The sequence below is a fragment of the Myotis daubentonii genome, chromosome 7, assembly GCF_963259705.1.
Source record: "Myotis daubentonii chromosome 7, mMyoDau2.1, whole genome shotgun sequence".
Lineage (NCBI taxonomy): Eukaryota > Metazoa > Chordata > Mammalia > Chiroptera > Vespertilionidae > Myotis > Myotis daubentonii.
Window position 1 is genome coordinate 36,816,697 of NC_081846.1, and position 138,070 is coordinate 36,954,766.

Genomic DNA, 138,070 nt, shown 5'->3' on the forward strand with positions numbered 1-138,070 from the left:
TCATTGACTGGCTTATTTCACTTAGCATAATGCTCTCCAGTTCCATCCATGCCGTTGCAAATGGTAAGAGTTCCTTCCTTTTTAGAGCAGCATAGTATTCCATCGTGTAGATGTACCACAGTTTTCTAATCCATTCATCTACTGATGGGCACTTAGGCTGTTTCCAGATCTTAGCTATGGTGAATTGTGCTGCTATGAACATAGGGGTGCATATATCCTTTCTGATTGGTGTTTATGGTTTCTTGGGATATATTCCTAGAAGTGGGTTTCCTCCTCGGTCTTACCTTTGATTCTGACTCTGTCAAGAAGAGGCGGGACAGACCTTGTGGAACGATGGGGGCGGGGGGGGGGGTTGGGGGGAGGGGGGGGACTCAGGCCAGCTCCACCTCCTCAGAGGCCTCTGCCAGGCCAGGGAGACAGGCATGGCTGGGGACAGTTTATTGACGAATGGTGTCTGGGGAGGAAGTGGGGGTGGGTTTTGTGCTCCTCAGCCAGGGACCTGGCTTCCACATGGGGCTCACAGGGAGCCCAGCGGCTGCTGCCCCACCCGCCTCTGCCCAGGCTCCTGGCCTCTGCACCCCTCTTTGGGTGTCTGGGTGCCCTCAGGCCCTGAGGCCGGCTTCCCTTTGGGGGTTCGATACTTGTTCTTCTGACTGTACAGCAGGTTCCTCTGGAAAAGGCGGGGGAGGTGGCCATGGTACAGCAGGACCGCCAGCACCATCCCTGCAGGAGACCGAGTGTCAGACATAGGGCCCTCGGGCTTCTTGCAGCCCAAGACACCTGGGCACTCACACGCCAGACTTTCCCTAGGATGGGGCGGGGGGCCTGCAGACCTGGGCTCGGGGAGGGGGTGACAGCAGCCTGGGAACCTGACCCGGCTCCCTCCCCTCCCCAAAGGAAGCAGCCCCTGAATGGGCTCTGCACCGGAGAGCTGGGCCCTGCAGGCTTGCCTACCAGGATGCTTTGTGTGGCCTGTTCCCCAACCATGAGCCGCGCCCAGGGCTAGCCTTGCCTCTGCCCCTGGGAGCTCCTGGGGACCCCAGTGCCCCCCGCCGGCCCTTACCTGTCAGAGGGCCCAGCCAGTACACCTGGGCGTACTCCAGCAAGGTGTGCCCTGAGCAGTGGAAGGTAACGGAGGCGGCCAGGGCGGGGTTGAAGAAGGCAGATGTGAGGGGTCCAGCTGTGGAGGAAGCACGGACAGGCCTCGTGCGGCCCTACCTGGACCAGAGCCACCCTCCGAAATCCCCACCCTGAGTCCTACTGTGCCCTGGCCTAGTGGGCTCTTGGCACCCAGGCAGGGAGCCCAGTCCATCCTCGGCCCCTGCACGATGGGGTCACGGCAGGAAGGACACTCAACCAAGGCCAAAGCTTTCATGGTCAGGGAGCAGCCGGGGGAGTCTCTCCAGGGACATCCAATGCCCAACCTGACCTCTCACCCCTGGGGTGGACTCATCTCTCCCAGCCCCTTTCTCCAACACATTCCACCTTGAGGGAGGTTGTCTTAGAGAGACAGAAAGAGAGAGACTGAGAGAGAGAAAGTGAGAGAGACAGACAGAGGCAGAGATGGAGCAATACGGGGACAGAGACAGAAAGATAGGGAGGCAGATAAAGACAGACAGACAGAGACCAAGAGACAGACAAAGAGATAAAGACATCGTGGAACAAAGCAACACCAGGATTGTGGGGAGATTTGGACGAGCAGCCAGAGCCAGGCCAGCGTCCCTGAACCCCAGGCCAGGCAGACCCCCCGTGAGCAGGGGCCTCCCGGGGCAGACCTGGGCCCTGTGGACAGGGAGCCTGAAGCCGGCAGGTGGAGGCCGGGTGTGGGCAGTGGTGCTGACTCTGTGGGAGGCACCCTGGGTGGGTCCTGTGTAGACGCCGGAGCTTCTGGGTGTCACCTCAGGTGAGTGTCCGGGCCATCTGGCCGCAGAGCTCTGCCCCTGACAAGCTCTCTGCTCAGCCCTGCCTCGATCTCTCCACCTGTGCATGGGCCCCAGTGGCAGCTTTCTGGCCATTGGTGGCCCAGGTACCACAGTCAGTGACACAGAAAGTGGGCCCTCAGGGCTGGGTCTGTCCTCCCTGGGGACCCCATGAATGGAGACCTTGGGGAGCTCGGCCTCAACCCCTTCCTGCTGCGTCTTCTGCTGCGTCTTCCCCCGCCTGGAGCCGACAGCTGCCGCTGACTGAGCGCAGCCACGGTCACAGGTGCCCTTCCCAGAGTTTGACGAGTCCACGCCCAGCACAGGGGCACTGCAGCCACTTCCTGAGAGGCGCTGCTGTCCTACCCCGACCCCGGCCCCGGTGCCCAGGGGCAGAGGGCGCGTGCAGCCCAGCAGGACCCTCCTCGGGGCATATCCCACAGACTGCAGGGCCCCAGCCTGGCTCCTCCGTGTCCTGGCCCAGCGCTGTCCCCAACTCAGGACAGCTGGAAAGTAAGGTCTGTGGTCAGTGGCTCTCTGCTTTTCCACGAAGAGGGGAACGGCCCCTGTCTCACTGGGGGCAGGCCCAAGTGGGGGGCCTCAGGCTAGGGGACCTCCATCTAAGGGCCAAACGCAGAGCGGGGCAGGGGGAGGCGCAGGGCGGCTCCCACAGGGGCTGAAGGACCCATGAAAATTTGGTCAGGAGGTTTGCCTGGGTGGGAGGAGTGACCCCAAAGGGAGGCAGAGCGTCTGCTGCCACCCCAGTAGCTCTTGGTGCCGAGAGGGGAGGTGGAGACCTGGGTGAGGAAGAAACAACAGGACCCGGCCCCCTGGAAAGGGGTGACAGAAGATGCAGGGACAGAGTCCCAAGGGACAGAAGATGCAGGGCTTGCCTACTGGAGAAACCGCCGGCTGCCCATCTGCCTCTGAACGCAGCCCCTGAACTCCCCAGCCGGCCACTTTGCTTTCTTAGAAAAGCATTTTCGTGTCTACGCTGCCATGCAGAGCACTCACCGCATACAGTGAGGGGGGCCTTTCTGCTGGTTCAGCTTCTGGAAGGAGCTCAGAGTGTGGAGAGGCCTGGCCAGGAGGAAGGCCCTGACAGGGGCCTGGGGTCCCACCTGCCACGCTGTGTCCAGCCCCACTGGTCATACCACCACCTGCTTCCCAGGGAATGGGCTCCCCAGTGTCTGTGGCTCGCAGAGCCCTCAGCTGGCAGCCCCTTTCCTGCCCACAGCTGCTGGCGGCCCTGCCAGAGGTTCTGAGGAGACGCAGGGGAAGACGCCCAGGTCTCACCTGTGTAGGCGATGACGGTGACCAGCAGGGCCACGGCTGGCACTCTGTAGACGGGAAGGCTATTCCTGAGGCGGAGGAGGGTCAGATGGAAGACGAAGGCGCAGGCGCCCTCCACCAGCGCGCCGTGGGGGATGGTCGTGCGCAGGGCCGAGCTGCAGTGTTCGGCCATGAGGTTCTGCAGGACATGCAGGTCACTGAGCTCCCAGGCCCAGTAGAGCCTGGTCAGGGCGCAGGCTGCCCGCATGCCCAGCTCCTGGGCCGCCAGCTTGAGCAGCGTGCCGGGCAGAGAGGCCTCGGCCAGGAGGAGCTCCTGCAGGGACACGGTGGGGTTGGCCGAGGCCCCTTCAAAGGTGGCCCCATGTGCCAGGAAGAGCAGGAACAGCAGGGTCAGCAGCAGGTCGGGCCCAAAGCCGCCCGCCCAGGGGCCCAGCTCTGCCAGCATCCGCATCTCCAGGCAGCAGGCCCCCAGCTGGGCCGCGCCCGCCGCCTCCAGGGCAAAGCTGACGTAGGCACCTTTGGGGAGCAGGGCCTTGGACACCCTCCTGGCCGCCTGGCACAGGGCAATGGTGGCCAAGAAGAACGAGAGAGACACGTTCAGACCAGCCATCGGCTCCAGGGGCTCTATGGAGCCAGACTGAGCAGGGAACCTGAGCTGACGTATCGGGGCTGACCCACCCCAGGACCCAAGGGCGGGGGAGCCGTGGAAGCGTCCATCTGGGCTGGCACTCCTGGGAACGCCACACCTGCACCCTCACCTCCATCCCACCTGCTGCAGACCCAGGAGCAGAGCCAGGAACGCCCACAGCGGACCGGCCCTCAGCCAGGCGTCTTCCCCAGGGCGTGAGACACACCGGGACACGCACCCCACTCGGCCAGCCCAGGGCTGCAGCCTGGCCACAGCTCTTCAAAGCCTCCATCGAGCGCCATGCCACACCCAGGCTCCCAGCTCCACGCTGGCAGCTCCCTGTGCCTGGGCTGAGTCCCCACGTGGGCGGGTCCCTGGCTCTGCCTGCACTCTGGGTCACACGCCACCAGTTCCCTGCATGGAGGCAGGCATCTGTGGGGCCAGGTGTCCCCCACAGGAAGCCCTGGGGGCTCCAGGAGAGCTGCTCTGGGCGCCTAAAGAAGCTGAACCAGCAGAAAGGCCCGCCTCACTATATGCGGTGTGTTCTGCAGGGCAGTGTAGACACATAAAAGTGCTTTTCTAAGAAAGCAGAGTGGCCGGCTTCGTTCAGACCCGGGCTCCTGGCACGTAGGGGTTCCCTGGGAACACCTCCCCACCCCTACTATGTGCCAAATGGACCCCTTCCTGAGGACACATTGCTGGGCCACGTCTCTCCAGTCCAGAGGGACCTGGGAGTCACTGCCATGAAGATTGGTTTGGATTTCCTTTCTGGGAGTCCAGCTGAGCATGACGTCACCTGGCCGCACCCCAGCAGGCCCTGGGGCCCACATGCTGTCCCGGCTCTGGGGCTGGCTCCCCGGGGCTGTGGCAGCGCCTTCCACGGGCAGGGTGCACGCAGCGCCCCCTTGTGTTCATCCCACCGGAACCTGTTTCCTGGGGAACACAGGGCTTCCCTGTCCTGCCCACTTCCCCTCCCTTCCATTCCTCGTTTTTATTTTTCTAACCCAATGCCTGTGCCTGCCAGACTCTGCTTGCACAGAAGGGAGCCTGAGACCCGGGAAGGGGAACCCACAGCATGGAGGACAAGGAGCTGGCTTTTTTCCTGGCTTTTGTCCCCAATTTTGAGGGCCAGGACTTTTACGGAGAGGGTGAGGTTAACCCCAACAAGAATTCCACGCTGGGCAGCCCTGTAGGAAACCCACCCACCATCCCCCTTGCCCACCAGACCGCACCCCGGATGGCAGACAGACCCGGGCAGACTCCAGCCTGGGGGTGCAAGCTGCCCCTGTCCTTTCCTCGTTCGAGGCCCAGCCCTCTCAGAAGAGTGGGGGACATTCTGAAGCCACAGAGACCTAGAGACTGGACACAGGCAAGCCAGGGTTCCCTCGGGGACCATGTGGGGAGTGTGTCCGTGCTGCGGCCTCCATCGTCAGCACCCACTGGCCTTCCGTCTGTCCCTGTAACTCCTGCTCCCACCAGGTGGGATCTGGCCCTCCGCCTCCACGTGTCCACGCAGCACACAGAAGGCACCGTCCGACAGTCCACTGTGAGCACGCCGACCGCCACACGGGGGCTCAGGGACTCACGTGGGCGATCAATGTCGACTCATTTTTTTATATTTAGGTACTTTTTGATTTTTAGATAAAACTTAAAAGGAAGCTCATCAACCTTCAGCGGAAACCTCCACCCTCTGACAAGCACATGAACCTGGTAACCACACCATCACCCAGGAAGGGGACATTTCCACCGTCCCTGGGCCTCGCCTTCCTTCCTCGTGCCGCCCACCCACTCTCCTGGCTCCTGTTCCCGCAGGCCCGAGTATTTTGTGGACAAGGAACCGTCACCGGAGCCCGGGTCTGTCCGTGAGGGGCACTGACCTTTTTATTGCTGAATGGAATTCCATGTAAGGAAGGACCACAGCTGGTGTGTCCATTTCTCCGATGTGAACATTTAGGTATTTTTTTCTTTTGTTTTTTTGCCTGGTGCGAATAAAGCTGCCACAGCGCTGCCGAGGCAGCCGTGGTATGTGACACAAGAGCAGCGTGTGGGACGTGTGGGCTGTGAAGAAAGTTGGTGTGAAGGTTCACACACATTGTCTACCCTACCCAGAGTTCACGTCCCTTTACTTATGGTTTCCATCGTATTTTCCTGATGACAGAGGATGCTAAGCACATTGCTGTGAGCTTATTGGTCATTCAAATACGTTTTGCTCATTTTTTATTAAGCGTATACCTTTTTATTATCTACTAGTGACCCAACGTGCGAAATCACGCGAGACCCGGAACCCCGGGGCTCCTCAATGGATTGCCCCAAAGAGGTAGGCTGGAGCCGGGGGTCTCGCCTCCATGGTGCGGAGCCGCGAGATCCCCAGGCCTTGTTGTATGGAGCAGCTGCCAGGCCCTGCCTCGGCGACACACACACAGCATCAAGTCCTCGCCCACCCGCGTGTGCCTCATCATGCACGTAGCCCCACCCACCCGCACTCGACTGCTGCACACCCAGCCTCCTTGTGACAGCGTGAGGGCATCACGGTGTGACAACCACCTAGGCCAGTGATCGGCAAACTCATTAGTCAACAGAGCCAAATATCAACAGTACAACGATTGAAATTTCTTTTGAGAGCCAAATTTTTAAAATTTAAACTATATAGGTAGGTACATTGTTATTAACTTAATTAGGGTACTCCTAAGGCTTAGGAAGAGCCACATTCAAGGGGCCAAAGAGCCGCCGCATGTGGCTCGCGAGCCGGTTTGCCGACTATGGACCTAGGCTATTAGTGTGTGTGTGTGTGTGTGTGTGTGTGTGTGTGTGTATGTAGAAGCTTAAGCTACTATTAAACGATTCACCCAGTAGCTATGATGCACACTGACCACCAGAGGGTAGATGCTCTGACTGGTAGGTTAGCTTGATGCTGGAGTCTGGCCAATCGGGACTGGGCAAGACGGGACAGACACGCCCTGAAGCCCTCCCGTGATCCCTCCCCGACCCCGATTGTGCACGGGTGGGGTCTCCCTGCCTGGCTTGTGCCCTCTTGCAATCCGGGACCCCTCGGGGGATGTCGGAGAGTCAGTTTCATCCTGATTCCTGCAGGCCATGCTGAGAAACCCCACTGGTGCACGAATCCGTGCACTGGGCCTCTAGGTGAGTTATAATGATGCTTCATGTATTCTTATATATTCTGCATACAAATCCTTTGTCCTAACCTTGTTTAACAAATATCTTCTCCCAGTTCCTGGCCATTTTCTTAGTGATGCATTTCGATAAGTCTGTCTAGAAGTGTTCCTGTTTTGTGTTTTACATTTATGTCTAAGGTCTACTTTGACCTAACTTCTCAACCTTTGTGAAAAGTCTAAGATCTCCCACCAGTGACCCGATGTGCAAATAACACACAGCAGAGGCCCGCGCTCGGAGCTGCATGAGGAACCACGTTTATTTCATAACTGGACAGAGCGTAGGTGCACACACAGTACGGGAGCCTAGAGCTAACACTCGGGGTCAGGACGTTGGGGAGCTGGAGTCATTACGGCAGGATGGCAGTTATGGTGCAGGGGTGGGTGTGCCACACAACCACGTATGTACAAGCCACAGGGAGCCCCGGGGACAGGCAGCTACAGGAAGCACAGGCCCAGGAAGAAGCCACAGCCTGTTGTCTGGAGGACCAGCGTGGCAACCTGCTCACACCTCCCTGAGCACTTCGCCACACCCGCCTGAGGTGGGACCGCCTCACACGGCCGCCTGGGTGTGTGTGTGTGCATGTGCATGCGTGTGTGGCCGAAATGAAACATTGCCACCTCACAAGTGGTTATTCAGAACAGGGAGTCCTTGCAACTATTGAGCATCTCACACACCCTGGACACCAGCCAGGTTATTGGAGCCCACAGCCGGCCGGCCGAGCCCAGCATCCCCCCTGGGACCTCTCCCTAGAGCCTCTGGAAGGAACTCATACTCCGCTGGGGGGACAGAGAACGGATCCGGACGAGAATGGTGTCTTTCAAACAAAACGAGGCCGCAGCCTGAGCAGCATCAAGCATTCAAACCAAAACCACCAGAGTTGGCTTCTGGATCTCTCTCTCCTCCCTACTCAGCAGGAACAGAAGCCACACCAGACCTGACTTTGCTCTCTGCACCCCAAAGGGTGCAAACCCTCGGGGGCCCCCAGATGAGCCTCGCTTGTCACAGATGTGGAAACGAAGTCCCGGTTTGATAAAGGATTTGTCTCAGCTAACATGACACATGGAGGTTCGGGCAGGGCGGGCACAGAGACCAGGCCTCCTGACTCCGCGTGGGTTTCCTCTCCGGCCACTCTGGGTGTCTGGACTCGGACCTAGGACCTCCCGCTACAGCAGGCCTGGAAGGGACGCCAGGTCCACGCCTGGCTCCTCATCACTGCCGAGATGGCCCAGGCCAGGATGAAACGGTCCCTGGAAGCCTCCATGGCAGGGGAGGCTCCTGAATTTGGGGAGATTCTGAAAACCCTCTCGGGGGCCCCTTCCCTTGGCCCTGCCGAGGACACAGGTGCTCTGCAGGTTGGCTGGCCTCAGACACCTGTGCCCTCGTGCAAAGCCCTCAGACCCTCTGGGGCCACGCCCTCAGGCTGGCTGACCTGAGTGGGCCATGGCTGGGCCCTGGGGGTGCCCGACTCTCTCAGCACTCGCCCCTCCCTGCTTCTCCCCGCCACGGGCTGTCATAGAAGCCGGTGTTTGTCCCAGACTAACTCCTCTCCTGTGTGTCTCAGCCCATCACCTCCGGGAACACCTGTGGAGGTGAGCACTGTCCCTGCTTCTGGACAATGTGCGCCCAGACGCGGTCCTGGGCCCTGACGCTCGCTGGCGGCTTCCCCTCAGGAGCGCTGTCCAGGCACAGAAGGGCTGTCAGCCTCCAGCTGGGCTGGCGCAGGCTGGCGGGCACACGGCTGCCACAGGGCCCGCCCTCCTGCATCCCTCATCTGAGGCCAAGCTTAAGGGGCCTGAACAACTTCCCCAAAGGAAAACCTCACTGGAACCTCGTCCCTCGGACGAAGCCCACACCTCACATCCCCAGAGGAAGGAGCTGGGGGCACCTCTGGCCTCCGTGGCCGGAACCGTGAGAATGTCCATGTGTCATGTCAGCACCACGCGGGACAGTGTGGGTCTCAGAACCACTGTCTCCAGGGTGAGCTGGAGTCCTCCAAGCCAAGTGGAAGCTGGTGTCAGTGAGCGGTGCCCGGCAGGGCCTGGCAAGGATGGAGGGAGTTGCCAGAGAAAGCTGTGGACCAGCAAGGCTGGGCATGAACTGGGGCCAAGTGAAGCCGCTCTGCTGGGGACAGTTTTGCAGTGTTTTTTTTCTTGAGCTAAAAAGAGGCCCAATGTGCCTCGGGTGTGGGAACAGGCCCCAGGAGACCCCCTGTGGTTTCTCTGCTGGGTTTAGGGCCTAGACAGGACCCTCGGCCAGACTCTTGGCCTGGGCTGACTCCTGTCCTGCCCTGGCCAACCCGTGGGCACAGGGTCTGCAGAGAGGCCAGAACAAGAGAATGGCGGCACATCTGATGCAGAAGGGGGAAGAGGAGCCCATGGCACTCACGGAAGTTCGGGGCAAAGAGGGGAAATCTCAGACTTTCTTCCCAGGAGCAACCTTGAGCTCACCCCATTTCTCACAGCAACTGGAGAGGCTGTACCTCAAGCCCCTCGCTGCCGGGACCATCACCCTGGACCACCTCTAACCCCAGCCAGCCTCGCCCTACCTGTCTGGACACACAACACGAGCGTGGGCTCCTGTCCCTCCTCCCCGGCCCTGCCAGCATAGCCCCTGCAGCCCTGGCACTGCCTCACCTCCCACACCCTCCCGGGAGCTGCACTGGCACTGCTGGGAGTCACAGCTCAGGCGGCTGCTGTGCAGGTTGGATGTGGCTGCACCTCCTGCTAGAAGGGACACACGCCACCTTCCGTGCTGCTGGGACTTCAGGCATCAGGTCCCCCTGACTCAGGCACACCCCCCAGGACGAGGGTCTGCCCCATGGGCAGCTGGGGAGAGGCCTCAGGCAGGTGGCCCAGTGGCACCAACCTCACTGTGGTCTTCCGAGGCAGCTGCCCACCCTATCTGTCCCTAAGAGGCTTGGGAGATTGGTGTGGGAACAAGCGGGAACAGGTCCATCTGAATCCTAAAGGTCGTTAGAAATAAATACTTATAAATAGAATACAGTCTTATAGTTAACTTCTGAGTGGACTGCTTCCATGTCGCTAACTACTGTATATTAATTATAAGTCTGTCTATGCTTAAAAAAATATGAGAACGTCACCGATGCCCCTGACTGGTGCCCTCTGGTCTCTCCAGCGTCTCCCAGCTCTTCCCACCGCCCCGGGGCACAGTCTCAGAGAAGGAATGACAACACGGCCTCCACTGGGAGCATGACAGTCATGTGGTGCAGGTCCCCGGCCAGAGTCGGGCTCGCTGGCCCAGCACAGCGTCCCTGGGAGGAGGGGACTTGTTGGCTTGTCTGGTGGGAAGGACTGGGTGGCAAAGACAGACGGATGGTGAGAGGGGGCAGGCCGGGCCTGCTGGCTGTCTGGAGGGGGGTGTCTTCCACTCAGACCCGCATCTGGGCAGACCTCCTTCTGGAAAGCTTGGACCTGCAGGAGGGTTGGAAGAGAAGCAGAGCTCAGAGAGGACGGAGCCTGCAGCTCATTGACCCCAGACCCCTCTGGTTCCCTTGGCACCCGAGAGACATGTCACCGTGACCCCTGTGAAGTCACGGAGGGAGGGGGGCCTGGCTATTCCCTACACAGAGGTTTCTTCCCTACAGAAAAGTACGCCTTGGTGGCAGGTGAAGCTTGAAAATTTGGGGAGTTTATCCACTCCTTGAGCAGCAAGGACAAACATGAACACCGACGCCCCTGCAGATGCCCCCAGGCCTATACCCTCCCTCATCCCAGCGGAGGTGGAAACACCCATCCAGCCTGAGGTGGCCCTACCGTATGGTCCCGGCCAGGAGAGGGTTGAACGCGTACAGCCAGTCGTGCATGTCCTTGTCGCTACTGGCCTGCAGCAGGATGCCGCGGTGCTCCGTGCACACGGCGAACGTGTGGGGCGTCTGCAAAGCACCGCACTGTGAGAGGCACCGCCCCTCCCTGGGGTCAGCACTCAGCCAGGGAGGAGGGAGCAAGAGGGGAGACCCACAGGATGGGGGCACTGACAGGGCTATGTGAACTCAGCAGTGCGCACGGGCTGGCCCGGAAGGTTCTGCAGGACACCCCTCTATTCTCATGCCCCAGGGCCCCTTGCCACTGCTCTGTGTCCCTACTTCACAGGCCAAGGCTCCTTCCCCCGGGACCCTGGCACAGCTGTGGTCCAGATATGTCCACTGGGCCCTGTAATCCTGGCGTCCCTTCTTCTCAAGCTTGAGCCCTTGGCATCGTGGTTTGAGTTCCCACCCCCACCCCAGGGAATCAAAAATCACCTAGTGCCACTGAAGTGGCTGAGGGAAGGAGTCGGGGCTCCCAGCACCCACATCCATAGCTGCGCTTGCTCAGAGGAGCAGGGCAGGGCTGGGGGGCAGGGGGCTGGACTCCTGGGCCCACAGCACTGCTGGCCTGTGTGGCTCGGCCCACCCCACCATGGGCATCCTCAGGAGGGGACGGGGTTGTTGGCCCTGGGATGGGAGGTTAATGCTGGTCCCATCATCACCACTGGCTGCCACCCGGACAATGAGCGCCATGGGTGGTAGAGACCTGGGACAGGAAAGGCTGCCCGGCTCCTGCCCTCTCCTTCCCTGCCTGGGACGCACTGTGTCCTGCCAGCCCAGGGCCTGCCCATCCCATTTACATGTTCGCACCTTGAGCATGGCCTGCTGGTCCTCGCTGTACTCCACCTGGGCGGTGGAGAGGTTGAGCACAAACCTCTCTACAGTGTCCTTGTCGTTGTTGTACATGTAGGCATAGGGCCGCCGCACCACCACGTAGCGCTTGGCCCAGCCGGCCGTGTGCGGCTCCAGGAAGTGCAGGTAGCCTTTCTTGGAGACGATGGGGCTGTGGGAACAGGAACGTCTGCTCGTCCACACCCTCCTGGCAGCCAGTGGGAGGCCCCAGCTCGGAGGTTCACTGTCCACCATGAGCCAGGTCCCCAGCCGTGCCGCCAGTGGGCCTCTGAGAGGAGCAGCCAGGACAGAGGCACCTGGGGACCTGGCAAGACCTCAACTTGGCAGGCCAGAGACCAGAACCACCCACCCGTCTCTGAGCCTCGGTCCCCAGCTGGAAGATGGAAAAGCGTAGGAAGGCTGCAGCTGCCCTGGCCTGTAACACCGTGACCCATGACCGCACCCACCAACAGTGGTGAGCTCAGGACATGTGCATGGTGGCCACACCGGTCATTCGCAGACACATCACCACCAGGGCCCTGCTCCCCCAGCCCTAGGTCAGGGGGCAAGGCTGGCTGGTGACCTGCGTACCTGACCCGGACCTCCTGGATGTCGGGAACCAGCGGGCGCTGAGGCTCCTTGTCCAATTCCGTGGCCCGAGCAGGGGAGGGGATCTTCTTGGAATCAGCCTCTGGCACATTCTCGGGCTCCGGGCTGGCCGGCCGGGAGCTGGGCTGCAGGCTCCTGGGGGAGAGGAGGGACGCTGCCGCTTTCACTGGGCCCAGAACCACCCTCCCCAGGCTCCTGATGGGGCCTCATGCTCTCAGAGCCGCTGTGGCACCTCTGGCTGTCTGACGGCCACACCCAGTCTGGCCCACCCACCTGATTCCAGGATTGTGCTGGACACCGCGGGGAGGGGTCAGCTGTGAGGGGCTCCACACCTTTCTCCCGTGGTGCTCTCTGCCCCTCCCCCTTCACCCCATAAAGGTGGCTGTAGCCACTCGTCATCCCCCAAATCGAGTTGAAAGAGACACAAGTCTCTTAGGGACCGTCTGGCCCATGGCCCACGCCAAGCCCTATGACTGCACCTGGTGGCCCAGGAGGCCTGTCCCAGGACGACAGCCAGAGGATTCAATACCATTTTTTTTTGTTTTCAAGAAGAAATTTAGGAAACGCCAAGGGATTTACAATTGGATGATCAGACATAAGCGGTGTCAGCAGTGTGTGGGGAGGGTCTCTTCCCAGCTCGGCTCCAGTGCCATGTGTCCCTGTCTGCAGGAGAGGGCTCAGGTTTTTCTCACTGAGCATTTTATGAGCGCCGCCCCATGAAAAGGGTCTCTTGTTTTGTGCTATTTTGACCTGTTCCTGCTTTTATTCAGGGCTGGTTTTAAATGTATGCATCAGCAGAACATGGCCTCAGAAAGAAGGTTAGGACATCACGTTCACAGGAGGCTGCGGGGTGGGCACAGGGCAGACTCTGGGGGCAGTGCCTGCAGACCCCACGCCTCGAGGGCTGCCCTGGATGTCTGGCTACCCTGAGTGACTTGGCCACCCGCGCCCCCTTCTCTGCACTCTGTGCCTGAGTCACGGCTATCGTCGTCACTAGTCTTGCAGAGCGGGAAGCTGCGCAGGAGCCTGAAGCCTCACTCACCTCAGGTCGGCTGCTCCATACCGCCCTTCGACCAGAGAGGGGCAGGTAGAGGAGGGAGTGAGCGTGGCCATCCCCAGAGGGGACAGGGACGTGTCCTGCAGCAGTGTGATGGACATCTCAGAGAGCTGTGGAGGAGAGAGAGGCTTTTTCAGGGGACACAGGGAGGGCACAGTCTCGTGGTGGGGACACCGATGCAGTGGCTGATTCCTGCACCTTTGCTGGCATTTGAACTCCCATTTAGGGCACCCCCACCCTCACTGCAGGTACCTCCCACCCCCTCCCAGCCCCACCAGGGACTCATGGCTGTAGGGCTTCAAAGAGCATCGAGGACCACACTGGGTGGGCTGGGGAAGGTGCGGCTGAGCCAGACTTTAGGACGTGCACCCTGAGGACCATGGGGATTGGCCCCCCCAGGCAGAGGGAGAGGCCAGCATGGCAGGCTGCGGGGCAGGGAGTGAGGACCCAGGGCGGCTGGAGTGCCATGGGACACTGGCGTGGAAGCCATGAGCCAGGTGGGGGCTCCGGGCCTGACTCGGTGCCCACCTTGCTCTCGCTAGCGCTGATGCAGACGTGGCTGTGTGTGTACTCTCTGTTGAACGTGTGCATGAGGAGGCGCAAACACTGCAGGGACAGCAAACACCCAGTCAGGAGTCTCCTGGGACCAGGCTCGGCCGAGGGCTCTGCCCCAGCAACACAGAGACTGGCCCAGGTGCCCGGCACTGCAGGTCAAGGTGGGAGCACCTGCGGGCCTCTAAGAAGACGGGGCAAGCTGGGGAAGCCTCCCCAGGCAGGACTGGGACTGGGCGAAGGCCAGCTCGGTGGCCCCAGCCGCAAAATGGGCTGGGATTCGGGCGGTCAGCTCCCCATCGATTTCGGTATTTAAGAGAAAGAGAGGACATGCCGCTGCTCAGGGAGGAGGCTGTAAAGGGCCCCCAAATTCCAGAGTGGGTGCGGTGGGGGCTGTGGGCAAGGGGACTCTATAGACCCCTCATCCTCCCAGCTCCAGGCCCTGACAGGACCCAGCACCGACATGGCCACATCACTGGAGCTCTGCAGGGGCTGGGTCATGGCCGTGCTGCCCACAGGCCAACTGCACAGCTGCCTACCTTGACGGCCAGCTCCCGCTGCCTCTCGTTGGGAGTTTCTGGGGGCGACGCTCGGCCGTCAGCCGAGAGTGGAGAGGAGGCGCTGGACAAGCTGTGGGACTCCGAGTCCTCGCTGGAGGCCGGGGACAGCGTCTCGGGGACGGGCCGCTGGGTGGTCTCCAGCTTCTCCCGCAGCAGCAGGTAGTGCCGGGTCTTCTCGACCTGCACACGAGAGCACGCGTGGCCTCACCTGCTGCACGCGAGGGCGAGGGCAGGGCGGGCAGCCCGCTGAGCACCAGAGCCCAGGTCAGATCCTGGGAGAGCAAAGCGACCTGAGGCCACGCTGCTGACGGGGAATCAGCCCCTCCCGTGCCCTGCGGCCAACACGCTGCCCTCCTCCATCCTGGCCTCCCGCCCAGCCCGTGCCAGCACCGAGCGGATGGACACTCGAACTCCGACACGAGCATCCGGCAGGGCCCAGGGGGTGGGTGCGGGCCTCTGCTGCCTGCTGTCCACAGCTGCTGGTCACTGGGCCCCTGACTTAGCGACAGAGGGCCTTGCCCACCCCGATTCCTGGTCTCTGTCTGCAAGCTGACAGCCCTCCGCAATTACGTCCGTGAGAGCAGTGTGAGTGCCCTCGCTCTGTCCTGGGGAGGCCTGGGACCCCCGGGGTCGGGCACAGGCGCACCTCCTGCAGCAGGCTCAGCTTCTCCAGCTCCCACTGGTGGTCCAGGATAAGGCTGTCACTGCGGGGCCTCCAGCCCGCCAGGTTCTCCTCACCCCGCACGTAGGCCACAGACGTGTCCAGCACCCGACGGCGCCGCCGCTGCATCCCTGAAAAGGGTCACCTGTCTGACCACGTCCCTACCGGGGGTGCAGGGACAGGGCCCTGGGGCAGCTCCCCCTCCCCTAACCCTTGGGGAAGGTCCAACCTCAGAGCCACCCTGGGCTCGCCCAAGGAGAGTCATACAGCATCCGTCCCACGGGGGTTAGAGCGCGAGATGCCCTCCCTTCTGCCGGCCTTCCCATTGCTGCCTCGCCCCTCCCTGTCCTCCAGCCCCTCAGGACAACCTTGGAGAGGCCCGTGCTTCTCACAGGGAAGGAACCCCCCAATTGGCAGCTTCGCTGACGTCACCTGGAGTGACCCAGAGGACCCCAGGTGACTCGCAAGTAAGTGCCACCCCGCCCGGCCTGCCACAGAGAGCAGGACAGACACCTACCTGGGCTGCCCGCATCGGCCACGTGGCACAGGCTGAGGTCATAGACACCAGTTACACGGTTGCTGTTGGGGGCAGAGGGGGACATGCTGTCACTAAGCACGGGGATGCCAACTCTCACCACCATCAAAAGCACATTGGGCACCTGCCCTGCCCATGCAGGTGGCCTCCAAGGGGGAGCTGGGTACCAGGCCCCCACACTGCAGCCCTACTCGGACAGTCCCCATCTCAGACCCCCTTTTCCCTGGATTCTGCCAGGGGCACCCACCGACCCTCTTGTGGACCTCTCAGACGGCTGGTCGTGGCCAGCCCAAGGCCACTGAGTCCTGACCCCCACACTCCCTCCTCCCACTGTGCCCAGAGAGGCCTGGACATGGGGGGTCTATGGGACAGAGCATGTGGGGAGCCTCACTGCCTTGACACTGTCCCCCCAGAGTGCAAGGAGCGGTGGGAGTGGGAGAGGCACATCTGGTTCTAGAGTCTGACTCTCAGGTGCTACCAGCCTCCACCCCGAGTCCCCTCCCAGCCTGCCCACGCCCCCCACCCCCGCATGTATCCAGCCTCCCCCATGTGCAGGCGAGGGGCCCTGATGGCCCAGACCCTGTGGCTCCAGGGAAAGAAGGTCACCTGGTGGTGGGGTGCAGTGTGGCTCCCTAACATGCCATTGGTGACCCACACGTGCCCCCTGGCTTCCAACAACCCCAACATCGGGGTGAGGAGAAAGGCCGAGAGCAGGGGGCCAGCCAGAAGCGGACAAGCTGAGCTCTCATCAGCCTGTGCCCGAGCATCCCAAGCAGTCCGGTCTTTGGGTGGCCAGGGTGCCGGCCCACTCCAGCAGCTCACCTCTCCGAGGACCGCAGGCTCCCGCTGCCGAACAGGTTTCGGATGGAGCGCGAGGCGGGCAGCTTGGCGTCTCGGGAGTAGAAGACCATGCAGAAGTCCTTGGTGATGACGGCCGGCTGTGCACAATTCTCCATCTGCGGGGAGAGGGAAGCAGGGGCTCAGGCAGAGGGACACGCCCTTCTAACCTCCTGGGGGCAAGAGCCACGGCACTGACCACAGCCCAGGCCTCACTGGGCCCGCGTGGCCCCACAGCACAGGGGAGAGTCCCTGCTCCTCGCTGGAGTGCCTCCCGGCAGAGGCAGCGGCCCCAGCGCTGCCGAGGGCCAGCTTCCATACAGAGGCCCCGAGGGTCACCATCGATCCAAGACACGCTGCACAACACGTCTGTGAGAATGTACCCACGCGGTGCGTCTAACCCGCCACAGACACATCACGGTGGCGGGCGTGGTGTCATATGCAGCTGCTCTTTGTGTTCCTGAAGCTCAACTATAGCTCTGACAAAGCCGATGGGCACTGGGGACTTGTCTGGGCAGAGCCATTACAGATGGAGGAGTAGGCTCTGCGGGGGCAATGCCCTCACCCTCCACGCTGACCCCAAACTTCCAGATTCCTGGCTACCGTACCCACTAGAATCGCCCAGGCTCCCAGCCTGCTCCTGTGCGTCAGGCCCTGGGGATGGGGAGGGGGCTTCTGTTTATGAGCTGCCTGGAGCATAGGTGCCACCTGGCCACACCGAGAGCCCACCCAGTAGAGACGCGGGTGGGCTGACAGCACTGCGGCTCGAGGTGCATGGGTGTCGCGAGGACTTGGGGAGACAGCAGGGTCGTGTGGGCTTGTCCAGTGCGCGCTCGCCCTCCTTGCCCTGGGCAGGCACCGCTGGCTCAGGGGACAGGTGATTTCGGTGGCGTGCCTGGGCACAGGAGCCTTGCCTCAATGTAAGCAGAGACAGTCATGTAGATCTTCTCTCTGTATGGGGTGACGCGGTTCAGCAGGAGGGAGTTGTGCATGGAGCTGTCCCACGCAGCCTCGAACTGGTAAAAGGTCCTGGCGGGGAGCAGAGAGAAGGTAAGAACGACGTGCAGGCCACACCGGGCTGGGGTGGGGACATGCAGACGGACAGACAGACAGAGACATGTGGCGACCCGCAGGGAGTGTCGCTGGGGTCACAGGTCCGGAGGACTGGGGGCAGTGTCCAGGAAAGACAGTCCCCTCCTTACTCAGGACTGGGGGGGGGGGGGCTCCAGATGCCACCAGCAGGGTGTGCCCAGCTGTCACCTCCACTGTGGACGAAGGGTGGCATGTGGTAGCCCACAGCTCTCAAGCTGAGAGCAGGGAGGGTGGGGACAAGGAAAGAGGGGAACGACTACAAGGGTGGGGACAGGGCGGGAGCCTGGGTCTGAGTAAGGAGGTGCCATGGTCTCTCCTTAGACCCTAAGGAACCTGCCCCAGTTTGCAAAACCCGCCAGGGCCCACCTCCTCCATGACCGACTCGCCCCTGGGAGAGGAAGGGCCCTCGGGGAGGATGCTGGGAGTGGAAACCGGGCGGCCAGGTGCAGACAGCGCCACTGCCCACTGCGGCCAGACTCTCCACTCAGGCAGAGCAGGCTGAGGCCTCTCCTCTGCCTCCATCTCCAACCCGGAAAGATAATGAGCAGAGCATGAGCCAGGGGCCGGCAAACCCCTCCCCGGGAGGGGGCAGCTCAAGCCATGGACGGCAGAGCTCCTATAGTCGTGCCCGCATATTGGAGGTGGGGAATGTGCCTTAGTGCCCACTGTGGCCGCCCGTGGGCCCTGGCAGCGCTGCACAGCCCCCTGCCTCGCCCGGTTTCCATCCAAGCATCTTCACAGAGACACAGCTGAGGAACACGTCAACACAACAGCCGGGCAGTGGCACAGGCCCAGGAGTGTGGAGGGTGCCTGGGGAGCCAGGCCGCGAGGGGCATGGGCAGCGCCTCCGCTGCCCTTCTCTCTGTGGCACCGCCCAGGGGCGCGGGGCTAAGCAGCGGGAGGGGGCTGGGCCGTGTCACATAGGTCATTGAGGACAAAGATCCAGGGGAAGGGATGTGAGGACAGTGGGCGACAGAGGGGCAGAGAGCGCGGGGAAACATCAGAGGAGAAAGGAAATTGAAAAGCAGCGGAGGAAGCACCAAGCGAGTGCGGAAGAGAGTGATTGTACCTAGTGTCACTTCCGAATGAAACGCTAAAGGCGAGGCAGGCAGGACACACGTACACACACAGAAGAGATTCATATGTCAGAACAAGCACTGTCGCCCGCCCGGCACAAGCTAACGGGCACGGGCCACACACCACTCCAAGCACCACCCGCAGTGTCTGCGGGAGAGCCTGGGTCTGTCCGCTGCAGGACCAGGTGGGAGCCTGGGTCTGTCCCCTGCAGGACCAGGTGGGCGTCCCTGGAGCTGCGGCCAAGACCTAGGGACGCCGTCCATCCTGGGGGGCCCCAAACACCCAGGCTCTGTAGGGCCACGCCTGCAGTCCCCAGACTGTCCAGCTCCAATGCCATGGCATAGCCACCTGGCCTCGGCCTATCGGCAGGCCTGTCTCCCTGCCTCAGAGCTGCCTGGTGGGTGACATGAGCTGTTACTCGAGCAAGCGCACTGCCTGAGGCCTGGGTGGCACACGTTCACATCACTGAGATTATTACTAGAGGCTCCCCCTGCCTGCCCCGCCCCCCAGGAACCAGGCCTGGGGCTGTGGGAAGCAAGCCCACTGGACACGAGGCCCTTCAGAGACGCTCCTGGTGAGAGGCCCTTCATCAGGCTAGATCATGGCTTTGTCCTGATCGGACACTGGTGACCTAGAATGTCTCCAAAACCTGACTGCTGGGTCTCACAGGCAGGGCGGGTGGTGGGAAAGGCCCTCCTGGGCCTTCTACTGCCCCATCACCCAGGTGCCAAGAAGGCCAACCGGACCAGGGTCCAGTCTGGCACAACCATGATGCTGCCCCAGCCCCCATGCCATCTTCTGCAGACCCCCCCTCAGCGTCTCCATGTACCATGGATACCAGACCCTGGAGCCCAGGCAGGGAGGGTTCTGGACACCCATCCTGAGCCCCAGTTCCTGAGGCCTCTGCAGAGGGGGTCTCCCCCAGGCCCCAAGTGAGAGTCATCAACGGCGCAGGTGTGTGCAGGGTGGGGCAGGTGGCAGAGTGACAGCCACAAGGGATGCCCCAGGATTGCAGAACACAGCATGGGAACAAAGGACAGCTGCCCTTCAGTCACACGGCAGGAACACAGACCCAGAGAGGCCACGAGAATGCAGTGGGAGGCTGAGGAGGCCATGCCAGGGCCCTCACTCACGAGCAGCACAGGGTCCTCTCAGGACCTCTCTGGACACCAGGTCACCCAGGAGGGAGCCCCATTCCACACAGCACCCCTCACTCTGCCCTACGACCCATTCAGCTAATCCCCCAGATATTGCTGTCAGGAGAACCGTGTGGCCCAGACGTGGGGTCCCGGGCCTGCGGCACCAGCACGCTGTGGGAATGTGTTAGAAATGCAGACTCCCAGGCCCCACCTCAGACCCATGGGGACCCTCTCCCCACTCATGAGGCACGAGGCACTGTTTGTACTTTACCTAGAGCAAGCATGTCAAACTCGCGGCCCACGGGCCGATGCAGCCCACAATGAATATTTTTGCGTTCCAGACAATATAACGTATGTAAGAAACGTTTTAATAAAAATTTCGTCACTTAATTTTTACAATATCCTGTTATACATAATTATTAATAATGAACTACAACATTCACTAATGACTGATTACAATAATTGTGTTGCGTTCATTTCCCTTATGTGCAGGCACACCATTTCTCTCACTAATACTAGCAGTGAATATTTTAGCAGCCGACTGCCACACCATTAGTCTTATACTGACTTGTTTGGTATGCACAACAGGAAATATTTCACTTTCGGAGAACGAGAAAAATAGTTTTATTAGCATTACACTTATTAATTTGTGTAGTTATTCAGTGTCTGGTAAGTTAATGTTCAAGAAAAATATTAATTTTTATTAAAATGTTCTATTATGTTAACGATGACTCATTTATTTCAGCCCTTTGTATTCAGCATGTCTCTATCAAAATAAACCTACGTTTCTATGAAAACTGAAGCATTTGTTTTTTTGCAGCCCACATAAACTTAACCTTGTTTATTTGGCCCGTGTTAGCCTTTGAGTTTGACATGCTTGACCTAGAACCTTCCTGGAGCCACCATGTTTGAGGGGGGTGGTGTCTAGGACCAGCCTGAGCACTGAGCTGGTTGTGGAAATGCAAACTTAAACGAAATATCCATACTGATGGGCAGGAAGTTTCCACTCAGCAAGAAACCAGCCCCTACGTTGGGTCGCTTCCAGGGATGAGCCGGGGCTGACGGGCTCCCACCAGCGCCTTCTGAGGACAGGGTGCAGCCGCCTCTGCCGGCCTGGCCCACTTCCAGGACCAGCTAGCAGGCCGCCTCCTCCAGCAAACCCTCCCGGCTGCCTGGGACAGGCAGGCCCCTGCTCCAGGCCCAGAAGGGCTGCGCCCCCTCCTTGGTGCAGCCACCACCACTGCAGGTCGCTGCCTCACCCAGCTGGTGTTCCCAGGGAAGGCTGTCGCAGCCTCTGTCATTGAACAGGTGTGTGCGCACCCCTCAGGGACACACCCGCAGGAACCACTCACAGTGCCCATCTGTCCAGACCATCACAGCCAGGACCCAACAGGGACACAGACTCAGGTGGTCCGGCCGTGCCACCCTCAACCCCCATGTAGCTTACAGGCCAAAACATTCAAGCTGGAAGCCTTCCGGCTACCCACAGGGGACCCCCAGGACCACCTCATGGAACTCTGGCCAAACCCACCGGGACCCAGAACGTGACAGCCTTGACCCTTCGCTCAGAACAGGCTGAGGCTGTCCGGCTTCAGGGGCCTCGACTGGGTTCGGCAGGGGTGGGAGGTCCCCAGCCCAGGAACCTGAGACCACCCAAGCGAGTCCCGAGACTTACTGGGCCCTTCACAGCTGCACTGTCCACTTACTTCCTAACGGGTGTGTGGTGGCCACAGCCAGGTGAAGGGCTCACACTCAGGGGTGGAAGGGGCAGAGGTGGAGATCTGGCGGGTGGCTTCACTCCCTCCCTCTTTTCTCTGTCACCCTTTGGGGAGCCTGGCCAGCCAGCCTGCATGCAGAGCGCCCGCTGCCCTCTGGCAGGGTGAGGTCGGGTGGGCACAGGGTAGGCAAGGCTTGGGGTGGGAGGAGCGGGAGCCAGCCAGTGTCTACGGGAGGGCAGCCAACTACCAAAGCAGCCAAAACCGAGAGAGGGGCAGAAGGGACTCAGCCAGGGGGGGTGAAGAAGCAAGTTTAAGAAATCAAAAAGGTATTCTAAGGAAATAAAAGATGAAGAAACAGGAGGGAGAGGTGAGCAAGTGTAGAAGGAATCCAGGAAGTGGAAATTAAAACTCAGGGCTGGGGGGTGGAGGGGGAGCAGGGAGATGCTGAAAGAAAACCAAGGGCACAAATGATACCTAGGCATGTCCGAATCAAGAAACTGCCTGCAAAACACAAACAGTCACAGGTTAGTGAGGCGTTGGGGCCGTGGGGGTGGGGCAGCGGGCAGGGGCAGCGGGCAGCGGCAGGGAGGGGAGCTGCACAGAGAGAAGCCACTAAGCCGGCAGGCCCACTCTGAGCCAGGGAGGCTGCAAAGCGTGGGCCTCAAGCAGCGAGGCCGGGGCTGTGGCAAAGCTCGTGGGCAGCCCGAGACCCGAAGCCTGAGCTGGGTTGGGGTCGCCGAGCCTCAGCATCTGAGGGGGGAGAGCAGCCGGATCCACCAGGGCTCCGAGGATGTCAGCCAGGGTCCCGGGAGAAGGCCCTAGGGAGGGGCCCGCTGGCCTGGCCGGCCAAGCATTAGCATGGTGCCTGCCTGGGGCCACCGCTGAGGAGGGTCCCCAAGGCTTTTCCAGGACAGGGCGGGAGGGGGGCCAGGCGGGCCAAAGCCAAGCATGGGGCCAGAGCAGCGATGGTCTACACCGCCTTCCTGTCCTGGGACCAGGGCCCTGACCCCAGGCACGGGGCTGATGGACCCCAGAGCTGCCTGGGGCTGCCTCACTCCCACAGCCTCCAGGTGCAGGACCAGAGCCCATCAGCAATGGGACTGGGGCCTCCAGGGACAGGAAGGACCTTTTAGCCAAAGCCCTGCTGGCTCGAGGTCCAGCAGCCTCCTAGGCTACCCTGGGACTTAGCCCAGGGCTGAGGCTCCCCGAGGTGCCCCCAGCAGCAAGAAGACCCATCAACACAGCCCTCAGTGCGGGCTGGGAGGCCTGGGAGGCACCCCCTCCACCCCTTTCCTTTGCCCCCCACTCCCTTCCTGCCCCAAGCATCTAGGAATTGGCAGAGGTCGGGGGAAGGCTGAGGTCCAAGGCATCACTCAGCATGACACACAGACCTCTTCCAGGGGCACATGCCCTCCCGTGGGGGTCCCGGTTCCCATGGCCCAGACACAGCGGCCCACATTAGTGCAGGCGGCCCCCGTGTGGGTGGGCGCCCAGCCTTCACCACCAGGTCCCGGGGTGCATTTGCACAGTGACAGGCCCACCCCACCCCCTGTCCGCCTCACCGTCCCAGGTGCAGCCCCAGCCTGCCTGTCATGGTGTGACCTCCACATGAGAACACCCCCCCCCCAGCCCCTCCCTCCTCTGGATATGAGTGCAAGGTGAGTTTCTTCTAAAAGGTTCCAGGGCAGGGCTGGAACTAGAGCCTCATCTGCCCCTGCTGGGGTCCCCGTTCCCCAATCCCCAAGTTGCTCATCTGAGGGATGGTCCCTCACAGCCCCCCCTCTCAGGGTGTCTGAGCCCGAGAGTCAGAGTGGCATGCAACTCCCCAGGACCCTCTGTCCGTATAGACATGGGCGCTTCCACAATGTGGGCACTACCTCCCTCTGCGAGCACATGCAACCTTCACAGCCTCAAGGGCCCATGGAGACACCCACAGGTTGAGCTCAGAGAGTCAGGCAGGAGGAGAGCTTGGGAGCAGCCGGTGTGGGACTGGAGCACCTGCTCACCTCCCCACCGCCCTGGACAGCAGCCCCTCAGACCCAGCCAGTGACTCCAGGACGCTCTCCGCAATGTCAGTCGTGAACCCCCAGCCCCAGCTGGCTCCAGCGTCTCCCGTCACATCCCTCCCACCCCGGCTGGTTTGTCCCACACCCAGTCCACTGTGCCAAATGCCAGGACAGCCTAAGCTGTGAGATCTTGACCATCACCTGGGAGCCTTGACAGGAATGGCCCAGTGACAAGGAGTGACCGGTGGGCACACCTTCACCCAGGATGCTGGGCCGCCAACCCAGTGCGCCCCTGAACCGCCTCCAGGACCCCTGGTCGGTGTTCCCCTGCCAGAGGTCACACAGCTGCTCAGCAGCAAGGTCGGGGAAATATGATTCTTGTCCTCCCACCACCCATGGTACCCACCCACCCACCCACCCACCCAACTCCCCAGACAGGACCCAGCTCATTCCCACAACTGCCCCACAGTCCCTGCCAGGCGATCGGATGAACAAAGACGCTCACACATGCACCACGGGACTTTGAGGCCACAAGCCTCCCTCCCTGCTCCTATTCCCTCAGGCAGGAGGCCTAAAAGCTTCGGGGCCAGACACCCCAGCCCATGTGGGTGGACCCAACACGTCCAGGCCAGCCAAGGGTACCGCAGGCTGGCACGCCAACCCCTGGGGCCCGAGCCAGACGGACTCATCTCCAGGGACTCAGGAGCAGAGCCTGCCGCCCAAGGGGACTCACCGGTCATCCTGGGCCGGGTGGATGTACCCAGACGAGAGAATGTTGAGAGATAAGATGTTGGGGTCAATCAGGGACTCGTCTGTTTCTGGGGTGTTTCGGATGCGACCTACGGAAAAGGTGACAGGTCCGTGTCACTTCCAGGCGGGCAGGGGGCGGGGCACTAGGTAACTGCTCACATCTCTGCCTGGGCTGGAGTTTCTGCACTGAGGCCTACAGGGAACTGGCTCCCGGTGTGGCCAACAGGGCATCTGTCGAAGGGTAACCCCATGGTGGACAGGGAAACCCATGCAGGGTCTGCAGCCGGCCCGCTGCTATAGGTCAGTGCACGGTTCTACCATCTTTCCTCCCGCAGTCTAAGTTCTGCGCTTCTTCCTCCCCCTGCTCTCTCCTAACAGAGTCCAATCGCTCAGGCCAAAATGCTCAGGCTTCCTACCTGTTGGAAAGGAAACCTTAGCAAGATGAGGACAAAATGTTCCTTAACTATACTTGAGAGAGAGAGAGAGAGAGAGAGAGAGAGAGAGAGAGAGAGAGAGGAAACACAACCCGTGCCATCAAATGCTCCTGCAAGGGGCTTTTCCAACAGAGCCCCGCAAGCTGCCGCCTGCGCGCACTCGAGGGGCGGCTCTGTCTGTGGAAGCTGCCAGAGCCGCTGAGTCCGGAATCCTGCCTGAGGGCCTCACTGATCACTTCTTGCTCCAGCAGTGACGGTGAAACTGACCCTTCCGCTTCTTCGTGGATGGACACATCCCAGCTGCCTTGCCCTCAGAGCCCTCTGAGCCCCAGGGACACGGCCACAGACACGCCTGGGCGGGGTTTTGAGAGGAGCCATCAGCTCAGGGCAGGCGAGGGCTGGGGCCTCACGCTGACTGACACACGGGAACGGACAGTTTGTGTCCTTGAATGAAAACTGGGAAGACACATTCTTCACAGGTTGGCAGAGGAAACATCGCTAGCAGACAAAGAGTTCACAGCATGATGTCACGGAAGAAACCCGGCTAAGGTCCCGGATGAACTGAATTGTGTCCCCCCAGAATATATGCTTCAGTCCTAGCCCTGGCACTGCAGAACGTGACCTTCCTGGAAGCAAAAGGCTGTTTGGCAGCTGTAATTAATTGAGATGTGGTAACACTGGGCCCGAATGTAATCTGACTGCCCCTGTAAGAAGAGTCCACGAGAAGACGAAGGATTGGAACGAGGCGTCTACAGATCCTACAAGAGGCCAGGAGGGGAGGGAGTATGGCCACCTGCCAACCCCCCTGTCTAGGATTTATGCCTCTAGAACTGTGAAGAGGAGAAATTTCTGTTGTTTTAAGCCACCCAGTATGTGGTGCAAGCTAACATAGTGATTAAATAGATATTTGGAATCATCACCATGGCCTAGTCCAGTGATGGCAAACCTATGACACGCGTGTCAGAGGTAACACGCGAACTCATTTTTTTGGTTGATTTTTCTTTGTTAAATGGCATTTAAATATATAAAATAAATATCAAAAATATAAGTCTTTGTTTTACTATGGTTGCAAATGTCAAAAAATTTCCATATGTGACACGGCACCAGAGTTAAGTTAGGGTTTTTCAAAATGCTGACACGCCGAGCTCAAAAGGTTCACCATCACTGGCCTAGTCTCTCCTTTTCAGGCGAGGGACTGAGGCACAGAGAGGTTAAGTGACTTGGCCATTGTCACACAGCAACAGGGGCAGAGCTGTGGTTAGAATTCAGGCATCTGGGTAGGCAGGCCCATTGCCTTCCCACAAACCCAGCCCCAGCCCCCAAGGCAGACTCTACCCGCCTCACTTACCCACGACAAGCTCTCGCACTTCCTTCCAGCGGATATGGCTGCCCGTCTCGTGCAGCAGTGTCACGGTTATCCGTCTCTGGATGCCCTGTCAGGCACCAGGAGAGAGGACACGGTCAGGGAGCCTGGGGGCCGTGTGGGGCCGGGGAGGGGACATGAGGTGGGCTGGGGCAGGGAGGGCCTGGCACCTGGTGGAGCAGGAAGGTCCCCATGCACGGCATGCCGCCACGGTGGTCCACCACTGCAGGGATGTAACTGAAGAGAGAAAGACGTGAGAGGCGTCTGCCCTCCCCGCAGGCCCAAGCACGGTCGCGGCCCCAGGAGCGGAAGGAGGGAGAACAGGTGAGATGGGAGGCTGGCCATGGAGACCAGAGTCAGCGGGGCAAGGAACCCATCATGTGCCACCTCCTCCCCCACCATGGCCCTCGGGAACCCCAGCCCCCCAGCGCGGGCACACTAAGCGTGGGGACGCACTCGCCATCGGCCTCCAGCTCACAGATCTCAAAGTGAACCAACAGGTCGTATTTGCAGTGGCGTGGCCCAGGGCAGGACCGTGTCAGCGTGCTGAGCTTGGTGGCGGGCACTGGGGGTGACAGGAGAGAAGCATGTGCTGATGAGAGACGGGACCCACCACGCACTGAGGGCTCGCTCAAGGAGGGTGCCGAGGTGGAGGACGCGTCAAGGCAGCAAGCTCATCTCACTCCGAGGAAAGCCACCAGCGGCTCCCCGCCCCATGTCCCAGGATGTGCCCACTCAGGCCTCAGCAGCCACTTACCAGCTCAAGATCAGATGTGACCACGTGCTCCTCCATGCCCAGGGGAGGAGCACGTGTCTACACACCCCAGCCCTCGAAGAGAGGGTGGTGGCTTGAGATGCCACAGGACCAGCAGACAACAGGAGCCACACTTGCTCAGAGGCCCACAACCCGCCTGGGATCCCTGCTAGACCACACTTTGGCCACAGCCTGCGGCACCTGTCCCAGCACCTCTACCCAGCACAGGCAAGGCCTGCCCCTCAGGTCCCACTGGCCCTCTACTCGTGACCAATTCCTGACAAACAGGCTCAGATGGTCCCAGCCCCTCAATGCCTTCCTCTTTGGGCTCCCACGCCTCTGTCGTCTGCTCCAGGAACCCGTGAGGCACCAGGCAGGCACCACCAGACCGCCACCCAGCTGCTCCGTGCCTGATGAGGGGCCGAAGACACCCGAGGTGTTTTCTCTGCCGTCACCCTGTGCCCAGAATGGAGCCCCTCACTTCATGGGGACCCCGTGAGGCCTAGTAGGTGCCTGGGGACCCCGAGCCTGGGAGTGATGACCCAGCATGAGGACTGTGCTCAGCTGCAAGGTCCCAACCACATTGGCACCCACAGGGGCAGACTCCCAACAGCTCGGCCTACCTGGCTTGGACAGCGGCATGACCCGTGGGAAATGGCGGCGTGAGGGTCTCAGGGGGCTGTGGAGAAAGAAGCATCCACGTGAGGCAACCCAGTGGGCTGGCATCTGCAGGGGCCTGAGCTGGAGCAGGGAGCCCTGCCTGCCTTCCTCCCTCCCACGGCCCCCAGACCCGCCGGAGGCCCCACGGGACCATGAGAACTGGGCCAGGACCTGAGCACGTCCTTGCAGAGGGGCGGGAATGGGTGCTGCTGGTAGTGGCCGAAGACCTCGAACACGATGGGCTGGCTCTTGATGTATTCGATGAAGGACTTGGTCACCTCCACGGCAATCTGGTGGCAAGGTGGGCAGGGGATCAGAGGGGAGCACGGGGCCTCCATGGAGAACTGAGCACTCCAGGCCCAGATGGAAGGCCCCATGGGCCTGAGTTCCGCTCATGACAGGGACAACATTCCTAGCCAAGGTCCTTCCAGCCCTGCCTCTCCTCTGTCACCACCCAAAGGACAGACCACCAGATGGGTGGCTTTGGTCTCTCTTCCCAGTATAGATGGGGCTGGGCCAGAGGGCTCGGCTACCCTTTCAGACCACAGAGCTCGAAATGGTGACCAAGGCCAGGGTGCCTCTGGGGTCTGGTCTGACCCTTCTGGGGCCCTAGCCCACTCACCAAGAGTTACGGGTTGAACTGTGTCTCCCTGGATTCCCCACCCCCAGTTCATAAGTTGCAGCCCTAACCCCCAGCACTTGTATTTAGAGGCAAGGTCTTTATTGAGGCCAGCAAGTTAGATGAGGGCATTAGTGTGGCCCTAACCCAATATGACCATGTGCTTACAAAGGGGGAAATCAGAACAGAGGCAGGTACAGAGGGAAGACCCTATGAGGCCTCAGGGAGAAGACGGGAGTGTACGTGCTCCAGGACAGACTGGGACAGGTGCTCCCCTCGGGCCCAGAACAACCCTGCTCACACCTTGACCTCAGGCACCTCTCCTCCAGACCTGGGAGGCGATAACGTTTAGGGCAGCCCAGGAAACGAGCCAGCCAGTGTGCACACTTCAGACCTGCCTTGTTTCCCAGCTGGGAAACCGTGGTCCACTGCCTGTCACCCGAGGGCCAGGACGGCCAGTCTGCAGGGCCACCTGACCACGGCCTCTGTGACTGCGCAGGCCTCATGCCAACAGACTACGTAGCTCAGAGTCAAACTTCCCAGCCTGGCCCTGCAGTCCTCATCACCTGGCAGCTTTCATTATGGCCACACGGAGCACCCCCCACACACTGCCTGGTTACCCCTGCTCCCCAACTCCGAAAGCCCCCTGCTCTCCTGACAGCCTGGCTTGGATGCTCCTCTGCCTGGAGCTCTCCTGACCTCCCAGAGCCTTGCCTCCACCCCTTCCCATACCACACAGGCTGCCTGGCTAGGCGCCCCAGCCTCAGCACAGACCCTGGCCACCCCAGAAACTTGTTCCCTTCAGGGAGCTCTCTGGACTCTTACTGCCCCCACCCCCAGTCTTAAACCCACCGAAGGCCCAGTGCCCAGCAACAGCCCACACGCCTGCCTGGTGCCAGAGGCCCTGTGTCCTCCTGCCTGACCGCGTCCAGCACATGCTGGTGACCAGAAGAGGGAGGAGGAACCATGGTGAGACTAGGTGAAGCTGTTTCAGGGGGGCCACCCACAGCCAGACCCTGGGAGGGCCACCCAGTGGCAGGGAGGAGGGCTCTGAGGACCTACATTCTGGACGTGGTAGAAGCCAAGCGGGGGGCCCCTCCCCATGTTCTTCAGGGGCTCCGTGGAGAAGGCCTCATCATGGCGGTGGATGAAGCTGCAGAGCGGGAGGAGACACTTGGCTGGGGTCTCTGGGACACCATCCATGCATTGCTTAGAGCCTACCCACCCGCCCGTTGGCCTGCCCAGTGGGGCTGAGCTCACTTGAACTGGCAGAAGATGTCAGCGTACTCCGCAGAGATGCTGGACGCCTGCAGGACGGTCACGCGGAAGGTGAAGGTGCTGCCCAGGCGCAGGTGGTCCAGGGCGGCATCCAGGGGCCCGTCCAGGGTGGCCTTCTCAGGGCTGTCTAGGAGGAGGCTTTCCGGAGGCACCGCTGCTAGGAGCCAAGGGCACAGCCATGTGACGGGGGCGCTGGAGTTGAGGTCAGGCTTGGGGCCTGCACAGCCTCCCGCAGGGACTGGGCACGGGGAGGGGGCCTGGTCCTAATCACCCTAGGCCGGCCTGGAAGTGGAGGGACCTCCAGACTACAGTGGGGCAGGGCCATGTCCAAGAGCCCCAAGCCCCGGGCAGCCACAGTGACCTACCTGAGCAGGTGTTGTTGTTGACCTCGTCGGCGGAGGGCCCTGCGTCTGCTCCCTGGCCCTGGCCTTCCACAATGCGCAGCTCTTCTTGGGAGGTCCCGGAACGAGACATCCCCACCACAGGGCAGGACTCAGACTGGAACTATGAGGGGTGGGGAACCAGAGTCAGAGAGAGGGGGCTGGGTGGAGTCCCCACAGCCAGTCAAGAGGCCAGGAGAGGGGCCTGTGCTATCCAGAGTCAGGTGACAACTTCATGGATCGTTGTTCCAGACCTGCCCGAGGGTGGGTGGGTACCTATCTCCGTAGGCCTCAGTTTCCCAGGCTGTCATGGCCTAGGCTGATTCCATGAGTGCAAAAGGTCCTCAGTTCTGCCCCATCCAGGACCCTCCCGCAGCCCCTCCCCACATGGGCAGGATGCAGGTAACCTTTCTGCTTGGCTGTCAGGGTCCCGGCCAGGTTCCCTGTGCCAGGTGCCCACTCAGCCTCCTCTGCCCTGTGCTCTCCATCTGTTTGCCCTTTGACCCTCCTGTGCATCACCAACATTGGTGAGCCCCTCAGAGAGGGACTGGAGGGCAGAAGGGCAGGCACACTGCCCTGAGCTCGAGGTGGTGGGCACTGAGGTTCAGGACAGGGTGGCAGGCGTCCGGTGGAGGTGGGACAGGAAAGAGCCTGAGGGAGAGGAGCTGCTTGCCAGGTACCTTTTCGAAATGCTGGTCATCAAAGGAGATTTTGGCTGTTCCTGACTGGCGGACACCCGAGCCATAATCAGGAGCCTCTTCATCGGCTAGAAGAGGAACCAAGCAGATGGTCAGGGCTCTGCTTGCCCCCAGGTGGTGTGGCAGAGCCAGGCTGAGCGGTCAGGTAGGGGGAAGGCACAGAAACCACCCCATCCCCAACACTGCCGACTGCGACTGCAGGATGCCCAAGGCACCACCCTGGGCATGGCAACCACCAGCCTGTGCTGCCCGGGGGCCCAGAAGTGGCCACAGCCTCAACACAGCCTGCCTTGATAGGGGCCACAACCCCACATTGTAAAAACCAAGCTTACGACCCCGCCCCTCTCCCTGAGTCCTGATCCCCAGCTGGCCTCCTCCAGACTCAGATGCTATAGCAGAACCAGAGTCCTCCTGGCTCCTCCCTCCACCCCACAGGGCAGAGCCCACCTACCAGGTCTCCTGGTTTCACCGTGGAACCCCACCTGTCCCTCTGCCACCACCACTACGATCACCTGCCTGGGCACTCAGCGCCCCACACCCTTCCTTCAGAGTAATCAGTGGTCTCCCCTGTGCTTGGGACAAAATCCAAACCCTTTTCCTATTGCCTAAAGGCCCCTGAACCCCAACTGCAGCCACTCTGGTTAGATGTCACCCCAGGAGGCCTTGCAAATTGGGAAGTCTGCCCCTCTGTTCAGGGGCCTGCGAGGGTACAAACACCCTGAGCCCTCCAGCCCGGCTGTCCTATAGTCCTGTCCCACCATTGCCCGGGGCCAGCCCAGGCTGTGCACAGCAGGCTCAGCGCTCAGGGTGAGAGATCAGGGAGCTGAGCTCTGCCACTTGGGGGTGGGGGCAGGAGTGACTTCTGTGACCATGAGGCTGGTTTTTTGGTGTGTTTTTTTAAGTTCCTTTTCCTCCACCATATCCACTAGACAGAGAATGTCAGGTGTGGTCCAAATAGAGGCAGTGTCACCCTATAAAGCAACCTGCTCAGGGGGACCCCACCGAACTGGGACAGAGCTGGTCAGGAAGGATGAGGAAGAGCCACCAACTGCTCCCAGCATCCCTGTCCTCTGTCCCTCTACAGTGCCGCCCCCGCTCCCACCCAGGCTTCCTTCTTGGCAGGGTCCCCAGGGGCTCACAGCACAGAGACACGCTGGGAGGGGTTGTGGGGTCCGAAAAGGGGTGCACTGGACCAAGGGAGGCTCTGAGGGCCACTGTGGGCGGGGTTTGGGCAGCCAGTCCTGGGGCTGAGAGATGGCAAGTGGTGAGCTAGGAGAGCTTGTGTGTCCACCTGGTGCTGCCTGGTGGGAGGGAGGTCCGCTGAGCCAGGGGGAGCTCAGACAGCCCTGGGCTCAGCCTGCACAGCCCCAAAGGGCCCCGGTCACTCTGGGAGAGTCTGGGAGGCCAGAGCCAGGAGCTGAGCATGGGGGCTTCTCCTGGGGCCCCACTTGAAGATCAGAAGCTAACTGCCAGCTGGGGGTGGGGAGGAGACAATGCAGGCAGGGGGCCTGGTGAGGCTGGCTGCACACCAACCTCTGTGATGCCCGCAGAGGCCTCCCCGCCTGAGGCCTCTACCCGTGAAGGAGAGAGCCAGGCCCGCAGTCCTCACACACCTGAGATGGCCTGCACGGCCACACGGAGAAAGCCCTTCACCTCGCCCTTCTCGCTGACGATGGCCACTCGGTGCACCAGGGGCACGGGGTACAGCAGGTTGCTCAGGTACACGAAGGCCCTGGGGGAAGAGAGGCTTCTGTCAGGACCAGCTTGGTGTGCGCTGCCAGTGGCAGTGGCGACAGTGCGGCCAAGCTCACGACACAACACTGCAAAGCGAGCGGAGCGCAGGGAGGCCGGGCAGCGGGCGGCGGGCGGGCACGGGGACAGACAGAGGCTGAGGTGCTCAGAGGACACAGGAGGAGGCGGAGGTCGTGCGCTGGGGCAGAGGCAGTGGCCAGTGGGCTGGCACAGGGCACAGCTGGGGCCATACCTGCTAACTGACGAGAAAACAGCTGAGGAGGGGTTCAGCCTGCTTCAAGGAGGAGGACCTGGGACCTGGCCACACTGAGCTACGACGCTGGCACTGGTGCCCTGACAGTCCCCAACACCCACCCACTTCCCAGTGGTCCGATGCTTGGGGGCCCAGGTGCTGGAATAGGGCTCACAATTCCTCTGAGCTTCTAGGGACACAGTGGTGGGGGCTCCGTGGTGTCAGCCAAGACGGGGCACCAGCCCCAGCCCAGAGAGGGTTGGCTGAACGGACACCCGCAGACCCCACAGAGCTGCGTGCCATGGCCCTGCCAGCAACCCACAGAGCGCCCAGAGTTCTCCCTTGCCCTGGCAGTGCCCAGCTGGTGCCAGGACAGGCCAGACAGAGCCTGCATCACCCAGCAGCTACCACAGTCCCTGAGTCTGTCCATGTGCAAGGGTCACACGGGCAGCCAGGAAGACAGACAGGACCCTGGGGGCTGGGCAGGCTGATGTGGAACAAATCTCCCCCACTGTTCAGGGGCATCCACCCATATGAGCCCCTGGGGGCAGCCCCTCTCTGTACACTCCAGCAGAACCTGCCTCCGCCTGCCCTCCCCTCCAGCAGGATCCACAGGTAGTTCCTGCTCCAGCCCAGAGATGCAAACATCATTACTCTGAGCTCCTGGGGGCTGGGGGTGGAGGTGCAGGATTTGGACATAGGAGGGAGGGAGGTGTTGGGGAGGAGGTGCACAGGTGGGGTGAGGGAGGCCCAGGGTCCCAGCGTGGAAGATGGACAGACAAAGGCTAGAGCAGCAGCAGGGTGCGGAGGTCGGGGGAGATGGGTGAAGGAAGATCAGGGCCTGCTAGCCAGGTGGGCGCTGGCACCCAGGTGCATGGCCGAGAGCAGTACAGGGCAGAGTGGGGAGAAGCTGGGAGGGGAGAAGAGCGGTGTCACCGTCACCCTTTCACTCGGCTTGCTTGGAGGTCAGACACCATCCACAGCCACTGGCCTTGCCCCACGCTCTGAGGTCCAGGACATCCCTCTCTGGACCTGCTGTGACCGCAGCGCATGCCTGGTAACTCTGACTCCAGCCCTGCAGCCCCCTCAGGCAGGGCTCCTAATCTCGACCTCCACGGCCTTGCTGGTCCTCCTCCAGGAGGTCAAAAACCTGAAACCATCTTATCTTATCTTTCAAACCCATCAGTTCTACCTCAGAAGTCTCTCCGGAGTCCTCTGGCGGGTCCATTACCACCGGCCACCCTCCCGCTTCCCCCGTGGCCTCCACAGCATCCCAGGAGTCGTGGGATGCAGATTAGACGCCACCTCGATGACACACAATCTCCTTGCTTCACCTGCAGCCCTGCTGCCCAGCCCCTATTCCAGCCACATGGGCCCTAAGTCCATCCCTGGCCCTGGTTACAAGATGAAACTGAGGCCCAAATACTGGTAGCCCCTTGCCATAGTCACACAGGGCACCTAGCAGGCAGGGACTGAAGGGGGCAGGCTGATGGGCTGCTCCCGGCAGCTGCCTCGAAGTGGGGACAGTGGTGGCCTTCCCACCCCGGCACCTGACTGGCCAAGGGTCTTTGCTTGAAATCGGGGGTACTGAAGGGAGCATACCTCCTCTATGGGTTAAGTAAGGGCACGAGGGCCCTGCAGAAAAGAGAGGTTAAGGGCTGCCAGGGCCTCCCAGCCAGCAGGGAGAGCTGGGATGAGGGCCACCTCAAAGCCCCCTGCCGGCCCCAGTCCAGTGAGCCCTTGTGTCCCCAATACTCTGATCAGCCCCTTGGGGGCCTGAGCTCAGCAGGGGCCGGCACTGGGACATCTGCTTTTCCCACACCTGGGTGGTAGGTGCTCTTCACACTTCAGCACTGAAACGGGTTGGACTGAGCAGTGGCACGCCTCAGCAGCTGGCCTCATCTTTCTTTCTGAGGGGTGCACAAAATACGGCTGGGACCACAGATCTGGCTGCTGCTCTGGCTCCAGATCAGAGCAGGTGAAGGAAGCCTCCCTGGCTCCTTCCTCCTAATCCGGGTCCACCTGGCCACGGTGATGGACACATTCAGCCAGAAGGAACCTCTGGGGCCTGGGAGCCACGGCACCAGCCTCAAGGGACTGCACGCTAGGGCTCAGAGACCCCACACCCCGTACAGAGCCACCTCACAACAGCACTAGACATGAGGGGGTGGGGCCATGGGGCAGAAACAACCTGGCATTAGCATGGGCCACCGTGGGGACACCCTGCCCACACACACGGAGTGGCTCTCAGTCTCACTGGCAAAGATCTGGGTTGAGCAGCCCGGTACCCAGAGTACACCTGGCTGATGGTTTGGCCTTGCCAGCCCAGGTGGCAGAGTGCATGGAGCAGCTCAGCGTTTTCCCACCCAGAGTCCCGGACACTTCCCTTGGGCAATCACCTCTGTTCCCTCACCCAGTCCCTCTTTTCCTAGGACCCCTCCTCCCCAATTCCTGAGAGTAGTGGTCTGGGCAGAAAGGATTATAGGGGGAAACACTCCCTCTGCTTGGTCAGCCATCCCCCTATTCACCCAGCACCCCAGACTGCCAACGGGAGATGCCCCCGGGGGGGCGGACCCTGAGCGTGGGTAAGGAGGCTGGGTCAGGACGAGGGAGGCCCAGGCTGGAGGTGAGCACACCTTGAAGCAGGCTGAAACCCGCCCAGAGAGAGGAGGTGGCAGAGACGCAGAGCTAGAGCTGTGTGGCGGGAGGGAGGAGGCAGCGCTGACCACGAGATTGGTGAGGTGCAAAGATGCATGCTGGGCCAGGAAAGCCTTTCTGAAGGGAGATGAGAGTGAGTGCCCCAGTTCTGCTTAAGCTTTGGAGAGAGCCGGCAGCTACCAGAGGATCAGAGGAAACCACAGCCGGGTCCTTCCCAGGGCCCGGCCCACATAGCTGCTGAGCGGGGGGGGAAAAGCCAATTCTTGCCAAACAAAAAGATCAGGATGGTTCCAAAAGAAGCCCTCCTTGGACCGCCCACAGGCAGGGCCGGCCTCTCAGGGGCGGCTTTGCTTTGGTTTGGTTGTTTCCTGACATCTCAGACCCACACGGGGAAGTGCCGGAAGGACCCAGCTCTTTCTGGCTGAGACTGCAAGAACCCACCCCCGTTTCTCCCCGAGTCCTCGCTCCCCTGTGTCCTGTCCCATGCCTACCTGTCACCTGAGTGCCTCCTGGGCCCAGCAGGCCAGAGGGCCTCGCCCTAGTGGCTGGGCTTTCTGAGGCTCCACTCCCTCTCGGGCTCTGCAGACCGAAGCCCAGGCATCTCAGAGGGAGAGAGCCACTTGCTTTTATCCAGTAGGCCAGCATGTCACTCAAGGGACCCTAATTAGAATAAATCCAGGATGTGTGCCCATGGCAACCTGCTTCGTTCCAAGAGGACCCGGTGAACCCCACTCTCTGAGGCCGCTGCAGCCCACAGCTGTCAGTACTGGCGCTCAAGGCCAAGGCTTCTGAAACCTCCACTGGACTAGCTCAAGTTTCAGAAGCGGCTGCTGCGAAAACCACCTCACACCTTTTCTACTGTAAATATGTAAATTCAGCTGCTTCAGGAGCTGCTTCTCCTTCTCCCACAGGAGGCTTCTAGGTCTTTCTTTCGCCAGTCAGGCTTCCATTCCATGATGATAAACAAGCGTGACTGACAGCTGTATCTGCCTGACCTCGGCCTCTTATCCACCCAGGACACAGCACTGGGCTCCTTTCTGCAAAGGGCACTTCCTGTGCGGGTGCAGGGCCGTGTGTCTCTGGCCATGAAGGCCTGGGAGGTCAGAGGACAAACAGTCCTCACCTTTAGACAGAGACAGGCTCAGAGAGAGGCCAGGTCTGCAGGGCCCCTGCTTCTGAGGGAGGTCCTTCCACTGCCCGAGCGCAGCCCTCCTCCCTGCCCTGCCCTGCTCCTTTCCCTAGAGGCCCCGTCTCTTCAGGGACCACGGGGCCTCGAGGGCGGCATGCCCCTGCTTTCCAAATGTCCCCAGTGGGAGTCCTGCTCAAGGATTTTTCCCAGGGTCCAGCGGCCACCTCCCGGGTTCTAGGCCCTCTCTGAAGTGTGTTCCCCTGCACAGAGCTGGCGGCCATGCTTCAGGAATGCAGGCGCCCTGGAGCTCCTCGGGCCCCCTCCTGCGAGGCCAGCCCCTTGGCCCGTGGTCACGCCCTGAGGGCGGTCAAATTGTGCCCACAGCAGTGCTCCTGTGCAAAAGAGCTGGTTCCTTCCCAGCATGCTGTCCTTGACCTCACCAACCTTCCTACTAAACTGAACAGGGGGGGCCGGTCGTAAAACGGGTCCCGGCCGTGGCACAGCGCGTGCTCCAGAAAGACGTCGTCCTCCAGGTCCTCCTCCTCCTCCTCCTCCTCCTCCTCCTCCTCCTCCCCCAGGCTCTGCTCCTCTGCAGGCTCGGTGGTGTCGGAGTCGGGGCTCGAGGAGGTGGGGGAGGGGGTGAGAGCAGCCATGCGCGCGCTCATGCACGTGTTGAGAAGAGGGTAGCTGCTGCAGCCAGAGATGACTGAACTGAGGTTAGTAGGACAAGACAGAGAGAAGTTAACACCAGCCTAGTGCAGGGCACACAGGGGCAGGGGCTTCCAGTTACACCCAAACCAAACACACAGACCACCAAGAACTGCCTTCAAAGGCGAGGACCGAAAGGGCACCCCGTCCCAGGCTCAGAAGGAAACTGCATGTGTGGTCAGTGGACGGTTCCGGAGGGTCCTGGAAGCACCAGCGGAGTGATCCTGCCGTGGTATGGCTGAGGTCACGTGAAGACCTCATGTGCTTGGCCATCTGGAGGCCTCTGAACACCACGTCCGTCCCGCAGGGCGAGGGGCTGGGCACAGACCAGGAGACCAGGGCCAGGAGGCCTGGGAATGAGGCTCTGGGTGGCACGGCCCTGTGTCCCCACTCCCACCGCAGCCACCAGGTGACCTGGGGAGTCAGACTCAGCCTCACACGTTCACACATGCAGACGTGGGTGACTTGGTGGCCACGCCTCACAGTGGGTGTGGGGACAATGCTGGGAGCCCTCCATGGCCCTTAAATAACAGGGGTCAGATCAGGAAGGACCAGGGCGGATAAGTCAGGACGGGAGCAGGGCCAGTCGGGGTCCTGCCTTGGGAGGCTCCCGCCCCCCTGCCCTCTCTTCTCTTTCAATCTCAATCTCTCTTTTTCTCAATCTCTCTCTTTCACTCTCTATTTCAATCTCTATCACTCTCTTTCTTTCTCTTTCTCTCACTCTCTCTCTCGCTCTGTCTCAGCCCAGGGAGGGAGGTGCCCACCTGCCCACCAGCCGGAACCAGGGGAACCGGTCGTAGAAGGGGTCTCCGCCAGTCACCACGTTGTCACAGTCCTCGATGACGCTGGAGGGCACCTCGGCTGCCCGGTCATACATCTCCCGCATCAGGTCTAGGCGCTGCCTGCAAGGGTGCATAGGTCAGTGTGGGAGCAGTGGGGACGGGCACTGCCTTGCACACCCTCTTCCACCTCACACCCTCTTTCCACCAAGAAGGGCCCAGGAAGGGCCAGTCCATGCTCGCCTCCTCTGGGACTCAGCTCTGGCCACAGCATCCCGCTCAGGGTTGTCTGAGGCTCAAGCTGCTTTCCTGACAGCCCTCTAGGTCCTCAAAATCGGTCACTGAGCAAAGGACTTCCAGGTAAACAGACGAGGTCACCACTAACTCCTCCCAACTCTGGCCAGGTAGCAGCAAGGTGGGGAAAGCAGGCAGGATGGCTGGAAACCAGCGACAGGGAGGTAACCCTTAGCAGGGGCAGAAAAGTGGGGAGAGAACCCCGAGCGGAAGTGCCATGGGGACCTCAAGATGCTCCAGGAATAAAGGGCAAATTGGTGATAGGATACAGAAAATGATATTTAAACAAGTTGAGGAAGAAAGAAAATGCAATCTTCCCGCCAGCACTCAGGTGTAACATGAATGAATGAAGGGTGAACATTTATCCAAACATCAGCCTGCAACCCTTGGAGGTGAGGAGAGCTGTGAGTGCGAGTGTGTGTGCCTGGGCAAGGGCGGGGATCACTGTCTCTGTGTGTGTGTGTGTGTGTGTGTGTGTGTGTGTGTGTGTGTGTGTGAGCATGAGCCATACAAGAAAGGTGTGTGAGAGTCTATGAATGTGCAGTGTGTGCTATATTAATTATATTTTATTAAAGGCCTGGTGCACAAAATTCATGCACAGGTAGGGTCCCTCAGCCTGGCTGGTGATCAGGGCCTAACTGTGGGGTGACTAGCAGGGTGACTGGGGGTCCCCCGCTGGCACCCGCCTTGGCTGGCCGGGGGCCTGTGGGCTGGGGGCAGCTCCTGCGTTGAGCATCTGCCCCCTGGTGGTCAGTGTGCATCATAGCAACTGGTCATTCCACTGTTTGGTCGATTTGCATATTAGGCTTTTATTATATAGAATGATGTTTTATGATCTTTGGCGCCCTTGCTGGCTGGGGAGGATGCCCCTCCCAGGCCAGCCAATTCTCAGACAGTAAACTCTTTGGGGGTGAGTTTTACACACACACAGCCACCCCCTTAGCTGACATACACCCAGGCAGTGCCCCTGCGCTCCATCAGCCCAAGGCCAGATACCAGGCAGCTAGGGGCAGCCCTGTCCTCGCTGTCCACCCCGCCCTGCTTTGCCCATGAAAACCCCGTAGGGCCGTGGCCGAGACCTCTCCCTCGATCCTGTCTCCCTTCTGCCGTCCTGTGCTCCCCTCTGGTGTTCCTCTCATTTCTAGGGACTGTGAGTGACATTAAACTTTTCTTCAGTGGCACTGGCCTGTTGTGTCTCAGGCACCTTTATAAATTAAGGGCAGGGCACATGTCACACACAGTGAATGTGTGGGGACCAAGGAGGTGGACTGTGGCAGCCCCAGCAGCCCCCTCCCGGCCTCTCAGGCCCTGCGTGCCCATCCTGTGCCATCTCCCTGCAGCTCCCATCGCCTCCTCCACAAAGACGTACTACACATCCCACTGCATTGGTGGAGGGAGAACCAGGCCCTGTGTGAGGCTGGGTCTGTCACTGTTTGCTTCTGATTTTTAAAGAGATTAAGACAGGAGAAAGAGCTGCACGGACAGGTGTCCCACACAACTGGTGCCCACCCCCCTTTTGGTGGCTCCCATCCCCAACACTTCCACCGCCACCCGCCACACCTGAGCTTCTCCAGCGTCCAGTAGTGGGTGGCCCCGTTCTTCTGGTCCTGCACCTCCACAGCCACGATAGTGCGGGGGAAGGGTCGCGTCTCTCGGTCTTTGGCAGCCTCTGGGGGCAGCAGGTCGGGAGGCAGTGGGGAGTAGAGTGTGTCCGTGAGGAGGACAAACTGGAACTGGACCTGTGACAGGCACAAGATGACCACCCGTCAGCCCCCTGGTGGGCGGGAGCCAGGGCCCGGGAAGGGCTTCCTTCCCAATTCCTGTAATCATGCTGCATGTGGGAATCTCCCCACCCACCACCGGAGAGGGCTACACCTGCCCACCTGCCTGCCTACTGAGCCGGGAGCCACATCACCTCGGTCAGATCTCTGCCTCCCTCCCACCCTCCCGCCCCCCACCCAGGGGCCCAGGCCGGGCAGCACCACTCCTCCATGCCCAGAGCAGAGGATCCCAGTGTCAAGTCCAGCCGTAAGCAGGACAGGTGATATCCTCCTCCAAGACCACCAGTGGGCCCACCTTCTTCTTGAGCTCCACGCTGATGGCGTTGGCCTCCTTGAGGAAGATAGCATTGCCCCAGAGCTGGTCCCGCAGCGACGTGAACTGGTACCACCTCCACTTCCGGAAGGCCCACAGCGCCAGCTCACACTCCCTCTCTGTCCACGGGACTGTGGGGAGGGGCCACACGGTCATCGAGGCCATGCCACAACATCCTGCTCTGGGTCGGGGCCAGGGGCTCTGTGTCTGGGTCCCCAATCTCAGCCTAATTGTTCTGGGTGCTCGGAAAGAAGGAGACTGGCAGGAAGAGGTGATATGAGCCGTGTAATATGAAAGGAGGCTCTTCGGGCCCCAAGGAGGGCAGTGCATGAGCATCGTCCTGAGCCATCCTGAGTCGGACTGAAGCTTGGTGAGGACTGAGGGGCCAGCAGGAAAACGGCAGGCACACCGCCACGTGGGGAAGCAGTGGGACGGGGACTGCCCTGCACACTCTCTCCAGCTCACACCCTCTTTCAACCAAGAAGGGCCCAGGAAGGGCCAGTCCATGCTCCCAGGTTCAACCCCTCCTCCCAGCGACTCCTCCCACCCAGAGCCCTGCCTTTTGGATCTCAAAGGGCCCTCATTGGGTAGGTGAATCCAGACAAGGGGAAACCAAGGTCACATCCGCACAAAGGTGCTAACCCGCAGACCAGAAGCCAAGCAGGACATGAACTCCATGGCTACCCTTGGGCCCCCACAGCAGCATGAGAGCAACCGATGGGCCACCTAAGCAAATGACCCAAGGTGAGGAGCAGTGATTGTCCAAGGGGAGCTCCAGCCTCCAGGTGGTAGCACAGGTGAGTGGACACAGGACACCCTCCCCATCCTCCCCATGGTCCAGGCTGCTGCCTCCAGAACCCCATGTATTTGCACACGCGTGTGCAGCTTGTGGGGTGCTTTCCTGCTGCAGCACAATCTCCCTGAATCCTGCCTCCCAGGGACAAGGCTTATTCCCAAGGAATAGGCAGGACCCCAGGGCAAAGATGCAGACCAACTGACCCCAGGAAGTGCCCTGGGGGCTGCATGTTCTTGGAGACCCAGGCCTTGCCCACCAGCAGGTTGGGGAGCCCTCACCTTCGTCCTCTGGCTCTTCCTCCTCCTCGTTCACCTCTGGGAAGTACCTGGACTCCATCTGCTTCTGCAGGGCCTCCAGCTTGCTCTCATAGTCCTAGCACAGAAGCAGGGTCTGTGACTCCCCTGGGCCCCTGGAGCTGTGGGCCCCTCGAGCTGTGGGCCCCAGGCCTGCCCAGTGGGCCCAGACATGGACCAACACAGCGATGGCTTGGGGTGGTGGAGAGTAGGGCTGTTGGCAAAGCAGGGACCCGGCTCACCCAACCCAGGCATCATGTGGGGCCTGGGGACCAAGGAGTGCCGCTCTCACCAGCCTTTGCTGCTCCAGCAGGTAGGTGGCCTCCTCCCGCTCCCGGCGGTACTGGTCCTCAAGCTCCTGGAGCCTGCGAGAGCAGGGGTGGGTGACTGTGGGGGTGGGTGGCTCAGTGGGGGTGGGTGACTGTGGGGGTGGGTGGCTCGGTGGGGGGTGGGTGACTCAGCAGGGGTGGATGACTGGGTGGAGGGGAAGGTGGTGCTGTGGGAGCAGCATGGGCCCTGAGGGGAGGCTCCCAGCCAGCCTCACCTCTGCTCCATCTCCTGCTTCATGTCGATGCCCTGCTTCTCCAGCAGCTCGCGCTGGGCGAAGGCCCAGTCCACAGGCTCTGAGGGCGTCTCCGCGCAGGGCGTGCGCTCGCGCTCCTGCCGTGCCTGCTCAGGGTGGTTGAACCGGAATACATGGCTCTTCCCCATGATGATGCGGTTTCCTGAGGGACAGAAGCCAGGTTGAACTAGGGGGACCTGCCCCCTCGGGTGGCCTCGGGTGGTGGGGAGGAGAGGGGAAAGGGGGAGCGGTCCCTTCCTCGAATTGGGCTCCCAGCATCTCCCACCCCCGGGTCCTCAGCTCTGTGGAACTCCTCCGCTCGCCCCTGGCCCAGACTTCAATGGACCTCCTCACTTGCCCCCAATCCACCCTCTTAGCCCCTCCCCTTCTGTAGCCAGGGATGTTTGCAAAGTTCAGTCCCGGGCTTTCCCCATGTCCCATCCTTGCCATGGTGCCACCCCATGCCAGGCTCTCCTCCCAGCCTGGCGCCTCGAGCCAATGCTCTGCCTTCCCGAATGCCCACAGCCCTGGGCGCAGACAGGCCCCACCGGCGGAGGGTGGCACGGGCCTTCTGCCCAGCTGTACCTGACCGAAGGATGCTGGGCTCCGTGACTTTCTTGCCATTGACGTAGGTATCTGCCCCCTCACAGGGCTCCAGGGTCACCACGGCTACAGGACAGATCGGGGGACAGACAGAAGGACTGTCAGGAGCTGTCATCGTGGGTGCCACACCCTCCAGCTACCTGCAGGGCTCTGCTCACCTGACACCCATGTGCAGCCCCGCCACCACTCTCCTCCTTGCTAGCAGCAAAGCCTTAACTGTTAGTGGAACCTTTTTGGGCCTCAGAGAAGCTGAGGGGTCACACCTGATTAATAGGTGAGGAGAGTGGCACCCTGTTAAAGAGACAGGAGGCTGTTCTGGGCTGACCACCAACCCTGTCAGGCTCTCCAGGTGGGCAGCATGTCCCCAGGAGTCCCGGAGCCTCTCTGGCTCTGTGCCCGCCCACTCAGGGGAGGGCAGGCTTTGGGGACAGAGAATTCTGGGAGAGCCAATGTCCCCAATATTGTTTAAGGCCACCACCCTGAAGTGTCCAGTTACACAGCAGGTGTCGGCCACCGTGTGCAGCTCAGAGGTTGGCTGGACACCTGGCCTCAGCTGTAACAACACTCTGACCAGCAGGTGCTCCCCTAGACATCACACCCAAGACAGGCCATGTAGACGACGGCAGACAGGCAGGGAAATGGGCCGGTGGCCGCTCCACAGACAGCGGGGAAGTGTGGTCCAGAAATAATTCTCCACTTTCCACCTGGCTGGCTCCTCATGGCTCACTGTCCTCCTACCCAGGATCGCCCCAAAACACACCGACACAGGAGAGGCTGCCCACAGCCCCAGCCTAGTGGCCCTCCATCAGACAGGGGCTTCCCAGGACTGACCGGGGATCTTGGAGGTAATGAGCTGGCCTGGGCTGACCGGAGGCTCAGCAGCACTGGGGTGGGGTGAAGGGTAGCAATACCTTCACTGCCGCCTCTGGAGTCGCTCCGGAAGACACAGTGCTCCTCCTTGATGAAGTGCCCGCTCAGGACGATGTCCTGCCGCCTCTCCCCGTCCTCACGGCCCACTCTGTGGGGAACAGGGGGAGCACAGTCATCAATGACCAGGGCACCCAGGATGCCACCTGCTGGCTCCCTCCCCACTTCCCCTGCAGCCTCCAGGGACACCTACCTGGGCTTTAATGGGAAACACCCAAGATGCACATGAGTGGGGGCACATGGAATACCCCCAAACACAGCCAATCCTGGGAGAGCCACTCGGCCCAGAGTAGCCAGAGCATCACTTCCAAGAAACATGGATGGGCCCTCACCCCTACTGCTGCCCCACCCATGAGCCTGCTCCACCTGGTGAGCCCACCCCACCAATGAGCCACCCCACCTGTGAGCCCACCCCACCTATGTGCCACCCCACCTGTGAGCCCACCCCACCTGTGAGCCCACCCCACCTATGAGCCACCCCACCTGTGAGCCCACCCCACCTGTGAGCCACCCCACCTGTGAGCCTGCTCCACCTGGTGAGCCCACCCCACCAATGAGCCACCCCACCTGTGAGCCCACCCCACCTGTGAGCCACCCCACCTGTGAGCCTGCCCCACCTGGTGAGCCCATCCTTGATATAGTAGAGGAGGCACTCAGACATCAGCGGGTCCTCGTTCAGGTTGACAAGATGCGGCGTCTAGGGAGAGAGGAGGGTCACCTGTCTTGCAGGGAGCAGGAGCCCAGCACTGGCTGCCTACCTGACCTCTCTCCCTGGGCACCAGACCACCACCAATGCTGGGCCTGGCCTTGTGCGGGACACAGCATCCTTCCAGCTTGGCAGGAAGGACCGACACATGAAGGAACAGTTTCCCAGAGGAAGAGCCTTTGACGGGGACTCCACAGACTTGGAGGGGACAGCCAGGTAGCAGGCTGGGTAGGGGCTCAGCCTTGGCACTCAGGGGGAGCTGGGCTTCGGGAGGGACTGGGAACCCAGTTCTCAGCACTCAAGGGCCCAGGGGCGCTTGGAGTTGTGGTGGGCACCCAGGAGTGAGGGCTCCAGTGGGTACTCGAACCAAGGAGTACAACTCTGGCCAAGAAGGGCTCAGACCCGGGCAGTGGGAGCAGAGAGGTTGTGAAAGTCTCCACCCAAGTCGACAACCCCCCACCATGCCTCTCCTGGCCATGGTTGAGCAAAACACGGTCCAAAGCCAAGGTGACCATCTCCCCCCAGTGGCCCCTGTCTAAGTACTGCCCTGGACTCCCTGCTCCACTCTGTCCCCAGGGCAGCTGCTGCAGGCTCTGCCCCCTGGGGCCCGACGCCCCACCTCCATTCCTCTGATGCTCTCCCCCTGTCCCTCAGCTCAGGAACCACCACACTGTGTCCTGGGCAAGAGTCCTGCAACAGGCAGAGGCTGAGCCGGCTCCCTCAGTTTCCCACCTGACACCTTGGGGCGCGCTGTCCCCACCCAGAGCTGTGAGTCCCTCAGCACCCCACTCACGCGCCTGTGCAGGGCTGTGAAGACCTGGTCATCAGACTCCCGGACAAACCATCCCCAGCCACCCCAGCCTGGAGCAGGCGTGTGTGGAAGGGCTGTGCTTGCCGGCTGGGCTAAGTGAGGGGACCCAGAGTCCCAGGAACACTGCGGTTCTCAGGAGGAGGCGTCTGCAGTGGTCCCCAGGGTCGTCCTCCATACCCAAGGCGACCAATGAAGCAAAAGAACTGCAGGGCACCCAGCACCCTGAGGCCCCTGCACCCACAGCTCCACAAGCCAGCCTGCGGGCGCCCCACCCCTCCAGGAAGGAGCAGGGTCTGAAACAGCCCAGGAACAACACACTCCAGAAAACCAAGGCCCCTCCAGAAGGGATGTGAAGTAAGACCTCATCAAGGCCCTGCCTGCTCCCCACTCTGTCCCAGGTCCCCCCAACACCCCTTCCTCCTGCCTGTCAGCATGCACTGTCCCCCAGCCTGGACTGTGTAGGGGCAGAAGCCCAAGAAGCCTGGTCCCATTCCAGGGAGCCCACCATACCAGTGCCCTCGGCTCCTCTTCCCTTGGAGCCCCCAAAGGCTCAACGGGGGCTTCAAGGACTGGCAAACACAGAATCCATTTGCCCCAAACAAAGCTGGGGTGAAAAGCCGACCACTGGGGGCTGCACTGTGGGAGGAGGCCCGGTGCCTCCTCACCAACAAGGTGGCAGGGGCAGGGCCTGGAGAGCCACTACGTCACTGCCTCCAGGGAGTCCCCCTGGCTTGGAGCTCTGCTCCTAAAGGCTCGAAGGATCTGGCAATCTTTGGGGTGGGTGGTGGTGTCTGGGTCCTAGAATCATCAGAGACTTTTCCCCAAATGCTCCATCTGAGCATCGGAGCGGGGACTCCGTTGGAGGGCTCCCAGCTGGCAGACCCTGAGACCCTGCCTAAGACAAGGTCTGAGCTGAGAGGGAGCTGACTCCCAGCCCCGTGTCTGGCCCCTCCCTGTCGGTGGGCAGCACAGGCTCCAGGTAGGGTCCAGCCTGAGTCTGGTTCCCAGTGTCACTCTGACCTTGACGAGCACCCCAGCCCATTTCCCAAGGCTATAGGGATGCCCCGCCCTGAGGAGGGGGGCTGGGTCTCACACAGGGACAGCCTGTCTGTGGTGGGTGTGGGCCCTCAGTGCCTGGACCCCCTGCTGTACACCCACTCCTTCTAGAAGACTGAGACCCCTCGAAGGCTGCAGGGGGCCCAGGCCTGTTCAAGCCGGGCCCCACAAAACGGGGACCTGCTCCTACCTTTTTGGGAGAGAACACACCCAGAGTGCCGCCATCCTCCCTCATGGCCACGCCCATCTCGGCCAGCAGGGCTTCCCTGGAGGGAAGAATGGGGGTTAGCTCAAACCTCAAGAGGCCACAGGACCTGCCTCCCCCCAAGTGACCGGGAGCCAGTGGTGCTCCGGACACACAGTCCAAGGCAGAGCCCAGGCAGTGACCCATCTGGTCAGTGAGTTAAGGTGTCTGCTTGGAGGTACAGATCACCTGATCAGGTCCATGGGACCACAGGGACAGGACGTGGGGGTCACCAGGTGAGAGAGGATGGGTCTGCCGGAGCCCCGGCTGGAGCGCAGAGCTGTGCTGGCCCCATGTCCCCACCACCCACCTCTCCATCCGGATGGCTTCCGTCCGCCGAAGCTTTTCCTCCCAGGTCTCGTTGAGTTCGGCTATGATCTTCTCTGTCTCCTGGGGGCGACACGGAGCAGAGCGAGGTCAGGGGCCAGGCAGAGGGGAGGCGAGCAGGGCTGCAGAGCACCAAGACCCCCGTGCCCCAGTCCACGCTGGAGCTTGATTTCTGAAGGATCCAGGGCTGAGGGGTAGTGTGAGCTCAAAACTGTGTGCTTGCCTCTGGACACGCCCAGGGAACGAGTAAAAACAGTGACCCGGAGGGAGAGGCGTGGGCTGGTTCTGATGCACAGAAGCTATCAACACTTCCTGTTTGCTTCCAGCCCCACACGCTGGTGGGCCCCACACCCAGGGGGGGCCCCCAACACCCATGTGGGCCTATGCCCAGGGCCCCCACCCCTGCTGCCCCACCGCAGCCTGGAGTCTGGCCTCTGTGCTTTTGAACCCTAAACCCTTCCGTCTCCAAGGTCTGGGCTCACCCTGCACCCAGGAAAACAGGACAGAAAACCTAAAACCAGCCTGGCTCATTGCAGTGGGTGAGGGAGTGACTGTGGGCACAAGGGGACCAGAGGGCAAAGGCTCGCAACCACAGAATAGCCAAGAGGGGAGGCAGAGCCCCCAGGACACCCACCACCCTGTCAGCAAGTAGGGCCCCGTGGTGCTGGGTGGAGAGCAGTGACACATGGAGGGGGCGCCCAGGGCACGGCCTCACCTCCTGCCTTTAACAAGAGGGCTTGGCCCTGGGCCCAGAGGAGGGGGCCTCCCAGGGAGGCGAGGCCATGCCCACGGCTCCAAGCTCAGTTTCCCAGGGCCTGGTGCCCACTCTGGCCCTGCTCTCACCTTCAGCCTTTCGATGGCCTCCTCACTGCCCGGGGCAAACAAGAGGCGCTCGTGCAGACTGGACACAGAGGCCGCGCGGCTGGACAGGGCCGAGAGCGAGGATGAGGGGCTCATGCCCACCAGGGCGTTGGTCACTGTGGAGAGATTGTCAGGGGCTTGACTCAACTCCGCCCAGCCACAGTTACGGTCATTGTTGTCAAGGTCAGACAGGTCTACGGGAGGAAGGGAGGGAGAGGGGGGCAGACAAACGGGAGGGAGAGAAAAGAGACACGAGTTGGGAGGTGGGCGAAGAGAAGGCAGAAAACAGAAACTATTAGTGAGGCGCAGCTGCCAGGCGCCGGGCAACACATGCAAGGCCACCTGTCACCCCACACGATGGGCCCTGCCCCCCGCCCACCTCCTCCCGCAGCAGCACAGCACTATCAGGACCCCCAGAGCCCCTCGCTCCACTCCCCTGCCCTGGGCCAAGGCCTCTCTGCATTCCCTGCACCTGCATGCCAAACCCGCGCCACCCAGGCTGCCTTGCAGCCTCTGAACCTGAGCTGCATGAGCTCCATGGTTCCTCCCGCCCTGTCCACTTCCCTTCACCGTGACTGGGCCCTGACACTCATGCTCATCCTTTCTGCTGTGGGCACCCCCCTCTGCCCACCCCTCACCTGGCCCACAATACATCTCTGAGCTTCGGGTCAAGCTGTGCTGTCCACCCCTGGAGGGACCCTTCAGGAAGCCCCTACCCCTCCACCCCCGAGAGGCTGCTCTGAGCATGGAGTATCCCAGCACTGGGCACCCAGGGAGCCCCAGCCAGACCAGAGCCCCGAAGGCCCCAGAGTTGGGGCTGTGACACCCCCTAGGCCCCTCCTGGCAGAAGCAGACGTGGAGCAAAGCAGCAGCAAACGGGACAGCACGGGGTACCAGGGAAGCCGAGAGCCCCTCCACCCTTGGGGTCGGGAGGCACTGAACTGTGCCCTTGCTCGGGGAGCCAGGCCCAAGGCTAGCAGGGGTCACAGGCAGGGAGGCTCTGGCAGCAATCAGACTCTTGGCATTTCCAGAGGGAAAGGGCCTTGGGGCATGAAGGGCCCGAGAGAGGTCGGGGCCAGGAGCCAGGGACGGACCGGGCCTCCAGCACTGACACTCGGGACTCCCAGGCCTCTGGGGCACATGGGGGCCAGGGGCCTGAGCCCAGACACTTTTAGTCTGAAGAGGCCTTGGCAGCCCCTTGCCTCCCTGGTGCTTCATATACACAGGGATGTGACCCCAAATCTACCAGAAGGGCACCTGTGAGAGGGCTGTTGTCCCAGCCCCTAAAGAGGGGGTGAGCTTGCCCCTCCCCGCTGTCCCTGGGCCTCGCCCCTCCCGCTGGGCTGCCCCACACCCTGAGGGCAGGTGGCAGAAGCAGAGATGCACAGAGAGCAGCAAGGGGATACACACATTTGGGTCCTCCGGGCACAGTGTTGGCTAAGGAGGGGCGGAGGCGTGGGGGAGGGAGGAGAGACAGAGAAACAGAAGAAGAGGTTTGTCTCGAGAGTCCGGGGCTGCCCGTCCCAGGCCGGGCATCAGGCAGGCAGCGCTGGTCTTCAGCGGGGACACAGGGACCCCCGCACCCGTGGCATGCCAACATGGCTTCTGGGGAGACCATCTCTGGCCTGCTTGGGCCAGCACCAAACCCAAACCATGCGGTCCCCCCAGGCCAAGGCCAGCACCCAGGCCTCCCATCCAGGACAGCTCTGCCAGGAACAAGGCAGGGGCTGGGAGACTGGGTCAGAGGGACCTCGGTGGCAGCCTGACCCACCCCAGTCCAGGAGGAAATCCCAGGAGGGAGGCCAGGCTGGCCCAGGAGGTCCCTGGGGACCCACAGCCTGGTCCCCCTGCCCAGGATAGGCGGACGCAGATACTCACTGTCGGTGATGTCCCCAAGACCCTGGGCATACAGCAGGTCCCGCAGCCGGGTCACCTCATCCTTCAGCTCACGGATCAGTTTGTTGTTGGGGTCCTCGTTGATGACGGCGTTACAGCGGATCTGCTTAGCCCGGTCCGCATACCTGGGCAGCAGAGGGAGCTGTGGGCTTGCCCATGCTGGCAGGCCCAAGGGTTTGGGAGGGGAGTGGAGCAAGGGCCTGGGGCTTGGACAGAGCAAAGAGTCACCCCACTGGGAGTCAATGGGGCCATTTCCCAGAGACCTACAGGTGGGGTCACCCTGCCCTAGCTCATGCACTTAGGGAAACTTAGGCCCCAGGAGAAGGGATGGGGTGGCATCTTCTCCCTACGGAGAGGCCTGGGCTCCTGGACCTTGGTTCCAGGGTGGAGGGAGCCCGTGGAGGATGTGAGAACATCCACGTGTTTGCCTGTCGGAGCCCGAGCCTCGCACAGCAAATGCACACGTAGGTACAGAGCGGAGCGTGTCCCGTGTCCTTTTTCTCTTTACTACCAGCGGTGCTCAGTCAAAAGGACCCGAGATGCTGACCTGGCTGCTAGGCAGCCTCCTGCAGGGCAGGAGCCGGGGCCTCCGCCCCGAAGTGTACCCGCCTGCAGCCAGGGGGACCTTTAAGACACCTTCTCCCCTCTGCTAATTAAAGATCCACGGCGGCTCGCATGACTGATTGGGGCTGCAAGCTGCTCAGCCCACAAGCACAGCTCTCCCAGTCGTTTGCACGAGGGCCCTTGGCCACTTGTAGCCCCAAAGTGTACCCCAAAGGGTTATGGGAATGCAACAGGTCCCATGGAGACCCAGGCACCCCTGACAGCAATTGGAGCCTCAAGGAGTCCCAGGTGAAATGACCTCCCCAAGAGGCACCCCTCTCACAGGTGTTCCTGACTTGGGCAGGGAGGGATCACTCCCACCCGAGCCTGGTTGGGGCGCAGGGCCCGCCTCCCTCAAGAACACACCTCAGCGTGCTCAGGGTCTCGTCGTAGTTGATGTCTGCGGGGCTCAGGGCCGCCACCATCGCCGTCCTCGAGTTCCCACCTGTGGGACGAAGACCAGGCCGTGCAGAAGGTCAGCCCACGGCCTTGTTCTCCCCTCTCGGTCCCCTCCTACATTTACAGCTGTGGGGGCTGAGGCTCAGAGAGGTAAACAGAATCATGGGCCAACTGGGTGGCACAGAGGGGCTCTAGGATGCAGCCGAGAAAGGCCGGGGACCCGCTGTCTATGTTCATCAGGCCAGCCCAAGCCTCAGTCTATCTCCCTAGGCATCCACTTCCCCCGCTGGGGAGGACCCCCGAGTTTATATTTGGGTGAGAGGCATTTCAGTCTCCATCTCCCCATCTATTGCTACTGGTTACAAACTCAGGCAGAGAGGAGAAGGGGTGATTTATGGCAGCTCCCCAAAACCCAGCAAGCAGAGTCCCGGGTCCCTGTCATAGAAGGGGAAACCAAGGCCCAGAGAGGAGTGGGTACTTGGTCTGGGTGTCACAGGCCCGAACCAGGAACCCTGACATGGGTGGGTGGGTTCTGTGGCCCGTGGACCATCCTGGTTCCCCACACTTGCGGTCAATAACCTTTCTCTGGCCACTGTCCCAGGCCCTCTGGAAGGACCCCCCAGGTTCACCTCAGTCGTGGCCCAGAAAGGAACTAGGCCTCCTGGTGGCTGGGCACCCCTCCAGGCAGGGAGAGGGGCAGTGGCCCACGTTGGGAGTTAGAACCCCAGGGTTGGGCGAACCCACCAGTCCTCACCCAGGTTCTCCCTGAGGAGCCAGGTCAGCACAGAATCTCGGTAGGGAATGAAATCTGTCTTCTTCTTCTTCTTGTTCTGTGCGGGAGGAACATTCAAGGTCAACCCTGAACTCATGGAGGGGGAGGGGCAAGCACAGGTGGTCCCCAAAGCCAAGGCCGCCGTGGGGGGCAGGGCTGGGCCAGCTCTAAGGCTTCTCCACACCTGGACCCAGGGTGCCCCGCCAGGCGCCTCCCCCAGGCTGGAATCAGCGACTTGCTGCACCTCCCTCAGGTCCCTCGCTTGTCATCCACACCGTGTCTGGGTCGCACAGCGTGACCCGAGCCCAGGCGTGCTGATGTCCCGGCTGGTGTATCGCCCTCCTCCCTGTCAGACGGGCCCATCTGAGCCCCTCCTCAAACACCAGCAGCGGCTCTGCTGACTGAAATAAAAGGCCCCACTGCGAAGTGTGGCATCCGGCCTCCGCCAGCCCCACAACTTACCGCCCTTCCACCCAGCACTCACCCTCCATGTCCATCGAACTTCCCACCTCCCTTCAGAAGCCAGGTTGCAGGCCCTGCTTTCATACCTGTGCCCCTCCCTCCCGTTAAGAAGCACCCTCCACACTGTCTACCCCAGTGGCTCTTTATTCCTCTAGTAAGGCAAATCCACTCAAAATGTGGACGCCAGCCCATATAATGGCTGCGAGAATCACCTCGGTGGACCCGCCGTGACTGACGTAGTGACTCCACTAATCATTAATATCCAGTTACTTTCCAGTGTCGGCTCTTTTCCATGCACAGCTGCTTAAGAAGTATTTGTGGCCCTAGCTGGGTTTCTCGGCCCTTGGACCAAAGGGTCTTGGGTTCAATTCCCGGTCAAGAGCACTGGGTTGCAGGCTCAATCCCTGGCCCCGGTCAGGGCATGTGCAGGAGGCAACCGATTGATGTGTCTCCCTCACATTGATGTTTCTCTTTCTCTCTCTGTCTCTATTCCCCACCCCTCCTCCCTCCCTTCCACTCTCTAAAAATCAATGGGAAAATATCCTTGGGAGAGGATTTTTAAAAAATATTTGTGGAGCCCCCATAGTGGCCAACGGGCACGGCCCCTGCCCCCAGAGCCCCTCCCATGGACACTCACAGGTGCCCCTGCAAGGGGCCGGGCCATTTCTCTGGGGCCAACACATTCGTCATGGCTTTTTAGGATGATCCCCAAGAGGAGCTCCACAACTCTCAGGGGACAAAGGGTGGAAGCTCTCGAGACACGCTGTCAAAGGGGGTTTCAGGAACGCTGGGCCAGCTCTGTGAGCCGCGTTTGAGCTCCAAGCCATCAGTACTTGGGGCTTCCTTTTCTCCTTTGGAAACTTGGTGGGTGAAAAACTGCATTCCTACTTTTCTTTACTTAATTCCTGAGGCTGAGTCTCTGCCACATTTGTCGTTGTCGCCACAGTACATGCCCTACAATCACTCAGTTACTTTGTCTTTGACTTTTGCTGCTCCCTCACCAGTGCCCGTCCACCCACCAGCAGCCCTTGCTCTGCCATGCTCAGCAACTCCCAGAACCACCCACCGCCCTCCCTCTCCTCGGCCTTCCCAGCCTGCACCGTCTTAGTCCTAGAAGGTCAACACAGTTGTTCGTATGGAAAAAGACATGCAGGCTATGACTATTACGATAGCTTTAGTAACTGTTTCACACTCACAACTATAATCCTACTTTTGCCCACCCCTATATTCTTCCTTTTCTGTTTCTATTATCTGCCTCCTGCACTGCCCAGGCCCTAGAAGGCCTGTGTTGCTCTCCTAGCTCAGGGCCTAGCTCAGAGTTGGGCGCAGTGTGTTTGCTGGTTAAGTGCACAAATGAAGGGGTGAATTCTACTGCCGCAGCCTCCGCGAGGGTAGCCTGAGCTAAGGACACTGTTTGCTTCTAGCCCCTCCCCATCAAGGACTAAAGACGCCTCCCCACCGGAACTGAAGCAAGCAGCTCACCTTATTGGGCCCAGAGTCCTGAAAAGGAAAAGACAGAACGAGTCTGAGGACCTGGAGCGAGACTGGGGCCCCAGGGTGTGTGAGGAGAGGGGGACGGGCTGGCTCCAGAGGGCAAAGGGGCGGGGAAGGCCTGAGCACGTGCCAGGCGTCCATCACTCGCCGCCCGGCCATCGCTGGCCACCCTGAGCTGGGCCTGAGAGTCAGACCAAACGATAGTGCAGCCTCTCGGGCTGCTGCCCCCCATCAGCCCTTCCCTCCATCAACAACTTCAGAGGTGGGCAGGGTCTCCGGAGATTTGCCCATCCCTGGCTGAAGGCCTGGGTGTCTTGGTGAGTGGGCAATACTGCCTGCCCTGTGGGGCCCATCAGACCCAGTCCCTCACCTCCAAGGGCCATGGGCTCCCTCCTGGAGGACGGCCCGGGTGGGGCTAACTGAGGTCAGAGCTGACACAGCCCTGCCCTCCGAGAAGGACACCAGCCAACAAGCTCACCAAAGCTCATGGTGACCCTGCGAAGGGCCCTGGGAGGAATACAGCTCACCCCAATTTTACAGGTGGGGACACTGAGGCTTCAGGAAGTGACTCCATCTGTAGCCTAGTGACACCCCGCCCACATCTCTGGGCTTCCCTCAAACCCCGAAAGGCTCCCAGCATCCCCCGAGGAAAGCAGGACAGGGCGGCCCCTCCATGGTCTGCCCCATCAGCCTTGTCCTAGAAGCCCGAGCCCGCTCACCATTTCAGCCAGAGCAGAGATGACCTTCCCCAGTGTAGTCAAGGACTTGTTGATATTGGCTCCCTCCTGTGGTGGAGAAGATGGTCGGGACATTAGGAATCCTTGGGAGCCTGGGGCCTGACCCATGTGGGGTGGGCTTAGACCACCCAGCCAGGACTGTTGACCCTTTAGGCTTTTAGGGGGTATGGGAGCCTCCGACAGGAGGCCGATCCGAGGCCCACCTGGCCGGGCAGGGAGTGCAGTTTGCCCAGGGTTCTCCTGGGCTTCCTAGAAATCCTAGTAACACCCCACACGTGCCCCACCTGGAAACATTTCCAGAGCCCCATCCCATCCATCAGGTAACAGTGGAGACCGAAGCGGGGCTCAGGGAAACAAAAACTCTCTTTCCTGACACTCAAGGCTGCTTGACCAGAGGTATCCCCTCAGGACCATGGCCGGCCAGCTCACTGCCCCTCCCACAGCTGCCTCGCAGCCTGTGTTCTTCGGTGGGAAAGCGCAGACCCCAGTGGCGAGGTGCTGTGGGGCCCACAGAGGGCCCAGCTTTCCTGCCAGGTTGTCTGCCTGCTGGCCTTCTCCCATCTCCTCACCTGTGCCCCCCACCCACCCACCCAGGCTCACCCTTGGGGGTGGCCCCAATACCTTCCTCCAACCCCAAGAAGGGCTGAGCCCTCCTGCCTGGCCCACCCTGGACCAAGCCAGGATTGGAGACTTGACCCCGCCTTTGAGTAGGGCAGCAGGGGACCCGCTGCTCTCCGTGGGCACGGCGGCTGGGCCCCTACCTTGAGCCGCGTGCCCTTCGCTCCTGTGGAGTCAGCCCGCTCGCTCCCAGCCAAGTCCACCAGGCTGATTTTGCTCACCTGAAAAGGCAAATGTGTCAACTGCAGAAGATGCCATGAGGCTGCCATGGGGCACCCTTCCTTTCTGGGCACCGCCTAAAGGGCCCACCCGCGGAGCCACAGCCAAGCCCCACCCTGGGGGTCTAAAAGTCTGTGGCCCTGAATTCCCTCTGCACCTCTGTTTGCAGCTCTTCTGACACTACCTGAGGTTTGAGGCACCTCACCTCACAGGCTGCAGGCCCCCCACCAGGGTTGCGGCCACACTGTTTTCTGCACACTAGCACCCATTTCCACAGACAGGAACTTTGCCTGTGCTGGGGTTTAAACCTGGTTCCAGTGCCCCAGCCACTGCTTGAATTCCTCGTGCCCGGGGCAGGGGGCCCCAGTACACTTCCCTGGCCTAGGGCAGGTGGCCACCTGCATTCAGAGGAGGCCAAGGCCCTCTTGAACATGGCTACTGAGGGCAAGTCGCCCGGATGTCAACAGGCCCAGACATCAGTGGGACCCTCTTGGTACCCTGCAATCACGCTGACCAGTCCCTTCCCTCCAGGCCCCATTGGACTGTCATGAGCCTCTAGGAGGGTAGTGCCTGGCCGAGGTGACCCCAGCACCACCAGGTCAAAGTGGCACTATCTTCCCTGGCCCTCTGTGGATCCCGGGGTGCTGCCTGAGAGAGCCGGCCCTCCAGGAGGTGGCTGAGGTGCCCTGGGAGAAGGCCTGGACGTGGGGGTGGGGGAGAGGCACTGTCAGAGGGAACCCGGCGCTGTAGGGCACAGCTACTGGTGGATGTGAACAGGCTTGGCACCGGCCCTGCTGCCCCTTTCCGGAGCCCACAGATGCGTGTCGGGATAGAGGCCTCAGAAGAGGACCCCCCCTGCCCGGGTCCACGGAGCATGCCACGGCACGTGGGAAAGGCATCTGGGGCTGTGGGCAGTGCGGCAGGGTGGTGCCCGCTCAGCACAGCCTCTCCTTTGTGCTCGAAGATGCCAGTGCCCACAGTCACCTCCGTGGCAGGCACTCACTCAAGCTGAGACCTCCTGGCCTCCACTGCTGCCTCCGCGGGCCGCCCAGGCATCCTGGGCCTGTGGGGCTGTGCTGGGGTGCAGCTCTGGGGCCATCTCAGCCCCCAGTCTCCACCAAAACCATCTGGTAGGAGAGTCCATGGCCCTCCACCCCAAGTCCCTTCCACACCCAGGTGGCACCAAACGCCCAGATGAGGCGGCCTCCCGGGTCTGGCCAACCTCTCACCAAGGGGTGGAAGTGCCTGGTACTCGGTGTGAGGTCGCTGCCCATGCCTCCCAGGCCAGTGTGTGGCTTGGCCTCCTCATCCTGCCTGACCGGCCAGACCCATCCGCCTGCCTGATGTCACCAGCACCAAAGCCACGCTCACTTTCTCTGTGGTGATGTCGGTCTCCGCATCGTGGCGCTTCTGAGTGAAGATGATGTTGAAGACGGCGTGGGAGCGGCTGCTGGTCTCATTCATGTTCGTGGCGGCCACAGTCCTGAGGGGACAGAAGCCACGTGTGGTTACCCGCCCTCCTGTGGTTGGGCATTCGGGTCACCGGTGGTGCCAGTCCCCTGGGCCAGGTCATGGGTGTCAGCTCCCCTGGGTTCTCAGAGCTGCCCCGCTGGTGACCATGCCTCCTGTCAGAGCAACAGGGCCCACACACCCTTGTCTACAATGTCCATCATGGGACCCTCACCCCCCAGCTCCAGCCTGGTACTTGGGGTGCTGTGACTGGGGGTATACCTCTACTCCCGGGTGCTCAGCAAAGCCAGGTATTGCTCACTCTATAAGCTGGGCAGGAGCCCTCACGGCTGTGATGTGGGAAGCCCCAAAGCCACCGACAGGCAGAGACCTCAGGGAAGTGTCCCCCGATAGGCTCCCTGTCTGACAGCCCACAGCACGGGGGGCCTCATCAGAACAGCGCCCCCACAGGACCACAAATGAGGGGTGGCAGTGACCCACAAAGGGAACCCTAACCCTCCAGGAGTCCCTGGGTGATAAAGAGGGGGACTGTTGTCATGACAACCAGGCAGTGAAGCCCAGGAAGATGGGCTGCTTTTGGCTGGCAGTGCCTACAGCTGACACTTCCCCATGAGCTCCTGCCCAGAGCCCTATCCACAGGCCCCATTTACCCTCAGAGCAGGTGGGCCAGACCTCAGTCTCCCGGTCACTGGGCCCAGCAGGCCAGCTGCCTGTAGGGATGACCACCTGCGGCAGCAGCCACAGATGGCACCGGCACTTCCCCCCGCAGGGTGCACAGCCCACCCCCAGGAGGAGCAGCCCACCTGTAGGTCACAGTGACCCCCTGTGCAGGGAGCTGCAGGCCCCCAAGGCCCACACCTCCTCAGGGAAGACGACAGGTGCCCCAGGGACCAACCTTCCTCACAGAGACTGGACACTGTGGGCACAGTGGGGGTTAGAGGGCAGAGAGGGTGGGTGAGTCACCCTACACACCTGGCCTTGTTCCCTGAGTCCATGAGGTCCTGGATGTCATTGTAGGAGGTGACGGCCAGCTTGGAGAGGTCCTCCACGTACGGCCCCAGCAGCGGGTGCTCCCTCACACGCAGGTTGCCCTTGTTCTTGGGGTTCAGGAGGTCGCGGACACGCTCACAGTAGATTTCCATGTAGCTGACCTGCAGGGCAGAGACACTTGTGTGGGGGCCACCATCAGAAACCCCAAAGATAGGTGTGGGGACAGTTATCAGAAACACTCGAGATGGGAGGTGGAGCTGTCGTCAGGGACTCCTGAGGAGTGGGTATTAGGAGATGTGGGGGGTCACTACCCAAGAACCCTGAGGAGGGAGTGCAGGGGCCACCATTAGAGACTCGGGGTAGGGAGTGTGGGTACCGCCCACTGGGTAGGGAGAGGTGTGCAAAGGAATCCAAGCTCCTGCGTGAGTGTGTGCATTGGGGGTGTCAGCGGCTCATTGCACACCAGCTGAGCAGAGGACTGCCCCTTGCTCCCCTGGGCCCTGCACATCTGTGCCCTGAGTGGGTGCGGTGGCATGGTTGCCACATGTGCAAGCGAGTGACAAGCTAAGGGATGGGGACTCACTATATACCAGAAAAGCATCGCTATCCATGCCTAGAACCCCAGTCATGTCTGGAGGACCAGATGCTGGGCGGGGACCCCTACCTCCACGGAGTAGGACATGTTGTCATTGGTCGTGTCATTGATGCGGGAGAACAGGTCCTCACAAAGCTGTAGAGACCCAAGACACAGTCAGATGATGAAGGCCCTGCCCTCAGGGTGCTATGGGTTGCCTGCGCCCAGGCTAGCCGTTGTTCTCCTGGCCCCTCTCACACCCTCACAGTTCATCTTGAAGGCACTGAGAAGGCCTGCAGGCGAACGAGCTGCTGTCTTCTGCTTAACTCAGTGGTCCCCTCATTGACATCTGACCTTTTCTCACGTATCATCTGCTCACACTGTCCTGCTCCTCCGGCCATCCTTGTCTGCATGGGGTGGGGGTCTGCCATGTTACAGACCACCCAGTATTCTCTGCTGCCCTGACCAGGTCAAGCACTGAGCAGCTCAGATCCAGAAGCCCACCCAGGGGCTGGGCCAGGGTGGGTCCCAGCAGTATCTGAGGCATCTGCATCTCAGCCTTCAGTTAACCTGGGCACCTCTCCCTGCCCAGACCACCAGTCCTCACAGCCCCCAGGGGAGGGTCACTTCCACCAGCGGGTCTCCCAACTGCCCCTGCTGCTCTGTGGTCCCTGTCGTCACTGGGTCCTGCCACCCATCGCCTGTGCCCTCCCTGCCCCACATGCCTGTGGGATGATGCCCTGTTGGTCCTTCTCCTGCTTGCCCATCATGGTGTAGGACTTGCCGGCCCCCGTCTGGCCATAGGCGAAGATGCAGACGTTGTAGCCCTCGAAGGCGTGCTGTAGCATCTCCTCGCCGATGTCCTGGTACACCTGCTTCTGCGACGCATAGTTGATGTCCTCGGGCTGCAGGATAAGAGGGGCTGCAGCTGCAGGAGTCGGGGGCGCTGAGGGCTCAGCCCACTACGTTTCCCGAGGGCCCACATCATGTCCCGGGGGCCTCCAGGGCAGGAAGAAATGTGGTCATCGCCTCATTTAGAGAGGAACATGCAGCTCAGAGAGGCCGAGGGACTGGGTGTGAGCCACACAGCAGGAGGGGCTGAGCGGTGTCCACACAGCTGTGGCCCACCTCCCGTGAACCCCCAGCCCGGGCTTACCGAGGTGTGCGACCAGTAGGAGTAGTCGAAGCTGAAGCTTTTGGGCGTCTCCTTGGGCTGTTTGGGGTTAACGATGGCTGTGGGGGGGGGACAGGTGTGGTGGTTAGCGCTGTGCTGCATCTCCACTGTGTGCCCGGGAGTGCTGGCTGCGCCCCCGCCCCCCCCCCCCCCCCCCCGGCAGGGATACAACTTATTCTCTTCCCATCCGTGCCCCTTTCAGGTTCTTTCCAGGTGTGAGCTCATGGCTCTAAGGACTGTCCCCTCACAGGTCCCTCCCTTCTCCCTCGCCGAGCTGCACCCCGGCCTGGCTGAGGCCTTGCTCGCGAGTCACGGAACATCAGTTCACAAACTAGGAAGGAAGCCACAAACTCAAGGTGAAGCGATCACCCACCCTGGCGCCTGCCAAGTGTGCCAGGAGACCCCTCCCCCCAATCCAAGGCTGCTTCACTCCAGGTCTGTGAGGCCCAGTCCCCAGCGTTTCCCAGACTCCGAACCCAGCAGGCAGTGGGTCCTCAGTGGCAGGAGGGACCTCGGCCCCAACCCCGTCAGGCCACCCTGCCTGCTGCCCACTGTCTGAACCCGAAATGTCCATGTTGATAGAGGACCGTTAGACCCCCCAACGTCCCACCCAGCTGGAGGCAGATCCCTCCAGGGGATCCACCAGGAACTCGGACCAGTCCCAGTCATCAAGGCTTCAGGCACCCCTAAGGAGGCCACTCCCCCACCCCCATGTTTGGGGATGGAGGCCACAGTTGCTCACCATCACTGATTCTCCCCAGGGACAACTGGCTGGGGCCCTCACTTTCCTGGGCATGGCACAGCCTTCAGGACCCCACACCCCTGGCCCTACCAGGTGACCTGTCACCAGCATCAAGAGAAGCAGCCCCTCGAATTGAATTCCTATGTGCACGTCCTGACCCCGGGGCCTCAGAATGACCTTATTTGGAGGTGGGGTCCTTACAGATGTAACCGGTTAAGATGAGGTCATACTGGAGTCAGATGGCCCTAATCCAACATGACTGTTTCCTTATAAAAGGGGACATTTGACACAGACATGCACACAGGGAGCAGGCCATGCAAAAATGGAACAGGGATGCAGCAATGCGGCTACACACCAGGGACCGCAAGGACTGCAGTGGCCGCCAGGAGCCGGAGAGGCAGGGAGCGGATTCTCCCTCACAGCCTCTGAGGAACCCACCCGCCCACACCTAAGCTCGCACTTCCAGCCTCCAGACCTGATGTCCAAGCCTCCGTGTGGTACTTTGTAGGGCAGCCCTGGAAAGCCAACACCTCCCCTCAGGCTTGCCAGGCTCCTGCAGCTGCCCCAGGCCCGGTTCCTGGGCAGGCCCCTCGGCCATTTGCCCTGGCTGAATGTCCTGCTCACAGCACGGGCATCAAATGAGGCCCCATCCCCAGGGCTGACCTGGCTTTGAGCTCCAGACCCCAGGCTTGAGCGCTTCTGGGAGATGACCCAGTGCCCTTGGGAAGCTACAAGAAGGAGAAGGTGACTGGCCATCACATCCCTGTCCTCGCAGCCAAGAGGGGGTCACATCCATGCTGCCTCCAGGAGCCAGGCCCAGCGGAGAACAAGCTGCCCTGGCTTCACCTCCTGAGACCTAGGGGCTCGGCCACCACAACCCCAGTGCAGATAATGCGGGCGCCGTAGAAACAACAATCACCAGCCCTTTTGACATGGGCAGCCTACGCTGGGCCTCCACTGGGTCCCCTGGCAGCAAGTGGCCAGGTCCCTGGCTCACCCCACAATGCCTCACCTCCATGACCTCATCTCCGCCCCTCCCTGCCTGTGGGCCAGGTTCCCAGGACAGGCCCGAGCCCCGTCCTGCTCTCCCATCCCTGGCTGACCCCCACACCGGCTCTCTGAGCAGCCTGGCCCCATCCCCGCACTCCCATCCATCCTGCTCTCTTCACCCACATCACACTGGCCCAACCCCAGGCGCTGACCTTGCTCTGATGGTGTCCTGGTGCTAGCATGTTTGTATACACCCACATGGACCATGAGCTCTCTGAGCCCACACAGGGCCAGGGCACAGCTGTGCTCAAGGAACTGTGGTTGGGCTGGGACAGCTGACAGACAGGTCAGAGGGAGGGGTACGTGCTAAGGAGAACCTGCCGTGGAGACCACTGGGCAGAGCTGCTCTGGCCCTCGGGACCTGCCCCCAGCCCCTGCCAATGGGTCCCCTGGTGTGGCTGACCCCCCTGGAGGTCCTGTGGTGTCTGAGAAATGCCCTCTGTCGTTACAGATTCTGGAGTCAGAGGGGTCGTGCCCTCCCCGGGTCACAGGGCACACGGCCAGACTGGACCCAGGGTCCACCCAGACCTGGCTCTCTACTGTCACCCCTGAGCCCTCACCAGGGTGACCTGCCAAGGCCGGCCGGACAGGCACCACCCTCAGCCTGCTGCATGCAGAAAGGAACAGCTTTGCTGAAGAACAGCCTTCCCTTGCAGGGTCCCCAGTTCTCCTTGTGTACATTTGAGGAGAGGAAGGAGAACAGCTCTCCAGGCACGCTGGGCAGGCGGCTCAGGGACAGCTCCCTGAAATGCCCCACGCCCCCCAGCCCTGCCCAGGCTCTGCAGGAGCCACGGAGGGGGCAGTGTCCCAGGGTCAAAGACACGAGCTGTGGGGATGCCAGCTTGAGTCGGGAGGCGAGACCAGGAGGAAAGGAGTCAACGGCAGCCACTGTCTGCCTGCACGCCCTGCAGTCTTCAGCTGCACCCCAGGCAGAGATGCCGGCACCTCCAGCACAGCGGTGTCCAGTGCTCGGAATCTGTGCGCCTGTCGTTAAACCCTAGGTGGCCTGAAACTGGCTGTGGGGAGAGTGTTCACAGGACAGAAACTGGTAAACATAGGCGTGTGTGTGCGTGTGTGTATGTGTGTATATGTGTGTGTGTGTATGTGTGTGTGTGAGCTAAAGAAAGAGAGATGCGTGCTGTTTTACCACGTCACTGCCCCCGACACAGGATTTAGGAGAAAGCCTAGCTGAAGCAGAGACCAAAACCTCAGTGGGGTTCCAGCAAAGCATTAGCTCAAACCCAGGCACTTGCCTGTCAGGACAGGAGACCCTCCCATCCTGATGAGGAAGCCTCCTTTCTGTTGATCTAATTTGCCTCACACGCCCCACACACCTCAGCAAGTCCCCCTGCCCTGTCACTGCACCCTACTTGACCCTGTGGGGCGGGGCCTGTGGCACGGGCCGGTCTAGTTCTGTCTCATTGTGCACATGCGTGCATCATCCATCACCCCACCGAGCATCAGCCTGAGGGCAGCGAGTACCCGGTGCCTAGAGTGCAGCCTGGCACGAGCTCACACTCAGCAAATGTTGGCTGATGAGTTTCCCCACCTGTGCTGTAACAGACAGTACTCATTCCTGTGGGACTACAGGGACAGCAGACGTGGGTCACCACTGTGACCTCTGCCAGTGAAGAGCCCATCTTGACTCTAACGGGTTGGCCTCCAGGGTGAAAGTAGCTCAAGTCTTCTGAGCTGTCCCCGGATGGTTCAATCAGGGTGTGCCAAGGGCATGTTGGCCTGGGGCCAGCCAATGACAGCAGGCCCTGGGCCCTTGGCTTAGCTGCTGTCCCCGTGCCCTTGGCTGAGCTGCTGCCCAGGGTCCTGCCAGCCTCCCACATCATGTGTCTCCAACCCCTCGTCTAATGAAAAGGCCTGCAGAGTGTGGCCACCTGCTCGGCCACAGCCATGCTTCCTTCTGGCTCTTCCGTGTCCAGTGCAGCTCTATTTGGAGCCTAGAACATTCTAGAACAGTGATGGCAAATGGGGGCTGACTTCTCAGATGAGTTAGGCATTGAGGCTGCACAGGTTGACAGAGGCAACTACCAGTGTCCGCATGGGCAAAGAGGGCTTCCGCTCAGACGGTGAGCTCTGCCCACATCTGCACCCAAGCAGCAACTCACTACAAATGGGTGTGACAATGGAGCCAAGGGGGTCTGGGAGGCATCCTCTCTTCCGCTCCGCAGCCGGACCCTGTGTGCTAAGGACCCCTCAGGGTGTGTCTGCCTTTCTGACTTTCTTGAATTTGCCTCTCTCCTCCCACCTCCTACGCACAATGTTGACTCCAGGCCTCCTACTTCTCGGAAGGTTCTGAGATGATTTAAAATTATAAACACAGCAAAAGAATAGAAAAAGGAAAACAATTTATGAACCTGGGGCCATTGGAGCAAGACAAGGAATCAGTAACCATGGGTGGAACAGTGTCCCCTAAAATTCATGCCCCCCCTGAACCTCAGAATGTGGCCTTATTTGGAAACAGGGTCTTTGCAGGTATGATTAGTTGTCAAGATGAGGTCACAGTGGAGTAGGGTGGGTGTGAAACCCATTGATCGCTGTCCCCATAAGGAGGCCACACGATGACATGGACACACCAGCCCCATCAACACCTTGATTTCGGACTCTGGCCTTTAGAACTATGAGAGAATGCATTTCTGTTGTTTTCAGCCACACAGTTTGTGGTCATCTGTTACTGCAGCCCCAGGAAACCTACACACCGTGTGGATGAGAAGCAAGAGCGAGCCAGGCCAGATCAGCTGCTACCTCTGGCCAGGAGACAGGACCCATGGCCTAGCACCAGCAGCAGCCAACAAAATCCATCGCAGCCCATACTCACTGGTGGTGCTTCCGGTCATCTGGATGATGCACTTGGAGTCACGGCTCATTTCCCGGGAATTGAAGGGGCGGACGCGCACCGCCACCTTCACCGAGGCCCCGGCCATCTCTGCCACCTTCGTGGGTCACTCCTGGCAGTGGCAAGAGCCCCAGCGAGAACAGGAGACACCTTGGGAAAAAGGGAGACGTGAACTGGAAACAATATCTAAAAAGGCAGAAGAGGTGTTTCTGGTTGGCAATTGAACCCACTTCCCACCAAACCCTAAGTGACACCTGCACCAGGTGCCAGCCCACAGGACAGGATTGGAGGGGCAGCTGCAGGGGAGAAACGCCACGAAGTTTAGAAAAGGAAGTCAATGGGAGGCGTGAAGCCTAACCAGAAACAGCCACTTTGCTGTGGGACCCAGAAAGACTCAGGTTCTCCTGAAGGCCAGTGTCTGGGCGACACCAAAAACACACATTTGTGGAAAGTCACCGGAGGGAGCATTAGACCCTGTTGTGGGTGAACTATGCCCTCCAAACGCACATGTGGAAGCCCTAACCCCCAGGACCTCGGAACGTGACCTTATTTGGAATTAGGGTCCTTGCCAATGTAACTGGTTAAAATGAGGTCACACTGGAGTCGGGTGGGCCCCTAACACAGGATGACTGGTGTCCTCATAATAAGGAACATTTGGACACAGACACTTGCAGGGAGGATGTCCGGTGAAGGAGGAGGCAGAGATGGTAATGCATCCGCAAGCCCAGAACCACCAAAGATTGACAGTAGCCACCAGGAGCTGGGGAGCCCTGGGGCCCATTCCCCTTCTAGCCTCAGGAGGAACCAGTCCTGCCGATACCTTGATCTTGGACTTCCAGCCTCCAGACTGTGAGACGACGAATTTTTGTTGTCTAAGATACACCATCGGTGGTACTTTGTTACAGCAGCCCTAGCAGACTAATGAAGACCCCCAGACCCCCACCCTGTGAATATCGAAAACCCTGCCCCCCACCAGCACTTCCCCCACCAGGCAGACGCCAGAGGCTCTGTCCAGCCTGAAGAAGTGGTCTGAGCACCGGATGAGGGTGGGTGTGAAGCACATACTAAAAAGAGGTGTGAACTGCACTCAAAATGTCCAGCACTGGGACCCCAGCTATTCCTGCTGCTGCTGCTGTGTGCCCAGTGTGCTGGCTGCCATGGGAGAGCACAGAGTGCTTAGCCGGGGAAACTGACTGGGACCACACCCTCTAGCAAGAAATGCAGAGACTAGAACAAACAAAAAAAGGCAACAGCAGAAAGAGACAATACAGGGAAGAGAAGAAAATATTTTTAAATACCTTATAATTAATATCCTCAGCAAGAAAAGTTACCATACCCATGAATCAGTGAAGGATGCTGGGGAGTGAGCTGCTGCAGTGCAGCCAAGACTCCACAGGGCCTGCTCTGTGACAATCCCCGTGAGTGTGAAGGTGACCTTTATGTCCACTTGAAGGTCACCTTCACTCACACTGAGGAAACAACTCCCCTTAAGGACACAGGCCTGTGGTGGGCTCTGCGCCAGGTCTGTGCAGTTCGAGAAGACTGTACCTGGGCGCTAAAAGCCCATAGGCCAGAGGTGAGTGGACAAAGCAGTGCCTGCAGCAAGACTCGGACCAGACAGGAGGAGAGGCGGGACCAGCTCTTCCCTGTGGGAGTGTCCCAGGCTACAGAGATGGGACTCAGGGAGCAGCAAGGTCTGGGCTTGGTGAGGGGGTCCCACATGATACCCCATCCTTCCCCCTGCAGGGGCATGGCCCTTGGGCACCCCACTGCCTGGCCAACAGGTAGGACAGTGCCCGACTGAGGCACCCAGAGAGAACCCTGGGCAGAGGGGCAGGCTGAGGTGGGCAGGCGCTCCTGTTGGTGGCAGCCCTTGTCCTGCACCAGCCGTCACTGGGCCCTTGGCTCCAGTAGGCCTTGAATGCCAGCGAGGGAAGAGTGAGCTTCATCCAGTACAGCAGACTGTGGTCAAGTCCCCATGTGCCCAGATCAGGGCAGGAGTAGAGAGGGGAAGCACCTGGGGGGCTCTGGGGAGGTGCGGGGACGGGAGGCACAGTGCCACCCGGCTCGAGGACAGGGCACGGGGACTGTCACTGGGCAACAGCGCAGTCACAGGCATGAGGGATGTCCCATGATGCTGGGACCAGTGCAGAGCTTCAAACCCCACCTGGTGGGGAAGGCGATTCATGGACATCACAAAGGTACGGAAATCTTTTCACCAAAGCTGCCACTGCTGAAGACCAGGCGATACACTGCCTGAGCTCCCCGCTGCCCAGGCTGAGTCTGAAAGGGAATCTTCTGCCTCAGCCTCCCTACCTGTCATCAGCACCCTCAGGAGACTCTGGCCCAGAGACCCCTTCCAGCGGTGCCCCAGCCTCCTCTCTGTGAGGACAGGGTGGGGACCTCTGGCCAAGCCCTCTGGGGGGACCCCATCATCAAGAGCAACTAGAGAAGCTGAATAAAAATTTTAAATCTGTTTTGAGGAATCAATGAGCTACTGAAGCCATGCAGACTAGCAGGCCAAGATTCCGGAGACGGGGGACTGCCAGGCAGGAGATGACTTGACATTCCGCAGCACTTTCCCTGGGAGCATATTTGCATTCTGGTCACCAGGCGAGAGGCTGGGAATCTGCAGTCTTCCCAGGCAGAGAGCCGTTGCTGAGGGATGGAGGAACCTGCAGGGCCTTTGGTCAAGAGAAACAAACTTGAGAGGCCAAGATCCCAGGAGAAAGAAGTACAGAATGACGCCAAACAAATGTCCAGTTCTCCCCTTAAGACACATGCCAAGCTCAGAAGGTATGAGGAGTAGAAATTTAAATACTCAAGCAGAAAACCTCTGAAAATCAAAGAGTTGTCTCCCATGGTCTCAGGTGCTAAGGAGAAGAGATCAGAGATCAGGATCAAGCAGAGGAGGGGCCCTGGTGATTATACCAGGCCAGATCTGAAAGCCCCAGGAGGCACAGGGCAGAACCATAGGTAAGGTAAGCCATATCCAAACTGCAGAGGCGCCCCGACTCAGCCGTCTCTGACTGATTTAGAGACGACCCTCCACTCTGTTTTCCTGGAAGAGAAGAGGTATACTACCTGGAACCTCTGCAGTGTTTTAATGGGTAATGTCTGACCTTACAGCAAAAGTTACAAGGCATGAAAAGTGACGGGACTACATGATTCAAAACAAATTGGGGGTGAGAGGAGGAAAGAAAAACACAAAGAGAAAAAAGAAACATACCTACACATAATCCAGACCCAGGAGCTATCCGAGGACTTTAATATAACCATGATTTACATGTTCAAAATGAGAGAGAAAAAATGATGAAGAAAATACATGGCAAAATAGAGAATTTATTAGCAAGAGGATTTGAAACTATATATATTAAAAAGTGGGGGGAAAGAATCAAATGGAAATTCTAAAACTGAAAACACAATAACTAAAATTAAGAACTAAAGAGATGTCATGTCCGGTTGGATGGGTGTTGTCCCGTACACTGAAAGGTTGCTGGTTCAATTCCCGGTCAGAGCACATGCCCGGGTTGCAGGCTCGATTCCTGGTAAGGGGCATACAGGAGGCCGCCTATGGATGTTCCGCTCCCATATCGATGTTTTTCTCTCTCCATCTCCCTTCCTCCCTCTCTCTCTCTCTCTCTCTCCCCTCCCCCTCTCAATTTTTAAAAAACCTTTAAACATATCTATATCTATATCTATATCTATCTATATCTATATCTATATCTATATCTATATCTATATCTATATCTATATCTATATCTATTGTTTTTTACAAAAAAGAACTCAAGAGATTAGACCCAGAGAAAGACTGTGTTTATGAACTGGATGACAGGTCATTAGAAAGTTAAAGAACACAGAAAAAAGAATGAAAAACAGAAATGAGAGTCAGAGATCTCTAGGACACCGTGAAATGGTCCAATATGCATGTAATTGGATCGTAAGAAGAGAAGGGATGGAATGAGGGGAAGCAATACTTAGAGAGATAATGGCCATTTATTGTCTAAAACTGCTGAAGCCTCTCAATCCATCTTCAAGAAGCTGTGCAAACACAAAGGAAGATAAATACCAAGAAAACTACACCAAGCCAGATCACAATAAGACTGCTGATACCAAAGATGAAGAGAAATATCTTAAAAGAAGACAGAGAAAAAAAGACATACAACCTTTAAAGCAGGGGTGGGGAACCTTTTTTTCTGCCAAGGGCCGTTTGGATACTTATTATTTACAGGCCATACAAAATTATCAGCTTAAAAATTAGCCTGCTATATTTGGTCAAACATTTAATTAACTCACCTCTAATGCCTTGGCAGGACCAGACCAAATGATTTCGTGGGCCTTTTATGGAAAAAGAAACAAAGTCAGATTGACAATCGATTTCTCAACAGAAATGAAGGAAGCCAAAGACGAGGTTCTAAGGTCTCAACATTATCTAAAAAGTAGAAAAGTAATACTTTCTATTAGATTGTCAAGGATACCTGTTTCAATTGCTAGATTAATTATTTTTAAAAACTACAACAAAAAATAATGTATAACTAACAAGTTAGTAGCAAGACAAATAAATTTCAAATATTTTTATTAACCCAATAGAAGGCAATTAAGGAGGAAAAACAGAGCAAAGAAAGTTAGCTCAAATGAAAACTGATATTTAAGAGTGTAGCTAAAAGCCCAACTCAATTAGTATGGACTAAATACTCCAAGTAAAACAATACAATTGTCAGGACATATTTTTTAAAAATTATATTCTGTTGACATGAGATACCTTTAAATAAAAAGACACAGAGAGATTAAAAAATACAAAAATAAAAAATTTTGGTTTGCTTGTTCTATCAGGTACTGAGAAGGAAAAATACATATCATACACATTCCTTTAAAGTGTACATAGAATATTTACTAAAATTAGCCATAGGCTGGTCATAAAGCAAACTCTAACACATTTCCATTTAAAATTAAAATCTTAAGACATATGTTCTCTGACCATAGTAGAATTAAGCTATACATCAATACAAAACAAATAAACAAAAACCCACAAAATCCCTCAATTGTTTGACCATTAAGCAATACAATTCTAAATAACCCTTGGGTCAAAGAAAAACAGCCTCACAGGATATTAGAAAATGTTGAACTGAATAATGAAGATCCAACATGTTGACATGGTGAAATGCAGCTAAAGCCAGAAATAGACACTTTAAGAACATGGTGAGGGGACAGGAGGTCTCCATCACATTATTCACAGGTCCATCCAGACCCCAGCTTCCCTCAGGGAGCCTCAGGGCTGGAAGGTTCACCTTGAGAAGAACCAGTTGGGTGTGACCCAGCAGCTCAAACTGCCAGGCCAGTGCTGCCATCTGGTTCACCCCTTACCCGGGTGTCAGCAGCACTGGGGAGCTGGAGATGTTCAGGAGGGCATTGGGTGTGTGCATTTGAAGGAGGGTGGAAAAATGGATCAGTCCCTGTGAGCACTGACTCTTTTTAAAAAATATATATTTTATTGATTTTTTTACAGAGAGGAAGGAAGAAGGATAGAGAGTTAGAAACATCAATGAGAGAGAAACATCCCTGCGTCCTGCACACCCCCCACTGGGGATGTGCCCGCAACCAAGGTACGTGCCCCGGGACCCTTCAGTCCGCAGGCTGACACTCTATCCACTGAGCCAAACCGGTTACGGCAGCACTGACTCTTTAAGTCACAGGAATGGATGAGATTGACAGAAAGGAGGATGAGAAAGAGGAAAAGAGGTGGAGAAGGAACAGTGGGGGAGAAGCCTCAGGAATCTAACTTTGGACAAGTCCTCTTGACTTGCACCTTCATATTTAACCTAAGAAGAATTATTTTTAAAGTAATTACCAAATGGTTCAGGTGAATAAATGAATTAAAAGACCTTGTTTTGGTGGACACGCACTGGTAAATGTGAATACAAAAATCAGTTTGCTCATTATGATTAATATCTCTCAACTGAGGGGAAACAGATGAATGAGAGACTTCCACTTCTGGCAAACGATGGACGAGACACCCTACCCCATCAGAAATCACCTGGAAACTCGGGGTGGATAATGTAGATAAGAATAAAATAAGGAAATTCTGAGGAAAAGGAAAAAAAAGAAGGAGGAGCCGAAATTAAAGCTGCAAGCCCATCTGGAAGGAAGTGCAGGTATTTGCTGACACCAGAGATGCAGACAATTGAGTTTCCCCTGCTGGGTAGGGAATAGGCGAAACACATGCAAGCTGGGTTTGGAACCAAATCACCACAGAAAGTTGCATCCTCCAAAGCTACAATGAGAGGTTGGGGGAATACCACCTTCCATCAAAGGGACACAGGAGAATTCACCTCAGTGACTCAGCTCCAGGTGGAGGAAAAGCCAGTGTTCTTTGAGAATTTGAGGCCACGAACCTGTTGTTGTGCGAGTTCGGGTTTCATTTTTGACAATGGTCTCAGGTGTTTGCACCCAGAGCACCTTGCAAAGCAAATACAAATCCTCCTTGGAAATACTGGAAGTAGCTTCCTCCCCCTCAGGTCCCCAATACTCCCACAGATGATCAGTCAAATGTGAGCTCACAATCAAATGTTACCAAACACCAAAGGAGCAGTGCACCACCAGCAAGAGCCAAGGGGGAAAGAAGGAAAAGAAAAGGAAGTCAGAATGAGATCCTCAAGGACTCCAGATACTGGAATTGGTGATAAAATGAGAATGCTTGAAATGTTCACAGAAATGAGCAGGAATGGGAAATAATGGGGTTAAATATGGGGGGAGGGGGTAACCATGCATAACCTTTAGAAATAAAAATGTAATCATTTAATTTTAAAACTTAGCAGACATGTTAATCAGTAAATTAAATGGAACTGAACAGAGAATTAATGAACTGGAATATATGTCAGAAAAAATTATCTAGAATTCTGGTCCCAGAGAGACAAAATGATGAGAACACAAAACTAAGGTTAAGACTCATGCCACATGAAAGAATTCACTAATTTAACACAGCAGGAACTTAAACACACTCTCAGTAACTGACAGATCAGCCATACAGCTAAGGGTGTGGAAGATTTGGACAACATAATAATCATGAACCAGTATGTGCTCTCTTGTTCTCAAAAATTAGAAAAATATTGTAAAATGGACCATTTACAATATTTTACCATGTAGTAAGCCATAAAGCACCTCCTATTAAGTTTCAATGACTGGATCAAATGTATCATGTACTTGAACACAATTCAATTCAAAATCAATAAAAAATCAGTAAAAACCCAAATGTTTAGAAATTTAAAATACACATCTAATACACAACAGGAGAAATCATTCTGGAGCTATAAGTAAGCTTAGTGGTAGGTGATAATGAGAATACGGCTGGCCACACCTCTGGCAGCCACTGCAAACACTTAGCAAACTGGACAAACATATGAAAACAACAGTTTCCAGACACTGTACAACAGGCAGATTAGGACTGTGATCACTGAGAGAAGGGAACCATATGAAGTGAGCCCTACAACCCCTCAAACCTCGCAGTGGCTTTATGAGTTGGGGAGATGGAGGTCAGAGTTCGGGCAGTGTGGAGAGCGGCTACAGCGTTTGGACAGGTTCAAGCCTGGGACTAATAAGAGGGCACGATCTTCTCATGGCAAAGCCATGGCAAGTCCCAGCACAGTTATAGCCAAAGGCTATAGTTGTAAGCTTGACCTTATGGTCCGAACCTGTGGTCGGTCCCACCTGGCTGAGTGACATGGGCTGCGGGAGATGCAGCAAGCAAACAAAGCTTGATCAGGTGTATGTAATTGAGTAGATTCGAAACCCAAGAACGTTGTAACCACGCCCTTGCAGCAGGCTTATTCCAAGAGTATCACTATGGTACCATAACATATGGCTGAGTGTTAGTACAGCTATTTAATGTAATTCACCACATATCACATTAAGGGGAAAAATTCAAATGAGGTTCCCAATAGGTACTGAAGAAGCACTCAATTTTCCCAACTCATTTATGATAAAACTCTGAGCAACATGAGAATAAAACTTCTTTAATCTTATAAGAGGCATTTACTAAAAAACCTACCCAAACATCACACTTAATGGTGAAATATTAGGAACATTTCCTTTAAATTCAAGTTTAAAATGTCTGCTGTCATCACCAATTCTATTTAACATTGTAGCAGTGGTACTAGCCAGAGTGATAAGGCAAGAAAAAGAAATAACAATGACAAAATATGGGTTGGAAAGGAAGAAGCCAAATTGTTATTATTTGCAGACTATTTACTTATCTGCCCAGAAATCAAGAGCACCCACAGGCAAATATTTTCATTAGTGGGAAGGTTCAACAAAGTTGCTAGAAACCAACCATGTTGGTATACACTAGAGACAAAGAGTTAAAAAAAATTTAAGTACCATTTAAAAAATAACCAAACGTATAAAGTACCGTTATAGGAATAAATGTCACAAAAGATGCATATAACTTTTATGAAAACTTTAAACTTTACAAAAAACATTATATAAAATCTAAATAAAGAATTATAACCTGTTCATGGAGGAAAAAATATTTCAATATCTTATTTTTCACCCAAATGAATCCAAAATGTCAACCTAATTTCAAATGAAATTTCCATCACGTTATTTATGAAACTTGACAATTTGCCTCTAAAAACGTATATGGAAGAGTAAGATGCTAAGAACACCAATAACAAATTTAAAGAACTACAAGAGGATAGAAGGCAACATGCCCTACTGATATCGTCTTAATATAAAGCTATAGTAATTAAGATAGGTGGTTGGAACAAGGCGGGAAATCACCACAGTCACAGAAGGGACATCAGAAATGCCCACATAGACACAGCCCTTCTGCAACCTGACAAATGTGACTTTACAGGGCAGCAGGACGAGGAAGAACTATTAATCCAGTGATGCTGAGACAACTGGTGTTATGAACTGAATGTCTGTGTCCCCACAAATTCATATTTTAACCCCTCCCCCCCCACCAGAGACTGGACATCCCCCCGTGGTCTGGTCACACAGTGGCTGTCCAGGTGTGAAAGTGAAGGACGTGGAGTCATTTGTGGATCCTTAGAATCTTGAAATCATGGTTCAGACAGATTCAGACAAGCCACCCAGTGAGCTACAGCCCACAAGGTATCAGATTCACAAATAATTCTACCGACCGAGAGCCCAGGGGCAGAAAATGGAATTCTGAGAGCACTGGGTACCAAAGTCAAGGCACTGATGGACCTCTAGGCTGGCGTCTAAGACCTGGATGCTGCCAGGACATCCATGTGGCCCTCCCTTAAGTCAGTAATGGACAGAACCTTCCCTGGTCTGAAAGGTGGGGTAATGCCAGACCCTGCTCCCTGGGAGCGTCAGAGATGCCTGTGGGTGTGAGCACTGTAGGTGCAGAGGAAATGCTTTATTTCTAGGTTGATGGTGGGCACATGGCTAAACGTTTGTTAACATATCCTGTATTTTTTAAAAAAAAACTTAACTTCTTTTGAGATGTCTTGTCATGAAGGGGAGCAAGAACTCAGACTGATGTGGCAGGAGTCCAGAGCCCACCCTTGTTGCCTGCGGCAGAGCCAGGATGGGGCTGCAGAGAGGTGTGAAGGACTGTGGTGACTGCATCAGACACACCACATGCTGGAGGGCAGGAGGAAGGGCAAGCTCCCCCAACATTGCCAGGAGGGGTGAGAACTTTGAGAAGAGATGAGAAAGCTCTTTTGGGGACCCTTTGGGGGAAGCTGCTGGCTGCTGATGAGGAGGGGGTCACGTGCGAGGAGCGATGACTAGGTGGTCACAGACTCAAGGCTGGGCAAGGAGGTGCAGGCTGAAAAGGACACCTTGGGTGCAGTGTGCCCCAGAACAGCCACACCCATCCCCCTGCCCCGCCTCACAGGGGCAGAGGCTGCCAATGTCCAGGCAAACAGCTGAAGGTTCTTCTCTACAGAAATGGAAGAACACATCTGGAAAGAGGGAAGTCTTCAGTGTGCATGCTGGCACCCCGCATGCTGGTATGGGGGGACAACTGAGCAGCCAGCTCCCACCGCTCCACCTAAAGCAAGGCCTGCCAATGCACACCCCACTGAGCTCCCATCAGAACCCCACTCAGATCACGGGACACCAGCCTGACACACCTCCCTCACCGGAATGGACCTGCAAGGCTTTCACGTGTGCAAGCAGGGCACAGAGCTGCAAAGTGAAGGACTGAATCACCCGCAGAAAACAAGCCCAAGGGAAAGAGAAACCGCGGGAAAAAAGCAAAAACAAAGAACGAACCCCAAACCTCTGAATGTACTCACAATGTTTCAAGGAGACACTACACTTTCAAAACAAGAAGAGGGTGCTATGAAATGGGAAGGTTCAAGACAAGGAAGACGCAGCTCTCAGAGGCAAAACGCGAATGCTGAACACAAAGTTCCAAAAGAGAACCCAAAAATAAAGGCAAAAATTGTCCAGAGCATAGAACAAAAACAAGGAGACAGAATATGTGAGGGAAAAAGGCAAGGACACAGAAGACCAACACAGGCTTTCAGGGAAGACAACAGAGAAAATGAGCAGGGAGGAGCAGGTGGGCAGATGGAAGAAGAGAGCCAGTGCTCAGTGGAAAGGGCTGGACGAGCACCAGCACACGTGGACCCACCCAGGAGACAGCCCCTCAGGGAGAAGGGATCCTGAGAGATTCCAGAGAGGAAATAGGAATTACTGAAAGACTTCTCAGAAGCAAGGGATGCGGCCAGCATTCTCAGGGAAATGATTTACCAGAAACAAGTGCCATCCAACAAACCATCCACCCAGATTAGGGCAGAGCAAAGACACTCTTACTCAGCCAAGGACTCGTCACCCATTCCAGGAAGTCACACAAGGATGTGCTCCAGCAAAACAGGACAGGAAACCAAGAAAGAAGCAGCACTGGGGGCTGAGACACAGACTCCAACTCAGGGATGAAGATGGCTTCCAGGGGTGTGGGCACCAGAAAGTGTGACTGAGAGCTGGGGAAAGGTGAGGACAGAAGAAATGCATACAATATAAGAAAAAGACAGCTCACATCTAGGAAAAGACACCACCAAGAATGTCCTGCCTGACTGTGAAGCCGGAGCAAAGGGGATAGATACGGCGCTAAGATTTCTCCTCTGGTCTGGGCCTGGACTACTGCACTCTGCAGCTGCCGCCTCCCAGGCACCAGGGACCACAGCCGTGGTATGGCCCTGGCCCCAGAAGCAGGTGAAGAATGACAGTAGGCAGCTGAGTGACCCCTTGCCTCAGCCCCATGATAGCTCTACAGAAGCCTGGGCCCACTGCCCCGTGGCCTTGGGCATTAATGGTCCAGCCCTGCCCCTTGCCACCCTGAGATGATGACAGATGGAGAAAGAAACTGAGAGCCAGGAGAGGGACCCAGGACTCCTGACACCCCTCTAGGCCACTCCTCGGCATCACTGCCTCCCTCTGAGGAAAGCCAGAGACTGGCTCAAGGAAAAGGGGGTCTGCATGGAGTGGGGCCTGCAAGAGCAGTTGGGGCCATTCCACTGGAAACCAAGAGCTGCATTTCAGGAGACCCAGAGGAAGGGAGGCAGCTGCCTCAGGAACCAGCAGGCCCTGAGTGGGGACACAAAGAGGACCCCGCCCCTAACAGAGTGGCAGCTGCTCGCCCTGGGCCCTCAGGAAATGGACCACTTGGGTTAAAAAGCTACCGGCTCAATCTGGAAACATCACTTACTGAGTGCCTGCTGTTCCGGAGACTGTGCTGGGCCAGGAGGCGGGAGAGTGCGCTAGGGCGGGTGGGAGGGGGAGGGAGACGGGGACAGAAAGCTCTGGAAGTCACAGGGAGCTGGGGAGAGTCCCAGGTCCCCCGGCAAGGCACACCCATCTCAGGATCCTCAATCTCCAAGTCTGGGACACCGCCTGCCTCGCGGAGTCTCAGGGGCATCAACAAGGGACTCACATGACGTGTACACTAGAATCTGCACCCAATAAATGTCCATGCCTCTCCTACAGAGGGGATAGGCTGACACCCTGAGGTGCTCACAGAGGGCTTCAAGGTGGTGGCAGCCTTTGAGGGGCTCTAAGAACCTCACATGGACATAGCTGGCTGCAAACTCTGTGTGTGGGAATGAGTGTGTGAACCTGTGTGGGTGTCAGTGTGTAGTGAGGTGAGTGTGCATGTATGTGTGTGTGTACGGGGTGGCTGCTCCAGCCCAAGGGCCATGGAGGGAAGGGTAAGGAGTAAGAACAGGGAACCTGGACAGGTGGGGTCCAGACTTGCTCTCCTTAGACGCGCCTCTAGGGGCTAAAATCTGAGCAGGGGGACAGGGGAAAGGGGTGGTGCTTTCCCACCCCAGGGAGCTGGGGATTAGAGGATTAAATCCAGGGTGAGAAGCCTTTAGAGAGGGGGGAGCCCAGCCACCCAGGCAGAGTATCTGGTTCAGGGTGGTACTCAGGCCACAAGGAGTTCAGCTTCAGCTTCGAAGGCTAAGCCAGGGTAACTTGGGAGAAAGCAGGTGTGAGGTGGTGTTGTGGGTGGGGGCACTGAGGCACCCAGGAGGGGCTGAGAGGAACAGGGAGGGGTCAGGAGGCTCAGCCTCAGCTGACAGCTGACCTTGACTGTGCCCTCCACTCTTCCAAAGACCCCAATACAATGACTACTTCATTGGTCCTGATGGCACTGGGCTGGGGGCTATGGGGTTGCCTGGGGTCATCCACTACCTCTCAGCCCAGCCGGCAGCCAGGATCAGGAGTTAAACACGACCTGGTCATGGCAGCAATCGAACAGCAAACCTACTAGTTCAGGTGGGGCAGTGGGGCACAGGCCTCGCCAGGCCCTCTACCCCAGCCCTGGGCATGCCTGTGGGGGGAGGGGGGAAACCAGGTGGGCAGAGGCAGTCAGCTAAGGGAAGAAACAGACTGAGGACATCACTGGCCCACCAGCCTGGCTGTGCCCTTGGACACCCCAAAGCCGACAGGTTTGGAGCAGGGTATAGTCCAGCCCCAAAAGAGCTCTGAGATGCTCCTGGGCATGAGAGGGACCGTGGAAATGACACACTGGGTTCCCTGGGGTGGTGAGCCCTGTCCTGGGCCAAAGAACCCTAAATGGGCTGGGCAGGAGGACAACCTGGGGGTCATCCTGAGGGTCATTAGCTACAAGTGACCCTTGACCAGCCACTCTCCACCACAGGCCCTCCTGGCTCTTAGAAGTGCAGGGTCATCAGGACATGTGCCCTGGTCAGTCAACCCTCAAGGCCACGGCATGGTTCTAGTGCTGCTAGCCTCTCCACAGCCCCCCATGTCCCCATCCTGTGGTACCAGGACCCCTTCAAAAGATTCCCTGCCCTGCCACACCCAGCTCGCTTCCTTGGCTGGCCCAAGCAAGCCGAGTGGCCTAGGAAGGCTCTCCCCATCCCCCCAGGCTCCCACCTCCACCTCCACCTCCACCCATGGGAAGATTTCCCTGCTCTGCTTCCAGAGGACACGGTCAGCCCTGGGGCAGCAGCGGTGACACCAGGGAGGACGGGAAGGGGCAAGGCGGCTGTCCGGAACCCCTCACCCAGTGGGTCAGGGTATGAACCCCAGCTTCACCAGCTCTGGGTTTGGAGCAGAACCTGTGTCCACCTGGCTGTGGCTGGTGAAGCAGGAGGCCCCAAGGGATGAACTGTGGGGCACTGGGGGGAGGGGAGCAGGGCAGAGGGGCATGCAGCAGGCAGGCCTGTCCCTACAGGGGCCCTCACTGACAGCCTTGGGGTTAGGGGGCCCTGACTCCACACCTGATCCCAGCCTCACTGCCCTGTGGACCACACCCCACGGAGGACATTCTGCCCATCTTCAGATGCCCACCCTGCACTGCAAGCACTGCACCCCACTGCAGGCGTTCCCCCTGCTCCAGACCTGACTACCCTCATCCCACAGCCACACCTGCAAAATGGCCGCCGCAGGTACAGCCCCAACCCCCACACTGGACCCCACTGTTTCCCTTAAAACTCGAAGCTACCTTCTCAGATGGAGAGGCGGAGAGCGGATGGGCAAGGTGGGCTGGCAGAGCCCCTTCGCCAGCTGAGAGCAGGGTAGAGAGAGCAGGGCCGATGTGACTTGCTGTGACTCAGGAACGGGTGCCTGAGTCCCCAGGGCTAGGATGGGGCCAGTGCACCCCCCGCCTCTCCGAAGCCGCCCGCCAGCCCCAACAGGCCTTTCATCCCACAATGCCAGCGCCCCCTGGGGGCGGGGCAGCCGCTTGGGGAGGGGTCCGCGGTCTCTAGGGAAATGTCCCTCTTCCAGGGCACGTGGGCGCGCATCGGGTCCGCGCCGGGGTGACGTCGCGCCCGCGCCCTGCAGGCCCCATGACTTGGCATTCCCTCCCTCCCTCCCCTCCCCCTCACGGCCCTGCGCCCGCGGCCCTCCAGCCCACCGAGCGCCCCGCCCACTGCCCCGCCCACTGCGGACCCCCGCCCCGCCGGGATGCTGATCCCGCCCCTACCGGAGCGCGAGGGCTCCGCCTCGGATTGGGGGAGAGTTAGAGTGAGGGGCAGCTTAGAGGGGGAGTGCGAGGATCTACCCCACCGCGTTCCTCCCTGACATCAGAGCCCGGGCCCCTGGGGAACGTTGCAGCTGAGATGTGGCGGCCCCGCAACCCCCTCCCCGCCCGCTGTCGGCCACACCTGTTACTGGGAGCCGGCCGCGTAGACGCAGGCCTTGTCTGCTGGCGGCCCCTCCCAAGCCATTGGTCTTTCTGGGGTCTCTTGGGAAGGGGACACGGCTGGGGTAGGATGATGGGCAGCTCTGGAGGTGCGCACCAGGCCTATGGCCGGGCCTTCCTGCAGCAGCCCCCGCGGGCCTCGCCCGCCCGCCTGTTAGGCTCTTGGCTCAGTCTCTGCCCTACCCTACCCTGGGGACCAGGGCAGCTACCCCCCCCCTACCCCCCCGCCCTGGGCACCCTCCCCCAGAGTCGGGCCGCTGCAGCCGTGCCCCTCCCCCCTGCCCCCATCCAAGTCTTCTCTCCTCTCCATCCCTCCCCGCCCCCGCTGGTCCAGGCTCAGCTCACGCCGCATCCCAGCTCTACGGCTTCTCTCCAGAGAGAGGTCGAGCCGGGCAGGGAGGGCGGGTGTCTCGAGATGCCGCCGGCGGCGCTCACCCTTCCTCAGGCGACCCTCGCCCATCCCAGCCGAGAGTCCTGCCGCAGCAGGGGCCGCAGCGAAGGGGCCGTCCCCGAGGGCCCAGCTAGGCTTCCAATGAAGGGCGGACACCCCTGCATTTGCCCCATTGTTCTCCGCGGGGACGGGGGAGGGATGGGGGGAGGGAAGGGGCGCACGGCGCCAGCGGTTCGGGCCGCGAGCCGGACGCTGGCGCCGGGGGCAGTCGGTGCTGGTGCAGGATGCGGGGTGCAGGTGCGGATGCCTGGCGCGGCGAAGGAACCCGGCGGGCGGCGGGCTTACCTCTCTGGCTTCACTGGAGGCGGCCCGGCATGGGCACGGGCAGGGGCGCGGGTCCCTGAGCGCCGAGCTGCTGCTGCTCCGGGGCTGCGGTGGGCGCTGTGACGGCTGCACCGCGTGACGGGCTGCGCGCCCCCCGCCCGCCCCGCCCAGCCCCGCGCCCCTCCCGCCGCGCTGGTTGGCTGCGCGCGGCGCCCGAGCCCAGCCGCCAGCTGGTTTGTCGCGCGGGGAGAGGACGGGCGTCGCGGCCGCCGCGGGGATGGGGATAGATGGAGCCAAAGGGGGCTGGGTCCCGGCTGTGACGTCACCGCTGACACCGAAGCGCGCTGGGTGGAGAGGTGGGGGACCGACACCCAGCTTCGACGCGGTGCCCCCTCTCCAGGCGCAGCCCACGCGCGCCCACGCAGGGAGCAGGACCTGGCGGCGCCCAACCCCGAGGCCCCCTACCCACCCCGACTTGCCCGCGGACTCCGCACCGGGCCCTCCTATGACCTTTATCACATGAAAACATGAAATCCCTCTCTACCTGCCCCCACCCTGGCAGCCAAAAGCACAAACAATAGCGTCGTTGCGGAGGGACCAAGCTCGCGTGGGCTCCTTACCCCAGGGAGCGGCAGAAGGGGCGGGATGGAGACCCTGACTCAGGTGTAACAGGTGAGTTGGGCCAGAGCGCTGTACGGAGCCCAGAGCATCAGCATCGCTGACAGCCCTCCTGGCAGGATGATGCAACCCGCCGGCCCGCGGACCCGCCGCCTTCTCCGCCCCCGCCCGCCCCACTTCTGATCACCCGCCCCCCGCTGCCCTCACACCCTGTCTCTCCAGCCTCACTGCCCGGGACCACCAAGCCCCACGCTGCTCCGGGTCTACACGCAAACCCCCGACTTCATCAATCCCCAGCCGCTCGCTGGGCCACCAGGGACTGACTGGCAGCCCCGTGTGCGCCACTAACCGCTACCGACCTCCAGGCGCTGGGCAACTTTGACAAAGCCCGGGGCCAGCTCACCCACCGGAACTGCAGTGGGGTGCGGTGACGTCATGCCACTTGGAAACCCGGCCAATACCTTTCCAGCCCAGCATCCTCGGCATCCCGGGGCTAAGCCGCCCTGGACCCGCAGGTGCCCTGCACTGCCCTGAGGCCTTGCTTTGTTAACCATCTATTCCTCATGCAGCCCAGCTGCGGAAGAAGTGCTTCGCCTCGGTTTGCACCATCTGTGTGGCACGTGCCTTCAAAGGAACAAGGGCACAGACATACCCACCTCTGCAAAGGAGACCATCCCTCCCCCCTCCCCTCCAAAGACCCTAGACAGCTCCTCCTTTTTTCTACTTCCTGGAACCACCTAAAAGAGAAATTATTTTTCCTCCAAACTTTTGAGAGAAAAACACTATCTGTGCCCCTGGGGGTGGGATGTGTGTGTGTGTGTGGGGGGGGGTCTTTATTATTTCCATTTCTATCATACTTATTAAACTGGTCAAGTCCTCTGAGCCAAAATTGTCATTTTACATGTTTCTAAGAATTAATCTATTTCACTGAGGTTTTAAAATTACTAGATATTTATTCTTTTTTTAAAGTATTACAAAGAGTATTGCTTAAAGTATTACAAAGAGTATTATATATGTCTCCTTCCCCCCCCCCTTGACCTTCCCCTGGCCTCCCCTACCCCCCAGTGTCTTGTGTCCATTGGTTATGCTTATGTGCATGCATACAAGTCCTTCGGTTGATCTCTTACCCACCCCACTAGATGTTTATTCTTACTTATTGTTTCTGTACTAGCATATTGTGTCTGTACTTATTTTGCATTCTGGATTTTACCTATTTGCATTTTTCTTTTTTAACATTTTAAAACATTCTCAAAGGACCAAATTTCAGGTTTGTTAATGTTCTCATCTTTCCCTTTATCTCATTTAGTTCTGTACTTATTTATAATTTTCTACTGTCTAGGTTCTTTGGATTTGGTCTATTGCTCGCACGTGAGCTAAATGCTTAGCTCATTCATTTTTAAACCTTCTGGTTTTCTGATCTATTTAAAGCTACAAAATTCCTTCTGCATCACTACCTTAGTTGACTCTCACAAAGTTGTACATACAATGCTTTCATGATCATTCAGATCTAAATATTCGTTAATGTCCCTGATAATCTCCTTTTAAACCCATGGGTTATTTAACAATGTTATTTACTTTACAATAGAATTTCTTTTATTATAATCTTTTGTTACCAATTTCTAATTTAATTGCATTATTGTTTAAGAGCAAGGCCTGTGTTTAATCAGGATCCTAGCAGAAAGCAGATGGCATGTTCAAGCTGGGTAATTTGAGAAGTGTTTGATAAGGGTGACCATTTTCGAAGGGGTGGGTAGGAGGTAGGGAAACCCCAGGCTGTGAGGGCTGAGAGGAAGAAGAGGGCGTGGCCCCTGGTAGGAGCAGAGGCCTCGGCTGAGGATGCAGCCAGCCTGGAGGGTGTGGGCAACAAATCCCTGGACCTCACTCTCCCTCCTTGCAGGGTTGGGTAGTGCTCCCTTGGGCTGGAGCCAGCTGGAGGACGGGGTACCCACTGACCAGGCCCATTTAGGGTGTCCCTTGGGCAAAGGGGCCTTAGACAAACAAACCGAGCTCAGCAGCTCTGTCTGCATGGAATTTCACCTCGGGAATTTATCGAGGCTTCTCTGGGGCCTAACACATGGTCTGTTTCTGTAAATATTCTACATCTCTGTTTGATGGCTATAGAGGCCTATGCATATTTAACCCTTTGTAAGTGAATATAGACGCTTTAAAATCATTTTTCGTGAGAATTTTCAACTGAAAATATTCAAGAACACCTGAATTGTGAGTAATAGATTTATTTTTATAATATTCATTGCAAATTGATTTTTTAAATTAAATTCAAAATATCGTGGCGTGTGGGGATGGTTTCCGTTTTGGATGCATGGCAGTTAACTGGTTAATAGTTCAGAATTTACAGATTCTGCTCATTTTTGTCTGCTTGTGTTATTAAATAGTTATTTATTTTTTTTAAAATTAAAATCTCCAGTTAAAAGTGTTGAAATAGCCCTAGCCGGTTTGGCTCAGTGGCTAGAGCGTAGGCCTGTGGACTGAAGGGTGTGGGGTTAGATTCTGGCCACGGGCACACGCCTGGGTTGCAGACTCGATCCCCAGTAGGGGGCGTGCAGGAGACAGCCAATCAATGATTCTCTCTCATCATGGATGTTTCTCTCTCTCCCTCTCCCTTCCCCTCTGACATCAATAAAAATATATATTTTACAAAAAGTGTTGAAATATCTCCTTCTCCCTGCAGCTCTGGTGGATGAGATGTGCTGCTCACCGAGGCGTCGTCTCCCGTGTCAGATTGGCTCTGAGGAGTGCGGCCCCTTTCATTGGCATGCTTGTGGTGGTCTTCTTTGTTGTTGTTTTTTTCTATTTTTACTTTTTTGTCTCAAATTTGAATGTCATATATTAAGGTGTCAACCCAGTATCCTCTGGTTCATTACTTGTCTGGCATGTCTTTTGCCAACATTTTTGTTCTAAACTTTGTATCTTTTAGGCAATCCATTGTTGAAATTTTTAAATCTAATCTACTTATATCTCTTAATTGGAATTTAATTTACTTACATTTTTAGTAATTACTGTTATATCAAGAATCAGTTTTGCCATCTTATTAAAAATTTACACTCGCTGTAAAACTTTTCCTATTTCTTTCTCACTGAGTATGGTGAGTTTTCTTCTACTGACTTACTTTTATTATTTCTACTGTGTGGCCACGGCCCTTTATTTAGACCCTTTTTCTTTGTTAGCCCTGTGTACCCCTCTAGTTATGTCTTCCCTTAATAGTCAAGTATTTTAGCTGCTGATATTGTCCAGAATTGTAGCTCTGAGTTGTTGTGGATATGATATTTTTCTTTGCTTTGCTTTTGTTTAAGACAATTAATTCACATCCCCAGATGCTTGGTAACCCTGATGTTCCATACCTCGTGGAGCTTCTCCTGCATTTGTGCTACTTATGAAATACAAAGTATTATTAATGAGAGTCTTGGGGTTAAGAAACATTCTAAAGCCTGGTATTGCTGAGGATACTTTAATTATACTTTCAATTTGGCTGGATGTAAAATTCTAGGTGCAAAGTTTGTTTCCTTCAATACTTTAAAAAATATTACTTTGTGGTCTCCTTATTTTCTGTTGAGAAGTCCAGCATCCATCATCCATCGGTTCTTGTGCCATGTTCTTTCTCCCAGGATGTTTCTAGGACTTTCTAACAGTGTGGATTTCTCTGTATCTCTCCAATTTCAGTCTGTGAGTCCTTTCAGTCTGAGTTTGTTTATTTTTCTTCAATTCTGGGAAATTTATCTCCTCTATTGTTTTTCAAATATTTGCTCTTCCCTGTTGCAATATCTTCCTCCTTTCGGGACTCCTAGCTTCTGCACGCTGGCCCTTCTGTCCTCTGTGGCTCTCGCTCTTCTCTTTATTCTTTCTAACTCTATCCCACCATCGCCTGGTGTTGATAGGAGTCAGTGCCCACCCCCCACCCCCCAATCAAAATATCTGGACTGACAGTCTTCACGCTGTAGCCCTGCAACAACACCCCCTATGTTCTTCCAGCCCACTGTCAACAACAAAATTCAACAGTAAAGTTCAAGATCAATCTGACCTTATTCAACAATTCACGAATCGGGCAGCGTTCCATTTGGCAAGTAGAGAGACCTCCTCCGAGCTGCAGAAAAGAGAGGTTTTCATAGACAGAAAGGGGGCGGGGAAATTTCTGTCGAAGAGTGGAGAGTCTCAGTTTTCTGCCACCGTCCTTTGGGCGACAGGAGGGGTTTGGGGGATGACCTCACTGGTGCTGGCCAGGAAATCCCAGGCTGACAAATTACTGGGAGAGGCTGCAACTGCAGATGGGTTAGGTGTTCAGTCGGTTTGGTGATATGGATGCAGCACAAGTGACTCCATTTGGGGCCTGTTGCCTCTTTACCACCATGTTCTGATTCTGTCTTCTAAGATTCGAGTCAGCATCTCCTTTCAGCTGTGTGCTCCACCCCGCACAATCCGACTCCTCTGGTTTGAAAATGTCCACTCGGGTCACATTTCAATGTATCCTGTGAGCTTATAATGGGCAAGTCAAGAGCTCACTTCTCTCTGGACCCCCAAACAGCTTCTGGAAAGAAAACTGGTAAATCTGATGAGTTCAGAACTGAGTCAAGGAGTCTCCTCATGACAGAACTTAGAAGAGAACCAAGAGAGACAGAACGTAGGCACAGAACCTACACAGGACGTTCTCTAGAGACAGAAGAACTTTGCTGGAGAGAACATGGCAAAAGATCCTGGACAGAAACTGGCCTCAGAACCTAGAGACAGAACCTAGCGAGAGAACATGGCAAAAGATCCTGGACTGAACCTGACTACAGAAATTGGCAAGAGAACCTGACTAGAACCTGGTGATTGAACCTGGCTGGAGAACCTGGACAGAACCTGGCTGGAGAACCTAGCGAGGGAACATGGCTACAGAACCTGGCTGGAGAACCTGGCCAGAGAACCTAGCAAGACAACATGGACACAGAACCTGGCTGGAGATCCTAACCAGAACTTCGCTGGAGATCCAGACCAGAACTTGGCTGGAGATCCTGGCTAGAGATCCTGGCTAGGCTGCTGATCAACTGAATGCTGTCTCCGTGTCCTTCCTTCTTCGCCGACTCCGTCTACACCTTTGGGGACCCCTGGACCTGCTGGGGCTGGACCCCGGCATCCATCCTTCCTTCCTTCCTTCCTTCCCTCCTTCCTTCGTTTGACAATTATTTGCTGAGAACTTGACCACTGATGGCAGTATTCGAAGTGCTGGGCATATAGCACTAAATGACAGATGACAATGTCTTGACAAATGTCTTGACATCATGCGACCTAAGCCTAGTAAGGGAGACACGTCTGTCTTGTTGTCTGAACCAAGCATTATTTTTGTTACCAAAGAAGTTGTGACTTATCAGGGCATTTTAAATATATGAGGTATTATATATTTTATGCTGATAGGAATGATGGAAGAAATGATGGCGAGAAAGGGTATTAATAGGTGCAGATGCTTTGATTAAATTAAAGCAAAGGAAGTAGAGCACACGTACATTTACCTGGCTCTAAAACTTATGTCCTTTCCACTTCACTATATCAATATTTTGTAAAGATTTCAGCATTTGATATATATATATATATATATATATATATATATATATATATATATATATATCATCATTCTCCTTGGCAGTTGATGTACACACACACACATATACATATATTTACTTACATACACACATATAAGTAAAGTACAAAATTGGTTAAAAAAAAAAAAAAGGAGTCTCCTCACTTCTGGCTGGAGCTGCTGCCCTTCTTTCTACCGGCAAACAGGTCTTCAGAAAATGATCAAACCCATGTTTCAGAAGTGTCCACACCACCACCCACCACTCTTTCACCTCCTTCCAGTGTGGAGAGGAGACCACACTGAGACTGGGCTTGTGTGTGGGTGTGGGTGGTGGGGTGGGGTGTGTGTGGGGGGACGCAGTAAAGGAGAAGCCACCCACAGCTTGCAATTTAAATACATTAAAATGATTCCACACCATGACTAAGTTCTTCTCAGAGATGCAAGGGTGGTTCAATATTGGAGACTGTGTATAGTAAGTCACAGGATAAAAAGAAATGGTATGATTTCAACAGATGCTGCAAAGGCGTTTGGCCGATGGCTCCTGCGGGGTCTTAGCAGATGCGTCCAGTCAAGGGGCAGCCAGGACCAGAGCCCAGCTTCAGTCTCAGCTGAGTGACTCTGGGTAAGTTCATTACTGCTCTGCCTGTCACCTCTTCTGAAGGCAGAATGAGGACAGTGCCCACCCCATACAGCAGTGCTGAGGATTCGCAGGTGGAGTGCTGAGACCAGGGTTGGGCACACAGCAAACCTATACAATGGTAGCTGTAATGGGGACACAACAGAAGGGTCCCATTATGATTAAGGACGTGCATGCCACCTCCGTTTTGCTTAGTAGGATTAGCATTTGCCATTACAAATAAGAAAAATTAGAAAGTAAAAATATCGGCAAGAAAGAAACAAAATTATCATTATTGATAGATGAAGTGATGGTCAACCCAGAAAACCTAAGGGATCACTGAAAAGCTATGGGAAACGGTGTTAGGGCAGGCAGGAAAAATTATCACCAAGAAGGCAACAGTTTCCATAAAAGCAAACAATAACCAGTTAGAGCCTGTAATGGAGGAGTCCAATCACAATAGCAGTGAGAAAGGTACAATGCCCAGCGTTACGAGAAATATGCAGGTCTGCGGAGCTGGGTGGAAGACCTGTGGGAGTCCGGGTGGATGGCCTTGGGGTGTGAAAGAGGCTGCCCAGCCTCAGTCCCGGCCAGCAGTCTGCAGCCTCACCCCCACCAGGAACCACCAGGCCCCCAGCTCCTCTGCTGGTGCCCACGCCAAGGCTGGGATCTTCCTGTCTGGACCACCTGCTGAATACTGGGGCGGCCCCACCAGAGACCAGGCCCCTGGAGGCCATGCCTGGTTGCCATAGCAACCTGTAGTAGTCAAGTTCCAGCCCCTTGTTGCCTGGCAACGTCGCTGCCATAGCAACGGTGGGGCGTGTCCAGCCTGGTTTCCAACTGGGAGAGCTGCCTTCGGAGTCCAGAGTCCTGAGCTTGAAGTGGGGCCAAGCTGAGCAGCATGGTGTGGGGTTCCATAGCCATTGCTGGAAGGTCCTTAGGGATCCGAAGCTGCATTTTACACATGGGGAAACTGAGGCCAAGATGGGGGAAATGAAGAAAAGGACTTGCTCCAAGCCAATGTGTTGGTGTCCACGCGGGATCCTGCTGGCCCAGCCAGGATCCTATTCTCCCCAACTTTGCTCAGCCGGCTAAGCAGGTCCAGGCCCCAAGAGTGGCCTGTGCAGGACAGTTTCCCTGATCTGGACTCTGGATCCTTTTGGCCACTTGGTCCTTGTGGGTTCTCCAGGCGTGTCCTCCCAGCTGCCCACTGCAGGCCTTGCCCACCTGTAGTCACACTTTCTCTTCAGCTTTGTGGCCTTTCCCTAAAACAGAATTCCCATCCCCCCAAGCCCTATTGGGATGCCTCCTCCATGCAGCCTTCCTGCTTTCACCTCTGTTTGGAATGTTCCCATCCTCTAAGTTCTCATTTGTTCCATCCTGTGAGAGGCTCAGGGTCATGTTTAAAGTGGGGACGATGCCCTCCTTGGGGGTTGAGAAAGGTAGAACAAGTGAGCCAACAGGCAGTGTGTGAATTGTCTGAAAACCAGGCTGTCTGGCCACAGTCCTGGACAGGAGGGAGGGTGTGGCACAAACTCCCAACTGGTAGGCCAACATGTGTGCAGAGCATTAGGAACTTCTGCAATGGTGTGGACGGGCTTCCTGCATAACATGGGGCTGGTAAGATGAGGTGGACACCAGACACCAGACACGGGTCTAAGTGCAGGGAGGGTGGCCCAGCAGAGCCCCCGTCACTGGCCCAGCATGTGGGTGGGGTTCAGATCCAGGAGCTGGCCAGAGACTCAAGTTGGAGGGCTGGGACACTCCACCCGCTGACCAGAGGGCAGCCTGAGTCTGGGCAGACCTGGTCAGAGCTGAGCTGACTGGAGGCTTCAGCTGGACAGGCCACATTGGAACACCCGCACCTGCTCCTGGGTGGCAGCAGCACCGGGGCCTCCCCAGCATCTGCAGCATGATGCGGAATTTGCAAAGTGCTTACTTTTGAGCAACTGAGCTCGGTTCACTCACACCCTCTTGCATAGGGAGGCACAATGATCACCCCATTTTACGAATGAAGAAACCAAAGCTGAGAGAGTTGAAAAGGCCCCTGACGTTCAGAGGGTGCCTGAGGTCAGTCTAAGCCAGACCCCTGGCTGAACATTCCACGACTCCAGTAGCTTCTCAGGGCCCAGAGCAGCAGGGCAGGGGGCCAGGCAGGGGGCCAGGCAGACATTGGGGATGGTGGGAAGCAGGCTCCAGGTGGCTGGCCCACCCAGGCTTCAATCGGCGGCTCATCCCCTATAGGAGTGGGCAGGGCTGGGGGTCCTGCCCCTCCACAGTTCCTCATCTCACCTCACTGAGAGTAACACAGGATGCAGTTTCATGGAGTGACATAGCCTGCGGGAGCGAAGCATTGCTGGGTCCCAGACTCGGAAACCTAAAGCGATGGGTGGGACAGAACAGAGCTGGGAGACCCCCCGCCCAGCGAGGAGTGGAGATTGGCAAGGCCCAGAGTGAATGGACTTTGGGCTTCTGGTGTGGGGGCCCACAGGGACCTGCACTGCGTTGGGCTCAGGCGATGGTGCGCTAGGTGGCTGGCTGCTGACTCAGTGTCTGGCCAGCAGCAGCTGGCAGCCGGGTGGCTGGGCTGGGGCCAGAGCCCATTGTGGGGACCCGTGTCCACAGAGCAGCTGCTTCCAGCAGCCCCTTAGTGACCCAGACCAGAAGGAAATGCTGACTCTTTAAAAGTCAGTGATGTCCCCAACACACGCCCCTCTGCTTCCTCCCCTCCTGGCCCCTCTGTGGTTTCCCTTCCTCTGGGCATCCTCAGAGACCCTACAAGCTCTGAGCTGTGTCGGGTTGTAGGGGATGGGAAGAGCTGTCCTCTCTGTGGGCCACTGTGTTGTTTGTTAGGTGTGGCCAATAAATCAGGACACCCAGCACCTATCTGAGCTGGGTCCTTGGACATGGCTCTATTGTGAGCCTGCACGTAAGGCAGGGGAGGGGCAGGGTCTAGAGAAGGTGCCCTGGAGTGGGACACCTGGGGGCATCCAACACACTGCTAAGTGGCTCAAGGTGATGGACTGCGTGGACACAGTCCGGCCCAGGGCAAGTTTTCAGTCTTACTGAGGACAGACACTTCCACAAGAACTTACAGCCAAGCGGGGGAGGTGATACATGGCAGTGACCCAGGAGTGTGCAGGACAGGACCCCCCCTTATCCTGACTCCCCAACTCCAGCAGTCAGCCTCGGTCCTCTCTGCCCCAGGCTCCCTCCTGTGCTCTCCAGGACAGACACCCAGTGCCATTAACACCTGGGCTCACCCTCCCTCTGGGGGTCTGGAGCCCCACCCACCATGAGAAAACTGCCAGTCAGCCAGCAAAGTCCCTGTGGCTGCCCCACTAGAGAATAACAACCAGCTCCCTGCCCAAACCCTCACTGAGAACATGTGGGCCCTTCTCAAAAGCCCAGAGTGTCGACATAATTTTAATCAGGCCTGGAGCCCCCCGGAATCTCAATACATTATCTAAGGAAGAAACTGTGCACGTCATCTTCTCAGAGCCCAGGTAATAAAAGAGGAAGTGAGCAGAAAAGCATAGTCCAGGGGAAATGTAACACCGAGGAAATTAAACAACTTACTGAGTTAAATGAGGGCATGAGACCAAAATTGCACTCTATTTATGAGTGAGAGTGAGAATGATCTACAAAAACCACTAAGATGTGGCCACTGGGCCAAGAGAGGGAAGATCAAGTCTTAAATGCATTGATAGAAGAATCCACAAAAGACTGAAAATGATTGGCGTATACATCCAACCTCAGAATTCAGATAGTGAGTAACAGCAACAACAAAATTCAGCAGAAAGTAAAGGAAAGAAATTCAGGCAAAACCTGAAGTTAGGAAATAAAAAACAAAATTAGACTTAGGGAGCACTGCCAATGTGTCTCAGTGGTTGAGTGTCGACTTATGAACCAGGAGATCACAGTTCAATTCCCGGTCAGGGCACATGCCCAAGTTGTGGCCTGATCCCCAGTGGGGGGTATGTAGGAAGCAGATAATCAATGACTCTCTCTCATCATTGATGCTTCTATCTCCCTCTCCCTTCCTCTCTGAAATCAATAAAAATATATATATTTTTTTAAATTAACTTCAGGGAATAAAAAGGGATTGGTTCTTTGATAATAAGAAGATGATATAACTATAGAAACAAATATTTTAGTGTAAATATATAAAAAGTGAAAATCTAAATAAAATTGTTAATTTTCTAAAAATATATTATCGAGGTTTTTTTTCACAAGGTGTAAAGCTGAATGGTTGTATCCCCCCGCCCCCCCCCCCCCCCGCAAATTCTTATGTTGAAGTCCTAACCCCCTGTGTGATGTGTGAGGAGGTGGGGCCTCTGGAGACGATGATAGGTCATGAGGGTGAAGCCCTGGTGAATGGGGTTAGGGCAGCCGTGGGCAAACTACGGCCCGCAGGCCGGATCCGGCCCGTTTGAAATGAATAAAACTAAAAAAAAAAAAAAAAAAAAGACCGTACCCTTTTATGTAATGATGTTTACTTTGAATTTATATTAGTTCACACAAACACTCCATCCATGCTTTTGTTCCGGCCCTCCGGTCCAGTTTAAGAACCCATTGTGGCCCTTGAGTCAAAAAGTTTGCCCACCCCTGGGTTAGGGACTCCATAGAGCTCCGTCACACGTTCCACCACAGAGGACACAGGAAGGAGGTGCCCCCTACGGCCCAGGAAGCGGGTCCCTCACCAGTCAGAATCTGCAGGCACCTTCATCTTGGACTTTCAGACTTGAGAACAGAAAAATTTCTGGAGTTTATAAGCCACCTCATTGGTGGTATTCTGTTATAGCAGCCCAAACGGACAAAGACACAAGGAGAGAGAAAACCCCAATGGCTCAGTAACAAAAGCGAGGGTGGGGGTGGCAGGGAGAGGCGGGGTTGATGAACGGCTTGGTGTGTGCATCTGTGTGTGTGTGTGTGTCTGCACATGTGTGCATGTGTGCATGTGATGTGTATGCGTTTGCATCCATCCTTTGGGAGAACTTCTCTTGAACCATGCAGTTTCCTGTGGGTGCTGTAAAACGTATCATAAACGTGGTGGCTTAAAACACAGACATTTATTCTCTGGCGGTTTTGGAGGCCACAGTCCAGCAGTTTCACTGGACCAAAATCCAGGTGTCAGAGCGGCAGGGTCCTTCCAGAGCGCCCAGGGGGAGACCCTGCCCCTCCTCTCCCATCTTCGGGAGCTACAGTCCACCATCTGCAAAGCCAGCAGAGCAGCAGCCCTAAGTCTCTGCTTTCATCATCACATTGTTTTCTGCCTGAGCCTCACAGGGGCACACTGAGTCAGGCTGTGCAGACTCCTGGCCTGGACGGTGTGAGGTGGATGCCATGGGCAGTGGGACCGAGGACCCCCACCTGGAGCAACTGAGTTTGCAAAGGCGTCGGTTTCTATTCCACGAACGTGTGGGCAGGCTCCCTCCTCATTTATCAGACTCAGCGGCTGTGGCCATCCACTGCATGGACATCCCATAGTTAATCCGAACCACATTCTGCACGGTCGTGCATTTGTCTGGCACCTACTGCACACAGTGGCCAGGACCCCCTCCCACGTGAGGCCCTTCGGCGAGACCCGCGGGCTAAGTGCCTGGACGCAGAATATTTGGACTCAGGTCATTCACCTCCACGTGCGTTGGTGTCCGTTTCTACCTGTCTGTTCCCCCCCCCCCCAAATTTGTGTTTCTCTCTGCGCAACGATGTGCTTGTTATTTTCCTAAGGAATCAATTGTCTGGGCCTCTTTGTACAGACAGAACTGAGAGTGAATCCCTGGCTGTGGCCAGGCTGATCTCCGTGGGCAGGAGCGCCCTCGAGGGTCTTCGGTTCTGCTTTGCTCCCAGAAGACGCAGCTCAGGGGATTCATTCCCACGCGGAGGTCAGAAGATGACAGTGCAAAACAGAACTGGCAGCGAAGGTGGCTGAAATTAAATCTTTTCTTAGATCTTGGCAGAAAGAGGCTGACCTTGGAGGAAGGAGCTTGGGGATCAGTGTCTTCCTCGTTTGTTTTCCCAGAGGGCGTGTGAGGAGCCAGGAGGCTCGCCCAAGCCCGGGTGCTGCTGCTGTTTGCTGAGGCTTCACCAGGAACGAGTGTGGGGCTCGGGGTCCTGCAGGCTGACCACCACGAGCATCGCTTCCTGGGGTGACTTCAGGCCCCTCATGATCTGGCCATGAAGATGGGTGAAATAATGGGGGGCATGTGGAGGGGCTCCCAGGGAAAGGCTGAGCAGAGGCAGGGGCTCACCCTGGAATCTGGAGACCAAGGCTCGGTCTGAGCGGCCCTGATGGGGAAGAGTGAGCTCCCCCAGCCTTGTCAGTATGGATGAGACCCCAGGGATCACTTGGTCTCAGCCATACTCCAGAACTAGTGTAGAAATGATAGGAAAGGTTAGGGGGGTGCCCCTGGAGGGGTAAGTTTTCTGAGTTAGCCCAAACACCAGGCCCCTGCCTGGCCCAGGCTCCCTCCTCTGGAGGATCAGGGCCCTGGCCAGCAGGAGTGGAGCTACAAGCCTGCCCACCTCCCAGGAACATCACACCTGGGGCTGAGGCCAGGGGACCCCAACACACCACTGACACCCATCAGCATGTGACACAGCAGCCAGTGTCCGGGTGAAGATGGGCCCAGGGGGTCACTCCAGGCCCCCTTTCACTCCACGCCAGCTTGGCCAGCCTCTCCTTCCCCGTGTTCTTCCCCATGGTAAATGGGGTGCCTTGGGCAGGTCACGCCCTGCTCTGTGCCTCAGTGTCCTTGTCTGTGAAAAGGGGACTAAAAGGACTGCTTTCCTGAGAGGGTGCGAGGACTGGCTGAGTTCAGTTCTGTGAAGTGTCTGTCGAAGACAGGACCGGAGAGGGACGTGCAGAAGGCCCCTCCCCCCCCAGCCCCCCCCCACCCCTGTGCTTTTGGTTTCAGCCCTTCCCAGATGGATCTGGCAGGGGAGGGGCCCCGGGACCTGTAATCCTGGCTGGGCATTGAGGAGCCTCCCCCTGGGTCCCGACGTCTCCCCAGCCTCCTCTGCAGCCCCCTCGGCCATATCTGGAGTCTGGGGAGTTCAGCATCCCCGACAGTGACGCCCTCCCAGAGGGCAGGTGGAGGGGACAGGTCAGCAGGAGACCCTCGACCTCAGACACCCCTCCAGCCACACCAGGTCTGGGGGGGAGGGGGGCAGGGGCAGCACAGAGGAATGTGTAGAGACTCCTGGGGCCCCTGCCAGGGCAGGGCAGGGCAGGGCAGAGGCAAGGGAACAAGGAGGGCTGGGAGGGCCGCCCGGGCTTCCAGCACAGCTGGGTGAAGGTCTGAGCTTGGGACTTGGCAGAGAAACCCGGGGGAGGTCTGCCCTGGGAGGGGAGTCTCCTGACCTAGGATGACCCTTCTCGGAGCACCTTCACCTTTCCCACCCGGGAAGGGACCCTCCTGCCCTGCTCCCTTCGTCCTGTCCCCTCTGCCCAGAGGCTCCTCGGGTGGGGGAGAGTGGGAGAGATTCGGGGAGAGGAGGCTGGCCAGGTGGCAGAGGCCTTGGGCAGCGAAAAGGCCTGCAGACCCAGGGCTCTCCGTGCTGAGGGGGTTTGTATAAATGCGGTGTCTTGGGCCCAACCCAGCTGCCTGAGCCAGAATGTGTTTTCAAAAAGCTTCCTGGGGAGGGTTGGGGGGCAGGAGGGAGCGGGGTAAGAGATCAACCGAAGGACTTGTATGCATGCATATAAGCATAACCAATGGACATAAGACACTGGGGGGTAGGGGAGGCCAGGGGATTGTCAAGGGCGGGGGGGGGGGGGAGGAACACATATGTAATACCCTTTGTAATACTTTAAGCAATTAAAAAAAAAATAGCTTCCTGGGGTGTGTGTCCACTAAAGTCCTATCACCCATGAAAAGAGACCTCGCCCTGGCCGGGTGGCTTTGTTGGTTGGAGCATCATTGATTCTTGGTCAAGGCACAAACCTAAGTTCCTCTCTCTCCCCCTCCCTCTCCCCTCCTCCCTCCCTACCACTCTCTCTCTCTCTAGAAATCAATGGAAAAAGTATCCTCGGTGAGGATTAAAAACTCTGGCAAAATTAGACAAGTGAAAGTGAGGGCCAGGCAGCTGCTGACAGATGTCGGTGCGATAAGGCTGGCAGAGACGGAGCTGAAGGCTCCTCGTGCTCCACAGCGTGTGTCTGGAAAATGTGCCGTTACTCACATTGCAGACATTTTAAAATTGTGATGATCATCTGTCACTGCCTCTGCATGTCTCACAGGCTCGGCCACAAGAGGTCACTGTCGTGTTGCTCACACCAGAGCACAGCCAGCTCCAAGCCTATGGTGCTGGTCGGTGGGTACCCAGCCACGTTCTGGGCGTCCTGCACCCACCTGGACCATCTGCAGAGTTTGCACTCCAACCCTGACTCTGGGTGGGATCGTGTAGCCTGCCACGCCTGCCCCATGGGGACAACCAGCCTGTCCCCTTTGCCTTCCAGAAGCAGCAGAAAGCTGCATGTAAGGGGAGACGGGAAGCTCAGTGTTGCTGTGCCCCATGGCACCAGCATGTAGTCCCCTCACCTTCTCTGTCAAGAGTGGGGCCCGAGCACAGGCTATTGCAGTCCGGTGACCTGGACCCGAGGCCCACCCCCCTTAGAGCCTCCCTGTGCTTGGGAACTTGGCCTCCTGGGGCTCCCTGGCTGCAAGAAATGCAACTTCTCAGACCTGGCTTCATCCTGTGAGTCGGAATCTGGGGATTCTGATGCACTCTAGGCACTGGGGGTCACCCAGGAGGAGGCACCTCCCTTTCCTTGCCAACTCTCGGCTTTCCTGGCGTGATCGCTCCTGCTGTCGGTGGTGAAGTCTGTGGTTCCGAGGGCCGCCAACGGACTTTCCACGCTCCCAACTGTGCCCGGCTCCTGGGGCCTGGCCCACTCTGCACCCCCAGCTGCACCCAGTTACCCTTCCTCCATGTCAGGTCTTGGCTCAGAAAGCCTTCCCACCTGCCTGCTCCCACCCCGGGTGCTCTAGCACTGCCTGTCCACCTTGGGCAGCTGCCTCTCCTGGGCCACATGCGGAGCAGTGAGCTGTGAGTCTTCTCACCACCTTATTCAAAATCATCTCTTCTCACAAATGATGGTGAGCAAAGAAAAGCGTGAATCAATGAAGCCGGAAGAAAGCCTCTGCTGGGATGGGGGAGAAACGAGGCTGCAGCTGGTCGCACGGGGCCAGAAACGTGGCCTCATCATGGAAGAGGGAGTGCTAACGGGAGACCCTCGGCTTCCCGAGTTTTAACAAGTCATTCGTGCATAATCACCCGGGTCCCCAAGACTACCCCCAGGCTTCTGGAAAGACTCGTAGGACTCAGGCTGAGGCTGCAGGCCCCAGGCCAACCCCTCCCCACCTGGGACACAGGGGCTGTCTGTCTGTGAGGGCCTCTGAGGGCCTCCTCCGGCCTAGATGTCACAACGGGCTGGCTTTCGCTGTAGATTTGAAACACAACTCCGTGGAGACACCCAGCAGCATCAGGCAGCTGGCGGAGGGGCCAGAAAGCAGTGTTACCAGCAGAGGAGGTCACAGTCCGCCTAGGGTGCCCCGGGACAGGTGCACACATCTGCCGCCCTTACACCACTTGGGGTGCGGCAGGTTGCAGACCCATAGACTAAAGCAACTGCTTGCGCTTTTCACATCAGTTAGGGAAAACCAGAAGTTAAATTTTTTTTTTAAAAAAAAAAGAAAAGAAGCAAACTCCTTCATAGCACAGTGTGGCAGGCAGCAGCCTGTGGGCTCCGCCACTGCCTGGAGAGCTAAGACTCCTCTGGGTCCCGGGGAGCAGGGCCTGGGAGGTCTGCCGTGGGGAAGGTGAGGCCGAGTGGGCACCCGGTCCCGGTCTAGACCTCATGCCACTCCCGGACCTCCCTCCCAGGGCTGCTGGCCCAGGGCCCTGGCAAGGCAGGGTGGGTGGGCTGGCTGATCCTCACAGAGCTGAGTAGAGTCGCTGCTCCCAGGGTAGGTGCTGCCTCTGGCCTTGGTATTGAGGCTAGAACTTCCCGGTTCACCTGGCCCTTGTCTCCAGGACTCAGGAGGCGGAGGTCTGGTACCTGCCCTGCTGTTCACTGTCCTCAATGGCTCCACAGCTTCCAATCAGCTCTTGGCCTGAGGAAACACCTCTCTTGATTGCAACAGCTCCCCTCCAGGTTACATTAGCAAAGAAGGCCTGTTTTCGAACAAAACATACACACCTCCCTGGTTTCCCCAGGGCCCAGGCTTCCCGGCCTCTCAGGTAGAGTCCTGCCCAAGGGAACAGGCAGTGTGACTAGTGTGACATGTGGCAGAAGGACGGTGAACTTGCTCCAGGAGGTCAGGAGGCTTTGGCTAGAAGTAAGTGACAAAGATTTAGCCAAGGGTCGTAAGGTTTGCAAACTGGAAACCCTCGGAGGCAACACCCAGAGTGTTTTGAGGAGAAAGCGAAGTCTGAGAGTTTGACACGGAAAAGCACATCCTTCAGAAGAAGCGGTCCTGCATTCTTAGCCCCGATTGGTCCAAGATGGTAATTGTCACATGTCTGGGGGGCTGGGCACTGGAACACCATCATTCAAAAGTCGTTCGGGCGGTTAAGCGAAGGCGTGGTGTATGTCCAGGCCTTGCCACAGGACAAGTGGATGTCCATCCAGGTACAGGTACAGGACGGGAAAGTGCAGAAGTGGGAGTTCCCAGAGTCAGAACAGGAATAAGACTCCTCAGGCCCAGCCCACTTGATTTCAATAACTTAGCAGCTTGACTTAGCACGGTGACTCCCTTTTAGTTCTTACTCAGGGGCAGCTGAGGAGCTCTGAGCAGACAGGAAGCTTGGCCAAAGCAGAAGAGGGGTTGAGCAAAGACAGGGACAAGCATTCCAGGCTGAGGGAACAGCACATGCAAAGGCACAGGTGCTTCTGCTAGACTGGAGTGAAGAGGCAATGTGCCTGGGGGAGGGCAGGAGACAGAGGTGTCATGACTAGACTAGCTGGTCCAGGGGGAGGTGATACAGCAACCCAGGTGGGAGGGAGCCTGAGACCAGAGGGAAGGGGCATAGTCCTGTGGGCTGCAGACAAGGAGGCCAGAGCTGAGCTAAGGGAGGTTGGCCCTTGGGGAGGGTGGCGCCTTGCTCCCGGTGTATGCTTCTCTTCTGGCTGGAAGTGCATCAGCTGGAGCAGCCTGACTGGGTTCTGGCCCAGAGGGAACTCTGTAAAGACGGGAGGAGGGAGGAATAGAGAGGGAAGGGGAGCTCACACCAGGCCACCCTGTGGAAGTGAAGGCCAGCATCACACATGCCTGCCCTGGGCCAGCACAGACCACACCTTGGAGGCCCTCCACCTATTTCCTCTATGTTTTTATTGACAGATTACCTCCTGCCCACCCGCAGGGCTGTAAGGTTCTCAGGCTATGACTGACCAGCCAGGCTAAAACTGGTGGGGTCCCCATGCCCCCAGGATGTCACACAAACCCAGTCCCAGCAATGAGTGCTGAATGGAGAGGCTCTGCTGAGCTTGGAAGTAAGTCTCCCACTGCGTCCCAGGGGGTGTGCAGCCTCCTCAGTCACCTGCAGAAGCCCTGAGGCCTCCTGGTTACTATGGCCCAGGGGGTCAGAGCCCTGAGCACAGAACTGCAAGAAGCCTGCCAGTTGCTCAGAGATCACAGGCCCAGCGCCTCCTTCACCAGGTCACAGGCAACACCAGGCCCCCGCTGGCTTCTGGCGACACAAGCAGCTCTGCTGGGTGCCCCCTTGGTGGGCCTGGCTCCTTCTCCTGCAGGGGCCCTGGACTTACATTTATTCTACCTGCCTGTTGACTCAGCAGAGGAGAGGAGGCTCACCCCACCCCCTGCGTGTGCCCTTGGTTACATGTGTAAATGCCAACCCTCAGAGCTGTGGACATGGAGAAGCAGAAGAAATACTTATTTCCAAAAGGCTCAGGAATGACCATGTCCTCAGTGTACACGTGTATGTGCGTGTGTGTGTGTACATGTGTGTGTACACATGTGTCTGAGCCAAATCTGGCCCATGGCTTGTTTGTAAATAAAAGTTTATTGCACATGGCCACAGCTCGGTGGCTGCTCTGCAATCCAACAGCCTGGTCGAGTATTTGCAGCACCGACTAGAAGGCCTGTCAAACCTGAAATATTTGCTCTCCGGTCCTTTAATAAAAACTTTGGGATCCCCTGAGCCCCACATGAGCACTGGGCTGGGGACCACCCCAGATGGCTGGGAGGAGCCTGAGAGAGGGTGCTGGGGGCGGAGGACGCCCAGGCTCTGTTTTCCATTGACTAGTCTCTGAAGGCGCCTCCTCCCTGCCAGGGGTACAACACCCCAGCTGTCAGGCCCTGACAGAAGGCTAAGCATTGACAAAGGGTCAGGTAACCACCACAAGCGGTCAGCGGTCAGCGGGCAGCGGGCAGCGGGCGGAGCTGGAGGGGGAGCCCATCCACAGACCTCACCTCTGACACCGCCTGGGCCAGCCGAGAAATGCTCCGCACTCTGACCTCCGCCAGTGTGGCCCTGGGGCCCCGGGTGGCAGGCTGGGTGCGCACCATGGCCTCTCACCAGCTGCTGGTGACCCCCCCAGGGGCTCTGCTCAAGCCCCTGTCCGTGCCCAGCCGGCTCCTGCTGGGGCCCGGCCCCTCCAACCTGGCTCCACGCGTCCTGGCGGCCGGGGGACTGCAGATGATCGGCCACATGCACAAGGAGATGTACCAGGTGGGCTGTGGGGGCGGGTCAGTCCCTGAGCTGCCTCCTCACTGCAGGAGGGCCGGGAGCTGCGTCTGACCTGCACCCCTACCACCCTCAGATAATGGATGAGATCAAGCAAGGCATCCAGTACGTGTTCCAGACCAGGAACCGCCTCACGCTGGCCATCAGCGGCTCTGGGCACTCTGCCCTGGAGGCTGCCCTGTTCAACCTCCTGGAGCCTGGGGACTCCTTCCTGGTTGGGGTCAACGGCATTTGGGGACAGCGGGCAGCCGAGATCGGGGAGCGCATAGGTAAGGGATGGGGCAGAGGGTGGGGTGTGGCCCCCACTCCACCCTTCCCCATCCTCCTGCCTCTGGCAGGATGCCTAGCAGCCCCCTCACCCCAGGTACCAACCTTGGCCCCTGCCCACCCCCCTCTGTGGCCACTTTCTGGCCAGTCCAGGATGCTTGAGGGTCCCATCTCCCTGGTCTCCCAGAGTTGGGGACAGCTGTTTGTGGAGCACCTGGGTGGCACTGCAGGGAATCCTCTGGTCTCAGCGCCCACAGCTCGCCGGGGTCCCCAGGGTCACCTCTGCTCGGCCTTCGGACAGGGTTTTAGAGGCTGAAGTCCCCCCCGTCAAAAGTCTCAGAAACAAACTCTTTCTGTGAAGCCACAAAGTACGGAGGAACGGACAGCATTTCACTCCCAGAGGAAAATATCTTGGAGACAAAGCTCAGGAGCAGGAGTGAGCCCTGGGTTAATGATTGACGGTGCCTTTGGAAATCCTACTGCATGGTCAGCTCCACACATGGCCGCACTCTGTCCGTTAATAGACAACTTCTGGCAGCTCACGGGTTCCCAAACCCCCACCTGGTCCCCTTTAGAGCACACACCGGTTGGGCAGAGGCCAGGACCTCAGCACCCACAATCCAGTGGCTCTGACTGCCCGCCCCCAGGCTTGGGCTCTCCCCTGAGCCTTGCATGGTCCTGGGGCCGCCTCATCTCCTATGTATGGCTCTGGGGCTCGCTGTGCACGGGGATGCAAGGCTGGGATAGAGGGAGCAGGACTAGGGCCTATGTTCCGGGAGCCCCCTTCCCTCCTCCATCCCTTCCTTCCTTCATTCCTTCCTCTGCTGGGAAGGCACCGTCCACTGGCCTTGCACAAATGCTTGTTGATTTCCCGAGTGAGGAGTGCTGGGGATGCCCAGCCTGGCTGGACTGGGGGATGGCCGCCTGAGGAAGGGACAGCACAGCTGAGCCAGGCACATTATTGCCCTGCGCACCCCAAAACCTCAGCTGACGAAGAGCAGCCTCACTGAGCAAGCCCCACTTTCCTCTGCCATGCAGTGGCTGGGGCTGGGGTGGCAGGTCCCTCTCCTCATGTGGCCTGCTCAGCACAAAGCTGTCCCCAACAGTGGCTCCTGCTCTGTGTGCTGGGGCAGGGGTGGCTCTCTGCTCACTGTGCTCCTGCCCCCAGGAGCCCGCACGCACCAGATGATCAAGGACCCTGGAGGCCACTACACAAAGCAGGAGGTGGAGGAGGTACAACCCTGAGGAAGGGAGGGGGCTGGTCAGCTGGGGCGGGGGGGCGCTTGGGGCTGGGAGGCTGGGGTAGATGGCTGCCCAGCACCAGGTGACCCACAGGTGATACCTGGGAGCAGGTGGGAAGCCTGATAGGTAGGGTTCTGCCTGGCAGGGAAACTGAGTCAGGAGCCCAGCCCTGTGGGCAGGACCAGAGGGGATGGAGGCAAGAGCTGGAGAGCAGAATAGGCCCTGACACCCCAGGCCCTGAGCTGGGGACTCAGCTGACCTCACGAAGGTCCCAATAGACGGGTCAGAGGCTGAGGCCACTCTCCCTGGGTCTCTGGGAGGGAAGTCCCTCTCTTCCTGGAACAAACCTCCTCCCAGAGTTGAGATGCCGGCCCCCACATCAGCACACGTGCAGATGAGGAGGGGGCGCCAACCAGGGGAGGAAGGGAGTGCTTGGGACGTATCCTGCCCCACCTTCTCCAGGAAAAGTCTTGCCGGGGGCACTAGCTGGCACTGGCTCTGCCCAAAGCTATCACCTCTGACCCTCTCAGGGCCTGGCCCAGCACAAGCCGGTGCTGCTGTTCCTGACCCATGGGGAGTCCTCCAGCGGCGTGCTGCAGCCCCTGGATGGCTATGGGGAGCTCTGCCACAGGTGAGCCTGTCCCCTCAGATGAGCCTGTCCCCATAGGTGAGCCTGTCCCCACAGGTGATCCTTCCCCACAGGTGAGCCTGTCCCCACAGATGAGCCTGTCCCCACAGGTGAGCCTGTCCCCACAGATGAGCCTGTCCCCATAGGTGATCCTTCCCCACAGGTGAGCCTGTCCCCATAGGTGAGCCTGTCCCCACAGGTGAGCCTGTCCCCATAGGTGAGCCTGTCCCCACAGGTGAGCCTGTCTCAAGGTCACAGTGCTGTGGGCAGAGCCAAGCCCAGCTCAGACCAGGCTGGGGGCAGGGGGGCGGGGGGGCGTGCTGGCAGGTCCCTCCAGCCAGGTGGTAGCAGGTGAAACTGAAACCCATCCTTCACGGCCCCACCCAGCCTATGTCACATGGTGTGGGATGCAGGCACCTCTCAGGTCCTCCTTGTTCTTTGCTGAGTCTGGGTGGGCTCCTTCTGGCTGAGAGCAGGATTAGGTTCCCCATGGCCAGTGCCCCCATAATGTCCACTGTCCTTCAGTCCCCACTGGGAAGTGCTTATGCTGACCCACCTCACCTGAGATCCCAGTGCCCCAAGGCAGCTCTGCTCTCTACTCCCCTCCTCTGACCTCCCCGATCCCTGCAGGGGCGCACAGGGCCTTCCTGTGACCAGCGGTCCTGCTCTGCAGAGTTGACCACAGGCTGGAAGGAGGAGGCTCGCACCCAGACAGGATCTACGGGTGCGGAGGGGCCGCCGGGCACAGCTCCAGCCCTGACAGCCTGCCCCCGGAGTGCTGTCCAGTGAATCAAGCTCATGAATGTGACCTGGGCCATGATTCCCGAGGGGCACACCTGTCCCTCTGCACCCAGCATGGGACACTCATTTTGCCTTTTTTTTAAGTTGAATTTATTGAGGTGACATTGGTTAATATGATCATACAGGTTTCAGGTGTAGGTTTCTATGTTGCAAGATCTGTATGTTGCACTGTGTGCTCATCCACCCAAAGTTAAATCTTCTCCCCTCACCATATATTAGGACCCTTCATCCCAGCCCCTTCCCTCTGGCACCACCACACTGCTGTTTGTGTCCACAAGTTTCAGTTGTATATCCCACATATGAGTGAAGTCGTATGGTTTTTAGCTTTTTCTGACTGACTTATTTCACTTAGTATGACATTCTCAAGGCCCATCCATGGTGTTGCAAATGGCAGTATTTCATCCCTTCTTATGGCTGAGCAGTATCCCACCGTGTACATGTACCATGTCTTCTCCATCCAGTCCTCTACCGCAGGACACTTGGCTGTTTCCACGTCTTGGCCTTTTTTATAAGAAAACGTGGAGGTGGGGAAGAGGCAACAGTTGGCTCGGGCTGTTTCTGGACTCTGTCCTCCCTGGGCTCTGACCTTACAGTCAGCAGGCTGCTGGCAGCGGGAGGCCCAGGCTCATGCTGTGCGGTTCCTGGACCCCACACACATGCTTGGCGCTGAGCCCTCAGAGGCCTCAGCCACCCCAGGACCACAGGCCGCCTGGGCTGGCCTCACGCACCCCTGTATGGGGTCCCGGGGGCTGGCGGGCGGGCAGGGCAGGGAGCTAAAGTCCCTCCTGCTTCACTCTGCTGCCCCTCCCCCAGGTACCAGTGCCTGCTCCTGGTGGACACTGTGGCATCCCTGGGCGGGGCCCCCATCCACATGGATCAGCAAGGTAAGGGTGTGCCCCCGACACCCCAGCCAGCTAGGCTCCATGAACTGATCAACACCTATTGTTTCTGGGGGGCTGCCAGGCACGGATGTGGGGGCAGGCGGGAGCTTCTCCGGAGTTGATATGGGGGAGACGCCCAGAACCCCTGCAGGAGGGGTGGGAGGAGGTAGGGGACTGCGATGCCTCTGGGCATGGAGGGCGGTTCTTCAGTTTTCATTGGTTACATGCACACTCTCCGATTGGTAGACTTGGGCTTCTCTCCAGTTTCAGGCTCTTAGGAATAAGCTGTGAGAACATTCTCCTTCGGGCCTGTGGGTGCACATTTGAAGCCATTCCTTTGGCCCCACCGTCAGGCCATCATAAGGTGGGCACCGCTCAGATGTGCTCGGCCCTTCATCCTGGAGCCCTGATATTCTTTGCTGCCGCTCAGAACTATAAGGCCTCCTCAGGTGATGGCATTGTAGGCCTTTTGTGACAGATTAGGGGGCCAGTACTCCAAAGTGTGAAAAGGAAACCTCTTTGCCTCCTTTGCACTGTCCCAGCGCACTCACGCACTCTGACACCAGGGCATGGCTCTCCTCATACCAAGTGGACACTCCAAACTGTCAGACTTGCCAGGTCCTGGGCTTCAGGGACACCCGAGCTGGTATGACCCCACCCTGGGTGGGGCATGGCCCCGGGAACACGTGTCCCTCCTCCCCACAGGCATCGACGTCTTGTACTCGGGTTCCCAGAAGGTCCTGAATTCCCCTCCGGGCACCGCCCTCATCTCCTTCAGTGACAAGGCCAAGTGAGTGGCCCCTGGGCCCCCAATCCAGGGCTGGATGTGCAGTGAGTCCAGCTGGCCCCTAGGAGGGAGGGAAGGGTGCCTTGAGTTGTGCTCCCAGATACCCCTAGAATGCTCGTCACCTACCCTAGACAGGTGTCCAGCCCCATGCCAGGCCAGGGTGGTCTGGGGGAGGGGATAGGAGACCGGCCCCAGCAGATTGTCACCAGGTTAATGTTGGTGCCATTTACCAGAACAGAGACTATTCGGGGTGAGATCAGGAATTCTGTGTGGACAGGAAGTCTGAGATGACTGTGGGAGGGTCGAGGAGACAGCGGGGTCTGAGTCCAGAGCTCGGGGAGAGGCCCAGTTTGTGAGGCCAATCTGGAGGTGCCCAGCCTGGGGATGAGGTTGCCTATAGGCCCTCAATTATACCCCGCTTCACAGACTACGCCCCAGGAGAGGTGGGGCCCTGGCCTCAGTTTCCTCTTTGTCATTTTGATGTGTTTGGACTCACCAATGAGGCAGTCCCCGGGCGGCTGGGTCACACCCACGTGGCAGAGGCACAGGCCAAGCCCAAGGGCCAGCAGTGGGCGTGTCCCGGGACCCACCTCTGAGGACCAGGAGGGTCTGGGAGACGGTCCCACAGCGTCAGCCGGACAGGTGGGCACTCAGGCTGGTTCTTCCTCCCCAGAAATAAGATCTACAGCCGGAAGACGAAGCCCTACTCCTTCTACCTGGATATGAAGTGGCTGGCCAACTTCTGGGGCTGTGACGACAAGCCCAGGATGTGAGGCAGGGGTGGGGTGGGCTGGGTGTGCCTGAGGAGTGTGGGGGGTGACCTCTCACTATCCTCAGCCCTTCATCAGTCTTACTTTGTTTCAAGCTCCCCATCAATGCCCCCACCTACACTCCCCCATTTCTCCCTGGCCTGGGGGCTCAGGGCCAGCCGAATGCCCCCCCACCCTTTCCCAGATCCCTGTGCCCCTAAAAGTGTGGCAGCAGGTACTTTGGACCTGGCCACATCTCCCCATTTCTGGGCCTCAGTTTACCCATGTCTCAAAAGAAGGAGGTGAACCCAGGGCTCTCTGTGCAGTGGCTTTGGCCATAACCCAAGGCTCCTTATCACACATGGGGACAGGGACCCTGGGAATTGTGCCCTACCCAGCAGGCCCAGTGGGTGCAGTGTGGTCTCCTTGGGGCCACTGGAGCCCAGGGAGGCCAGCTGGGAGGTGGGAGCCAGCATGGGGCCTCTGTGCCTGTCATCATCCCACTGAGGTGTGGCCAGTGCCCCTCTGAGCTCTGCTCCTGCAGATCCAGCTGCCCTATCAGCTCTGAGTCCCTGATTCCCACACGGGAAGGGAGCTGGCCCAGTTGACACAGACCCTGACCCAACTGTGGCTGCCCGACCCCAGCCCAGTGACACTGGACTAAGCCTACCCATCCCGTCTTCCAGGTACCATCACACAACCCCCGTCATCAGCTTGTTCAGCCTGAGAGAGAGCCTGGCCCTCATCGCAGAAGAGGTGAGGCAGGAGAGAACCAGCTGGGGGCCGAGGGTGGTCGGGGACAGGACCCAGGGCGGGTAGGTGCTGAGTGACACCTCCGTGAGGGCCCAGCCAGCAGGAGGGGTCTGAGGAGAGGCAAGGTGTGCAAAGGGGAGGGGTGGGGCGGCCCGGAGTGAGGCCAGAAGCCAGGTTTGTGAGTGTAAAATTACCCAAGTTCAGCAGCCGGGCACTTTCCTGCAGCCACATCCAGCCCCCAGGCTGGTGTCAGGAGCCAGACAGGGGCAGTGCTGGGATGACTGTTCACACAGGCTGGGCTGGCTCTGCAGGGCACAGACGGACACACAGCTGCAGCTCAGCCCACCTTCACCGCCCTGACCTCCCCCAGAGGCCAGGAAGAGAGTGGGCTGTGGGCGGCCTCTCCTCGAGGCTCAGTGCTACGCTGGTCGCACTTGCCCTCCTGTGTCCACTCATAAAGCCACCGCCCCAGGAGCTGGCATCGAGGAGGCGGAGGTCACCAGCCCCAGACTGATCCCTGTGTCACAGGGGGAGGCTCTGAAGGTGGGCTGGGTGTGAGGGTGTAGGGCAGCAAGAGGGTGGAGCCACATGGAACTCAGGTTGTGGTCAGTGTGCTGGGAAGACAGGGGGCAGTGTGTGACTGAGAAACCCCCTGCCCGCCCCTGGCCAGCCTCCCACCTGCACAAGGTGCTCTCGACTCACCTCCCCAGGGCTCCAGTGCTGGCTGGGCCCCATCCCCCTCACCAGAGGTAGCCCCTGGCACAGAACCATAGCCCCAAACCTGGGGGCTCAAGGAGACTCTCAAGGGGCTCAAAGTCCCGGGCAGGCTTGGAGCTCCCCAGTCTGAAGCTGCCCCTGTGGGTGGGTGGGAGTCTGCTTTCTCCTCCCCACCCACCTGCCTACTGGTGCCCTCTCCCTGAGCAGGGCCTGGAGAACAGCTGGCGACGGCACCGGGATGTCACCGCTTACCTGCACGGGCGCCTTCAAGGGCTGGGCCTGCAGCTCTTCGTGAAGGATCCCGTAAGGAGGGCAGGGGCCAGGGGGTTGGGGGTAGGGGAGGGAGGCTCTGCCCCATGGGGGTCTGCGGAGGGGGGACAGCTCCTGCCCAGTTCCCTCTATATGGACGCAGGTTCCTGTGGTCCTGGGGGTTGGGGACAATCCTGGGGGCCATCACCATCAAGGTCATGGCTCCCCGGCCTCTGAATCTTTAGTTCGATGCCTCAGTCTCCCCCATAGCACCTCCACCTGGACTAGTTATGGGGGATCCCTGACCTGGAAGATTCCCATCGGCCTCCAGAGCCCAACCAGTCATGGGCTTTGACTGGGGGGAAGGTCGGCTGAATGAGCCAGGCACCCCAAGTGTCAGCAGGCAACCGAAGCCCCCCTAACACAGGGTGTGTGTGACCTGCTTGAGGGAACAGCCATATGGAGGCACTTGGGGGTTGAGCAGCAGCCTGTGACCCCCCAGTTTTTCCCCAGCCCCACCTGTCCCTCTGAAGCCCAAGGCAGGGCGGGTGGGGCTGGTCCGGAGCTGTCAGGATGGTGCTGAGCCAGGCCTGTCCTGCAGACGCTCCGGCTGCCCACCGTCACCACGATTGCCGTGCCCGCTGGCTACGACTGGAGAGACATCGTCAAGTACCTCATAGACCACTTCTCCATCGAAATCACGGGCGGCCTGGGGCCCTCCTTGGGGAAGGTGAGGGGGTGGCCATACCTACCACAGAAACTAGGTTCACCCCCACATGGAGCATGACTGTGCCTGGTCCAGGCTGAGGTCGGCAGTCAACCAAGGACCCAGGACAGCAGGGGTGTCCGGAAGGGAACATCTTTCTCCAAACCCCAGGGGTGTGTACAGGGGGGATCTGGGCCCTTCGTCCCCAGCTGGTGAGGTGCAGCACCTCCAATCCCACCCAGAATGCCCTTCCTCCCCTCTGTGGGGCAGAGCAGGCAGGAGGCCCTGTGCCCAGGTCCAGCTGTGCCCACTGAAAGGGTGATTCTGAGTGGCCTTTTCTGACCACCACCCTGGATACCCTTCTCGAGCTCTGTGGGCTCTGCCTGGGTCTGGGAGCTCCCTGTGTGACTGGAGGAAGCTCTGGCTTCCCTGTGCACCCTGGGTGGGAGTCCCCTCGTTGGGAGCCCACCTGGCTCTGTCCAAACCTCAGCCAGGGCCAGGTGGGGTCCTGGGTGGAGGACGACGTCTCGCCGCCCTTGCCCCCCAGGTGCTACGGATCGGCCTCCTGGGCTGCAACGCCACCCGGGAGAACGTGGACCGAGTGATTGAGGCCCTACAGGAGGCCCTGCAGCGCTGCCCCCGGAACAAGCTATGACTTGGGCACCAGGCCCTGCCCTTGGGCCCGGGGGCAGGATAGGCCCCAGCCCCAAGTGGCCCTTCTCCTTCCTAGTAGAACTCCCTGGAAATGGCCCTTTGGGCTCAGGATCCTCAGCTTCTCAGCTCCTCCCAACTGAGCTGCAGTCCCCAGGTCACTGGCCTTCTGAGAATACTCAATAAAGAACAGGTGGCCATCCATCCTCACTGTATGGGCTGGGCTGCGGAAGAGTCTGGCAGGAAGGCACTGCTGCACCTTTGTTGGGGGGAGCTCACAGCAGACCCTCGCTTAGGGCTTCCCTGGGGCTAGAAGATGGGGTGTGCAGGGGCCCCAGATCTCACACCTGCAAAACACATGGTCACACACTGCCTTCAGGGGAGCTCACAGCCGCAGGGTGACCCGTGACCTGAGTTGAGGGTGAAGGCAGAAAGCCTAGAGCACACAGCTGGGACCTGAGCCTGGGAACCTGGCCCGCAGGCCAGCGCAGGCACCGAGTCTGAGGGGCCTCTGCCCGGACCCGCCAGCAGACCCTCCAACGTGCAGCTGAGGGTGGCCTGGAGCCCCGGCCTCCCCACTCCTTGGTTTGGCTCTTGGACCTTCTGTCCACTCACTCTGCCCTCACTTGGACCGAGCCCCCTCAGCCTCTCCCTAATTGGAAGTTTCAGACTAGGCCCACCTCTGACCTACTCTGGAGCAGGGTATGCTCTGGGCAGTCAGAGCCATGCCCACATTACCTGGTCCTCACTGGTCCTCACTGGTCCTCACTGGCTCTGCCCCTGTCACTCACCCAGGGCACTGGGGTAGGGCCCTGAGCAGATCAGAGGCCATCCACCCCCAGTGCTTTGGGCCCAGGAGAGACAGGCACTAGTGGGACACTCACATGACAGCTATGGTCAGCACAGGACCTGTGAGGGCCAGAGGGTCTGAAGTCCAGAAAGCAAAGGTAGGGATGGGTGCATTTCCAGAAGAGGCCGGAAAGCTTGGGGGCCCGAACACACAGGGCCCTGCAGGTCACCTTCACGACGTTGGCCTTTGTCCTGAGGGCAGCCCTGTCTTGGTGGGGCTTCCCCAGAAGCAGACAAGCACCATCCAGTGGCAGGTCCCCTGAGCTCCCCATCCAGTCCGTGCCCCACCTCCCACTGATCTCCATCACCGCCGATCAGTTTTGTGACTGGAGTTCATATAAATGGAACCACACAGTATATTCTCTAGCCCAGCCATGGGCAAACTACGGCCCGCGGGCCGGATCTGGCCCTTTTGAAATGAATAAAACTAAAAAAAAAAAAGACCGTATCCTTTTATGTAATGATGTTTACTTTGAATTTATATTAATTCACACAAACACTCCATCCATGCTTTTGTTCTGGCCCTCCGGTCCAGTTTAAGAACCCATTGTGGCCCTCGAGTCAAAAAGTTTGCCCACCCCTGCTCTAGCCTGTCTGCTTCTTTCCCTTCGCACTTTGTTGCTGTGGGAATGCGGCGAGTCTTTGTTGCTGGGTTACCATCGCATTGCATGGATTTATCAAAATTGGCGCATCACCTGCTGCTGATGGACCCCTGGGTGATTTCCAACTGGGGGCTACTACGAATATGGAGGTAATGACCATTCTTAGACAGGCTTTATGTGGACACCTATTCGTTTCTCTTGGGTAAATACCTAGAGTGGAATCATGGGTCACACGGTAAGGACAGGTTTAACTGTGTAAGGCGCTGCTACCATGTCCTCAGAGGTGGTTGCAACCTTTTACATTCTCACCAGAGTGGAGGAGAGCTCCTGTTGCTCCACACTCTCACCATCTCTTGGCGTTCTTTCCCCCCAGTGCGTGTGAAATTGAATCTGCTTTGATTTTATTATGCATTTCCCTGATGATTGACGTGTTGAGCATCTTTTCATGTGTTTATTGGCCATTCATGTATTTCCTTTTGAGGAGTGTCAGCCCAAGGGTTTTGCTCACATTATTTGATGTTATCTTCTTATTGTCAACTTGTGATAGTTATTCGATAGGCTCTGGATACTGTCAGACACGCTGCTATGAGCATTTTCTCCTAATCTGTGGCTTACCTGCACTCATATCGTGTCTTTCAAAGAGCAGATATGTTAAATGTTGAGGAAGTCCGAGTGTTTTCCTTTATGGTCTGTGCTGCTTGGATGCTGTCCAGGAAACATTTGCCTACTTTGTGATCCTAAAGATATCTTACCATGTTTCTCCTAGAAGCACTGGTGTCAGCTTTGATGTGTAGGTTTATGATCCACGTCATACTAATTTTGAGATGGAGTGGAGGTACAATTTCACCCACCCTGACCAGACTTTCCTTCCCCATCTAATTAATGGGCTTGGCCACTCTGTCAGCTGACCACATGCATGGGTCTGCTCTGGTCTCTCCATTCTGTGTTGTTGTATTTAATTATCCTCACGTTAGCGCCACACTGTCTTAATTACTGCAGCTTCCTAGTATGTCTAAAGTCAGGTGGTTCAAATCCTCCAATTTTGATATTTCAAAATTGTTTCTCCTGTCCGAGAGTCTTTGAATTTCTACGTAAATTCTAGAATTGTCTTATCTAGAGTGTGTCGGAGTTTTGATGGACTGGCACTAAATCTATGTATCAAGATACATACAATGGAAAGCATCAACATATTATAAATTTTTAATTTAAAAATTCTAAAGACCTAAACATTAATTTGGATCGCTTGAGATCGTATGTAGCACTGTTTCTAGCTTTGAGTGTGGAAGTCTCACATAGCCTTTGTTAGATATATTTCTGCATGTGTGATATTTTTACGCTGTTGTTAATGGTATTTTTAAATTTTTATTTCCAGTGGTTTACTTGTAATATATAGAAATACAGTTCATTTTCCTCTATTCACCTTGTATCTCTTGACTTGTTAAATTAACAAGTCTGGTAGTTTCTTTGTGAATTCCTTAAGGTTTTCTATGTGCATAATCAAGTTGCCTATGAACAATGACAGTTTTACTTCTTTTCCAATAGCTATGCCTTTTGCTTATGTTTTCCTGCTTCACTGCAAGGGCCTATAACACGGAGTCGTGGGGGCACGCAGTGGCCTGGGTTCTGTGGTCGGGCCCATCCTCCGTGGGGCCCCATGTACCAGACACTGTGCTTTGAACAGTGAACTATCGTTCTCTGCTGCAGAACCTCAGCTTCCATGCTAGGGTTTTCCAGGGACCCCAGCCCATGAACGTGCTGGACAGCCAATCTGTGCTTTGACCCACTCAGAACTCACCATCTCCGAGCCAGCCAACAAATGGACCCCCCCAAGGAGGTAACCGCATCTCCAGAATCCAGTGAGGCTGCAGGCCCCATCCTCGTGCTTGTGGTAGGTGGGCAGGTACAAGAACTCTTGCTATTCCCTGGGAGTGCATTAATTTATTCCAGATCAGACACGTAGTATTTCACCTCATGGAGTGGCATTTGACACAGACGGGACGAGTCCTCAGGTCCAGACACTGAGTTTTCTGAGTCTTGATGGCACCACGCAGGTGGATGGACACAAGAAGCACACGCCCCTCACCCCTGGAGATGAGGCAGCTGCTCCCAGGGGCCCACTGTCCTGCACTCTTAGACTCCCATGAGGCCACCCCCCCGCCTCCCCCGACAAAGTCCCTCCAAGACCCACCACCCGCCTCAAGGTGAAGGCCTCTGCCCGTGTCCCAGGAGCTTCCGTGGGGCAGTGCAGCAGCGGCAGAGCCCAGGCACCCACTCAGCTGTCCTCGCCGCCCAGGGTCTTGGTCTTCCGGAATATGCTCTGCATGGCCGAGATCCGGTCCTTATCCTGGATGTGGAAGACCTGGAACTGCGGGCAGGGCAGGGGCAGAGGGGTCACAGAGACATCTGGGAGTCCATCACTGGGCCCCAGACACAGCATGGGACAACACCTGTCCCTGACCACTGGGCTTCCTGCCTCTGGGTCTCACCTGGACAGTCCTCCCTGCAGCTGGACCTGCCTAGGGCCTTCCTCACACCCAGGTGTCCCTGGATGGCCTGACACCAAGGAGGCCTGGGCAGGTGCTTGCTGAGGCCTGAATGTGGGTTACCCTTCCCGCTACCATCACTCCATGTCCCTGAGTGTACCCTGGAAGGGGACATGTTGGCTCTTTGGCATGAAGGTAGGGATGGCCCTTGGGGGAGGAGCAGGAGGGGGCTCCCAGGGACAAGGGAAGGGAGGGTCAGCAGAGCTGGTGGAAACTTGGGGCTTGAGAGGGGCAACTGGTGGAGCAGACAGGCACCCCCTAAATGCCAAGGGACGTGGCATGGGACTGCTGGGTCCAGGGAACCTGCAGATGAGGCCCACAGAGGCCACACCCCTTCAGGAGGAATGGAGCCCAGGGTAGCTGCTGGGGCGCTGAGTGCTCTCACTGTGGGTTTGGGTGGTTCTGGGGGGAACAAGGGCCAGGCTTGGGCATGTTTCCCTACTTCCGAGACAGTGGTCCTGGGCCTCTGGGGCCACTGGTGGGCAGGGGGCAATCATGGCCTATCTGACCCCAATGTCACATCCTTTCCTGACAGAAGCTGTCTAGAGGCCTGACCTGACCCAACCTCCTTGCTCAAGCTCCTGACCCTGGCAGAGGTCTGCCCAAGGCCCCCTCAACTGTCTGTGCCCACCTTGTCCAGCAGGACATCAAAGTAGGCGGTGGCCCAGTAGGTGGGGTCGCTGGCGGGCAGCTGCAGGAGCGCCTTGACCCCGTGGCCGATGCGCGGCGGGGGGCTGCGGCCCAGGTGGGTGACGTGGATGCGCAGGGACGCCTCAGGCTGGCTGGCGAAGTGCTCCACGCGCTGGTAGAGGGCATTGAGGTCCAGGCTGGTGTCCTGCAGCAGGTTGTGCTCGGGGTGGAGGAAGTGGGGCAGGTTCCTGGTGGCCAAGCAGCACAGCAGCACCACGAGCAGGCGGTACACAGCGCCCTGCAGCTCCTCCCAGTCCTCGGGCGCCGGGAAGAGCACTGAGGCCCAGAGCAGCACAGCCTTTGGGAAGACAGTGGGTCAGGCCCTGGGGACGGGATGTGGACGGACCCTCCAGCCCTCCCCCCTCTCCTCACCCCCAGAAGACCCTGCCCACAGGCACTTTTCCCCCCACTCTTTATACCTCCCCTGGGTGCCCCAGCGTGAGTCCTAGACCCTTCCCACCTGCTGTGCCCACCATGGTGCCCCCCTTGACTCCCAGGGGCAGGAGGGCACTGCAGCTGAGCAGGTCCCCACCCAGCCTCCTCTCCATGCCTCCCTGGCACCCCGACGCCAGCCACCAAGATCCTTCTGAGGGGATTTGAGGCTCCTACCCACCCTCTGGCCCTTTCCTCACGCCCCACTCCCACTGAACTCCTACTCATGCCCTATAGCTCCACCCTAAGGGCCCCACTCCATGACATTCCCTACCCTAGTCTGTGTGCCCAGGACTCCTGAGCCCAGAATATGTCTGAAAGCCACAATTAGACTTATCTGGCTGCCCTCCCACCCCTGGTCCTGAGTCCCCTCTCCCTCTGCCCTCCCATCACCCCTACTTCACTGCAGGAGCCACCCTGTGTCAGACTCCAAAGGACCCCCTCAGAAGTTGGCACCCCCTCAGGGGGTGGGATGGAGTTCTGAGAGGGACGGTGAGTGGCTTGAGGTCGCACGGGGACTCCTGGTAGAGTTTCTTCTGCACCAGGTTGGACCACATCTCTTAACCCTCGACCCATGTCATGGAGCAGCATTCTGAGGCTTCGCACTGCCCACTCCGGGCAGAGACCCCAAGACTCCATGGCCCCACCCACTTCCCCTGCACCACCCTGTGAGCTCCTGCCCCTGCTTTTCCAGCGCCTGGCAGTACCCAGCCTTAGGAGGACACTGTTCCAGTGCTGTCACGGAGCCACTGGGCAGCAGAGGAGGGGTGCCAGGGCTGGGCTGGCTCCACTCAGAGAGGGAGTCCCGGCCGGTAACATTCACAGACTCCAGGCCGGAGGACAGGCGCCTCCCAGGGCTGACACAAGCTGGTGGGCAGGCTGGTTGTGTGCCACCCAACCCAAAGGGCCAGGAGAACCCCCGGGGTCACCAGCCCTGGGACGGCAAAGGCGGGTCTGAGGTGCCACCGCACTCAGCAGCCAGATGTCACTGTGAGCCTGGGCCTCTGGGAACCCGGCAAGGCCTCAGAAGCCTCTGACTCAGAGCTTGCTCCAGGCTGTGCATCGGTCAGAGCCGGCCCAAGGGCCCAACCTGGGGTCCCCTGCCCCGGGCCTCTGGTTATAGACAAAGGCCCAGCAGAGTGGGAACAGGGCTCCTAAGCCCCCACACGTACCTTCAGGTGATCAAAGGTGAGGCCGGGGCTCTGGCCGCTGTCGCACCAGCTCTCGTGGTTGACCCGGTCCAGGATGGAGAGGCTGTCCAGGCGGTGGCCCGGCAGGGAGCCCAGTGCGCTGAGCAGCCTGGTGAGCAGGTAGTCCATGGAGACCCTGGGAGCCCAGACAGACACACCTCTCATGGTCGGCATCTCGGCCTCAGCCAGGTGTCATGGCACCCTGCATCCACAGCGTATTCCCAGAAAGGAAAGCCTCCCCAGGATGGGCAGCTCCCGAGCCCCAGGGGACAGCCCAGGCCTTGGCAGCGGCTGGCGGGATGCACGCAGCGGGCTTCATGCATGTTTCAGGAATGGCATGCAGAGGGCCGTTTAGTGTGAAATGTCTGGTTGACACATAGACACAGAGCACGGAGGGACATGGGGAGCCTCTGGGCTAGCCAAGCCTTTTTATGGGACTGGAAGGTGCCACTCTCAGCAGCCCAGGGTGGAGCAGCTGAGGTTTCTGGTTCCTGGCACGGGTGTGGGAGGAGCCACCACAGCCTGGCAGGTATGATGTCTTCATTCCATGCCCCACTCTGGCAGCCAGCCTCTACCGGGCAGCTTCAGACTACAAAGGGGCTCAGAATCTTGCCCCTAGCAGTGCCCACAGCACAGGACACACCAGAGGCACTAGCTGTGTGCTTGCTGGGTGACTGAGGGTGGACCTGGGCATGGTGTCCTCAGGGTCCCCACTCTATGTGCACTCTCAACACTGGACGGTCAACTGCCCCCTGAGTCTGTGGTGGGCAGAGCACAGGAAAGGCCATTTACTTGGAAAAAATGACTGCTCAGCCCAGCCCTTGTTCCCCTTTCTCGGCAGCCGGCGTCATCACTAGCCTGAACACAGCCCCTGCTCTGTGCAAAGATGGGCCAGGTGGGTGGGGTGGCTCCCAGGTGCTCTACTGAGCCTTTCTGAGCAGCAGAAAACCACAAAAAGGCATAACCAGTTTTACAAACATCACCCACCTGCATACTTCACCCCGGACATAAGAGCGGGCAGGTGGGTCACCCTGGCCAAGTCATGGTGACCTGTGTGCCCGCTGCAGTTAAGCAGAGTAGATCCCAATGGGGGTCACCGGGCCCTGGTGTGGGGTCTGCAGGGAGCTCAGCCTCTGCCCTGTGCCCCCCACTCCCTCCCTCCCTCCCTCCCACAGAACCTTCTCGGGCTCCCTTCCCAGCAGATGCCACCCTCCCCGAGATCGCTGGGCTCCTCAGCCGGGCCAGGGAGAGGACATCACAACTAACTACCTTGGGTGGGGGACTCCTGGGAGCGGGGACACTAATCGGGAAGAGCAGCCCAGATGGAGTGACGCCCCAGTGCTACTGTGTCTCATTAGATCCTGACCACTCTCCCAGCTGCTCCTGGAACCTGCCGGGACCCTGGACAAGCCACCTGCCCTCTGCTGCTTTCGTGCACGGGGCTGGTCATGAAGGGTTCCACCACACAGCCCACTCCCCAAAGCTCGGAGGGGTGCCCTGAATTCCCCTGACACTCCTGTATCCTCTGTGTGGTAGAGATGCCCACGGAGCAGCAGGGTGTGACCCTCCCTGCCCACTCCCCAGGACCCCACTGACCCAGGAGGTGCCTCCTACCTCCAGAGCTGGGCGCTGGCGGGCACCAGGGCTACCTCTTGACTGATGATCCTTTTCAAGCTGCCTTCAGGGAACCCGGGCGCCCGCTGGGCCCCCTCCAGGACAGGCACCTTGTGCTTCCACCGCACCACGGGCACCACGTTGAAGCGGATTGTCCTCCAGCCACTGGACACCAGCAGCGACAGGTGAAGCGCCTCCTCCCGCAGGCTGTCCGCCTTCAGAGAACCTGCAATGACCGCCCTGCTGGCCCCTCATCCGTGCCTAACCCTGCCTTCCCAAGACACTCCTCGGCCCTCACCTGCAGCCCTGTCGGCCCCGTCCAGGCCCACACCTGCAGGCCCCTCCATCCCCCAACACCTGTATCAACACGGAACCTCAGCCAGGCGTGGGGCTGGCCCAGCAGGTGCCTGCACAACTGTTATGGGCGGAATTGTGTCCCCTCAGACTCAGGTGTGGAAGCCCTAACCCCCAGCAGCTCAGACTGTGATTGTATGTGGAGATGGGAGTCTTAGAAAAGGTGAAGCGAAATGAGGCCATCAGGGTGGGTGCTAATCTTGATACGTCTGGTCCTTATGGAAGAGATGCCAGGGAATCCCACCCAGAAAAGAAGCCATGTGAGGACTGGCCAGAGGCCTCAGGAGAAACCAACTCTGCCCACCCCGTGGCCTTGGACTTCCAGCCTAAATTTAAGTTGTGTAAGCGCCTGGCTGTGGTATCTGTTCCCACAACCCAGCGGCTGACTCGTGCAGTGAGGATGCAGTGAGGCTTCCCTATGGGCACCTCCCCAGGCCCTCCTGACCCGGGCTCTGTTCCACCCCATGGCCATGTCCCCTGCAGCCCTCTCTGCTGGAGGAGGGGCGGCAGCAGCTGCCCAGGCTGGGCCAGGAGAGACCACAACCCAAGAGGAGCAGGTCTGCCCCAGGGCAGGGCCCTCGGCCAGTGGTCCTGGCCACTGACCCATTGGCTGGGTCCAAGGGCCCACCAGCCCAACCCTCCTCCCCACAATGCCCCAGGTGGTTCTGAGACCTGCCCCTCTCTCAAGGAGGAAGGTCAGGAGGGCTCTAACACTTCTCTCTGAGTGGCTTGTCTGCTGGCTCAGACACCATCACGGCTCAGACACCCATCACGGGAGGGGCTGGGAAGTGAAAAACAGGTCTGCTCAGAAGGGAATGAACAATGCCCCTGAAGGCCTGGGGTTAGGAGGAGCAGGCTCGGTGCCCAGCATCCAGGAGGCCCTCCCTGAAGGCTCACAGTGGACAAGCCTGGCTGCCCTAAATTCCACTGGCATCTGGGGGGTAGGGGAGACAGAATATTCTAGCAAAAATGCTTCCCGATCCCCTTCCCACTCAGGCCCCATGGGGCCCAGCCCAGCGCCTACTCCCCTACACAGAAGCCCCAGACCACCCAGAAGGGGCGTTCCATGGGGTCATGGGACTGGGGCTCGAGAGGTGGGGGATTACCGACACACTGGCCTTCTCCCTCAGTTGTCCTTCCCCCTGTCCTACCTCACACAGTCTGCCCTGGAGAGTCCAGGGCCCTGGGGGGTCCTCCAGAAAGGACCCAGGACCCCATATGTATACCCCTCCTAATCTCCTGCAGGGCAGCTCTTAGGCCACCTCCTGGGACCCAGCCCAGGGCTGGTCCTGTCCCTGCCACCTGGGCTACTCCACCCCCTGAATGGGCCTCAGTTTTCCCATCAGTTAAAGGGAGAGAGGGGTTCCGTGATCCCCAGTTCCACCCTTTTAGCATTTGAGGCACCTGTCATGCAAAGCCACAGGTGACTTCATTTCCTTAGCTACCACTGGTCACACATTTTGTCCATGAAATGGTGGCTTGGAAGGTAGCCAGCCACACCTGCCACCCATCCTAGCCACTCCCCACCAGTCTGGCCTGGTGTCACAGTTCCCAGGGGCTCCTAGGGTGGGGTTGGAGGTGGGGTGGACAGCCTGAACCTTGTCACCTGCAGCTGCACACTTCCTTTTAAGGGAGGTGTCAGGAAACAATGCTTGGAATTTTCCTGCATGCAGGTGGCCAGCCCCTGGGTGTGGCTGCCTTCTCAGCCAGGATGAGGGGACCTGAGGAAGGCGAGGAGGGGCCTGGCAGCCTAGAATGTGCCTGAAGGACCCCGGGCTGGGCAGAACCTTGTGCTCAACCAATTGGTGGGTCTGTCCCCTAGGCAGGACGGAGGGCCTGAAGGTGACAGGAACAGGTGGGAACAGCCAGGCTACGTCTCAGAAGAAAACAGAAAGGCCTTGCCAGTGCTGCCTTCGATAATTGGAAGGTTCAGAGATGGTCAGCTAAGATGTCTGCAGGCCGGGCTTTAGGAGCAGCTAATGACAGGCCCGGCCACCCTGTGAGGGCAGTGTCCGTCATCAGCCCTGAGATGAGGGCCAACTGCCCAAGTCACCAGCCAGGTCTGGGGAGGGACTGGGATGGGAAGCCACCCCTCCTGTGTTACAAGTCTATCCAGAAGCCTGGCCTCCTTCTGAATCTTTATGTCAGCATGGAGGATGCCCAGCTTCCCTAGAACCCACAGGAAGAAGGTTGGTCCTGTGGGCTGCCCAGGTGGCTAAGGTCACCATGTCACCAGGTGGGCCGGAGCCCGGATTGCAGCCAGACCTGGGCTCCACACCTGGGCTCCACACCTGGGCTCCACACCTGGGCAGCCTGGGGCAGGTCACCGTCCGTCAGGGGTCTGACCATCCCCACGCACTGACCTAATGGCAGATGTGAGGTCCAGACTAATACCAGGCGCAGCCACCCGTACGCGTACCTGTCCCTCCCACGGAGGCAGGACATTCTGTTTCAGTCCCTTATTGCCTGTCAGGACAACCTGGTGTCTTTTTCCCGACCCCCAGGAAGATGGACTTCCTCACCCCGGGCCCCACTGTCCTGGGCCCTGTACAACCCACACCTGTGCTTCTAGCCCCTCATAGTCCTGGAGGGAGGGGAGCCTGCCACTCCTGGCCCTGCCCGCCTCGAGTGGGCCACCATCCAGACCACGTCAACAAGGCACCAGAGGGGAGACTGAGGCCAGACCCCTGGCTCATCTGAAGGTACCTGCCACCGATCCCACTTGGGGCTCAAGACATCAATTAGCAACCGGGCCATAAGTTGAACCAGTCCTGTGCACACATGTGCATGTATGCACACACCCGCACTCACATGTGTGCACGCTCACACATGTACATGCCTTCACAATCCCACAGTCACACACACACACACACACACACACACACACACACAGTGTCCTGTCCCAGGGCAATGTGACCAGAGGCTGGAAGTGAGGACAGCTCGGAGGACTGTCAGGTCCAGCTGGGACTGACAACAGAACTGCATCAGGGACCCTCCTGAAGCAAATCAGCTGGAAAACAGCACACTGGTCATAGTTTCCAGCCGCTTACAAAGTAGCATCCATTAAAATGTTACTGTCACTACAAAATCACCATGTAAAACTCCAATAACATGAAACATGTCTTCTTAGAACTCAGAGCGATGTCCCCAACTCGTGTGCCCCTGACACACACACTGAGCGCTCACACAGGTGTGCGTGCACACACCACCATCACACGTATGCACTCATTCATGCACAGAGAGCTTGCCCACTACCTGGCGTGATGAGGCCATGGTGCTTGCAGTGCACGATGGCAGCCACCAGAAGGTCCTTGAGGACGTGCAGGACCTTGCTGGGCACAATGTGGCCGCAGCACTTGGCGCTGCTGTTCAAGGAGGCGGTGAAGACATCGGCAGTCACCCACTGCTCCAAGCCGGCCCCTTCTCTAGGGACACCCAGGCGGCAGGTCACGGGGCCATCGCCCATCTCGCCGGCCCCTGGCTCCTCACTCAGGAGGGCTTCCGCGTCCACCCTCAGAGGCACCTCCATGTCCACTGGGCTGTCCGAGGAGCGCAGGGCAAACTGCAAGGCCTCCAGGTCCCGGGAGTAATCCACAAGGAAGCGGGGGTCCTGGGCATGCACGCGCTCCAGCACGGTGAGCAGCACGTTCTCTGCACGCTGGTAGTCCTGCGCTCGGGAGGCCTCCCGCGAGCGGATGGCCTGCAGGTAGTGGTGCCACAGGGGCACCTGCACGGCCATGGCTGGGGCCAGGGCAGAGGACATAGCCCTGGAGGGGCTGTGCCGAAGCCGGGAGGAGGCACCTGCCCAGGTGAGGAGCAGGTCCGCAGGTGGGGCACCAGCTCCCCGCAGAGCAGAATTCCAGAGTGATGTGGGGTGCAGCAGGTTAGATAGCTGAACTTGGCCCAAGCCTTTGAAGTGAGGGTGAGTCAATCATCAACAATTAGGAATGCCACAGGGGCGGGCAGAGAGAGGGGGCCTGTTTACAGGCGGAGCGGCCTCCCTGGGCACCTCCCTCTCTCACACTGCCTCAGCCTCTAGGTCCAAGGCACATTCAAGCTGAGACTCCCACCCTCCTGGGCCTGGTTCCCCCTACCCCCACCCTGCTACTGTGCTGTCCCTGGAGGCGGGGGCCTGTTTTTGTCCCCCCTCCCATCCTTATCCCAGTGGCAGCAGCCTCAGGGTCTCTGTGACATCACCCCACCACCACCACCCCACTAGATTGGTGTTTGGACACAAGATATCCCCTTTTGCTGAGATGTGAAAGGTGAGGCAGGGCCCCCTGAATGTGGAGGCCGTCTCTGGGGCCACCACCTCCCAGCCGTCTCTCTCTGAGGCATCCTAAAAGCAACAGCCTCAGGCCAGAGCTGGGGACTGCATTTCCATAGTAACCTGAGCATTCCCTCAGGTACCTGTGCCCCCACCTTGAAGCTGGGAACTTCCAACTTGGGGCCCACCAAAGTCCAGGTGTGAATCCTGCCCCTTGCTCCTGCAAGGCCTGTGTCCAGTGCCCCCTGATGCCCACCACCAGCTTTGGGCCCTCAAGTTGCCTGTCCCCCACCCGACCTGGCCCTTCAGCTTGAGAAGAGTACCCACCTGGGCCTGGAGCTGGAGTGAGTCTGGTTCTAGGGAAAGTCTCCTTGGCTCCACCTCTTGGGGCTGAAAAGCCCCGCCTGCCAGCCCCTCCAGCACCTGTGCTGGGCACCCTGCCCAGCCCAACTGCCTCTCTGCTCAGGGCTGAGCAAGTCCCAACCAGCAGGTGGGAGCCGCCCCATGACCCTTGGCCCCTCCAGGCTGGCCGTGTGCTTCAGGTATCCGCCCCCCCCCCCCCCCCCCCACCACACACACACACCCCGTGCCCCCTGGAGCTTCTGTAAACAGCAAACGTGGAGACGGCTCCATGGAGAAGGCTGACAGCTATCACAAACATGCCCTCCCACCCCCGCAGCCCACCGGGGAGCTGCGTGCCTGAGTCAGATTGTGTGCCTGAGTCAGAGCTGTGGGCAGAACCGGATCCAAGGCACTCACTTCCTGGTGCTTGGAAGCCCTTCTGTGGAGCTGCAGCCCCAGTGAATGGGTCTCTGCTTCCATGCCTCCTAGGACGGGGAGCTCCACACCTGACCGGGGAGCCCACAACACAATCAAACAAGACATTTCCCTCCTCAAACCTGGCCCAGCGCTGTCCTTGGGGGTTGCCCAGAGCATTCTGCCCCTCCCCCAGGACCTCACATAACACCCGCATCCCGATCTTTTCCCTGCACACACTGCTTTGCATGGCCGCCCTGTCTCCAGGGGACTCTGGCCTAGAGGGAGGGGCGTGGCTGCAGGGGAGCTGGTCCTGCAGCCCTCATCCTGACTCTCAGGCTTGGGTCCTGTTCCTGTAGTGGCTTCCCTTGTCTGCAAGTGGGATTCTTGGGATTCTCATGTTCCTCCACTTTCCCAGGAACCTTACAACTGTCTCTGAACTTGCCCAGGGGACAAATGGACCCCTGTCTACCCAAAGCACCCAGGGCTCTGAGTCAGGACAAGCTCCAGCTCCACACCCCACCAGCTGCCCATCAGGAGACAGTGGAGCAGGGGTCCTCCCCGCTAGGCTAGGGGAGGAGGGAGGGGAGTGGCCCTGTGAGCACTGGCAGTTGGGAGGGGGACAAAATCAGAGGGTCACGCTGTCAGACACTGTCTCCCTGGGTGGGGAATGGTCTTCAGTGTGTCCTGGAGCCCACATGAAGGTGGCCACAGGCACTTGGACAAGGCCTTGGAGCTGTGGACAGGTGAAGGCCAGGAAGATGGTCATAAGCTGCACCTGGACCAGGCAGGGCAGAGCAGGGAGGATGGGGCTGCTGGTACAGGAGATACAGGTGCCTGCTCGCCTGGGAAGCGTTTGGCCAGAGACCTGCAGGCCACAGCCCAGCCCACCACCCTGAGAGCCCAGCAGGGTGGTGTGGTGAGTGAGGGGAGCAGGACCCATATCGGACGCGTTCCATCGTTCCATCGGAGCCTTGGTGGCTCGGGAAGGGGATTGCTCGAAGCTCACACAACAACTTCGATTGCATGTTTGTCCAGCTTCCACCTCCATGTAATTCAAGGCGAGAGCACAGGTCCTGTATTTCAGGAATTCCCAGAGGTGCTGGCAAGAGGGCGGGAGGGGCCTTCCACCCAAACCCCCCCCCCCAAACCCCCCCCCGTCTCAGCACCCGGTGAGGAGTGAAAATCCCTACGTGGTGAGGGGCTTGCTGAGAGGGTAAGCCAGGCCCCTGCGGAGGAGTCCCAGGCCCCGATGTGACACAGCCAGCGCTGGCCTGCCTCCTCCTCCCACAGAGACCCAGCTCCTGGGTGTGCCCATCTCCTCCACCCCTGCCACTCCTTCAAGGCAGGAAACAGGCAGGACTAGGTGTGGAAGGAGGTGCCGGGACAACTCACCCCAAGGTTAATGGAGAGGCTGGCGAAGCAGGAAGACCCTTCCTTACAGAACATGGGCTGGGGTTGTGAGGGTAAGTCTGTCTGGTGGGGGCTGTCCAGCTGTTTGTAGACGCTCAGGGCCCCCGAAGGAGAAGCAGGTATGTGGCCGACCAGCATTGTCCTCGGGGAGGTGCCTGCCCTCGGACCCTGGCAGAAGCAAGTGAGGAGCAGGCAGCTGAGCCGTGGAGATCTGCAAAGCAGGAAGGAGGCCAGCGGGCAGCCGCAGCCAGGACAGGGGTGGGCAGGGCCCGTGGGGACAGGAAAGCTCCAGGGGCCTCCGCACGGGGCTGGGAAAGGGTGGTGTGGAGAAGGGGCCCAAGTGGGCGTGGCCCTGAGTGGGGCCACACAGAGCAGCCAGGGGCCATTCAGTCAGCACAGGACCAGACCGGAGCTCCCCCCAACCCTCCCCCAGAGGGTGGGATCTATCGCACAGCCTGGACTCGGGAACCCACTAGACCTCCGCTGTGGCCGCCATGTGTGGGAGGAGATCCAGCCCCTGGTGCTGCAGGCAGGGTTGGAATATTCGGGTTTTTTTATTGTGACAAATAAACGTAAGAAAATTTATCATCTTATCATTTAACTGTACAATTCAGTGACCTCAGGACATTAACATTGTGCTACCAACATCAGCACCCATCTCCAGAGCTCTTCTTCCCAAAATGAAACCCTGTCTCAGTTAAACACAAACTCCCCAGCTCCTGCCCCGACCCCTGGCACCCACCATCACACCTTCTGTCTCTGTGACTCGGGTCCTCCAAGGACCTCACATATGTGAGGAGTAGGAGCTCCTTGAGGATATGTGCTGAGTGAAATCAGCCAATCAGAAGAAGATGGAGATGGTATGATTCCACTTACATGCATGTGGTAGCCGGTGTCATGATTCCCTTCCTTTCTAAGGCTAATGTTCCCTGTGTGGATGCACCACATTTTCTTTGTTCTTTCATCCGTCCATGGACACGGGGGTTGCTTCCATGTTTTAGCTGTAGTGAGCGATGCTGCTGTGAACATGGGTTTGCAAATATCTCTTCGAAACCCTGCTTGCAATTCTTTTGGGTGTATACCCAGAAGTGGAATTGCTGGATCATATGGGAATTCTACGTTTAATTTTTGAGGAAACTTCCTACTGTTTTCCACAGGAGCTGCACCATTTTACGTTCCCACCAACAGTGCTCAGGGCTCCAGTGTCCCCACACCCTCCTGACACCTTTATTTCCTGGGGTTTTGACAGCAGCCATCCTGGATGAAGAGGCATAACTGTGGTGTGGTTTGATTGGCGTTTCCCATCACAAGCACTGTTGAGCATCTTTTCATGGGCTGGTTGGCCAGTCATGTATCTTCTTTGGGGATGTCTATTCAAGTCCTTTACCCATTTTTAAATTAAGGTGTTTGGGGGGTTTGTCGTTGAGTTATAAGAGTTCTCTATGTATTCTGGACATTAAATCTAATATCAGATTTATGATTTGCAAGTATTTTTTCCCATTCTCTGGGCCGCCTTTTCACTCTCAATATCATCCTTTGAAGCTCAAAGTTTTTAATTTTTCCAATTTGTCTTTCTTTTCTTTTGTTTCCTGTGCTTTTGGTGTCATATCTAAGCAATTGTTGCCCACTCCAAGGCCATGAAGATTTCCCCCAATGTTTTCTTCTAAGGGTCGTATAGCCTTAGCTCTTACGTTTAGGTGCTCGGTGGGGCTTTAAGGCCCTAACAGCTCCAAGTTCCAGTCACCCCAGCAGAGCTCCTCCCGCCCCCCCCCCAGCCTCCCCCCCCCCCCCCCCGCCCCAAGCTCCTTTCTTCATTGCAATGCAGTGTCTGGGATTTCATTTTAGCCACCCCATGAAAGCAAGGGACAGAGGGCAGGGTCCATGAGTCACCCCCGTAGCCCTGCCCCAGGATGGGCCCCCACAGCGTGCCTAGCATCATCCTCAGGCAACCCTTTGAATAGATGAATGCAGGTGGGTTCTGTCCCAAGGAACCTCTCAGGATTGACCACAGTCTGGATTCCTCCCACCAACCAGGGCTGATAGCCCCCTGTGGTCCTCTGGGCAGGGGGCCAGAGGCAAAGAGAGGCCCCAAGAGCTGGGTGGAGAGGGACGGGAGTGAGAGCTCTCTCTTGCAGCACATATGCCCAGGGGTCCACTGGGGTGACCCTGAGAGGCTGACCTGGGAGTGTCCCCCACTGTGAGCCTTCCAGTGTCTTCCCTGATCCAACCACCCCTTTACAGGGTCTCCACTGCTGTCCCCAAACCAGGCCTCAGACATGGACAGATGGCCAGGGGAACACAGACACCAGAGGCCTGGGCACCTACCCATCGGGCAGGAGGACAGTCAGCCTCGGCCCCAGTCAGCAGTTCTGGGCGGTGCCGGGGCCAGTGCCCCAGCCACTGTCCCGAGCAGGGCTGTATTTTGGTTCAACAGAGGAATGCACAGCCTGCTTCCTGTCTGGCACCTGCAGGGGACGCGCCCTTAGAGGCTGCGAACCGTCTCTCAGCTGAGCCACAGCCACAGGCAGGAACCACTCCTCTCCTGCAGGAGAGATGTCTGTAGGGAGTGCAGGAGAGTACCGGTCCCCAGGGCAGAGTCACCAAGGGTACAGACAGGGGTGGGAAGACAGGCAGATGCCAGAGCTGATTGGGGCGGGACTGGCAGCCTGGAGGCCCAGAGGGCTGGGACAGGGGGCACCACATTCCTCTGTGGCCTCTCACCCTCTTCCCTGATTGTCCTCCATATGACCCGTCTTTGGAGGACACGTCAGAACTGAGCGTCCCACCCACAGCAAGCCTGTCTGTCAGGGTGAGGACGAGAGGCCGACCAAGGGCAGGAGTGACTGGCCACGCACCGGGAAGTACAAAAGCTTTCATGTGAATTTTGAGGTCCCCTCTCCTCTTAGAGAGGATCTGGGCCAGGGGTGGCAAATTCTGGTGTCCCTGGGGCCAGCAGGAGACAGAAGAAGGTGAGGCTAGCTGAGTTCTGCCTCACCTTACCCAGTCCCTGCCCCACCCCTGTGTCCCCCGGGTCCACACATGGGCCAGACCCGGCCAGGACTTGGATTGTCCCAGGGGAGCTGGAAATGCAGAGTCTGGGAGTGACACGGTGGGGCCGAGTGAAATCCAGTGCGTTTCCCACTTGGAGGAAGGAGCAGTGACAAAACCCAGCCCTGGCCCATCTGTGAGGGCCTTCTGCACAGACAAGGGGAGGCAAGCACATTCTGGAAACATGGTGAGCGAGGCTGCCTGCCCTCTGAGCACTTCCTTGAACCCCAGGGAGCAGGCAGTTCAGGGCCCCGGCTGGCTGAGTCCAGCTCAGTCAGGATGTGGGTCAGGACCAGCCGTGCCTCCCTGCCTGCCCGTCCATCCCACAGAGGAGCGACCTGCATGGTGAGGACTCCTATCACATCTACTCATTCCAGAAATTTCCCCGGGGCTGTGCCCAGGCTCAGCACTGACTCTGCCCTCAGTTCTCCTCCTAGTCCATGGAGGGCCCAGGCCCAGAAGCTGCAAGCATGGACACCAGGCAGTGAGGCTCCAGGGTATGCACAGGCCCTGTGTGGGCCTTGAGGGGGCGGAGAAGGCTCCCTGAGGAGAGCATGCAGGGTGGGGTCAAGGGGAGTGGGCAAGCTGAGATCAGGGTGGGGGGGAGGGGCATGGTAGGATGGCCCCACCCACCTCAAGGCACCAACTGTCATGGTTTCCAGTGACTGGAGCCTTATTTAGACTCATCTGAGTGACCTTCACAGATGGACACACCGACCTCTGCAGTATCTCACCCCCCATGGCCCAAGCACCCAAATTACACTGGTAACCCCTCCCCGTGCCCCCCCCCCCCCCCCCGCCCAAGGCAGGAACTCTCACCAGAGGACAGGGCCACATTCTCCTGTCAGAGGAGTTCCAGCCTCTGAACAGCAGGAAATGCTGGCCTGCCCCTCCCAAGCTCCTCTGGGCTCATCCTCCAGGCCCACAGGGGCTCCAGGACTCAAGGATGCTGCAGGAAGCCTTGGGTGCCAAGAGGATGCCCAAGCCATGGCATCGGTCCCCTGGGCTCTGAATCTGGACCTCCTCTTTGTGACTTCAGGAGCCAGAACTCACTACTAGACCAAAGGGGCCGGGGCAGAGGGACAGCCTAGGTCCTGGTGCCCTAGGAACTGCCCCATAAACCCACGCCAGCCCCGATGCCCAGTGGGGCTGTGTCTGGCCCTGAGAGCTGGCCTGTCTTTGCATGGGGCACCCCTGTAACTGTCTTCTCAGGAAGGGGAGGGTGGCCGGAGCCCCTGAGGACATCAGGAGCAGGACAGAGCACAGGCGCCTTCAGTGAGCTTCGGTTCTGAGGAAGTGCCCCGGCCCCTCAGGCTGCCCCACCTCCTGCAGCACTGGGCACAGGTATGCTCACCCGCTGTGTCCATCCTGGTGGCCTCAGAGGGGCACACCCATCCCCAGGGCCCCCAAATGGCCTCCTCTCATCAGAGGGATAGTCACTTCTGGCTTTAGGGCCTACTCCAGCGCCACCCCTCCCCAACAGGGACTCCCGTCGGCATCAGCCCAGCTGGGGTAGGTCCAGCTTGGAACAAGGCCCCGAGGGGAGACAGGTGGGGTGGGACACTGGCCTGGCTGAACGTCTGTTGCCACACTCAGTCCGGAGGCCCCAGAAGGCCAGGCAGGGAGGGTCAGACTTCTCTCTCTGCCCTGACGAATGGCCCTGCCTCTCTCCCTTCACCTCTCCCATGGGGATTGGGTGCCACTGGCTGGGGTGCCCCTGCAGCCTTCCCTTCATGTGGCTCTGGGAAGGTGCAGTGAGTGAGCAGAAATGATCTGCCTCTGGCAAGGATGAGGCGCATTGCCCATGGAGCAGGTACCCTGAAGGGTCCAGAGGGAAATCAGATTCCAGAAGGCGTGACCAAGCACAAGGCCAGGAAGACAAGGTCTCCTTTGGTCCTCGAGCAGGTGGCTTCCCCTCCCCAGGCCTCAGTTTGCTCATCTGCTACATGCCAGGGCACTGTTGAACTCTAGGTTCTTCTCCAAACATCAGGGGGAAGTCACGGTTTGATTCTCCATCAGGAGGAAGCGGCGGTCAGCATGCCACCTCCACAGCTTGTGGCCACCAAGCACACGATTCCTCCCAGGGCGACTGGCCAACAGAAGGCTGGGCCTTTCCCCGCAGGCGAGGGGGCCAGGGGGAGAGGTCAGCCCCTCCCTGATTGTGGTTGCTCAGGTGGACAGCTTCTCCCAGGGCGTCTCCAGGTCTCCGGGGGAAACAGCTTCCAGACAACAGCGTTCCTTAGTCCCCATCACAACAAGGCCTGCACTCCTGTTTCCAGGGAAACCCAGCCTTCAGCGTCCCAGTTGCCACAGCAACACCTAAGCTTCAGTTGCCCACAAGGTCCCAACCCAGAGGGGGCAGCTGGGAACCCAGGACAGGGGAGCAGGTGCTGCACAGGTGTGGGGCCAAGAGCTGAAGGAGGTCCTGGCCAGGATCCTAGGAGGAGACGCCCGGACTGGAGCCCGGCTTTCTCCTGGATCCTGTGCTCCAGCTGCAATGAGTTCTGCCTCCAGCGAGCCAGGCAACGGGGATGCAGGCGAGCGGCCCCAGCTGGGGCTGGACACCGTGATCCAGGTCAGTGGGGTGGCTGCCCTCCAGCACGCTCCCAGGAGCAGGCTCCAAGGGCACCTTGAGAGGGAAGGGACCCTGCAGAAGCCACGCCTCCTAGGCTCAAGGGGCACTTTGCACCAGCTCACGTGGTCAGCAAGAGCACACACCGCATGCGCAGACGCACACACAGCGCAGACTGACCGGGAAAGGGGGCTGGGCCCAGACCCTGGTGAGCCCCTTCCCGCTGAGCCTCAGGCTTGCAGCTTGCACACGGTGAGGAGGGGGGACTAGATCCAGGCTGACTTCTGGGTCTAATTCACGGCTTCCTTTGTGGCAAAGTGTGGGAGCCGGCAGTCCCTCGCCAGAGCTGCTTGTCACTTCTGCCCACGGGTGGGTGGGTGGGACCGTCCCCAGTGTCTGTCCTGTGAGTTCCAGAAGTTCTAGTTCTGACTTTCTCAGCCCCACTGACATAACAACAACAATGACTGGTTGTTATCCTCATGCCCCTCTCCCCGTCACCCCTGACCCAACCTGATGGCATCCCTGCCATCTCAACCCCTTAGGTGTCCCTCACCCCGGGCTATCACAGTCAGGCAGTCCCTGCCCTGACTGATCCCAGGGCATCCCAGCGAAGGCCCATGCAGCAGTGACTCAGAGTTGTCCATTAACTCAGTTCTTGGAACTTCGGAACCACACTCTGGAGGTGACGTGGTCCTATATCAACAATGCAGGTCCCTGGGGAAAAGCAACTGCCCACAGTTGGTGCCAGGAGATTAGGCAACACGGTGGAGTCACCACACACATGTGCATGCACACACTCACACACACAGGTGCCCACACAGGACAGAATGTGATGAGGGTATTTGAGTCAGGTGATAAAATGAGACAAATGAGGTGGCCTGGGTGGGTGACACTCTGTCCAGCTCTCAGGAGGGTCTCAGGGGGTCTGACCAAAGGTGGGTGAGGGAGGGGAGGGGCTTGCAGACAGAGTGTCCAAGACTTTCAGCGTGTCCCAGTGGCCCCATCTGCTCGTGAGCGTTCCATCATCCCCCCTCGATTCGGGGAAAATAGAGGCTCAAGGGTGGAAGCCAGTTGCCACGGTGACAGGCTGGTTTGTGAGAGAAATACAGGATGGCGTCGATGTGGGCAGTGGGCATCAGTGCTTGGCAAACATGGCTGCCCTGGGAAACTGTCATCTGAAGCCACAAGAAACCCCACAAGGTCTGCTCCACCCGCCTGGCCAACATCTGTTATTTGCCTGGCAGTGATTGAGATCTCAGTGCACGATACTGGGGTGAGCAAGCAGGCAGGCGCCACGGAGACCCAGATGGGCCTGTCCAGACGGGGCGGCAGGGCAGCAGATGGTGAAACTGGGAGCCTGGGCACAGTCTGACTTGAGGATGGGGGGCCTCATGTGCGACCAGGCCTGAACATGCTCCCCATGTCAGAGAAGCCTACTGACGCCCCACCCCTCCAGCCAGAGGTGCTGTCTCATCCTCTGCACCCCCTTCCACTTCTGGCCCCCTTGTGCATCCACTAGAGCAGTGGTTCTCAACCTTCCTAATGCTGCGACCCTTTAATACAGTTCCTCATGTTGTGGTGACCCCCAATTTCCTTGTTACAAATTGAACATAATTAAAGCATAGTGATTAATCACAAAAACAATATGCAATTATATATGTGTTTTCCGATGGTTTAGGCGACCCCTGTGAAAGGGTCGTTCGACCCCCGAAGGGGTGGCGACCCACAGGTTGAGAACCGCTGCTCTAGAGCATCATCAGAATGCCAGAAGCCCCTTAGATTCATGTGGCCTATTTAGGAACTTTATCACGACCAAAGCGTGCTTGTATGTGTGGCAGCACATCTGTGAACCCCCAGAACATGCGTGGCCGTGGCTCACTGTGTGCACAGCCATCTGGTTCTCCATACTTTTCATCCAGCTTATTGCTAACAGCCATTGGAGTGGCTTCCAATTTGTCCTGCCAGGCACAGCACGGCCATAAACATTCTGGAACGTGTCGTTGGGGGCCTTGTGTATGCATCTCTTTTGGGGATCTACCCACGAGGGCAAACAATCATCCTAGGTTTTGTATGGGAGGTTTGGTGGATGCTGCCGAATGGATTTCCAAAGAGGTTGTGCCATCCAAGCCACAGGATGCCAGGGGCTGGTTGCTGCATACCCCAGCCAACACTTGGCACTTCCTACCATTTTCCTACATAGCCATTAGAGTGAATGTTCCTGAGTGTTACATTGTGGCTTTGCTATCTATCATTTGCCTGATGACTAGTATAGCTGAATATATGTCCCCATGCTTATTGACCCCTTGGGTACCGTCTTTGGTGAAGTGTCTGCTCTAAAATCTTGCCCATTTTCCTCTTGTGGTGGCTTCTCTTTTTATTATTGATTTGGAAACAAGTCCTTTATTGAAGGCATGCATTGCAAATGTCTTCTGTGGGTGGGTGGCCTTTTCCTCCTGTAATGGCATATTTTGATGGACAGAAGCTCATCATTTTAATACAGCACAATTCATCAATTCCCCCCCCCCCTTTATGTTAGTGTTTCTGTGTGCTGTTTAAGAAACACACTTTGCCCACTCCCAGGCCACAAAGATGTTCTTGTTTCCTTTTAAAAGCTGTGTTGTTTAACCTTCACAGGGAAATCTGACACCTATGTGCAACTGACCTTTGTGTGCAGCTTGGGGTGGGGATCGCCATGCGGCTCCTTCCATGTGCATACGCAGTGGACTGAGGCCCCCTAGTGAACATCAGCACGCGGGTGCATGGACAGACTTTGGAGGCCCATCCCACTGCTTTGCTCCTACTGTTACCTCCACCTGGACACCTGACCTGTGCCCCCTCTGGCTGTTGAACTCTTACTTATCCTTCAAGGTCCAATTCGCCTGCCACCTCCTCCAGGAAGCCTGTGTGGGTACTGGGGACACAGGAGCAAACATGATCCACAAGGTTATTGCCCTCCCCAGTGTTCCTTGATATGAGTCATTTTGCAGTTGGTGATATTTATACCTTAGGTTGGGGTTTCAGTCATTCATGTAGTGACCCCTCTGAGCTCGCTGTGTGCCAAGCATCAATCATGCTGAGGGCTGGGGTAGGGGCTCAGAGATGAATGAGCTGTCCCCCTCACCCCCAATGCCTGGCCCGGATCTCCCCTGTACTATTAGCTGAGGACCAAACTGCCACTCATGAGAAGCATGACCCTACCCCAGGGCTCCAGGGCTCCGTGAGAGGCCTTAACTGAGACGGGCTGAGATACACATGGCGGGGCCAGGTGCTGCCTCAGACACAGAGAAGCTCTTTCTCTTAAGGAAATGGAGCCTGGCGGGCAGCCACCCCAGCCCAGGGCCCTCTCTGCAGCAGCCAAGCTGCGGAAGGATGGCAAGCAGACGTCCGGTGGCTGGACTTGGCTGGGGGCCCTGTCCTCAGATGTGTTCCTCAAGCTGTGCCCACCCCTGGCGAGGGCCAGAGCCACCTGGGGGTGCAGGGAGGCCTGTGGGTGTGCCACTGTTGAAAGGCTCGGGAGGCTCTGAGCGGGCAGAGGTGGTGGAGGAAGGCAGGCAGTGTGCTTGTGCGGGCCCCTGGCCGACTTTTCCTCTGCATGGGCTCAAGAGGGTGCCACATGGGGGAGAACACCTGAGGTCAGTGTGCTTGCTGGATCCTGATCTCTGGCCACTGGGCAGGTGCTGGCTCAGTAACCGCCGCCAAGGGCATTTGGGGGCCCACAGGCAGGATCCTAACATTGCCACGCATGAGAGGATGACTGGGCAAGTCCCCAACTTCCTCACCCATAAAGTGGAAGTGAGAAGCTGCCCTGTGGGGTCAAGATAAGGGATATGAAAATGTTTGCTGAGAAACCTCGAGTGGTGTGTCCTGCCTCACTTCACTGATGCAGTCACAGGGCACTCTTTCACGGGACAGAGCCCAGGCCTCCATCCTCCCAGAGCTGAGCGGGCTCAGTCTCTTGCAGCACTCCTGGCACCCACGAGGTGGCACTGTTGGACCCACCATGTCCACCCCTCCGAGGCCCAGGCCAGCCTTCTCCCCACACTGACTCTGCCTAGGACTAGGTCCTGGTTGAGTTGGTGTCATTCTGTTGCCCCGCCCTGCCTGCCACTGGGATCACCTGGACAGCCCAGGGGTCCCCCTAATTTGAGTCTGGGTGTGGGGGAGTCTCATCCTCTTTTTCCTAATCCATCCTGCACTCCCCTGGGGACCCGGACATCAGCGGTCTCTCCCTGTGCCCCTAGCAGCCTGGAGGTCCAGAAGGATCCACTCAGGGGGTTCTGTGCTGGTCACCAGCAAGGGAAATGGCAAGATCCCTCCATGTGATTTCCATTTCTGACCTACAAGTCCACTCGCCTCCTCCCAGCCGCCTCCCCCCAGCCGCCTCCCCTCTTCATCTGTGAAAATGGGGGGGGGGGGCTGAGATTTCTCTCTCTCTCTCTCTCTCTCTCTCTCTCTCTCTGTTGAGGACGCTAGGAGGCTGGTACAGGTGACACCACCGGGCGGAGCAGGGTCCCCAGCCCAATTCTCTGAAATGCGTCCTGCCCTGATGGGGTGCGGCTGACAGGGGAGCCCGTGCTCCCGGGTGGAGGCTCTCTCCTCCACGGAGGCAGGGGCCACTCAGAGGCCACCTGAGGCCACGGGGGGGCCCGCCCAGCTGTGACCTCGGGGGTCTTTAGGGCAGGTTAGCGGAGGAGGGCGGCGCTGGGGAGGCCGGAGGAAGGAACAGGGCCTAGCTCAACCGAGAGTCCGGTCCAGGGTCTTTGGAGAAACGGGTGTCCAGCCCTGGTGTCCCTCGGCCGCCTCGGGGTCCGTGGGAGCTGGCAGGGCGCTGCCCGTCAGAGTGGACGCCCCCCTCCAGGCCCGGCCCCAGGGCCCCAGCCCGCCGGTGGGGACGGTGAGCCCCCCAGAGGCAGACCCCCGCCGGCGGGAGAGGCCGCGAGCGGTGGGGTCCGAGCCCCCGGTCTGCGCAGGCTCCGCCGGCCCTGGACGGAGCCCCTCCCCGCGCCCCAACCCCTGCGGGCCTTCCCCCCTCCCCCCCCCCTCCCCCTCCGCGCTTCCGCGGGGGCGGGGCAGCCTCACACCCCGCGGGCGGAGGGGCGGGCGGGCCGAGCGCCCCCTCGGCTCCAGCTGGGCCGCGGCCCGTCGCAGGCACCCGGCCACAGCTGGAACCCATTAGGCGCAGCGCCTCCCGGGACGCCTGGGCTAATAAGTGACCCTCTGTAAATGCTCGGAATGAGTCAAGTTCGGGCCGCGCTGCTGCCTTCCCGTTAGCGGGTGGCGCCGCGGATGCCCGGGGGAGCGCGGGCGGCGGGCGGCGGGCCAGGGCAGAGGCCTGCCTGGCCCAGGAGGGGCGCTTCCTGGACGCACCGTCCGTGCCTTTGCCGGCGGCGGGGGGCGGCGGATCTCGCCACCCCGCCGGCCTCAGTTTCCCCGCGCGCTAATGAAGGGTTCAGGCGGCCGTGGCTGAGCCCCCCTGCCCGCCCCCCGCGCTTCTCCTCCCAGGCGCACCGGAGAGGCGGCTGGTGGTCTTGGCGCCCGGTCCTCCCTTGGCCCAGAGGAGGCCTGGCCTCCCCTCCCCCCCCCCGCCCCCCGCTGCTCACACCCGCCCAGAGCAGGGCTTGAGGGGGTCATGTGGGGGGAGGTTGAGCGAAGGCTCCTCCCCAAGACCTCCCAGGGGACTAAAATTCAAACCCAGGGTGAAGAGTAAGGCTCCAGCCTGAAGCAGGGCTGGGTGGGTTCCGGGGGACCGGGGCTCTCACTCCGCGGGCAGCGGTGGAATCCAGTCCCAGGCGTTTGTTCAGCGGCTGCCCATCCGTGGGCTGCTGTTGGGGATCAGAACCGGCCTCACTAGATGTCATGCAGGAGCCAGGTTTTGGGGGGACTGGCAGTTTGGTCGGGATGGAGAGTCAGGACCAGGAGCATTTGAGGTGGATGTGCACCGAAGACTCCAGGCTGGGGTCTCAGGAGAGGCCCGGGGGAAAGTGAATCGGGGCCACAAGGTTGGGGAGCGGGAGGGCACCCAGGAGGCCCTCTGCTCCCACCAGCCAGCTGGGCATGAGGTCAGAGCCGGGCAGAGGGATCTAGACTGGAGAGGATCTTCAGGGAGAACTGGAAAGAAGTCAGAGGAGGAAGGACAGGCAGAGAGGAGGCCAGTGGTCACTCACCAGGACCCTGGGCTGGAAAGGAGATTTGGGGAGTCACCTGGTGGGGGAAGCACTGAGAGGCCAGAGGGAGAGGACTTCCAGGGGAGGGGCTATCTGGGCCCAAGGTGGCCAGTTTGGTAAGTCTGGGACTTGGGGGCGGGGGGTGGGGTGACAGCAGGGCCCTGTTTTGCCACCCTGGAGAGTCACTGCGAGTGGACATCCACCTCAGAACCCCTTGAGAATCGTCGGGTCACCCTTTCATATTTAATTCCCTGCCTTAAAGCAGACATCCTGACTATAGCAGGGCGGGTGGCCAAGACCTGCCTTACTCCTGGGTGATCTTATCTGGCACCTGTCACATCCACAGGCTTCCTCTGGTTTCAGATGGCTATACACTCACCCCCTGAGTTCAAAGGCCCCTGACCGTCCTCCCCACAGTCAGCGCCACAATGAGACCCAGACAGAAAGACCCCTGCCTAGTCTGGGCACCCCAAGACCAGGCCCTCCCCCTGCTGTTGACTCGGTGGAGCAAAGATTCCCCAGGCCAAGGCAGTGTCAGCTCAGAGTCCCAGAAGCCCCGGACCTGAATTTGCTGCCCACTTCCAGGCCTCTCTGGACTCTTCCAAGGCAGGTCAGCTGCTCTGGAGGCTAGGGAGGAGGGCCACCTTGCTCTCCTCACACTGCCCCTTCCTCCCAGCACCCCTAGAGAGGTGGACATGTGAGGCTCAGCCCAGCCCCTCAGAAGGGGAGTCGTGCCAAAGGGCGGGCGTGGTGAGGACCTAGGCTAGCTGTTCTTGGACAGGCCCTTCTCTGTACTTGCTAATTGGTTCACCGAGTGGTGCCAGGACAGGCAGGGCGCCACGCCACTGTACGGTAGAGAAACCAAAGCACATGTCTTGGGTGACCTCAGCCTCACCCAGTCCTCTCCAGGGCATTTTCTGCTGTGGGAGAGCTCTATGGTCACCCCTCACCCTCATGAACTCCACTGGGCTCATATAGGGGTGCCTGGCAGCTGTTCAAGGGCCTGCCAGCCCCAGGTGTCTCTGGGTGGGTGTTTTTCAGAGGCTGGAGGACACTGTCCTGAGCCCCACAGCCAGCAAAGAAGACCGGGCACTGACCGTGCGTGGGGAAGGCTGGCAGGCCTCGCCCACCCCCCTGCCTGCCCGAATCCGTGAGATCGTGGCCAGCAGCCTGGGCGAGGAGCCACCCCAAGGTGAATAGAGGTGTCGGAAGAGGTGATGGGGGTGAAGGGACACCAGGGGAGCTGCCCAGCCATCAGCCGCAGTCCAGCTTCAGGGAGTCAAGCCCACATTGTCCCCTACTGGGCCCCTGCTGGCCTGCCATCGTCCCGTGTGAAGGGCCACAGAACCACATCCTCCCATAGGGAGGCCCGGGGGGTCATGTGTCATACCCACTTTGTCCTCACTACTAGGCCACAGGGACCTGCCCAAGCCAGCACTGCATTTGCGTTTGTGAAACGTTTGTGAGCGCCAGTCTTGGTTTCATCCACATTTGTTTTTCATTAGATGAGGGAAAACCCTTAGGGTTGACACTCAGGAAACAGATGCTGATCAGCCCCCCTCCCCCATTCCACCCCCACCCCACGAGCTGCCTCACCCAACCCTGCAGGCCCCCTGGAGGCACCAGCTCACTGTCATGCTTCTCAGCTGAGGAACTGGCCCTGAGGCTGGGTTTCTGCACCGAGGCCGCCCAGCCATTGGGCCTCAGAGGTGCTCATAACTCCAAACCAGTCTGGCACCCCCCCGGGTCCCAGGACCCCTTCTGAACTGAGGGTCCGTGCTGCCCTCTAAAGGAACTGAGAGCTCACTAGGGTGTATTAAGGAAAGAGAAACCCTGCGTGTGGTTGGAAAAGCAACTCATTATTCAGGGATGGGATCTGATTTCACTGAATCAGCAGTTCCCACTGTTTCCCAGGGCTGGGGCACCCCCACTCGTTGTAATTGGTTTGGGGCTCACCCTTGGCATCGGTTTGTGTTTGAGGTGAGGTTGTTGTAAAGGCAGGGAGGCAGGAGAAGGCCCACTGACCAGAGAGCAGGAGAGGCCCAGAGGGTGAAGTCTACCTCCCCCACATCCGGTCCCCTGGGTCAGAACAGCCTTCAGTGCCACCACAGGGACAGGGTGCTATGGCTGACCCCGGTGCCACCTGCAGGGGTGCGGGAGCCACCGGGAGCCTCAGCCCAGGTGCAGGAGGAGAGTGAGCTCCTGCAGGAGGAGCTGTCCCGGCTGGAGGACCTGCTGGCACAGGTGGGCGCTGAGCGGGACGAGCTGGCCAGCAGGTACCACATGGTCAGCGAGCGGGTAAGTGTTCATAATAGGCACGTGGCAGACCAGGGTGGGGGCAGCCGGGCCCAGGTTGAGGCGGTCACCCATTGGGACTGGCAGTTGGACCAGTGGGACCAGCATCGAGTCTTAGTATGTACCTCAGCCACGCAATCCAAACCCTGGGCTGGAGGTGGAAGGTGAGGGCAGGACGGTGCCAGGCTGCCCCAGGCTCACAGCCCAGCTAAGGCATTGAATTGTGCCTGCCTGCCCAGGAGCCCTGTGTGGGCGGCCTGATCAGTCCCGGCTGTTGGCCCAGCGACTAGCCCAGGTGAGCCCAGCACCAGCCCTCAGTCAGCACCTGCCCCCGGAGGGCGGGCGGCAAGCGGAAGGAAGCAAGCCCTTTGGAGTCATGCTGAATTGGCCCCAGTACTCCGACCCAGCTTGTGGAGAATTGGCTCAGCCCCAGCCCCCACCCCTCCTGACAGCTGAGGAACAGCTGTGACCCTTGGCCTGGGTCCTCCATCCTCTGTGCCTTCCAGGGTGTCCGGCAAGCTGCAGCCAGAGGCCGATTTGATTACAAAGTCCGGGGGATGGAAAGGGGAGTGGGGGGAAGGCAGGCTCCCATTGTATATGTGGGGAAACTAAGGCAGAGAAGTGAAGATACTTACTCAGAGCCTCTCCCATTTCTGCCACCCCCAGACATGATGGCTTCTGAGGCATGACTGGGCAAGGGGGGGCCCAGCCCACAGTGTGGGGGGCTCAGAGGCCTTGCTGGGTTGGCCCAGCACCTGCCTTTGCTATCTTCAGAGACAGCTTGCTCCATGTGTCTCTGGATAGATGATCCTACTTTCCACATGAGCAAACAGAGGCTCAGAGCAGCCAGAGTGTCCAGGGCCCTGCTGCCGTTATTGGGGCTGAGACCACCACCAGTGACCAGTGCTCCGTGCTAAGTGCCCCAGGGCCCCAGGGTGGGGTGCCCTCTGCCCCGACTCCCACACTGTGGACTCCTATTCTCATGGTTGCCTGCACCAGAGTGGGGCCCGGGGCAGGGCTGTGAGGCGAGGGTCCTTCTCATGGGGTCCGGGGTGGGAGCATGGAGAACACTCTGTGAGCTCGCCTGCCCTCCCGGGGCTGTCTGTGGCCCGCTGGCCGTGGGGGTGGGGGATGTTCCTAGCACAGGGTGGGGAGATGTTGGGAACCGGCCAGTGGGAATAGAGGCCGCAGAAATCCTGTGGACAGATTAGCAAACCTCATGAGTCAGATCTGAACTCACAGACTCAGCAGCTCAGCCCACGCCCGGGCTCCCTTGTTCAGCACCAAAGAGGCTGAGCCTCCTGCAAGTTACCTGGGTGGGTGGGGGTCAGGGTGGCCGGTGTGACTGTTTCCTGATGTCCCCAACCCCAGTGGCAACCCTTGCTCCCGCCCCTAGATCCATTCAGGACCTGTGGCCCCTCCTCTCTCACCCAGCTGGTGGCTGAGGAGGGGACACTCACCTCCCCACACACCTGGTCCCAGGTCCTCAGGTCATGCCACAGGTGTGGCCTCCGCTCTCCTGACCTTCATATCTCTCAGCCCCCCACCACCTTGCCTGCAGGGCCTGAGTTCCCTCCCCCAACAACCAGAGTGTGCTCTGAGTCAGCGCATCTTGTAGGGACCTGCATCTGCTTTCCCCCTCAGAGCCCCAGGGTCCCCATCTGCTCAGGCTCTGGGGCAGGCCTGGCCCACACATGGTGGGTGTGGTCCCCACTCACCTGCTGGCTGTGGTGCTGGGAGAAGCAGAGGTGTGAGCATAGGCAGGAGGGGCAGCCAGAAGGTGGGACCCTAAGCTCATTCACTGTCATAGAGGGTGACCCCAAGCCTGCTCTGCAACTGGCTGTCCTGCCCCCTATGTGGCCAATGCAGACCCTGGAGGCCACCTCCTAAGCTGGCTGCACACCCTCGACACAGGGCCAGGGTGTGGATGCCCATCCATCTGACCCATCCAGTGGAGGGGCCTGAGCTTCTCCAGACCCAGACCCCACCTGACCCCATCTGACCCCAGCCCCTTGGGAGGGCTTTGTGCCAAAGCTGCCCTCCAGGTGGGCTAATGCTCCCCTCTAGCTGCAGGCCCGGCTGCAGACCACCGAGGCCCGGCTGCGGAGGTCAGAGCTGGAGCACAGCGTGGACCTGGAAGAGGCACTGGGCCGATTGGAGGCTGCAGAGCAGAGGTGAGGCCAGGCAGGCCAGCAGTCAGGGCTGCAGGGAGCTCGGCCATCACCTCAAGAGGCAGTGGACTCCACTGTGCCTTAAAGCTGAGGGCCAACCTGCTCCCAAAGTGGCTCTAAGTCGAATTCGCCTGTAAGAGTCAGCTGCAGGCTTTAGGGCTTGGGGCGGGAGCAGGCAGGGGAAGGAGGGCGTAGAGCAGAATGGGGAGTTGATGGCCTCGGGAGTGGGGTGCAGGTCCAACAGGCTGTGAGGGTCTCCCTGACCCTACTCCTCGAGTGTGCCCCCCAGACCCTTGCTATGGCTGGTGCTCTGGCCAGCACTGCAGCCGACTGTAGCCCTCGGGTGGCCCAGCCCGTCCTGGGGTGCCCATGGTGCTGTCCTCAAACCCACTCTTCATGCTCTGGCCCTGACTCCCAGGCTCCTTTGGCCTTGGTCACTCTGATTTCATGGTCAGGGGCTCATTTGTTCA

General features: G+C 58.4%; 5 protein-coding genes across 37 annotated transcripts in view; 2 read left to right on the forward strand and 3 right to left on the reverse strand.

The window, feature by feature from the left end:
* Positions 1-365: 365 nt before the first annotated feature.
* LOC132237953 (aquaporin-12B-like) lies at positions 366-3,915 on the reverse strand. The gene is made up of 3 exons (XM_059702483.1): positions 3,216-3,915; positions 1,064-1,180; positions 366-723 (listed from the first exon to the last, which is right to left on the reverse strand). The coding sequence occupies exons 1-3, from the start codon at positions 3,820-3,822 to the stop codon at positions 518-520; spliced, it is 930 nt and encodes a 309-aa protein (XP_059558466.1). The 5' UTR covers positions 3,823-3,915; the 3' UTR covers positions 366-517.
* A 3,330-nt stretch (positions 3,916-7,245) lies between these two features.
* Positions 7,246-79,474, reverse strand: KIF1A (kinesin family member 1A). 32 transcript variants are annotated; one of them, XM_059703790.1, is made up of 52 exons: positions 78,714-79,474; positions 63,310-63,477; positions 58,670-58,746; positions 58,239-58,418; positions 57,604-57,669; positions 56,922-57,100; positions 55,851-55,962; positions 54,404-54,481; positions 53,625-53,690; positions 52,894-52,911; positions 50,932-51,007; positions 50,145-50,223; positions 49,158-49,300; positions 48,690-48,716; positions 47,262-47,395; positions 46,402-46,481; positions 46,038-46,113; positions 43,892-43,971; positions 43,259-43,365; positions 42,330-42,413; positions 41,727-41,907; positions 41,475-41,547; positions 41,168-41,261; positions 40,076-40,224; positions 39,560-39,738; positions 37,691-37,828; positions 36,663-36,929; positions 32,061-32,179; positions 30,430-30,515; positions 29,735-29,873; positions 29,352-29,526; positions 29,154-29,244; positions 27,644-27,762; positions 27,436-27,491; positions 26,515-26,623; positions 26,229-26,295; positions 26,044-26,128; positions 24,245-24,350; positions 23,713-23,838; positions 21,980-22,006; positions 18,641-18,664; positions 17,394-17,508; positions 16,465-16,598; positions 15,625-15,686; positions 15,093-15,238; positions 14,426-14,626; positions 13,863-13,940; positions 13,320-13,444; positions 12,260-12,412; positions 11,648-11,840; positions 10,788-10,921; positions 7,246-10,445 (listed from the first exon to the last, which is right to left on the reverse strand). In XM_059703790.1, exons 2-52 carry the CDS (start codon positions 63,413-63,415, stop codon positions 10,403-10,405), a joined length of 5,562 nt encoding a protein of 1,853 aa, XP_059559773.1. In that variant the 5' UTR covers positions 63,416-63,477; positions 78,714-79,474; the 3' UTR covers positions 7,246-10,402. The 32 variants fall into 32 exon arrangements, with proteins under 32 accessions (XP_059559773.1, XP_059559770.1, XP_059559766.1 ...); XM_059703787.1 differs by having other exon boundaries at positions 36,663-36,908; positions 47,262-47,473; XM_059703783.1 differs by having other exon boundaries at positions 47,262-47,473.
* An 18,305-nt stretch (positions 79,475-97,779) lies between these two features.
* AGXT (alanine--glyoxylate aminotransferase) lies at positions 97,780-107,846 on the forward strand. Its single transcript, XM_059703846.1, has 11 exons — positions 97,780-98,194; positions 98,286-98,478; positions 99,645-99,709; positions 100,249-100,349; positions 101,961-102,031; positions 102,734-102,818; positions 103,489-103,584; positions 104,251-104,320; positions 105,242-105,337; positions 105,885-106,013; positions 106,537-107,846. The coding sequence occupies exons 1-11, from the start codon at positions 97,964-97,966 to the stop codon at positions 106,642-106,644; spliced, it is 1,245 nt and encodes a 414-aa protein (XP_059559829.1). The 5' UTR covers positions 97,780-97,963; the 3' UTR covers positions 106,645-107,846.
* A 2,163-nt stretch (positions 107,847-110,009) lies between these two features.
* On the reverse strand, positions 110,010-119,649 carry MAB21L4 (mab-21 like 4). 2 transcript variants are annotated; one of them, XM_059703820.1, is made up of 6 exons: positions 119,509-119,649; positions 118,170-118,823; positions 114,561-114,786; positions 112,929-113,082; positions 111,266-111,622; positions 110,010-110,456 (listed from the first exon to the last, which is right to left on the reverse strand). In XM_059703820.1, the coding sequence occupies exons 2-6, from the start codon at positions 118,675-118,677 to the stop codon at positions 110,364-110,366; spliced, it is 1,338 nt and encodes a 445-aa protein (XP_059559803.1). In that variant the 5' UTR covers positions 118,678-118,823; positions 119,509-119,649; the 3' UTR covers positions 110,010-110,363. The 2 variants fall into 2 exon arrangements, with proteins under 2 accessions (XP_059559803.1, XP_059559802.1); XM_059703819.1 differs by lacking the exon at positions 119,509-119,649 and having other exon boundaries at positions 118,170-119,018.
* Positions 119,650-126,895: 7,246 nt separating this feature from the next.
* Positions 126,896-138,070, forward strand: part of CROCC2 (ciliary rootlet coiled-coil, rootletin family member 2) — a 57,333-nt gene continuing 46,158 nt past the window's right edge. The window contains 4 exon segments of the mRNA XM_059704873.1: positions 126,896-126,973; positions 134,176-134,326; positions 135,284-135,432; positions 137,497-137,603. Of these exon segments, the coding sequence (XP_059560856.1) occupies positions 126,896-126,973; positions 134,176-134,326; positions 135,284-135,432; positions 137,497-137,603 (485 nt within the window).

What these genes read in the sequence shown, in the direction of transcription:
- LOC132237953 (XM_059702483.1), bottom strand. Translation starts at nt 3,822, where the DNA reads ATGGCTGGTCTGAACGTGTCTCTCTCGTTCTTCTTGGCCACCATTGCC. An exon ending in CACCGTCATCGCCTACACAG is followed by an intron (nt 1,181 to 3,215) that starts GTGAGACCTGGG and finishes CTTCCTCCACAG; the next exon opens with CTGGACCCCTCACATCTGCC. An exon ending in CTGGCTGGGCCCTCTGACAG is followed by an intron (nt 724 to 1,063) that starts GTAAGGGCCGGC and finishes GGTCTCCTGCAG; the next exon opens with GGATGGTGCTGGCGGTCCTG.
- KIF1A (XM_059703783.1), bottom strand. Translation starts at nt 63,415, where the DNA reads ATGGCCGGGGCCTCGGTGAAGGTGGCGGTGCGCGTCCGCCCCTTCAAT. An exon ending in CTCCAGAGGCGGCAGTGAAG is followed by an intron (nt 42,414 to 43,258) that starts GTATTGCTACCC and finishes TCTGTCCTGTAG; the next exon opens with CCGTGGTGACCCTGGAGCCC. An exon ending in TGGACGCTGGAGAAGCTCAG is followed by an intron (nt 37,829 to 39,559) that starts GTGTGGCGGGTG and finishes GCACCCTTGCAG; the next exon opens with GCAGCGCCTAGACCTGATGC.
- AGXT (XM_059703846.1), top strand. Translation starts at nt 97,964, where the DNA reads ATGCTCCGCACTCTGACCTCCGCCAGTGTGGCCCTGGGGCCCCGGGTG. An exon ending in CGAGATCGGGGAGCGCATAG is followed by an intron (nt 98,479 to 99,644) that starts GTAAGGGATGGG and finishes TCCTGCCCCCAG; the next exon opens with GAGCCCGCACGCACCAGATG. An exon ending in TGTGACGACAAGCCCAGGAT is followed by an intron (nt 103,585 to 104,250) that starts GTGAGGCAGGGG and finishes CCCGTCTTCCAG; the next exon opens with GTACCATCACACAACCCCCG.
- MAB21L4 (XM_059703820.1), bottom strand. Translation starts at nt 118,677, where the DNA reads ATGTCCTCTGCCCTGGCCCCAGCCATGGCCGTGCAGGTGCCCCTGTGG. An exon ending in TCACCTTTGATCACCTGAAG is followed by an intron (nt 111,623 to 112,928) that starts GTACGTGTGGGG and finishes GTCTTCCCAAAG; the next exon opens with GCTGTGCTGCTCTGGGCCTC. An exon ending in TTGATGTCCTGCTGGACAAG is followed by an intron (nt 110,457 to 111,265) that starts GTGGGCACAGAC and finishes CCCTGCCCGCAG; the next exon opens with TTCCAGGTCTTCCACATCCA.